The sequence below is a fragment of the Larimichthys crocea genome, chromosome XV, assembly GCF_000972845.2.
Source record: "Larimichthys crocea isolate SSNF chromosome XV, L_crocea_2.0, whole genome shotgun sequence".
NCBI classification, from domain to species: Eukaryota; Metazoa; Chordata; class Actinopteri; family Sciaenidae; genus Larimichthys; species Larimichthys crocea.
In genome coordinates this window covers 5,949,492-6,070,709 of record NC_040025.1, presented here as the reverse complement: position 1 = coordinate 6,070,709, position 121,218 = coordinate 5,949,492, and the positions used below count along the sequence as shown (strand labels likewise).

Below are 121,218 nucleotides of genomic sequence, written 5' to 3'. Positions count from 1 at the left end.
AAACCTCTTATTTAACTTTTTTCATAAATGATTCTGCTGGCCACCCTTCAAGTCTGTGCACATAATTACCAAATGAAAGTATTCAAAAAGCGTCTGATGGCATGAGGGAGCATGAGCTCACAACAACTGCAGCACTTCGCTTAATAAATCCTGTTCTGGTTGCGACAGATTTTTATCATTGACGTAATCGATTACTTTGATCGTTGCAGCCCTAGCTGAAAGGACGACAGCAAACTGTCTTCACCTGACTGACTACCACCATCAAAACCAGTGTTCTGTTGTGTGACAAAATGCTTCAATTAAACCAGGCACACCTGTGAAGTGTTATGGTTAATAAGTCAGACAGAGAAACTGCATAGAGACACTCCTGAGAAACAATTTATGTAGCATACTTCACACATAAACCAAGAGACATGTTCAAGTCTCTGACTTTTCTGTAGGCTATGAGACAGTTACATAACCCGAGTATTCTTCAATGAAAAGCTCAGCTCAGTACAACTAACGATGTTGACTGTCATTTAAAAAGGGAAGACAGAAAAAGTAACACACATGTATATATCACTCAAATCTCTTATTTTATACGCATGCATTGTTCATATTTTATCTGAACACTTGTAAAAAATAAACGTTTCATGTGAACACGTCTTCTGTGGGTTTGCTTGCTGTGACTGTTTATGTTGCAAAATTTCTACTGTGACTCATCACATTACAGAACCACATGTTTAATAGTCAGCAAGGTGGTTTTTTTATTTGAATTCTGTTGATTGTTGGATGTTGCTCACTTGAGGGTGGTCTACTTTACCTGCAGGGTAGTTGCAGTGCTGCACCGTTGTTTAGGTTCAACTTCATGATTCTGTGAGCTGTTCCACCACAGATTTTAGTCACTCATCCTTTTTTTTTTTTTACTACGCGTACAAACTGGCCTGCTGCTCTTGTCCCTTTACAGTGTGCTAAGTAGATGCCTTTGCAGTTCAGACTTGCCTTTACTAACGTCAGATTGCTGCAGGCGTCCACTTAGAAGTATCGACTTCTGACTCACGAACACGATTCAGCTTTAGATCCATATTTCAGTGGAAACATCTATGTAATGTGCTGGAGTCAGCTATTGACTTTTGTCTGTATGAAAATTACAGATGAAATTACTTTTCTGTTTTTCTAATATGTCTCAGAGGGCTGTATCTTCTGCACAGGTTGGATTCAGCTGCTTATAGTTATTTAGATATTTTACTGAAAAAATGTCTGAACCAATATTTAATTATTTACTTAAGCATGTGACATTTCTTTATTCATAGTAGTAGTTACTGTTTTTTAATGATATTATAAACCAGTCGCAATATTAGTTATGATAATCATGATAGACATCAGCTGCCAAGAAAGTAGTTCTTCTGAAGAGAAACTTACGACAGAGCCACATGGCTGTTTCGTCACACTTCCGGTTAGTGCGAAAGGCCTTCAAAATAAAACGTGTAGTCCTGAATAAATTACTACAATATTTAGTCGGCAGTTCCAGAGAAAGATAAGAGTGTTATGCCACATTTAACTGTACATTTTGAGAGAGAAGTGTTGAGAACAGGATGAGTAGTTTAACATGCACGGGTTAGTTAAAAGTGTCCCCCTTGCACAGTATTGGACTGACTTTGACATCTTGCAGACACTACAGATTATACACTGCTCACAAAAAGTTAGAGAGATTCAGCTTTCAGAGGAAATTTCAGAGTGCACCTAAAATGCTTTACAGGTGACATTCATTTGACTTCTCTAATCTTTTGAATGCACGCGTCCTGTACTAAATGCATAACATGCTGGTCTCTAACAAGGTGATTAAAAATAACAACAAGTGTGTGATCCATGAATGGACCACTAAATGTTCTGCTTCAATGACAGTTTGTATTTACAGTCCTCTTCATCATGCTGTTCACATACTGACATCATGACACCATTGCATGCTTCTACTTAAACGCACTACTTTCATGATATAATATCGCTGTAATGATGGTTTTCTGGATCAGCAGATTCAATGAAGAGATGAGGCCAGAATCTGAAGTTCAAGTGCACTTTAATGCAAACTCGGATTCATTCCCATGCTGCAGAATGAACAAAGACCATGTTCCTCACGACTCCTTATATAAAAAGTTTATGCTATATCAGATGTAAGCACCTGTCAGGGGCTCCCTTCATCCCTTCATCAATACCTGTCAACATGTTGTCTTGTATCTACACACTGTTCTAGACATGGTGGCTGATAACTATTGATACGTATGTCCTAGTCATACATCAAATAAGAAAACATTCTAACAATCACTGAACCTTTTACCATTTTTCATCACAGATTTCACCTGAAAGTCTGTGAATGGTGTAGTTTGAAGATGATGTCGTATATTCAGTAGTGATGCAGTCGAAGATGTTTGAAGAGACACTGTCTTAGTTGTATAACAAGTTTATTACAACAAGTTCAGCATCGTAACAAGTAAAACGTTACTTGGAGAGCTCCTGGCCGAATGAAGAGACTCTCCCGACCTATGCGGGACAAGCCCTTATATAGAGAAGTTATACCCCCAATACAATACATACAATTAAATAGATCGTGCCAAAACATACAATGAAGTCACTTAAGTCAAAGGAACAGATAGACCAAAGAACTTCCTTTCCCAGGAAAGACCACCTGAAGGCTTAACCTTTGACCTGCCCCTTATCCATCCATTCAAAAAAAGTCATTATCTCATCTTACACATCTGGCAGCGGTGGCACCCCCATCCTAATAACTTCTGACCTGGCATTGGTCAAGATAACAACCCATGACTAAGCAAGTATCTTCATATAAACCATATGTATATAATAGTATCAACATTAGTATGTGACTATGCATCTATGTGCAGACACCTCAATGAAGAACAACAGTATTATTGTGTGGACATTGTATGGAAGGGCTCATTTTATTTATTTATTTCAAATGATACTAACTCTGTGTGGATAAGTGGGGAGGTATGTGTAAATCCTGTATAATCTATGCTGTACAATCTTTTAGATTTGTTTAGGTTCCGCTTTTATTCTAAAAATACGAGCCGGAAGTACAGTTGATTTGCGGCGAAGTGAAAATGTAGAGAAAACACAGCTGGCTGTGAGGCTGGCTGTGAACGGGTCATCAAGGTAAGAGAAAAAACACGTTTCTGTTTCATGTAACTCTGTCCGGTTCGGTACCGTTAGAAAACGACCGTTATGCCGTTATTCAGCTCAGCATCGACGATAACGGTTGTTACTATGGAAACGGCAGCCTGAACGTCCCGCTCCGTCGGTTAATTTTTTTTTAGCTCGTTTAGTATCGAAAGATTTCCCGTGAATCGTTTTATTGAGCCACGCGACGGTGTCAACGAGTCTTAATGTTTAAGTTAACGGGGTTAGCCACCGTTAACTTAAACGAGGCTCAAAGGGGAGTCGCAGCTCGCCTCGAAAGTTCGACTGCGGGAGATTTCAGAAAGTGAGCCCGAAGTCCGACAGCCGGAGCCGGCCTGACCCAACCTGCACGCCGGAAGTAGCATTAGCATTAGCACTGGGCGTCCTTTGTTGCTGTTGGAGTTGATGCAGAAATCTCTCCACAGACTAGACATTTAGATTTAGTCTTTTCTAAAAAGCCTAAAGATATTAAGCAGAGACGACAAGATGGAGGTACATACAATAAATAGTATAATGATAGGAACTACAGCACCAGACAGTGTGGAATCATTAATCGTGGAACAAACATTGTTTCCAGACCATTGCTCATGATTGTAATGATTTAATTTCATCTGAAGGATCAAGTGTCTGTCCTTTCAATCATGTATGCATGTAAAAACCCTTTTTTAAAATCCCTAAACTCTTTCAGTCAGTGGTTTTGGCTGCACTTTGCATTTGTAGAGATGCACAAGTAGTGTTGACGAGAAGTCATCAGTGTTACAGTTTAATAGAAAGATTAAGAGTGGGTGCCCCACAGGCTTTTCTAGAGCACATACCCCACACATCAAGTCCTTACTACCTCACTGTGTCCTTTGCTGCGTGTCATCCTCTCTGTCTCTTCTGCCGCTGTAACATGAAGTGAAATGCCAAGACGATACACACACATTACAGGTGCTTAACCCCTAACCCAGGGGTCTGTTTGTTGGACCCCTTGGACGAGAGACAAACAGAACAGGGACCGCCACATGTAATTACATTGTTTTAAATGTGTCACATTTTAAGCCTGGCCTAAAATAACTTGCATATTTACTTTATTCAACTTTTATTTCACCTTATTAACCTATTTATAAACTGGGTTAATAGCCTGGATGTGTTTATGATTGATAAAACATTCATGCTTAACTGTTATTGGTTATTAAATGCCGAGAGCTGTGCGTCTTTGCAGTGTGCAGTGCAAATGCCTCACTTATCTGCACCCTCACATTCACCATTATTTTTGGTGAAAATTGTCAAGTATTATGAGAAAAATTGGCAGACATATGTTCAGATATGTGCCTTTGAACACAGTTTAAAAATCTGAATGTGCTGATCTTGAAATCCATTCAAGAAGAGTCCTTACAATTATTTGTGTGTATGTGTCTGCATAAACTCCATGTTGGTCTCTATGAAGTCAGTGTGAACAGAAACTATTTTAAAACTAAACTCAACATTGCATAATTTTTTCCTCCTTTGGTCCGGACCAAATGAACCAAATCAGTTAACGAATTAGTTCAACTCGGGCGTGTCAGTTAATCTGGTGTGACTGAGGTATAAATGCTGGATGTCTTCACCACTTACCGCATTTATTGGGCCATATAAGATGACTGCTAGGCAGGGTTATAGCCATGACTACAGAACACTGACTCTCATGTGTAGCTCATCAGAGTTGTTACCTGGAAAAAAGTTACAAGTTGAACCACTCAATTCATTTTCAAACTATTTTCTTTTAAACTCGACTAAAGGTCTTGAATATAAATGTTCCCAGAGATAAAAGCAGGACACTTAATCGAATCTGACATGTGTGACCATTTTCTTTGAACCGTAGAAAAGTTCATAAACAGCCGTATAGGATATGAAATATTAAAACTGAGAACTGCTGTATTCAGTGGTTAATATCCTGGCATTGTTTTCAGGTGAGTGTTGCACATTACCAGCTCATAAACTAACACAGTCCTGAAAATAGCACAGACCTGGCTGCGCTGTCCTCAGCTGAACCTCTGGTCCAGTCAGCTTCTGGAAATATGAACAAAGCAGATGCGTGTTATCACCACAAGGTGACAGCACAGGATGAGGGCTCACTACAACCCTGCTGAGAATCTGCAGTTGTTTTATAAATTAATCAGTTTCTTTCAAAGAAATTAATTTAAAAAGCCCAAAGCCACTCTCTTTGTTTTAACCAGGAAATACACGGAGCATGGATCTGTTTGGGAATCTGGAGATCTACATCCCGGTGGAGGCTGAAGTGAAAAACATCCTCCTGTGGAGTTTACCAAACTCAGTGCTCAGACAAATGGGCCTCCCGCAGTCTAACAGTGAGGGCTCCAGGAAGCTGGCAGAGTCTCCAGAGGTCATATGGATTTGTCCAGCAGTCCTACAGAAGAAAGGCCAGAAAGCGACATCCAAGGAAGGAAACAGCATGGCAGAAAACGTGTCTTCTCTGATGGCAAAGCAAGCTCCAGTGGGTCCACTCAGAATGTCTTTTGTCTCATGCAGCCACGCGGCTTACAAAGTGCTAAAGGACACCATGCCTGGGAAAAAGGTCTCCCCTCACACCTCCTTACCTTCAGGGAAGGCCCCGCGGAGCTACCAGGGGATGGTCATCATCTACCACGGACGCATTTACCTGTCCATCAGGAAGCCTAGTAGAAGCCAGGGTCCACAAGAGACACCTGAACCACAGTCAGCGTCCCAGTCCTTCGTCCCTTCAACATCAGACGTGTCATCTAAAAGTCCGAAGAAGGTAACACGAAATTTCAGCTTCAAGTCACAACAAACAAACCAGTGAAAACTTCAGAGAGCACAGATTGAATGTGATAAATTTTGCACACGTCGTAAATCAAAATATTAAATGTAAAGTCAGAGGATCAGCAGTTTTATTCCAAAGTATCCTGAGGCAGATGTGAACTGTGGAAAAGGTAACCACTTGTAAAACACATTTTTCCCATATAAAGTGTAAGGCAGAGGTTTGACTGTTCCTCTTTGAGAAGGATTTAGTGTGCAGGAGCATTTATCTGTGACTTGTTTATCCCTCTGCAGCGCCAGTCCCCCCAGGCGGCCCTACAATCTGCAGACACGGTGCTACAAAATAAGAGATTACGAGTCACTCTACCCCAGATCTCCCCAAAACAGCTGAGGGACATTCTCACAAAACCACAGTCCACCAAAGAGCAGGTGAGTGTTATTATCATAATGCCACTTTATTTTATAGCACCTTAATATAGTTCCAACATGTTTTGAGAAACAGCATTGAGGAACAGGTGTAAGTAGAAGTAGGGATGCACCGATCCGATATTGGTATCGGTCCCGATATTGAAGAAAATTCTAGATCGGGTATCGGTGACAATGGCCGATCCATATCGGCGGATCTATTCTAAGTCTATGCTGTGCACTGTGAGTGATGTCATACGCAAGCAACACGCCGTGCGGAAGCCCACGCTGTTTTCAAAATGGAGCGAGCGAAAGGATCGACTATCTGGAAATTTTTCACACTACCTCAGCCAAGAAACTCAACGGCTACTTGCAATACCTGTGCAGTAAATTAAAACTTCAAGTTATAACACAACCAACTTAATCAAGCACCTACAGAAATTTCACACCACAGAGCACGTGGAGTTCAATGAACTGAGTAAACAAAATGGAGGCGGTATGAAGCAGCTAACTTTGAAGGAGAGGAAGGAAAGAGGTAAAAATTTCCCCAAAATTTTTTTTGCACTAAACTAAACCATTACAAAGAACTGACTGTCTATCAAGCTTGTAAAGCTATTGTCTTTTGATATTGTTGTACTGGTGCACAGTTATTAAATAAATAAGTAATTCAGTACATTTATATCTTATATCTTATATGTTTTTAAAAAACAGGATCAGGTCTGATGTTGCCTTGCACAAAAGAATGATCCCAATCTTTTTCACACAATGAGATATACCATTTGTTACCGTAATTCCACGCTGTTTTTCTGAATCGGTATCGGATCGGTATCGGCCGATACTAAACCGCAGATATCGGTAACAGTATCGGAGGTGAAAAAAGTGGATCGGTGCATCCCTAAGTAGAAGATGGAAGTGGAATGATCAATGATGTCAACCTTGGTAGCAAACCAGGAGAACTTTCCTGCTGGCGAGGTTTGTTCTCTTTTAGGTCAGGGCTTAGTAGGTCCGAAATAAAGCTTGGAACCAATCCATTTATTGAAGTGTTTCATATGAGACAGAAAATCCAGATATTTTATCATCCTGATCCCCCAATAAACCAGGAGAAAAGTCTATGATATAACCTCCCCATAACCGCCCACTCCTACACCCTATAACCCCACCCTGGACGTCCAGTATAAATTATCATTATAACTGTCAGCAATGTGGACAGCATGGATGGTGTAGCTGTATAAGGATCCAAGTATGCAGTGGTTGTTGAAGCCTCACTAAGCTAACATTAAGCTAGCAAGATGTGTCAAAGTTCATTTCATGAATTTATGAAGGGGCGAGTTCAAACTAAAATCAGATATGACAAAGTGGAAATAAGTGATTGAAAACGTGTTCAAGTGTGAGATGAACTTTCAGTGTGTCTATTAATCATGTGACAAAGGGGAAGCATGTGAATGGAGAAAAGTTCAGGGCCCAGATTGAAGCCGTGAGGTACACCCAAAGCAAGTTTTGTAGACGAGGACCGAGTTCATAAAGTTCTTCAGGAAAATGTCTGTCAGAGAGACCCGAGTTGAACCACTTAAAAGCCAACTGATGTCACCAATGTGATGATAAGTTAGTAAAGAGCTGACGGAAATCAAACTGTCTTTTAAAATAGAACTTTTCTGAACCTCTGATGTGGACTTACATGATATTACTGTGTCTCCCTCAGGAGCTGCGAAATGACAAGAATAAAACCACCACATGCAAACAGAACAGAAAAGGTGCCAAGCACGAGGGAAGGGATGCATCTTCATCCAAGACAGCACATTCTGTCCCTCAGTCCACCGACGGCATGCATAGCAGCAGTCACAAGGATGCTAGAGCAGGACAGGCTGCAGAGGAAGCAGCAGGCCCGGGACCAGCTTGGTTTCAGTCTCAGGGGGAGCAGCAGGAGGAGGTGGCCAACGAAAACAGTGAGATGCAGGACCTGGGAGGTGAAGAAACCGAGCACAACACTCAAAACAATGACAAAGACAGTAGTATAAAAGTCAATAGCGGTGAACCTGTAGAACAAAGCAACACCCAGAGCTGGACCAGCAGAGAGTCTCCGGTTGCTTCCACGTCGCGACAGCAGGAGTATGACTATAAGGAGCTGGCACAGGAGGAGATGATCGCTCAAAAGAAGGCCAAACTCTTACAGGCTATCAACAAACTGACACCATCAAAGTGAACAGCTGTAACGATGTCTTAGCTCCTCAAAACGTTTGATAGAAATCATCCACAAAGTGCTGAGGTCAACTCAGTGAGTACAGAAAGGACAGAAACTGTCCTGACACAAGTAATTGAGTTGGACGATGCATCGTATCGATTAGGTGGTTCCGAATATACTGTTATTATGTTATATTTCTGATTCTGATCTCTCAGAATCTTGTATGGGACATGAATAATGTTACATTTGAAGGTGTGTATGTAAACACACTGGTTTTCCACCTTTATCTTAAGGCTGCAGACAGGTCATACTTTAAAGGTGACCCTGCTGCTGTTGAGGCTCTAGCAATAGTAAAATGGTCAATAAAATAAATCAGAATCAACTGACCTGAGACATTAATTGGCTCCCCCTGGAGACACCAAAGGTTTTTTTTAAAAGATGGATTTTTTTCCCCTGTCTTGGGCGACGCCTCTTTTTCTGCAGCCGATTTGTTCCTAGATACCCAGTAATCATTCAGCTGATTTTTAAACATTTTTGTTTTATTGATGACTGAACCAGGAGAGCTGGCAGCTGCTGCCTTCACTCATATACTGGTGACTGTCCAACAACTTTTAAAATTCTGCTCCATGTGTTTCTGTCTCTGTTTGACATGTTTATCTTGCACATGTTGAGCGGTGTCCAGAGCCTCTGCTGCAGAGAGGAAGTGTTTACTGATGATTGAAATGGAAGCCAGCACAGCCACAAAGAAAGTCATGGTCACCGTCCTGCACAGCGTGGGCAGCAGGCAGCGCCCTGATGTGAGAAGACTGCTGCGATCCGTGGAGTTTACACACAGCCATGACACGGTGCAGCAGAAGCGTGGCCTGTCGAGCCAGGAACCAGCCGAGTGCTGCTGCCAGAAGTGGGTGTAGGCAGCGCTGTGAAGCCCCCTCGTGGAAAAAACATAAACTGGATCTCAGAGCACAGCTCAGCTTTGAACTAACAGCTGCTGCAGAAACTTTCTGGACTCCTGGTGGAAAAGAGCATATGAACAGAACTGATGAATGAATTCAAACAGATGATGGGCTGTTTGTTATGATAGATGCCATGAGTCATCACAGCATGATAAGTCCAACAAATTCACTTTTAAGCTTAAAAATTGAGCAATAAAGCAACAAGCAAATCAGAAAATACAGTTGAGTATCAGGCATATTTTTGTCACATAAATGGTTTCTTACTGGTCCAGCTGTTGCCCATCCAGAAGTTGCTCGCAGACAAAGCTAGTGCAACCAGGGAGGCAACGCGGGAGCCCACAACTGCCAGCGTCTCAGGAAATCCAGCTTTAGTTCTCTGATGACTGGAGTTCTGCTGATGTGACATGTCTTTATCATTTTTAACACTCCAGCTGTGCATATTTATAGTAATTAACTATAAAGGATCTGAAATCTGTATATCTACTGTAGATTTAGATGCTTCTGTAAATGAGTTAAAATTCAAACTTCTCACCTCTCTTCTAGAAATAAGTGCACCCTCATCAGATATCCCACATGCACCCACCAGTCCTAACAGTTAAGAATAGCCTGTAGCCATGTGGACGTCAGAGACAATGAATAGATGAGGAGCTCACCTTGAAGTAAACAATCTAATGGATTTGTGTCTAGAGTCAACGGCTCTGGTAGGACGTAGGAAGTTGGGAGAAATTATGTAATGTGAATTCTGCCTTTTTTTTTTTTCATAAAGTCTGTTTTAGCTCCTGGGCTGATAAAACACTTTGAATACTTTTTGATTGATGTGATTTATCTGCACCAAAAATCATTTAAAATATTATTTAAAACTTAAAAATTAAAAAAATGTATTAACACTTTAAGTGCATTATGTTATAAGTACAAATTAATGAAACAGCTCCCTTTAACTTTACCCATAATGAGACATTATGTGACCTGAATTTGTGTGTGTGTGTGTGTGTGTGTGTGTGTGTGTGTGTGTGTGTGTGTGTGTGTGTGTGTGTGTGTGTGTGTGTGTGTGTGTACACTCGTTTAAAAGTTGCTTCCAGCCTTCAAAAGCAGCTATCATGTTTGTGACTGTGATAAATATCCTGTTACAAACATGTCAGGAACACGGCAGAACAAGCTCATCCTCACTGTCAGTCTGTTAAATCATCTGATATGAGGATGAGTGCGAGGAAGGAGGGAGGAAACCTCCCCTCCTGCCGCCTGACTATAAGACTGCAGTTCTCCTCGAGTCTGTCCACACAGACAGGATGCACTCCTCATGCTGCCCTTCTGCCAGACCGCAGACACTAAAGGTAAGACTTGGTTTCACTCTGGTGATTTCTCTGAACTGGGGCAAGTCGCTGATGCAGTGTTGTTAGTGCTGGCAGATACCTCTCATCGCAGAGCTGAAATTATTATGACTCGTTGAATCAGTTTCTTCCTTCCTTGTTGCTGAAGATTTACTGCTACTCTCTAGTAACGCTTTATTTTGTAGGTCCCACAGTTTCCTTTAAATCTATAGAATCCAAGAGAGGAGCTGATTTATAAATCAGATGAAGGTTCATGGGTGTCATTTGGTTCTGATCAGAATTTGAATACGGAGAAACATGTAGTTGATACACAGTTCAACATGTATGGAGGCTAAAGTTTGCAACAATAAATGAATAATGAATGAATATTTACTTGAATTTAAATGAAGGCGCTCGTTCAACAAATGCTGTTGCTGTATTACATCTGCTGTTATTCAGTCTGCTGAGAGCGCCCTGCCTGCTCTTTAAATAGAATACAACAGCATATATTCTAAAGTCATTATCTAATTTACAACATGCTGTGTCTTATTGCTGATGGGTCATGGCTTAAAACCTGCATTGTACAAAAAAGTTGGTTGCAGTACTGTTTCTCAAGGGCCACTGAACATATCTTGCACACCAACTCTGACACATAGTGTGTCACATTAAATAATAAATCAGAGAATACCTGATCATAGTGTACCATCGATTACCATTTCAACTGAATCATAAAGCGCAGAGCCACGGCCAGGATAAGTTCTGAGGTCAAAGACCCTGAGTGCAGCCTCAACCCCTGTACAAATGTATTTTTCCTCATTCTGTAAAGATACATTTTGTTTCAAAGCCCACGATGCAAGTCATATAGTTTTGTCAAAACTAATTTTGATTTTAAAAAGTTTGTCATGTCTTTTTTTCATGCTGTCTTGGTAATTTGTCATCATCAGTATCCTAATATGACATGAATTCTGTCTCAATTCTGTCATAATAAAGAAATCCCTGAAACAATACAAAGTCACTGTTCTCAGTGGTAGTCATGTTTCTATCTGAGACACCTGCAGTATACAGTCACATTAATAAGAATAGTGATGAAACCGTGAGAGACTGTAGAAGTCACCTGTTCATTCCAGGCTCAGAGTGCAACATTTTCTGCTCTCTTACAGTCAGTGTACTGAAGAGAGACGTCATTAAATAAGAACAGGTTAAGTTGATTGACTGCCTGAGTTCATGAATGTATTTGGTTAAGTTTGATCAGTCTTTTGTCTGTGATGTGTTTTGTGTTCAGTGGACTGACAGTGTTTCACCTCGTCCTCAGGTGTTGTGTGTTCGGATCTGTATCTTCTACTCCACCATGTGTCTGTCCGGCTGGCCGCTCTCCTCAGAGGCAGCCAAACTCCGCTGTGGTACTGATCTCCTCAGTGACCTCATCTTTGTGTGTGGAGATCGTGGAATCTATTTAGGTAAGTCTATATTCATGCAAGTCAAACAAACAGTGTGCTCTAAAGTATGGTGCCTGGGCAGCAACTTTAAAGTTTGGCACTGAAAGCAAAGCCTGGACTGAGAAAGTAAACATTGGCATTGAAACACTTGTATTGAAAACATCATCATCATATCAACTTCATATTGTCATAACGTCAAAGGTCCCTCTTTTTTATTTGAAGTTTTGATACCATAGGATGATATATGTGACTGTGTAGTTATGACATCATAACCTTACAGAGGAAGGTGTGTTTCTGAATACAGGCTTGGTGCATTTCTCTGTGGATTGAGACGTTTGATACTTTCACTGTTACACCTAGGCCAGGACACAGAAATCACTCCCTACAATATGGAACCTTTGGCATGTCTCTGCCATGACTGTACACCCACTGTGTCACAAGTTCACCTGTTAACACATAAAGTGTAACACTAGTTAGCTGACATGTATTAGCTGACCTCAGCAGACCTCTTCCAGACCAGCATAATCTCAGAAAAAAAAACATTTAACCTGAAACAGACTCAACAGACTTGCAGTTTGGAACCCATTGCTCTATGTTAGCTGTGTGATTACGCCAGAAGCTTTGGAATGGACGGCGAATTCAGGGAAATCACTCTTCTTGGAAACCAGAGGTTGGCTGGTTCAAATCCAGCGGAGTGTATGTCTGCAGTGAAAGTGCAAGTACCAAAAAATAATGTGTAATGTTGAATTTTTAACCAATATGTTTCAATGCGGTGTCACTGTCCTGGCTCTATATTATGAGCACATTTGAACACAACACAATATTGGCACCGTGCACGATGACAAGATCAAATAAGGAACCGTCTTAAAAGTGCACGTGAAATTGCCTAAAGGGTAACTCAAATTGAATCAACATTTTGTTTTGTTTTTTTTTAATCTTTGCCATACAAACTTCAAACCATCTTTTATCTGTCTGCTCTTTATCTTTATGTGTGCACTCACACTCCACACTCCACTGCATGCACAACCTTGTTTTCTTTGAATTATGCAATATGATATGTAGTCATTATGACATCTTTTATCAGGCTCTGTTGCTAGCAGAGGGAGAGAAAATATGACGTGAAACAGGCTGGCGAGGGCCTTTCTGTGTGGAGTTTGGGCATTCTCTCTGTGCCTCTGTGCTCCTGCAGGTTAGCTTCAGTAGTAAACTCTAAATTGCGTGTAGGTGTGAACGAGAGCTCGAGCGATTGTTCGATTCGTGCGAATGGACGGAACAGATCAAAAAATGCAGATTGATTTTTTTTTTTTTTTTCAGATTTCATAACATATAAAGAGCTGATAGGACCAAATGCTATCAAGGTTATTCTACCCTTCTAACACACGAGCAGAGGTGCATAACGCAGATATGATCATGGTCATCGTGTCCACATTAAAACACTGCAGCAGCTCTGAGCAATTTATCAGCTCCACAACAACAAAACACATCCTGTTCATTTATTTACATTATGAGTAGTCACAACATAACTCTGCTGTACTGCAGCTCTCAGCAGTGAATGGACAAAATCATCTTTTAATGCAATATTACTTTTAATTCCACTTGTTTATCTAACAACGGTTCATCATTAGATACAAAGCTGACTGGTACAGCATGTGTTGGATAGATGGGGATCAAGACTTCACAGTGGACCAGAAACTGTGAGGCACATTGCAGCAATTAATTCCAAAAGTTTATTATAATAAGAATATAATGTCTCAAAGTCCTTTCACATGATTACCTTTCCCCTGCTCCGACCAAGGCCACTTTCTCCATCTGCTATCAGAGCAGTGGCAATCCACCAAAATGGCACATACTCACCGGGACACCGTGCCTCAGTGTGTGATAGGCGTATTGTTAAAACACCCGTTATCTGAGAGCAGCACAGCTTTCACACTGAAAGCAAAGAAAGGTGCATGGAGGGAGAAAACAGCTGAGAGGGTGAACAAAAAAAATTGAGAAGACACAACAAGTCTAATCTCACAGTAAAATCAACAAACTACAGTCCTTATGTTGCTGATGACGTTCTGCATGACTATGGCCCATTTCATGCAGGTTCCACTTATTGATACTAAATATTTATTGCTTTAAATGCTAACAGGCTCATGTTGAAACTGAGCAGGTAAAATGACCATCTTAGTTTGGTGTGCTGGCATGCTATTGTTTGCTAAATTCAAAGTTAAGCTGAGGCTGACAGGAAACTCATGAGCTTCACAGGCATTTTGTCCAAAATCCAAAGTACAGGACACATTACAAGTTTGGCTTGTTGATGGCACGAAATGAAACTTCAGAGGATCACCTAAGTTATTACACTTCTTCCTGAGTAACATGAAGGTCTGCAGTAAATTTCACGGCAGTCTATTCAACAGTGGTGCAAATATTTCACACAAAAACAAAATAGTTGTGTGAGAGGAAATGTTTTAGGATCTTTAGTCTTCTTTTTTTTTTATATATCAATTCAGTCCAATATTAGTCCAGACATTTCATTACATTGTCTAGATCAAAGTGAAGGATCAACCAAGTGATCAACCCTGTAATGCATACAGCCTCCTGCTAGCACCTCAGATATGAAAAACCTATGGTATATGTCAAATCTTCTTCATCAACCTGTAAAATAACATCACCATATTTAAAAGATGTTTGTCTGTCTGACACTTATGTCCAGATGTAGATGTACATGTGTAGATGAAATTGTTTCTTCATATCAGTAGCTTCCAAAGTATGAGTCCTAACAATTTTGATAACCCTTTGGATCGTCCTCTCCTGGCACTATGAGGAATAGATTTTCTAATGGTCCATGCCTAATATAATATTTAATGACTGGATTGTCAATGGACTTGTTGAGCATATTCGTCCAGAGAAACACCTTTTTATGACCCAAATGTCTCTTCTTTAGGGACACCTTCAGGACAAACTTTGCCTTTTGTCCGATATATTTGTTTTGTGGAATGTTATGATTATTGCTATGGGTAGAATAATATATTTTTACAGGTATCTGTTGCTGCCATTCATCTTGGTCAGTTTTAATTTTTTGAAGTAAGGAAGAGATTGAGCCTAAAAAGACAAGAATCTCATGTTTGCAATTACTCTCTCCACAGGTAAAGGTACGAGGTCTGGTTATGGTTCTCGGCCCAGAGGGAAGGGGATTGTGGACCAGTGCTGCCGGCCATCTGGCTGTGAACTTCAGCATCTGGAAAAATACTGTGCTAAACCAAAGATCCAGCATCAAACCACAGCTCACCCAACTACAACCGCAGAATCTTATACCACAACGCAGCCAGACACGGTACGAACTCTACTGCTTGAGCATCAAAGTTTTTTGGAATAGTTGGACAAGATAGTCTTAACTCGGATTCACTTTTATCTTTTAGCTTCCAGGGCTGTCAAATACATTTCATGGTTAATGTTAGCGAATGAGAGCAGAAGGATCAAGGAGGTGAGGGCCTCATGGGTGCTAAAGTTTAGACCAGATTTGAAACAGGCCCATTGAAATCCAAGCCAAACCCAACAGGCATAAATTCAATTTCAAACAAAGGCGCCCAATGACAGTCAGGATGGGACCCTGCCCAACTCGACTCAGTATAATTTGGCCCTATCCTTGAACCAAATCCAGGGTTACAATCTTTGATAAATTGATTATTAAATTAAAGTTGTCACATGGCAAGTGATGATAACAACTAAAGCAAACTCTTGAGTTGAGAATGTTTTGTCAAGCTTCACTGCTGTCTGACATAAAATACTTTGTCCCCCCACAACCACAACAAGAATAATCTGTTATATGTGTACCTATTAATGTATAGAATGCCCTACTACTAACAGGGCAGAATGATTTGAATGCATTCTGTCAGAGAGATTGGCTAGGTGATCAGTACATGGTCAAGGTTACCGGCTTCAGCCAAGCTACATGTCCTTGAATTAACTCCTTATTCTTGTCTTTATCTTGCAGACGCAGCAGTTCCAAGCAGTATTTCAGAAGAGACTTGTGGAGCACCTGGGAGCTCCCAACAGTCCAAAGAGAGAAAACTATAGAAAGAAAACACAGCCTTCAAATCGACGGAAAAACAAATCGTCAGGCAGGAGGAATAACTCAAAGAATGCAACTAGCACGCCTCCACCAGCCTCCAGGAGTCCCCTTCAAACAACGAGGAGCTCTAAATCATGACCTTTAACCTTGTAAAAAGTTAAATATTTATAGTTACTAGATTGAATTTGGCAAGTTTCAAAGACTGTTAAAGAAAGACAGAATTGGAGGGAAAGTTGCCAGATGACATAACACACCCACTGGCAGCCATGTTGGAGGAAAACACTGAACATTGATGGACTTTTAAGTAATTTGTCCTATTATAAATGTCACTGTGTACAAGGTTTTCTTACTTCTGGAACCAGAACCTGGTAGTGCCGGTTTCACTCCAGATCTCTTTTAGCACTGCAGCAACGTATCAACCAGAAGCTTCCAATAATCTGACCTTTAGATATCCAGCAAGGTTTTTTGTCACTCGGCTCCTCTTTGTATTTCTATTGTATTTAAAGCAGTATTCATTATTTATTTATTTTTTCACATTCTAAGCTTATAGGGTTGTTCTGATAAACATGTTTGCAACAAGTGACTTATATACACTATATTTATCAGTTACATTTGGAGTGGTATTTGTGCATCTATATATATATAATATATATATATAAATATATATATATATATATATATATTATATATATATATATATTATATATATATAAATGTGTGTGTGTGTGTGTTGTGTATGTGTGTATGTATATGTATGGTGTGTGTGTGTGTGTGTGTGTGTGTGTGTGTGTGTGTGTGTTGTATATTATATCCAAATTCAAGAAAAATAAAGTTTTTTTTTGTTTTTTTAATTTTTATGTTTTTTTAGCTACTAAATGTTTAGCTCCACTATGTTCACCAGCTAGTTGCTAATTTTGTGCTGTGATAGTGTACGATGGGATTTTATATGTTATGTTACATTCCTGCAGTGGGAAAATGAATGAATCAAATCTAGAGACACGTATATATTTTGTCAGAATGTGGCTGGTGGATGGGGGTAATTCTGTGCCCTGCACTAAAACGATCATATTTTTATGATTTACGTCGCCTGTCTCAGGCACCTGCAAAGTCTGTGTAGTGTGGGATGCTATACGCTGCATCTTTTCATCTGCGTTTTTGATACTTTTATAGCACTTGGCGAATTCCAGTGTATCTTTACCACATGACATTAGCACAACAGAATGTGCTGCACGAGTTTGTGTACATCTTGAGATTATCAAGTATGGTGTGTATGATGTGTTTTATGTAAAAGACTTCTGATGCGTTCATTATTTATTTCACTATGACATATTGCTATAATAAATGTTGAAACACAAATTCTTTGTGATGTTTATGTTGTTAGAACTTGAGTTCAGAAGAAAAGAAAGTTTGATCTCAAATTGGGGGTTTGAACAATCTTCTTCTTTTAGCATTTTTTTTCTTAAATTTTTATTCACAGAGTTTTTAGAGATTTCAGCAGTGTGTAGTAGAACATTTGACACAACCTTTTATTTTGACATTGAGCTTTAGTGACATGAATCAAAGTTATTATCTCTTTTCAAGACCTCTCCAAGACTTCTGAAGGTCGTCACAGCTGGCTGTGTAGAGCAGCCTGACAAATAAATGCTTACTAAGCATTAGTCTGTGTGGTAAAATATGTTATTGTTGTAGAGAAAAGATCACTGTGCTCTGGAGGAAGTACTTGTCTTTATTTGTGACTACATGCAGTGTGGGAAGTCTTCATGTGTGCAATGCGATGAGTTGGAGCTAAAGACAGTACAGCGTCAATTAAAAATGGTAATATAAAGTAAATCCAACAGCTTTGTACTTTAAACACTTTAAAAATATATATATGATTGACACCAAAATCACAGTTTAAGGTACATTACGCATCTGTTGTGTGAATATTCACTTTGAAAATGCCTGGCTATGGAAACCCTCAGATCAGTTCTCCTTTCTGCATCACATAAACCTGTGTATGTGTGCATGTGTGTGTGCGTACGTATGTGTTTGTGTGGAGAGAGAAGTTATTTTGCTGGCACTGTACAGAGAGAGATATTTGAATCCAGGTTGTAGGCAGAAGCAGACAATTCACACCTACGGGCAATTTAGAGTTGCCAACTAACCTGCATGTCTTTGAGAGGAAGAGTGAGAGGAAGCCGGAGCACCCGGAGAGAACCCACGCAGACAACATGCAAAATCCACACAGAAGGGCCGCAGCCGGCCAGTGGGTTTGAACCAGAACAATCTTGCTGTGAGGCGACAGCGCTAACCAATGCACCACCATGCCACTCATAGTCCAGTTAGAGCTGTCTTTTATGTCCTGCGCTATCATCATGTGACACTAAATCTCTATAATTGTTAAAGCCGCAAGGACCGACCCGGCACTGCTAAAGACCCAACTGTCAGCTGTCAGCCTACATACTGTAGTAATTTGTGCTGTATATTCTGTAAGTATAAAAACTAAATATACACAGAAACCTATACTGAACGTATTAACCAATTTCTCAATGGATGAAGTCATAAGTGACATAATAATATAATAATAATAATAGGTGATTGTATGCTGGGTAACTCCTGTCTCTGTACAAAGATGACCTTTGACCTCTCTCCAGTCGTCACTGTGTTCCGACTTTGTATGAAAAGTGTAGAAACAACAGGCTGCTGTTCTACAGGAACTTACATACTGGACCATTTCTTCCTCACAGCAAACCTGGCACATGAATGTCAGACCTGGACTCAATGAGGACTCAGATGCAGAGAAATGTTAGTTCAGACAGACTTTATTTAAATAATCCAACCTCTCAGACAGAGTGACAAACAGGCTATGAGAAGTAGTCTATGAATTCTAGAAAAGAAGAAAAAAAAGGAAGATAAGACTATTAATAAACAAAAACCACTCCAAAAAGAGAAAATAAATCAACAGAAAAATCTCTAATCTATGAAAAAGGCTATGAACTATAAACACAAACCGCTCCAAAAGGGAGGAGAAAGACTAAGATACATGCACTCCTAAAACCAGAGGCTCAGCTAGACTCTATGAAACTAAAACAACAAAAATCACTACAATGGGCAGGAATCAGGAAAGACACTCGGTGGTCTGATGACACATGAGGAACGGCAAGTAAACCTGAAACAAGAGGATAATTAACTTTCAAAATAAAACAGGAAGTAGTATGTTTTCAAGATAAAAACCCAGGACAAGACAAAACCTCACCCAAACTAACTCTGTCCTCCTGTTTAAAGTTTCAAAAGCTGTGGTTACACGGGAGGTAACATGTTCAAATAATTCTGGGGTGCAGTCATGTCATGTCTCAATGGGGGAACAAAGACTGGTTATCTAAACTAAGCCAAGCTAAACTGAGTTCAACTGAACTGAGCTTAGCTAAACTAAGATAAACTAAGTGAATATTTACTACGGTATATATTTATGGTACATGCATGAGAGACTCTTTAAAATGGTTCAGGTCATATCTGACCAGGCGGGACTTCTTTGTTTCATAGCTATGCTGATGACACACCTTAGCTCATTTGATAACTTATTATATTGCTTAGATGAAATAAATAACTATGGCAAACAATTTTCTACAAATCAAATCAAATCAAATTTTATTTGTATAGCCCAAAGTCACAAAATACATTTGCTTCTGAGGGATTCAGATTCTGACCTCAGTTTTGAGGCTTATATCAGAAATGTAGCCAAACATAATTTTATCATCTAAGGAAATTTATTGCTAAAGTCAGACCTTTCCTTACTCAGGCTGACACACTCCACACTTTTATTACCACAAGACACAATTACTATAATGTCCTTCTGTCTGGTCTTTGAAAAAGAACCCTGTACAGAAATCTGTGGCCCGAGTACTGACGAAGACCAGACAGAGGGCACATATAACTCCCATTTTAAAATCCTTGTACCGGTTGCCAGTATATGGCACATTCGGAACCCTTTGTCTTAGTTACTGTATGCATCTCTACTTGTATCTTTTGCCCAACTATGAATACATGCCACAGACCAGTCTGTTTGTACTCTCTGATTTTTTCAGGGAGCATTCCTCTTTCCACATTCATCCTCGGATTAGTCAACTGTTGCTTCTTAAAACACTAACAGATAAACCTCAGCCTGAAAGTTCACTGATTTAGAGAAGGGAGGCATCAGATGTGAGTCCTAGTTTTGCATCCAGTTCTTTTTGAGAGGGTACCTGAGTTCAGAGGTACTTTATATGTTGTTGTTTAATGTGAGAAGTTAACTCACATTATCAGCTGGAATGTAACATCACTGCCAGGCAGCTGGATAAATCCTGCCCAGAGCTATGCCGGTGCAGAGCAGAGTCATGATAGGATATTGGTTGGATTGTAGGAGAAATGACTTGGACTGCAGGGCAGCGGTGACACAGCTGATTGTTCAGGCTGTACCATAAAAGATCATTTCCAAAAACCTGCTTTTTTCCACACATATAAAAAATGCCAGAGGCTGCCTTAGAGGGATTGTTCAGGTTTTTGTTCTAATGTGTGCCAGCTCTAATGTGTGCCAGCTAGTGTCCAACCGGGTTCAGCAGAACCTTTTCACTGCAAACAGCTGCCTGCTGCTGGAGATGAAACAAAAACTAACCATCTGAAAGAGCTGACTTGGTGATCAATATTTCATCACTTCTGGAGACCTTCTACATTACACACACACCACATCATTTTATCCATAAGGATATTTGAGTCTTCTTCACCTCTAAGCTGAGAAATGCCCTGGGTTTATCCTGTTGGCTATCATTGACGATCCAATGTTTCAGGACTAGTGTAACCAACGGATATCTGGGCCAAGACTTCCTCTGCAGTCTGATTAGCACATATTTCCCTTAATCTCTATAAACAGATATTTTAACTTCAGAATTTAAAGTTAAATAAATAGCTTATCTAGTTCCTAGATTGCATTTTGGTCAGTGCATCCCATCTCTTGTAGTCTGCTCAAATGTGATTAGTCATTACTATTCAGACTAGACTAGAAATCATGATCCCTTGTCATTCTGCATTCACCTGTCCATATCTCCAGCACCAAGCTAACTTGTCCTCTGCCAGTCTCTTCACTGAACGAGTGTCCAAACTGATATTACTCCCTGTCTATCTTCCAGGAAGATGCCAAAAAAACTCAACCACCAAATGTCAAAGGGTTATGATACTGTAATTTAAATAATACTGGAATAAACTGGCTCAGGTTCTCTCAGACAGGAAGGTGTTTCTGGCCTTTTGACTCTACAACATAGTAACAGCTGTTCACAGTGGGCTTGATAAGGCAGGAGAGGAGAGCTCTGTCTTTTCAGCTGCTTGCGTCACGGTCAGATAAGTGTTATTCACTCCCATCCCTTCTCTCTCTACTAAGGCCCCCATTCACGTTTGATTCTCATGGCCATGAGTGAGCTGTTGTTGTCAGACCAAAGGGTAAATTTTAGGACTGGTAACATTTTGCACACAATACATTTTGGACAAGCTTAATAAATCTGGGGTTAAAGATTAATGTAACCTTGTTGCGTGGACTCATCAGTCGGAAACAGATTTACACTTTCTGCAGCAACATTTCTATCTCGTGCAATCAGCCGCACGCAGCGTTTTCTGTTTCACTTGTTTTCACAAAGTCTTGTGTGCAAACACACCTTTCATGCAGACTTCAAGGTCTGTAGTGAATGACAATGCATTTGTATTCACTCTGTTATCACTGCACAATGACAATGAGCACACAATGAGCAAGTATACCACAATATAGTCAATACATACAGTACCTTGAAGAGCGGCCCAGTGCTCATTTTGTGCAGATATCCTAGTAACATACCCAGTACACAGAGGATTATTTGTGGGTGTTAGGGTGGGTGCCAAACCATAAGCATCCCATCATGCTCAGTGCAGTATATATTTAGATGTTACTTACTGATATAAGTACCATGTCAAATGTTGTGTTTCAGTGGCAATGCTGTATGCAGAACCTGTTATTTGAATCGACAGTAAACAGGTCCACCTGCCTCTGACTACAGAAGTTCACTGTTGTGTCCTATCTTTCTGTCAAGGATGATAAAAGGATGCTCCCTTTTTTTCTGTTACCATATCAGCAGGCTTGTCTCCACAGCTGCAAACACATTGAAAAGCCTTTAGCAAACAGACAGCACACAACTTGGACCAGTATCCCATTGCTGAAAGCATCAGCGGCTGACAGCATCTGCCATTGCACAGGAAGTGATAGAGCAGTATAAATGACTCCCTGAACTGAAGCTCTGCTCTCTCCAGGATAAACTTCAACTATCGCCACGTTTCACTGTTTCACATGCTTTGCACTCACTGGATTTCATTCGAATTTGTAATTTAATTATATGATTGAAAGGGCGAGGAACAAAAACTACAATAAACAACCCAATGAACCCCTCCAATCAACGATAACACTTCTAATGATGATAATAACCATAACGAAACCAAGTACCGAAAAAGACATCAACATATCTGCGTGTGGACGTGTTATCTGCATAATCTGATCACAGGTCTGTGCTGTTTTAAGCATTCTTATTGTCTTGATCCTGCTAGCACAGATCAGATCTCAACAGAGAGGACAAGCAAACGTGGTGCTAATCAGGGCAACTGAAGCAAAGAGAGAAACACCAACGGTATGACTGGCTGTGATCCAATCAGTTGCGAGTCGGACCACCTCTGAATGTGGTCTGGTTGATTCGATTTTAACATGTGCTTTTCCAGATGAAGATAAGATGCAGGTATACTGTAGGTTACGTGTTCATACCAGGTATATACGACGTCTAAAGACGCAACGTTGGCTCAAGGTTTCATTGTCAATAACCCAACAACTACTGAATCTACTTATTGGTCAGAGATCCTGCTTGGTTGGGGGATGGAACAAGGGGCAAAACCAACTTGAAGAGGTCAACAGCCCCAAGGAAAGCCTAACATCATCATTTCACTATGTGTGCTGAGTTGTTTTTGTCAGGGATTTAGCCCCATTGAAGTGAAGGTCACCCCATGCACTGCTTTCATTGTTGATCTACCAACAAAATGTCTTGCGTACCTCCCTGTAATTCTCTGAGCCCAGTTTATGACAACACTTCACACTGATACAGTTCAACAATAGAAAGCCAGCCTGATCTTCTTTCACAGTTTGTTCCTGACAGTGAGTTCATGTTTGATATAGCTGGTGAGAGTGGCCTTAAATCACCAACCACCTGTTCAGCTTTGTTGCCCTTTCATTAAACCTGCAGCAGTGTAAACCCAGACCAGAGTCTGGCTGCCTGTAGTGGACCTTTAGTGTATATTCTCTGATATTAAGAGAGAACCATCTGTGCAGTTTCTGCTGTAATAAACTGTTTCACACTGATAATAATAATATTCATCCTCCAGGACTTCAGTGCTCAAACTTGCAAGGGTAGCTTTTGGGATAAACCCTCCCGTTTTATCCAACAACTGGCCTGTTTGAGACAAACAACGCTTCACCTGGAAAGTCGATGGAGCCCAGGAGGGGGTGAAAACTGCACTCACATCCTCATCAACAACAACACCACAGTTAAACACAGTGGAACTATCATCAAGTGTTTGTGGATGCATTATTCTATTATGAGTATGACTGCCTGCCTTCACCCTCAGCTACAGATTTAGAGGAGTAACTCAATGCAAATGACTGAACTAAAACTAGATTTTTACTAGAAAACAACTATTTAACACATTTCTGCACATAAAATATTCAAAAGCTTAAAAAAACGGACACAGGGCATATGTACACTGAATTTACACTGGACTTTACACCTTTTTTTAATACCTTGGTGACTCACCTTGCATCATTTGTGATGACAAATTAAGTCAGACATCATTCAGAGAACATGATGTCATGTCTGGCCATGTTCAGAAAAGTGAATTCAACAAAAAAGAGTCATCCTCTGCACCTGACAGTATATTTGCTAATAACCACTTATTCATATTTGAAATTCTGCAGACCACAATACATTTTTCTATGAGGAAAACTCTCTACAAGGCCCTTAAACTATGTCATGACAGGAAAGCTCTGTGTTCACAGGGGAAGAAAGTCATGAATATGATATGATTGTCACACACTCAAGGCTCTAGTGTCACCTATCTTTATGCTCCCATTATGGGTGCAGCAAGTCATCCTGGCTACTGAATTACCACATTTCTGTCTGACATGTTCCTGGTGTGCTGGACAGGGCACACATTTTGATATTTCTAGACTAAAGCTAAATAGAAAAAACATAGTCTGGATCGATGGAATGAATGGAATGGAATGTATTACATGTCTCATGAGTGATAGAAAAACTAAAGAACAGAAAATGGACAACAGAGAAAATGGGAAAATGAATAATAATTGCTGTTTTAATATTAATGAAGTACATGGTAGCTGCTTGTAAAACAGTTCCTCCAATCCATCCAATAATATCTCTTGTTCAGAGGATGATTTAGATGTTTGAACTAACCTTAAAAGCATCTCGCATTCTGTAACGATCTCCCTGCCAGTAACGTTCTTTGAAGACAGATTTATGGACTGAATGAATCTACAGTGCGCTGAGAATGACAAGGGCAGGCAGCACACTGATTCTATAAAAAGGTAGATAACAAAGTGATATTTCACTTAGGATGAAGATTTGCAGAGGAAGACTTAGACTGCTCACTTAATCCTGGAACTTGGAAGTCATTCCGTCTTAGTGCAGCACTAAAGACAGTAAACGTTACATCCACACTCCATTATGCTACGTTATCTTGACATTTTAGCTTGTCTGTACAGGATTTTAGTCGTGATGTATGGTTTGACTGGGGAAGAGCTCAGAGATCAAATCAAGATCAAATATTTCATCCATTTGCTGTGAAAGGATTCAAGATGACCAGTGAATTTAAACATGAGGCACTGACAGCTGATGAAATATTCAGAAAGAAGGATATAGATAAAAGATTTTTATCCACAAGTCTAAGTAACATTTTGGCTTCTTCATTTGTCTTTGGCTTCTCTTGTGTGCCAAGTTTATTCCTCATATGGCGACCCCTGCTGTTACCTGTTTAGCAGTGCTGTTTAGCAGGTTGGTCATTACTCATTTTCTATACTTTGCTTTGCTCTAATCTTTTTTTGAAAACTTCTTTTGTTACAGAAGTGTTGCCAGCCGAAGCTGAAGTGTTTTGCTGAAGAGATCACATTTTTCTTTGTAATCCTCAGATCACAAACAGGACATTCTGGCTGCTGGGACGAAAAAGAACACAAAATCAGTTTGAAGAGGATGACTGCTGTGCTTTTGGTTTGGAGTGTGGCTGCAAACAGCAAATGTAAAAAGGACTTTCTGTGTGCATTTAAGAATTAATGTTTGGTCCCATTCACAAGTTTAGTTTCAAGGGTAGAGGTGATCAAAATGTATGTTCTCCCAAGGTTACTGTATTTATTCCAAACTCTGCCAGTAAAAGTAACAGATAAAGATTTTATAGAATGGGACAGATTCATCTTTCGTTACATTTGGCAAGGAAAAAGACCACGGATAAGATATAGAACTCTTCATCTTCCCAGAGTTAAAGGGGGACTAGCCCTGCCCTGTCTTAAGAGCTATTATCAGGCCGCACAACTAAAAACTATGTGGACCTTAATCCGTAATCCTGTTTACAGGGCGAGATGGAAAGACATTAAAGGCCACACATCCAATATTCCAATACAAGCTATAATAAATGATAAAAAAACTGAGAAAACATCTTAATGAGGAGCTAAATCCATGGTTAGATTTATCTCTTAATATTTGGTTTGAGATTATATCAAAGGATAGCCTGCCAGCAGAGTAGGTTACTGCGTTGGATTGCACATGATTCAGATTTTACACCTAATACATTAGATGGGAGCTTCAGTAGATGGGGCGGGGGACCAACAATATTTTGGGAGTTTTTTAAGAAGAAGACAATTAAAAGTTTTCAAGATCTAAAAACTCAGTTTTGCTTAAAAAATCAGGATTTGCACAGATATTTACAGATGTGCCATTATGGAGAAAACGATAAAAAAGTCTAGTTTTGATGATGTAGAGTCAGGATTTATTAAAATATTTATTTTAGCATATGAATCAGATCTGGGCAAGAAATTAATCTCAAAATTGTATAAAGAAGTGGAGAATTTAAAAGGTTATAATACATTATATATAAAAGATAGGTGGAAGAAGGAGGGGGGACAGATGTTATCAGAGGAGGAGTGGGAAAAGATCAATGAACAACAATGGAAGACAACATGTTCCCTCTCATGGAGAGAGTATGGTTGGCAAAATATAGTCAGATTATTACACCAGCACAACAGAAATCTCGTGATACGAGATGTTGGAGACTATGTGGAGAAAATAGTGCCAATCATTTCCATATCTTCTGGGACTGCCCCTCTATCATACCTCATTGGCAAGAGTTAAAGAAAAGCATGGAGAAAATTTTGAAAGTGGAACTTCTGTTTACATTTGTGTGTTTGTACTTCGGAAAGGGGAACCAGAGAATAACGAATTCAGGACAATGTTAGTGGCAGGTGAAAAAAAGCCATCACCAGGATTGGGTTGAAGTGATGCATAATATTTTTAAATTGAAAAAGTTGACTTTCTCAGTTAGAATCAGATAAATTTAAGATTTTATGGAATAACTGGGTTGATTTTGTAACACCATTTAGAACAGACTTTATGTGGTAAAAACAATGGATCTTATGGACCCCCTTGGTTCTGGCTACACATTTTAAATATTTAATGTTTACCAGATTGTGTTCGGCATTTTCTTTCATCAGGAGTGAAAGGTCTTTACATGAGGGGAATGAAAATGTGGGTGGTAGGGAAAAATTTACTCATATGTAGTATACTGAATTTTGTGTTTAATTGCGAAGTTTAGTCTATTTACGTCTATGATCCCTGGTGTGAAGTATTTGCACGATCTACATACATGGAAAACATATGTATGAGATGTTGAATGTTAATGGAAGAATGGTGAATAGAGTCAATAAAAAGTTTTTTACAAACAAGTAAAAATAAAAGTAGATGAACAGTTTTCAGCCTTCCATCAGTTTCTCTGGTCCCGGCTTTAATGGTGCCTGTTGTCTCTCAAAGAAACTAGCTTCTGCTGGTCTCTGACCAGGTTCTGCAGGTGCCTTCAGGTTGCATAACAAGAAATGATCTGCTTGAAATTGTGCAGATCTACTTGTGCATGAGCGCATTACAGAGGAAGAAACTGCAATAGATTTATGAATGACTGCCGCAACTCATTCTGACAATCAAGAAAAAATTCTATGTAGCTGCAGGAGAAAAATCTACCAAGCTTTATTATCAAGCTATTTGTTGTCTCCTGATCTCCTTTTGTTGTGTTGCACTGTTTTAGAGTTAGAGTAAATATGACAATGAAACAAATGTACAGTAGATTGTGATAAGTGCTTGGGTACACTGTTAAGATTAGTCAGGATGTAAACACGCAGATTAAAAAAGGGTATCATCTCTGTAAACATTCAGCAGTTCTTAGTCGTTTGACCTTTTTTTTTATCTGTTGCTTTGACAACGTTTACCAGATATCACTCTGTAAAATAAAATAGAAATCAAAGCTCAGTGCCCATGCAAAATCAAGACGAAAAGGCCTGATATGAAGTTAGATTCTAAGAAGAGTTTTAAAATGCATCTAAATCTAAAGGTCTGTATTTAGTGGCATCTAGCAGTGAGGCTGTAGATTACAACGCCCTCGCGTCAGCCTTACCCTCCAAGTGTGTAGAAGAAACTACAGTGGCAACAAAACTGGACAAAAATGCAAAATGTTGTATCTCAACCCAGTGTTTAGTTTGTCTGTTCTTGGCTACTGTACAAACATGATGAGCTCAACATGGCGGACTCTGCATAAAAAGGACCCGCTCTGTCAATATAGTAAAATTCTATAGTAAGTCTATAGTAAAAGGTAACAGATACACAATTATTCTTATTTGAAGGTGATTATACATTAATGAAAACAGAGTTTTGAACATTCAGTTATATATTTTTTTGACCATATTCTATAAATATAGCCCCATAAATATGACACACTGAACCTTACAGAGAATATACTCCATTCCATGTGATGTTACACTGTAACAATGAATGTTTGTTATATGGAAGTTGAATGTGATGCACAGAAAATTTTAATAACATTACCTTTATTTAATCCTATTTCAGTAACTCCAAACAGGCATCATCATTTTTAGGTCACACTGCTAATTTTCCCCTTGTGGAGAAAGTTCTGACTATTTGAACATGACTCATTATTAAACGATTCATTGTCATTAAATGAAGAAAAAAAAAGAAACGTACATTATTTATTGTTTGCATTAATAATTATTAAATCACATGGCGTGTTAAAAACAATCAGTAGTGATGTAAAGTGATAACAGAGTGTGTGTTTGAGTGCAGCTCTGCTGATCTGGGATCTGATGTTCGAACTTAAACAAACATTTTGTGATTTGTCTCTGACGTGTTTCTGGACTAGAGACATGATGAAATGCTGACATGTGGGACAAGGACTTTGTGATTAGTCCTCCTCTAACATGTCCAGACTGTGTGGCTCTGAGTGACGTCCTCATCCAGTCTGACCATTATCACATTTGGATGAGTGACAGTCTGAGAGATATGCCACTGACATAATCATATTATTTGGATTTCCACCTCTGTGTGAATTTCCACCAACAGAGTTTATTTGAAAAGATATGAGTTTACTGTACTGTCATGTAAATAAAGAGTGTATGGTTTTATTGTCTGTGTTTTGTCTCATGACAAACCCACATGTGATTGACACTCAGCAAGACGACAGGAGGGAAGTCAGCCATGTCTAAATACCACTGAGGACAGACATTCACTAATAATGATGAAGAAAGATAAAGTGTGTATGTACATGTAGTGGTGTTTATGTGGGAGAGTGTGCATGTGTGCATGCATTGCACTGTATAACACAGATGCTGAGAATAGAGTGGAGTGGAAGTGAAGGACGGGTCTGTAATAAAAAGTCAAACATGCAACAGATGTTTTTGTCTGTATGAGCTTCTTTTCTAGTTAGTGGAAATCTAATTAGTTTGCAGTGTTGCTGTACTCAAGATTAGTCTGTCATCCCTCCCACTTCATATGTCTGTTGTCTATTAGCTAAACTTTCTAAAGAGTTCATCTGTAAAACAGCATCCAAAAGAAAACAGTACATCCTGACATCTACTGAGACGCCTGGGATGGACTCGGCCAATAACTGATGTCTATAGCAAATGACTAAAACACTGTTAGTTTGCTCATGTGTTTGGAAGTGTAACAAGAAATACACCAAAATATGAAACAATAATTAATTCACCTCAAATGGACAGCAAAATGATCTAGTGCAAACACATTCTATAATATGTACACAACGTAAGGATATCATAAAACAGATTTATACTGAATAACAGAAATGAACTTTAAATTCATTCAATTCACCTCAGGGAAGCTCCCTTAAAAAAGGCAAATGATAGTCAATCAGTCTCAGTTCTGCAGGTTGTTACTCAGTTCTACAGTGGCAAACAATCATTTGGCTAAATGAGTCAGTGAATGATGTCATTAATGAGTAAAATCACATGAATGTAGCGTTCAGGAGCTGAAAGGGTGTTGGTAAGCACAAAAAAAAAGCAATTTCGTCAGATCATCGACCCCCAGCCACAGAGTACAGTGTCACCTGGTTCAGAAGAAGTTAAACACTGTTTTGCAGATTTTAGAAGAGTTTCTTCTTAGTGTGCAAATCAGGTTCTGCAGTGTGACGGCCAGAATCTGACATCTGTGAAGGTATGAAGTGATTATTCTCAATCGTATATCCAAGCTGGGTGATGCCCCATAAGCTCCTGGGAAATAAATTTAAAAAATATATGCATTGTGAAATTTGCACTTTGCCGAATTGAAATCATCAAAATAATAAAAAATAAAAAATAAAAAAACGTTAATAGATCAACAGGGATAGAATGTGGATAACTGAGGACATGCATCATTTATCATACTATGTATATAAAACAAAACAAAGTTGAAATACTACTACACAAATAAAATAATAATAATAATAATAATAATTATTATTATTATTATTAAATAATACGCATAATAATAATAATAATAATAACAATAATAATAATAATCATCATCGTAATCATAATCATAATCATAATCATAATCATAATAATCATAATATAATGTTATTGAGCCACCAGGGAGCGTCAGACAGTGTGAAACCTCTTTGAATGACTCCACCTTCCCAGGTAGACTGTTCTGAGTTTGATCACTTCCTCTTCCTTTGCTCTTTTTCAGTCCTTTTCATTCATCATCATGACAAAAGTAGCTGCATGTAACTGTTACTACTCCACTCCTTCAGACTCTTTTAACATTTGACAGTTTGATCAGTAAAACACTTGAAGCTGTATTATCGTCCTGAAGGTCAGTCTGTATCTGTGAGCTAGAGAAATAAATAAATAGTTGATACCAGGCCGGCCATTATGTAACATGCTGTACATTAAAGATTATCTGTCCGATGTGACCTACTCCAGTTTGTGAGGCTTATCAGAAAGGACAAGATGAGTTAGTATCGTTGAGCTAATGAAGCTAACTGACACACGTACTGTTCAGACTGTGCAGATATAGATATGATATGAGTCCAAAGTCTAGAGTTCAGTCTACACGAGAGAGAGAGAGAGCTGTGTCACTTTTACAGTGTTTGATGTGAAACGACTTTTTCATTCCATAGTGGGAAAGTTTGAAGGCACAAATTGAATTCAGATTCAGACGGTGGACAGTAAATATAGTGCTTTAAGTTAAGTTGTTGAAACTTCATTAATCATGTTGAAACACACACAAAATTGATCTTCTGCATTTAACCCATCCAGGTTGGCACCTGTTGGAACACACACATTTATTACACAATTATTATAATTATAATATATAATTCATTTATTATATTGCACATTATTATTTATTAGTGATGTAGTGATGCATCCACAGTGATCTAAACTTGGCATCCACTGTGTCCTCAAGTGATAGTCCTATGTAAGTTGAAGCAGTTTTCCCTCCCTTCAGCTAGTCTCATCATCAAGGGCCTGGACCCCCTCTGACACTGACTTTCACCGCTGCAGACCCTAAAAGTTACATTACTGCAACGTCTACTGACTCATCTTCTTGATAACATATTTTTGGACTAATACCTTTTCGAAAGTTATCTTGCATGTTTAAATATTCTGCGCACGACATGGTGAACTTCACTCATTCTTACACAAAACCTTACATTTATTTATTTAAATATCATATTTTACCTATATTTACAATATCTTGTTATGCTTTCTACATGTTAGTACTTCATTTTTATCTTTTCATATGTACAAAAACCTGCTTCTCATACAACATATGTGTCCCCAGGCTGGTCTGTATACAAAAATCTTGTGATAGTGATTTCATCTCCAGCAGTCCTTCATCAAAGGAAAGATCCATCACTAAATAATCAGCTCACCAGGATATGAACAAAGTGAAAGAATGAATCAGAGAATCAGAATCAGGGGATGGTGCCAGATTAATCCACTAGGTGGCCTCAGTGTCCACCACTTATTGACAGCCTGTAAATAAGAGCAGTCATTTTAATAAAGGATTAGGAACTGTGTGGCAGCATAAATATTATTTACTTCTGATGAAGCATCATCACTCTGAAGGCCTGTATGTGTCACTTTATGTTCACCTGAAAATGTTTTTTCTTACTATGAGTGACGTTCTCCTGCACAAATTCACACTCATGATTTCTGATGATTTAGCAACATCTGAACCAAAATCTGACAACATTTGTTGTGTTGATGGTCACAGTCAGTCAGATGGTTGAGAAAACAGACGCTGCACTGAAGAATGTGATTGGCAGCGAATCCTGCTCAATGATTTATAACAACTGAACTTTCTGACCCTTCTCTAGTTCAACACAATCTGTTTTCATTCACTTACACGACATTAACAGCACTCCCAAACAAGATGTGGAGATCAGCAGTGAGGAGACCACTCCTATTTAGAATACACATTGTTGGACATTGTAATGTGTTGTCTTCTTTTGTGGAATCTTTGATTAAACCACACCTACACAGTCCTGATGAAGAAATCAGTAGAGAAATATTTAGAGGATTTAGTGGCATCTAGTTGTAGTTGTAGTTGTAGGGTGTAGTTGCTGATTGCAACCTGCTCACATCACTCTCTCTTTTCAGGTGTAAATGGAACTGTGGTAGATACGAAATTGCAAAAAATGAGAACATATGCCAGTGTGTAGTTTGTCCGTTCTGAGCTACTAGCGATTCGACATGGTGGATTCATAGGACTTGGAGGTACCTGCTCAAGGTAAATAATAGGACCTGACACTCACCAAATGCAAGTAAAAATCATTCATCCATCCATCCATCCATCCATCCATCCATCCATAGATGGGCTATATAGTCCCTCCAGCTGGTTCTGGGTCTACCCCAGGGTCTCCTTCCAGTTTGACGTACCTGGAGCACCTCTGATCATATGCCTAAAACACTACAGCTGACTCCTTTGGACGTGAAGGAGCAGCAGCTCTACTCCGAGCTTCCCCCGGATGTCATTTTCTGGCAGAGAACCATGGCCTCAGACTTGGAGGTGCTGACTCTTACCCCAGCTGCTTCACACTTGGCTGCAAATTGCCCTAGTGAGTGCTGAAGGCCATGATCTGATTAAGCCAACAGAGCCACATCATCTGCAAAAAGCAGAGATGCAATCCTAAAGTTCTCAAACCAGACACCCTCCTCACCTTGTGCCTTGAGATCTGATCCATGAATATCACGAATAGACTCGAGGACAAGGGGCAGACCTGATGGCTTGTAACAATGGCCTCAGTACCCCATACTCCCTCAGTGCTCCCAACAGGAGCACTTGGGGGTCATGGTTGTAAGCCTTTTCCAAATCCACACAGCACATGTAGACTGGACCGTCAAACTCCCATTACCCCCTCAGCACCCCTGCAACGGTAAAGATCTGGTCTGTTGTTCCATGACGGTAAAAATCTTGTTGAAAAATATTAACTATACACTCTCACCACAACACATGAGCATGTTTTGCTGTACATAGACTCACTGACTCATGCACACAGTTGGTGGCATGCAAACATATGTTAATAATTTTGTCTCAGTTCTTTGCAGATTCTTCGTGCAGATCATTTGGCACCTCTTTGTTTGTGGTAATGTGCAGCATATAAGACACCCCTCACAGATGCAAAACAGCTGCTGATCTGCATGAGTTCCTGAGTTCTGTAAACAGAGCCACTGTTACTATAGCAATAGTTAGTAGTAATTATCACTTGACACCTGTCTTATCCTCCCACCATCATCTACGTACATCATATTAACTACATGGTCTGAAAACTCAGCAGAAGAGACAGGAAGTTATTCAGAAATTTATTTACAGATTTTATAGAAAGTTTTCCCCACGTTTGAGTGGTAGTTTGAATTTCAAAATGAGATTGACAGCACTATCCCGTCTGTAGAAACTGCTATTATATATAAATTGATTTAAAACTGTCAACCTGCATCCACAAACACACCTGTCAAAAAAATTGTGTGGACCTTTCTCTGCTATTTTTCATGAGTGTATCGAAGCCAAGCCCCCTGTAAGTGCGGGCTTTGAAACCAAAATGACATAGTAGCCATTCAATGGTGTCACATGATGAACACAGGCTCCAAAAAAAGTTTGTCCCATATTCTTCTTACATTGTGAAAAATGTGGCTGTACATGTTAACAGACAGACTTTCAATGTTTTGAAAGTGAGTGTCAGCTCACAGCTCTTTCGCCAGAATTCTCGTCTGTATCTGACTCGTCACAGCTGTCACATCTTATAAGACCAAGTTCCTTTGCTTCCTCTGTCTCAGCATCTACACTGTAGTTAGCTGTTCATGTGTGCCAGCTGGCTACTGTAATCCTGCTTGTTTGTTTTTGGCAGAACTGCAATAAAGCAGGGTCAGTCTGATAAACATGAAAGTCTGTCCAAGAGTGAGTGAGTGATAACTTCACAAAAGATTCCATCCTGTGAGGCTTCAAGCTATGCACTATTTTCTGAACCACCAATCAGAGTCCTGTGAGGAACTACTGGCAGCGCCAGGCGTGCATTGTTTTTTGGAAATATGACTCATGATATATAGTCACTCTTACTGTATGATTAAACTTTTTTCCATGGTCTACCAAAGCAAACATCTAAATAAATGGCTGTATTGAATCGTCACCCCAAGAACTGTGATTGAATCAAGGAATAAGCATAATGTCCAAGCGCTAGCATAGATAATGACTTATAGCAAACTGAAGAGAATTTCTTCACTGAAAGAAGAGCAAAGAACAACACTGAAGTCTTTTCTGGATGTACATGTGGTCACTCTTCTCCAGACTAGCTTTGTACAGAGTTTGATTTACCAATTGGTTTGGTTGATCTGATTAGTTGATAGACCAATCAGATCAGACCAATGATTGACAGATGGTTCAAGAAAGTGCCCGTCCTTTTCCAAACAGTTTCCAAGTCTTCCCAGTTGATTCTGTGTAATAAACTATCTGACATGTCAAGTTATTAAGTGAGTAAGTGAATGATGAAGTTAAACCGTTGGTCAGTTTAGTGTTGGAGAGTTTGTAGTTCACATCATCAGTTGGATTTTACAGCAGTTCCACTTACTGACTGCTGCTCATGCCAAATCTATCACACACCAAGAGCAGAATATTCTGTCATGACTAAAGACTCCTGAATCCACTGAGCTTATTATCAAAAAATGGTTGTGTTTAAGCTTACAGTGTCTTCACCCAGTGTGTGCAGGGATATCTAGCAGAAGCCTAAAGTTTATGGTCGTCGCCATGTTGTATTTGATGTAGCACAAGAATGTTATAACAGAAACAAATGTCATGAGGAGAAAGTAGGAGAAAGCCTTGTCTCCCACTCTGTTTGGAAGGCCTCCACCATGTTACACTCATTTATACCTGAAAACAGTGTAAACACAACCCAAAAGCATTTGAACACATTCTAGCCAAATGTTGAGACGTGTATGTGGACTTTAAGTCACATACATTATTTTTAGTACACCACTGACTACATCAGTTTGTTATGGAGCCTCTCCTGCACACGTTATTCTCAATTAAGATAGAGGCTTCACAACAAGCTCCATATTAATGTCATTATTTTAGTCATCTCCAATCACTCTGCTACTGTCCTGATGTAGAATGTACACATTGATATATTTGTGTTTATTTACTGCAAAAGTAATTCAAAAGTAAAAATTTAAAGGGTTCAATGTGTATTTACAGAACATGGCATGAATGGAATCTACTATTCATACCTATGTCTTCATTTGTGTATAATCACCTAAAAATAAGAAACATTATGTTTTTGTTACCTTAAAACTTTTATATTGACAGATGCTACTGACCTCTTGCACGGAGTCTGTCGTGTTGAGTTGGTTGTTTCTACAGTAGCCCAGAATGGACAAACTAAACACTGACTCTAGACAGGGACTTCTGATGAAGTTTGTGTCTTCACACACGTGCACCGTGTTAACACTAATAAAGACATTTGAAATGATTCATTAGGCTTAACGTTTCATGGAGAGAGTAATGTTACAGGTGGTTAAAGGTGGCTTTACAGACGAGCTAGATACCCTGCTGTCATCCATACCTGATACCTGGGGACATGAACATCCACTTAGACAGTCCACACTCTGATAACTTTATGTCATTAATACATTCCTTAGACCAACCAGATGGTCCACAGTCCTCCTACTCACAAAGCTGGCAAATCCTTGACTTGATTTTCACCCGAAACTGTGCCACAGATGCACTGGTGGTAACACCTCTCCACCTATCAGATCACTTTTTTATCCAGTTTAATATCACTCTGTCAAAGCAACCCTCTGCTCCTCCATCAATGGTTATGTTCCGCCGCAACCTCCGTAACTTCTCCAACCTACTTCTTCTCTATTGTTACCTCTGCTCTACCACCATTGAGCACATTCTCCTCTCTGAAGGTTAATGATGCCACTGAGTCATTCTGCTCTACTCTGAACCCATGTCTGAACAAGCCGTGTCCTTTATCTACAAGCCTGCTCGACCCAACCAATCTCACCCATGGTTGGATGATACCCTTCGATCACTACACACCAAACTCAGAGCTGCCGAAAGAAAATGGCTCGAATCCAAACTAGCCGATGACCTCAAAGGCTACCAGACACTTTTATCGTCTTTTTCAACCAGTGTCACTGCTGCAAAGACTGCTTTTCACAACACCAAAGTCAACAGTGTCACTGACACCCGGAAACTTTTCTCCACCTTCAAATCAGCTCACTCCCAACCCAACTCCTAACACTATGACATGTACCAGTCCTACTACATGTCTCTCTCCAGCCCAGCTGGGCGGCACTGAATCAACTGCTGCACTTTCGCAACCTAGCACAGTTGTTTGCACTTCTTTTTCTAGCTTTACACCCTCTCTGAGAGTGAGTAGCCATCCTACTACATGCTTGTTGGACCCTATACCAACTAACCATAACACTGCTATGCACATGACACGCTGTATCTGTCATTTCCTCCTGAGGACCCCTCGATCTCTGCACGGGTCTCCAATTGCCTCTCAGACATCACCACATGGATGAAGGCACATCTCCTCCAGCTGAACCTCTCAAAAACTGAAGTGCAGGTCCTCCCAGCCAAACCTACTATCCACCACATCAGGGTGGTGAAAAACTTAGGGGTTATGATTGATGACCAACTAGCCATTTCCAATCATGTTGCCTCAGTTGCCCGGTCATGCTGCTTTGCAGTTTACAACATCAATAAAATCAGACTTTACTTAACACAACACACCACTCAACTCCTGACACAAGCTGTGGTCATTTCAAGACTAGATTACTGTACCGCCCTCCTGACAGGCCTTGCAGCAGTGAAACCTCTTCAGATAATCCAGAACACGGCGGCGCGCCTGGTCTACAACCAACCCAAAAGGTCATTGAGCTCCACTGGCTACCTGTTGCAGACCGCATTAAATTCAAAGCACTAATGCTCTGGTACTGCACCTACCTGAACACCCTTGTACAGGAATATGTTACCTCACGACCGCTGCGCTCCTCTAATGAACGACTCCTGGCTCTCCTGTTTGTTCAAGGCAATCCAAACTCTTCTCGTCTGTTGTTCCCCGTTGTTGGATCGCACTACCACTTCCTACCAGATCAGGGGTATCCCTCTCTACCTTTAAAAATCTCCTGAAGACCTTCAGCTCTTCAGAGAGGACCTCCTCTCCTAGCACCACCTACAACTGGAAATGAGAAAGCTACCCCTTTAAGAACTGTCATAGCACTTATTGCTGTACTAACGCTTCTTATCGCACTGTACCATCTGCACCTTCTCTGTACGTCCTTTCGGATAAAAGTGTCTGCTAAATGACTAAATGTAAATGTCAATGTGATGTCATTCACATCAAACCTGACTTTCAGGAATTATCAGCATTGCATGTGACTAAATGGAAATTATAATAAATGATGTGAAATGTTTTTGATTGACAGACAGACTTCTATCTGACATTAATTGTATCAATAATATAAGTAAATTAAGAAAATAAGAGATGGTGAAAAGAAAACATCTTTCAATGACAAACCGTAACTACAGTTTCAGTTAACACAGGTCTGTGGTGAACTTGGAAGTTCAGTCTGTCTGTACCACAGTATGAAACATCCAGTGACATTATGACAAATAAGATCAGTATAATCAGTTGCAGCATTCAACCAATAACTTATACCCAATACAGTAAGTGGGCTGGTAAAAGACTTCCCATCAGAGCTCATATGAGGAGCGAGACTTTGGACACACCATAAATCAAACACACTGGTTCTTTAACACAATTTTTTAAATACATTTCTTTCACATTAATTTTTTTAAGAATTTGAGCAGAGTTTGAAACTGTTGCTGTCCCGTCAATCCCACTGAGTCATTAGTAGCTTACAAAAATAAACTTGACTTGACCTGGCAGCCTCAAAATCATTGACTCAAAAGGAAGGCTATTTGACTGCAAACACACACACACACACACACACACACACACACACACACAGTTTGTGGAGTGAATATATCCAGTTCCTTGTAGTGCACAGACCCTTTGGCTTCAGAGGCTGTGGAACAGGTTTCACTGCACAGCATACACACCCACATTGTGTCATCTACGTCATTGTACTTTGGTGTAAACCAGCCTGAGACTGAAGTCCTTCAACCGCACACTTCGGCAGTGCACTTCCTTGTACATGTGCACTTGATGTTTCATTGTTACTATAAGCAGTCAGACACACTGCTTGCAAAACCAGCGGACGTTAACCTCTTGAAGCTCATACTTACTGATGAAGAAATCAAAGTTATGACAAAGCCATAACATCAGCACTGGATCCAGTGGACAAATACATTTATTGGATCTGCTAAGAAGCCAAGAAAAATGGACAAGACATCACAGCAAGCAGAGCCGGTGAGTGCGTTCCTTCCATACACCATGCTCTGTGTTTTCACTTTATGGCTTCACAACTTAAACACACGCCACTGTGAAGAAGCTGCTACTCATATCATTGCCATATCTGCAATAAATCATGTATAAAGGTGAAATATTCTGTGCAACTCAGTGGCAAGTTAGGCAACCAGAACAAGGCGTTACACAGTGAAATTAAAACATTTCACTCACATTTCCTGTGAATATCACATGACATGGAGGAATAGAGAACTTTGATCTTAACAACTTCACTTTTACTTCCTGTGTAAGAATTACAAGTGCACACCATTTTGATGCTTATTTTACGGCCATGGGGAAGCAGGGGAGGTGGGTGGGAGGGGGTGTGCGCAGTCTCCTCCATTCCACTGTTTACATCGTGCTGTCACTTTATCAGTGAAACACAAACACGGTGTTTGATGACTTTATTCCATCGAGGTATTTAATGTTTCCACAGCTCTGTGGACTGCTCGGCGTTGTCACACGTACTACTGATATCAGAGCAGGCGCAGACTGAAGAGCCAATCAAGTGTTAACACTTCTATACTGAGTAATAGCTAGTAGTTAGTGATGACTGACTCTCTGGCAATGATTAAGCATATCTGATTTTTAGCTCCACTGCATTATGCCATGACAGCTGTTGATACTTTGCATATTATTTTTCATTTAAAACACATGCAGCTTTTATGTAAACAGATTTTGTAGGAATATGTAAATCTATTTGAATGCAAATTCATGAATTTAAAATCAGAATTTTTTATATTTCTAGTATTGCAACCTGCCACATTTTGTTGTTTCAAGACACAGAGACTTATTTGTTGTTGTTAAAATTTTTACAGATTACAGGGATAATAGTTATTTAATATCTGGAACACTGTGAAAGGGGTGTTGTGTATAATCACCTGAAAATAAGATTCATTTTGTTTTGGTTATGTTAGAATGAGACTTTTATATTTATAGACGCTGCAGATCCTCTCCCACAGATTCCACCATAATTCTACAGTGCCTCAAAATGGATATGGTCTTAACACATTTGTAGTTTCTCCTTCATGCTAGAAAGAAGTTGATATAAGATGGTGATATGAGGGGGTTGCAATCTGCAGCTGTATGACTAGATGCTACTAAACCCTACACTAAATCCTAGTACTTTTGGCTATTAATACTTAAATCAGGACTTTTACTTGCATCAGGGCATATTTACATTGCTGTAGTATCACTTGAATTAAAGGTGGGGTCATTCATACTGGAGACAGATAGCTCATTCCTACGACATCAAATGCAGATGTAAAAAGGCTTGAACACCACCTGTGGTATTGTGTGGCTAACTCCAAGCAGCGTTAGTTCCCATTCATATTACATCCTGGGAACGAGATTTATGTATTAATTTATCTATCTTTCTTCAGTATAAGAGACCCCACCTTTGTGTAAATGGTCTGCACTTCCTTCAGTGATTTTAATGTTATAAAAATATCAGACGAACAAATTAGCACCTAGTCAAACAAAGGCTGGCTGGCCGCCTGGCTGGGAGAGCCTGAGGGCTTCTGGTGGGTGGAAAAAGAATGGCCATGGATTAGCGGGCTTCTAGGCAAGAGGCAACCTCCTTGAAGTGAAGCCAATGTGGAAGTGACAAAAACTCAAATGGCTACAGAAGTGAGTCAGTCTCCATAAGTCCCCATGTTAAAATGTCCAACTTCATGTCCAGAAATACACGTTTACAGCCTAGTACAAAACAGTTTTGGTCTCTATAGATAATTTCCTCATTCATGACAACTGTACTGAGGGTGAATTTATATACAACTCACCTGTTCAAATTATATTAAGCCTTAAAGTTATGCAGAATTAAGAGCATGGACAGGATGTTGGTGCTCTCACATGCGGTTTGTCTGAGCAACCAGGCTTCATTCAGGCCACCTCAGCTCCACCTCTTTGCCCATTTTAAAACAGCTTTTCAGCCCTGCTATGCCCACGTTTTATACAGTCTGTTTCTGGCCTGGTTCTTGAGCTGGTTCAAGGTTCCCGTTACCTTGGTGCTATCTAGCAAATCAGCCCACAATTGCTTTGCTTTATTTTGATAGAGACAGCTGAAGAGTGACAGTAAATGTGGGGAGAGAGAGATGGGGAATGACATGCAGGAAAGAGCCACAGGTCCGATTCACCCCTAGGCTTCCGCAGCAAGGACTGAGGCTTCGCACATGGGGCGGCTGCTCTGACAACTGAGCTAAACACCGCCCCAGTTTTCAACCATTCTAATCAAGGATGCATCAACGACAGAGGATGTTGCACAGCGACCTGTTGAATATGATATGGCCATTTCAATTTGCATTTTTTGCAAAATGCTCCGAACAGTTCAAGATTAAGTCCTAAAAGACAAAAGATAATATAGCAGCATTATAATACCATGCACTACTTTACTGAAGTTGAACAGATAAGCTAAAGAAACACTGCAATACTGTCATAAATGTGTGTATGTGTGTTTGTGATGGAGTCAGTGTACAACCCACATCATGTACTGTGTACTTAGAGGTGTGGTCACTATAGCCTCCTGAAGCCATCTGTTCTTTGAAGTGAATGATAAGCCAGAGGGTGGACATGTGTGCACAGGTTTAAAAGCATCCAAACAGCCAACACCCTAAAATAACCTTTGTATCCTGGTGGTCTGACATGCTTCTTCAGAGCAGGATTTGACTTCATTCAAAGCCGCTCTGTGTGGACATTGAATGAAATGATAGCACCTTGTGTTCCAGTGACATTGTCTATTTTGTTATTGTGTTAGCAGTGAGCATTGAGTCTGCACAGTGTCTTGTTATATTAACACAGAGAAGTCTAAACTGACTTAGTTCTACCTTTACACAACTCTCTGGCTTTAAAAGTTCAACAATTTGGAAAGTACCCGTTCAGAAAGTATCGGCTTTCAGAGTAAGATGAAGATGCATTTTGATATAAATCTCACGTCTGCGAGAGCTTACCTGGCTCTGTCCAAAGTTCAGCACTGAAGCACCTGTATCATGTTTGTTTAATCGTTGCACAAACAATCCAAAACTGCCATTTTGTGGTTTTATGAGGAACTTTCTTCACAGCTGGCTGCAGCTTCTTGAAGTCTAGTCATCACAGTGAGGTTGTCAGGTTTGGTACCGTCATCATCATCCCTGGACCGAGACCAAAACTAAAAACCTGAACTGAACCTGAAAATGATTTGACTTACAGGGCTGAACACTGCACAAAGTACCCGGTGGATGAGTAGACTGTATTTGTTATGTTATAGTTACTTAAAGTGTCATGTGTAAGATCTGTGTTAATCAGTGAGGTGTTGGTTGGCTTGGTGTATTTTTGAGCTTTGTGCAGAGCCGAGCTGCTTCCTTCTGGTTAATAGGTGACATGACTATTCTTGATATCAGGTAACACCTAATGAAAGAAAAGAGAAAAGCTGTTTAGTAGTAAAACATAATTCATAGCAAATGACGGCCATTACTGTCAGTGAATGTGTACATTCTTTATACTAATGGACACTGATCAGTGAGCTTTCAAACATCTGGCTCCATCAATCTGATTCTCTCTTAAGTTTTTGTTCCATTTTTAGATTATTATTTCTTTCTTTTATCTCCATATATGATGAGTCGGGAATGTGGTACTGCTTTGTACTGCACTCTTCCATGTCCACTGATGGTTTGACATTTGTCAGTTCACTGTGTTATCTTCTCTCTTTTGGACTTTCTGTTGTAGAGCTCTTTCCTTAGCTACCCGGTTGCTCTTTCATTTATTCAAAACAAACAAGAAACTTAAAACTCATCACTTCCTGTGTCAGAGGGTTTTTTTTTTCCCTGAAAGATCAATGACTGACTAAGATAAAATGTCAAATGCTTTCAGAAATAAAAAAATACAGAAATTCCACTGATGGCAAAAGGAGCAAGTGTTTTAATACTCTAACAAACTAACATTACAAATAGTTTATGTTATGCTCCAGTAACCCTACTTTGATGCATTCCACTTGTACACTGGTGGTTTATATTGCTGGGGAGTTTTCCCATAGGGCATTGTCATGTCCTGTCATTTTGGTTGGCTATAAATAGTGGCTGTTCTTCCCATGCAGAACCAATAATGCTCATATACGCTGCATGCAGTATGAGCTTTCAGTTGAGCATTCAAACAATGGTTATGAGCCCAGCTAACTATAAACTGCAGCAACCAACAAAAGCAACAACAATGGCTTAGCGGAATGCTAATGCAAACAAAAGCTTGTGTCAGTGACTTCGAGTTTCTGAAGGTCACAGCGGGGCAAACAAACCATTAGAGCCAGGACTAGACAGTATGAGCCTGTACACCAAGGTTTAATAGGCTCAATATAACACACTGTTTACAGAAACTACCATAACACATTTACATAATTGCATATTGCATACTATAAGAGTTTTAAGGTGCAATATGTAAGACCTGGCCACCTCATGGTCGCTCATACTCCAAACAGAGCTCGTAGCACCAGGGGAGTATTTACACCACTTAGAGCTGGATCTTTGTACGACTGGGAAAATGACGTTTCAAGTCTGGGGCAGGGGTATCCAACAGGGAATGCCGACAGGCAGTGTGTGTCAGGCCTCGGCGACCTCCTGGTGAAAATGGCTGGAGAGAAAGTTCTACTGCCTTAGACAAACAGTGTCGTCCTACTGACGGGGCGGTGTCAGATCAGAAAAAGCTTTTTTGTGTCTTTCTAAAAGACATTTACACATTTTGTTATTTGATTTGAAGGTGCATGCTCACATCGTCGCACCAACGTCCACAGCAAATTTCATGGAAACCTTCTGTCGTGACAGCAGCACTAGATGAAAGGTCACAATAGTCAAATTCATTCAGAATCATCTTCTGAATATTCATATCAACTCTTACTGATAGTCAGGCTGACAACTTTGCTTTCCAGTCCACCAATCTATGTGTATAATTAACTTCTTAATTTTTTAATATTTAATTTTAATGAATATTTATTTCTTTTTCTCCAGAGTTCAGCACAGCGACTGTCTCCAAATGCGAGGAGGAATTTCAGGTTCTCATCTGCGACTGTCTCCAAATGCGAGGAGGAATTTCAGGTTCTCATCTCTCCGTATCAAAAGTAAGAGATTGGATCATACACTACAGATTATGATGACATAAATGTCTTAATATAATTAAAGCCTGCATCTAAATTTGATTTCAGTTATTTATAACTTACTATGTCAATATGAATTTTCCAGAAAGGCACAATAGCTATGAAGAGGGTGGATTTGGACGGCGGAGAGGGTTGCTGTCATTTTCATCTGTACGAGAGACATCAAGAAAGGGTTAAAAAAAAATGACTTTCATAACTCTCAGTCAGTCAGCTTATAACAATACAAACAATAATCACATGCACACAAATCTTAGACCAGGTTTGAAGGTTCTTTTTCATTCTTAATTCTAGAGTCAGTCCCAGAAGATCCTGAGGGTGCCTCACAGCTGTTCAGCACTCGGGAGAAGAAGACAGGTATGTATGAGGCAACACGAGCATGCTTTGCCATGTCCGTGTGGGCTAAACTCTTCCAGGCAGAGCACTGAAGTCATGCTTGCAGTACGCAAACGGAAGTTTAGATACAGCGTGACAGTGTAAAAAGTGGGACACAAATTAGCATCATGTTCTGTTGAAACACACATTTACTCAGACGATACACACACCAACGTCATTGGTCTATTCAGTGGAAGTGAGTTTGGATCCTCTTTTTTTAGTTGCTTCCTCTATTATTGTTAATGAATACAAATCTTCTTTTTTTTGCATCTGAGAACCACTGAATGATTTGGTTAGGTAGGGAAAGATGGTGGTCTAAATATTTAAAAGTCAGCAGTGAATTGATGTACTTGAAACCACAATCTTTCCCTAACCAAGTGTCAGTAGCTTGAATCGAACCACTCATGGAAGGAGGCAAACACATCAACTTCTTTGAGGTGAAATAAACCAGGCAGCCATTCCTCTAAATTAATTTAGTAGATATTTTGTAGAACATAGACCTGATTTCTAAAACATGGGGTTGTTTGGTTTGTTTTATCTTAAATAAATAGGCAAAATATTTTGAACACAGGTACAAACAGATGCTGTGTGCGACAGTTCTTCTGTCATCCTGACTCTGAGCTAAATTTTCATTTTTGTCTTCTCCATAAAATCTTCACTAAATCTATTTCGGGGATCAGAAACTGAGCCAACCAGGCATGAGATGAATAATGATGAATAAGACAAGAGAAATAAAGAATACAAAGCAAATGTGTATGTTGATGTGTAGGGAAAACTACTAGTGAAAAAGCAGAGCTAGTGTTTAGTTTGTCTGTTCTGGGCAACTGTAGAAACATGGCAGACACCATGGAAGAGGATCTGCACATTTAAAAGGCTAATTCTAAGGTAACAGTAGTTATTTTCAGGTGATTAAATAGTAATGAAATCATAGTTCACTGATTCTTGAGAGTCGGGACAAAACACTTTCTGAATTTTTAATTTACACTATATTGATTAGAGTTATATATTCATGTAGATAAATATCTGTGCTGTTTAAACATGCAAAGGTGTAGGCTGGAGGTTAAAAAACATTTTTTACAAATTCACATGTTTACCTTGAAAAACTTGATTTGTGTCAACTCTGTCAGACACACTAAAAGTAACTAATTATATAATTATAATAGCCCAACAAGAATAGTGTTTAGTTACACTGATACACTGAAAGAGAATATAATATATAAACTAAAGACTTAATTTCACACACAGATTTATAAAATAAATTACATTTTCAAACTTTATCCTCTATTTTGCCACTAAAGAAAAAAAATCCTTAAGTGAATAAGACACAAGAGGATGTAGATCTGATGATCCTTTATTACTTAAACGACAAAAACTGAAGAAATAATTACAAAAACATACATCTGACGGTGCTGATGAAGATCTAAAGGTGTTGACTCTTAAAGGTGCAGTTTGTGTTCCTACACCCAGATGTTGAAAACATCTACACACTGGCTTGTGCAGACAAAATCAATGTCCAGTGGAAGTAGTGGGAGAAAAGACACAGCCATTACAACATTCCTAAGAGTATAACACAAGATGTTCAGGATTTCTTCCTGAACTCTGCATGTGTGATAACTGATAAGAAGTAGCAGAGAATGATACTGACAGACTCAATGATCAACTTCTACATTGATTTCCTCTAGGAACCCCACTGAGCTTTTCTTCATTCTATTATGTCACAGTATCTAGCATCTGATTGGAAGATGTGTCTGTTTTGGACAAATCTGCCACAGATAACACTGTACTGGAATGTATTACACTAATGAAGGTGGAAAGGCAGTGTTTTGTACACAGTCCGAGTCAAAGAGACAGGATGCTGTCTGTGGCATTCTGGACACGTAGCCTATGGATCCTGTCTTAAAATATATCAAGACAAAATTACCACAGGTGCACTTTTGGTCTGATGGTCCAAGTAAACCGGATTTGAAAAAGCAATATTGAACTTATTCCCCGCTCTATAAGAAGCCAGTGTGTATATTTTCAATAGTGAAAACTACACACTGCACCTTTAAGATTTTACATCAGTCAATCAATCAATCAATCAATCAATCAATCAATCAATCAATCAATCATGTAGACAAGTGCTATATATAACACACGTGCTGGAAAGTTATACAATAATAAGCAGATAAAAGAAAATTATTCAAGAAGCAGACCACAGCCTATAGTAGTATATTGTAAAATAATGTAATTGCATGCTATATGTGCAGATAAAACCCTAAAATAACATTATGTTCCTTACTATGTTTGAAAATAGTATAATATTAGCACATTATAGGCAGTTATTGGGGAATTCGTCAACTCTGTCAGCTTGACGAAATGATGTTTTGGCTATTACTAGTTGTCTCCATAATCTCAATAAAATACTTTCATTGAATCCACTATGGTTTAATAAAAAGTATCATAAGTGAGAGGTAGTGTTGACATGCTCCAGCTGTGACCATAGGAAAATTGACATTGTTCATCTAAAATATCATAAAATGTCAAACATATGAGAGCATGTGTGGTATTGATGCATTCACCACAGCCAGGAGAATGAAAAGGGATCCTCAGGGATGATCATGCTATTGCCCAATTTAATGAGCTTTATTAAAAAATAAATCTGACGGAGTTGACGGAAACAAGGAGGACACAACTTCGATTTCTATGAAAAACATTTTAAGATGTTCATGGCATGCATTGTTTTATACGTTTATAACCCTTATCTTTGATTTGATATAAATGTTTTCACAAAAAAAGGTTTTTAAAGGTTTTGGGGGCTGGTGAACATTGTGACCTCATGCTGGGGACAAGAGAAATAACATGGGCCGTCTAACCACTGGTCATACATTTAAACAAATATCCCCCAAAAATTATCTATGCTAAAACATAACATCAGTATTCACAATTCTTTAGACTAACTTGTGAGTATGTCAATCATTGTTAATTATTTATTTTTGATAAAATAAGACTCGTCTATGTGGGACGTGTTTTTTCCCCGACTCTCAAGAATCAGCAAGTTATATTATCATTATCATTATTATTATTAATATTATATTCCAATTCTGCCATATTCTGTAAATAGAGACACTTAAATCTGAGACACTGGACCCTTTAACTCATATTTTTGATATCTCTGGGAGTAATTACTGAAATCAAATACAGATATTTCACATGCTCCTAATTTTCTACGTGCCATGTAGTACTGAAAATATTATCAACCTATATATTATAACACAATAGACAGATCATTTCTCCCCTTGTGCAAAAAATGCATTGCAATTTTTCTTGACCCGTACTAAAATAACAGCCTTATCAAGTCACCCAACATTCTGAAAGTGCATGACTCAGTGACTGTAGTTCCCCTGCAAGTCCAGACCACGTTGCTTCCTACTTCCTATGTCAGCTGTACGTTAGTTGGGAAATATGCCATTAGCTGTCTCATAACTGTTGTGATCAAGGTTTTAAAAGTTCAGCTGCCAGATTGTTTCGTAGATGTGGGGTATCTCTGCTCCAGTAGTTCTCTATTTAGAGGATTAAAGTGCTAACAAGCAACATTTTCCAGTCCTCAAAGTGAAAGTGGAAGAAAAGTTGATCTCTGACATTAAGCAGATTCCCAGGAAGGTGAAAGCTTTTCCATCCTGCGCTTGCTCAAATAGTTTTGTTGTTGACAGCCTGTTGAGTCTTTTGGTTGAACTTTAGTAAACTATCAAGGTGTTGCTGCAGGTTTGTGTCAATGACCTACTTCAACACATTTTCGTATAAGTGGTGTTTATGTTGACACTGTCTGTCTGTGTGTGTGTGTGTGAGTGTGTGTGTTGACTGGCTTCAGTTCACACTTCTCGGATTTTTTTCGCACATGCTTTGAACGCATCACGGGAGAGGACACCGTGGGCACGCGGCGGAGCTGTGTTCAGTCTGAGTGAGGCACGCGGAGCGGCTGTAAAGCGCGAGCCAGGTTGCGTATATGTGTGTGTGAGTGTGTGTGAGTGTGTGTGTGTACGGGCATGGAGACGACGATAAACTACGGCTGCTGTGTCACTGAGTCTGCTGACAGGGAGAGCTGAGAACACGACAGACAGTTTTTGTAGACTTGAAGCAGAAATGAGTGAGGCGGTAACGAGGAGGAGGAAAAAGACCGGACTGACCAACTTCAAGAGCAGATGGAGTAAGTAAAGCTCACGCGAAGAAACGAGTTACCTTTCTTACCTGTTACCTGTGGATATAAAATAAACGGTGTTTTATCTGTCGACGTACCTGTCGGTGACCTGTCTCGAACAGGTTGCTCCTACTTTATATCCGGGTATCAACTAGTCCGCCTCAATAAATCAATAAATAAAACAAACACTTTAGTTTATATGCTTAATTAAAACACGACCTTCCACCTGTGTATATAGTTTAAATACGTTTATATAAATTGTGAAATTTTAATATGCCCAATTAACAGCAACATGAAAATTGATTCATTAAGCAGTATGAGAGTTGTGTTTGCGGTATATTGGAATTTAAATGGATGTTGTGCATCAGCATGTGTAACTTAGCAGCTATAAACTTTGCCCCTTAGATGTTAGTCCATGGTACATCTCTCCTTTTTGTTGCAGTCGGTTTGGTGTTATCACCCTTTGAAATACATCCAGGTGAGGCTCCCGGGCTGGTTAATAAGCCAAGAATGCTGAGATCACAGCAGCTTCAAGCAGATATATATTATAAGTTTTAGTTGAAATCTGTGTTTTGGGTTTTTCTGAGTGGGGAAAACAACATGGAACAGGATCCGGGCAGTTTTAGTTGAACCTTTTAGTGACTGCGCCATTCCTTCCCTCCTGGGATTGACAGCACGGTGTTGTAACTTGTTCAGGAGCCGCCTGAGGGCCACGAGCCTCTTGAACTGTGTTACTTGCACCAACATCGTCGCCGAGGAGCAGCAGAAACACAAAAGGCAAGAGCATGTAGGCCCTGGAAAAACTTTGCCCTGATGTTGTCGTCGGGTGTAAATAAATGACACTACTCCATGCCGCCGTGTATTCTTCTGCTTCTAGCTGAATGAAAAGTTGCACGAGTGCAGGCGTTGGGTGGAGAAGCACTGTTGTTATTGACGCCGTACAAACACGTCGTCATGTCAGCAGAGGCTGTGTGCTGTGTGGACTTGAGGCTTCAGTAAAGGTTCATATTGGGAACGTAGCCAGATTCAAACCTGGATGTCATCCAGTTGTAGGATACATCCAGCTGTACTCTTTCTCCGTGTACTGTATGTGCTCATTTAACATTCGTAACACATAGGTCTGTGTAGATGATACGTGTGAGACTGTTTGGCAGGAAACCAAACATTGCAGTGACAACAACAAACCCACAAGATTGCAGTTTGTGGTCAAGTGTTGCTAGTTTTGTCTTCAAGTGATTGACTTGGGGTCAGAGCTCAAGTTTGTGTTGACGACCTTCAATGTCTTCAGTGTCATGCGTCAAGACCTTTTCTCGCTTTGCACAATTGCAGCGTTGTAGTAGAGCTGTGCAATATGATGACAAATATCACGTGATTATAGAAATAATGTCTATTGTTTGTCATCTATTTAGTTGTGTGTGTGTGTGTGTGTGTGTGTGTGTGTGTGTGTGTGCTGGGTGTCATTTGGACAACAACAAACTTGACAAACCAGTTCAGAACATGATCACTCTGAACAGGAAGCAGCCGGGACAACGTTAGGAGCTTGTACCGAAAAGAAGAACTGCTCCTGTTGGACCAGAACTACTAAAAGCTGTTTACCTTTTTAATACGTAACATTTATATTTCATGTTACGTTTAATAAGAATTTGCACAAAGTTTCAAGTAAAGGCAGTGAAATAATCACGTATGTAATTAATATATATCAAATGTAGTAGAATAGGCTCTTCTATGTGGTCATAATGTATTTATTTATTTATCTTCTGCATGTTTGAAGTCGGTGGTTTCTTCACTGGAGGCAAACACTGACAATATGATCTATAAGATATACAATGATACAAGAAAAAACATGAATGAAAAACAAATGTAACGTAGAATTAATTGATTTCGAACACTGGGATTTTAAGGAAGGCATTATGGGAAATGTTGTCCTCCTGAGGTTTCCTTTAAATAGCCCAAGACCTGACTTCCTGTAAAGCCACCATGTGTCTTTTTAACACTTCAGATTAAAAACAAAAAACGATACTTGTGTTATTTAGAGAGCTTTAGTAGCCCTGTCTGTTTCCTTAGGTGGCCAGTCTATGTCTGTCACATGGTATCAGTCTAGTCATAAGTATTGGCAAGAAAAGGGAGTAAGTGTGTTTCTTAAATCCTGAAAAGATGACATAAAAGTGGCATCACTTAGAAACCGTGTGACTCAGAGTATAATCCCAGTTTGGGAGCTGTACTCAAGTATTTGTTCCGATCACATTACTTCTGATGAAAAACTAGCAAGTCGACAACTTTGCTGACAGCCAGGTCACCAACAGCAGACACAGCAGCAGCTAATATCACTGACTAGTCCAACAGCAGTCAGCCCAGCTCGGCGTCTGTCTATTCGAACTGTTCTTTACCTCCAAAACAATCAACAAGTGATCCATTTATTGAGACCTTTTTTTGTTTGAATATTTACGACTTCCTTTCATTTTCGATCTGCTAACTTTCTCTCTCTCTCTTTCTTTCTTTCTCTTTCTTTGCTGTGACATTTTCAGAGTTATGATGTGTTGCTGTGTGACACATTCATTTCATACACTTGACTTGATCAATGAGGTCGACAGTATTTTCCGGCAGAACGCTGTTTTTTTTTTTTCCTACATGTCCTAAAAGCAGCACAAGAATGCTTTCCTCAGAAGCCTGAAGTAAACAGATGATTCAGCTCAGGGACTGTTGCTGTTGCAGTATACACAGAGGATTTATAGGAACGCCAACCTGTGTTGCAAAACGTTTGTTTTTAGGCAACCGGGAGATATCAGTGATGGATGCCGTAATACATGCTAATTCACCAGTCCAAATAAATAGCACTGCTATTTACACCAGGCAGCTCTGGGTGGCTTATATGCTAAAATAAAAACCCTTATGCTCAACAACATGCAGAGAAATTATGTGATTTATATTCAAACTTGGCACAGATATGATCAGAACTTTGGCTTACTTATTCTGTGACAATCTGCTACTGGAGCAGCTCCAGCATGTTCACTTTTGAGTTAGTGGTCAAGAGGTCTTGTTCTCTTGGTTGAATGCGGCCTGTATCAGGTAATTGTGTTCTTCAGGGATGTTTCAGGAAGCAGGATTACTTCAGTAAATGCAGCCCGCATACAGGAAAGACTGCTTCATGAAGCAGGTTTGAATGAGTCTGACCTCCGTCGCCATGGAAATGTGACTTTCCAGAGAAACGTGCCTCTGGTCAAACTGGTTTGCAGGCTCAGCTTCACCTCAGACTCGACACACAGCGCTCTGTACAAGAAGTTTCCTGCAAAGCAGTCCCTCGGTCACCGGTTCTAACTTCACATTAAAAACTCTTTGTCAAATCCGAAGTATCTGCACCACACCTGTCGCCAAACACACTGCAAACATTTACTTAAGTCTATTCAACTACTTTAATGAAAGCTAAACAGTAAATATAACCCATGGCGACAGCCTGATAATGAAGGTGCTGCAGTACTGTACAGTGTTCTCACATTTACTCTCATAAAGGTAAACCGAGTAAATGAAAGAAATAGAACAGAGACCTAGAAATGCTGAGAAGCTAAAACAGACATTTCAGTTTCATTTTATCACTTGTACAAATGAAATCCAACTGATAGGAGCAAATACAAATGAATTTGTGCTATTGATTTACAATAAACGAAGTGGTGAGGGTCTTATTTCAACCTTGAAAGTTGTTGTTCGATGCCGCTGAACTGGCTGTGCACAGCAAATTAAGCTGCAGGGTGGAGAGAAAAAAAAAAAAACACACCCACAAAAACACCAACCTGATTTTTCTGGAGCGTCGCCACTCTGAAATGTTAAGAAGCGCCGACGTAAATAATAACAGAGGGAGTAGAGTTATCATTCCAAAAGTCTGATATGTTGTGGGCAATGTAAACCATGTGCATAGATCAGTTTAGTTTATGCAAGTGTCTCTTTATGAGTAATATTTTTCTTCTGCTTTTTTTTTTTTCATGTCAGGCGTTATGTTGTTTTGTTCTTGTCATTGTTCAGGTTCATGTATGTTGCTCCCTTTGCTGCGCTGTTTTTGAACAGCAATAAAAAGTGAATTACAAGAAGCGCCGACGTAGATAACCGTGTTTAGCAAATGTGGTTTCTAATGGTAAGAGGCAGTCACCTGTTTGTTTACCCTACTTTCCTCTGTGTTTTCTAGGTGAGCAGCCCAAAGGTCACCTGATATCTGATGTCGCTGTGCAACACAGTAAGTTGTGGTAACAAAGGCTATTTCAACTGTAAAGATAAGATTTGTAGAACAAAAGTTTTATAGTCGTGAATTCATATTTTCACACATTACTGTTCTGAGAAGATTCAGTGGACTGTTACTTAAATACACGCTGCCTGTGTGTTTGAAAGGTTGCTCTAAAGTCAATGACTCTTTCCTTCAGTTTGGAGCAGCTGTTTAAATAGATTACAATTACAAAATATGCATTAGAACATATGAAAACATTGGTACAGGGTCTAATCAGAGTACTACAGTGCTACTTGTGCGGATGTGTGTGGGGCCTTTAAACTAACGAGAAGGGGAAGCTAACATTGTTGTGCGAAGGTTTCAGTGCTGAGCAGCTGCTGGTTTTGTTTCTCTATCAGGCAGCCCTGCAGATGAAGATGATGGTGGACGACAAGGTGCCCTCAAGAGGTTCAGTGCGATGTGGTCTTCCTTCCGCAGAGGCAAAAGAGATAGTGAGTATTCTTTACATGACCACATCAAAGAAAACTGATTTATTCAGTCACAAGCATTTCCTCTTTCTTATTTACTGTCACCTTCAGACCAGACTGAGGTGAAAAAGGATGTTTGGGCAGGATATGATTGATTATGTATCTATTCCCATCAGCTGCATCTTTTCTTTTGCTGTAACGGCACAGGAAGTACTGGTTAATTCAGTTCAACCAGTACTTCCGGGGGAGGTGAAGCAAGAGACGTGAGAAAAATGCTGTTAATGCTGAGGTTAAAGGCCCAGGTACATTGAGGTGTTCTGAAAAATAACAGGAAGTCGGTCGTTGCAGTTTGGCCGGACAGAGGTTGAAGCAGCAGCAGTAACACGCAGCTCAAGCTTCGTGCATGATGACCGCAATTTGCATTAAAGATCGGACTCCATCTCTAAGTCATAACAGACATGAACACATTTTCGTTTAGAAATCATAGAAAAAGATGCACCTCTTAACGTTTTCTTCAGTCTCAAAGTAATCCAGTGGTAGTTGTCTGTACACCTGTGGTACATCATTGTAAAGTGAGACAAAAATATGACCTTTTATGGATTTTCCCACAACTAAGGCTCGGTTGTCTCACAGTGTCTTACTTTCTGGCTTATTTCAAACTGGCGTACGGCTCATAAATGTGACTACAACTCTGCAGAGATTCAGCCTGAGTGCATAAGATGACAACCACACAGTGTCTCTTACAGTACTATTTTAGATGTAATACATCATGTGGTTTTTCTGGTAACTCAATGAATGCTGTTTCACAAATGATCTGTGACCAGAGGTTAAAGAGGTGGAATTAGATAATTCATTGAATATATGCCAAGACCAATTAAACAGGAGTGAAGTGAAGTTTTTTTGTTGCTATTTTTAATCAACTAATCAGAGGAAAGAAAGGCTTTTTCACATATTCTTATCTTAAATATTAGGAAAGAAAGGCTTTTTCACATATTCTTATCTTAAATATTTAACTGATGGTATTTATGAATTCATTTAGTTCTAAAAGTATCAGTTTTCCTCTTCAAATGACTTCTTTTGTTTAAAAACAGTTTAAAACATTGAACGGAAACCAATCAAAGCAATTCTCACATTTTGTGAAGCAGGAAACAGATGTGGGAAGACTTTAACAGTTTGCCAAACAACATATAGGCCAACTTTAGATTAGTATGGTTAGTGTGGTAGACTTTGCACGAGCAGACCTTAAACACACAGACACAAGGCTGCCAACCTGAACACTGAGAGCTCCTTGCCAGGTTGCTTTTATTTTAGACAAAGAAAGAGGAATGCTGCAGAGAACACATGAGCAGGCTGGCAGTCTGTGGAGGAGACAGGGCGAAGCTGGGCTGAATAATGGACCCTGAACACAGCAGTACAGTGACCAACATTGCAAACATTTGTCGCAGACACTAAATAAATCATTCTGTCAGTTTTACATATGTTCAACTGTCAGAATCCTCCAACCAGCTGTCAGCATCAGAGGTGGCATGATCATCAGTTGTAATGTGGAAAAATATAAATTGATTATATTAAAGTGTAAAGTCACAGGCCTGTAGTGAGCAAGGGTCGAAGATATTGAATTACTATGATAAGAGCCATCACAGATCAGGGACTGATTGATGAGTCCTGTAAACCTTTCTGTCTGGATCACAGTGGTGGTGACCCTGCATGCTGAAGTCCAACATATTTGTCTCTTGTTGTGTAGAAGCCAGAGACCCCGAGCCTACAGAGCCGCTGGATGCGGTGGTGCCAGACGACGCATCCAGGCAGCACCGCTACGCCAGCGGTCAGTACTTCTTTGAGTATCTGGTGGTGGTCAGCCTCAAGAAGGTCGGGAGCACCTACGAACCTCAGATCAGCTATCAGTTTCCAAAGGTCAGTTTGATGGTGGACTGCAAACATTGATCGGCCTCACAGGGTTTAGATTCCAGATGAAACAAACACTGAGCTGTTGCTCTAATATATATTGACACAGTTGCAGAGGGTAATCAGTGTTGGTGGTTTAAACTGCAACAAACTAGATTCAATTTAAAGGGCTTAAAAAAGTAACTGAAGAGTTTTACATCTACATGTGCAACACCACAGGTTCATGTTTCGTAATTAATATGGCATAATTCAAGTTGAGCAGAGGAGGAAGCTCTCAAATTTAAATACACACCAACAGGAAGTTACATTAAAAAAGGCTGTCTCTCTACTATTCTGTAAGTAATACTGTAAATGTGTAAGTGTGGAGGTTCTGACTGCATGTAGAGGTGTTTGTAGCACGAGTAATGAAAGGGAAGAAGACTGCATGCTGCCATAAAACTTACATCAACATCATCCACTTTTACTGGTGACATAACTCAATTATCAGCTTATCATTCCAAATACCTTGCAGTTTAGACATTTTAGTGTAAAATCTGACAAAGCCACTTGAACTGAAGTTTCTTGCAGACGATTTTGGGAACTTGAGTGTGTAAGAAAAACAGAGATGTGTGTGTGTGTTTGTTTACTGTCAGAGAGATGGCATGGCGAGATTTCAGAAGGAGGAGGAGGAGAAGACGCTAAAGGCCATCACTCTGTTTTGTTTCCCAGAGGGCATCAACTGGGCTCCTCTGACAGAATACCACAGGTACAGCTGCCGCTCCTTCCTTTATTCATGGTTCAGTTCATTGTACATCAGTGTACACGCTTTGTTCTGAGTCTTCTTTGTCTGTTTCCAGTGAAACCTTCTCCTTTGTTCTGACTGAGATCGATGGCAGCAGAAGAAATGGATACTGCAGGAGGTTACTGGTCAGTGTGGAGACTGAACGTGTGTCCTCATTCAGAGCTTATTTCCTAAACTTTATTTCAAATCTTTCTTTTTTTACCCTCAAATCTGCAGCCTGGTGGGAAAGGAGCTCGACCACCCGAGGCTTACTGTATCATCAGCTCACTGGCTTGTTTCGGCCTCTTCTCCAAGGTGAGACAACTGAACATTTCATGTGACTTAAACTCAGCTGTACGTCTCTGTACAAACATGATGAATTCCAACAGATCAAACTGTCAAAACTCTGTATTTGTTTGTGTTGTTTGTGTTTGTGGCCTTCAAATCGAAGAAATGCCACAAACCCTAACCCAACTGTTCAGTTCTCCAATGCTCCTTCCTTTATCTATAACCTGTTTAAAACATTGTTTTCAGTTTCTACCCTTGATCACCCATAATATATATGACAGTTAATGCTTTACTAATAAAACATGGATTAAGATAGTAGCTCATCATTTAGCCTAGATAAATACATTAAATAAGATAAGGGGCTGGGTAGATCTCAAACTCTCTTGATCTCTTGTTTTTGCGATTTCTAGTGGCTGTTTGTGCAATCAGAGTTACTTTTGTAAAGATTCTGGGAAGTGAGACTGATGATAGAGGATCAAAGAGATGGGGAAGTGTTGGATTGCAAGGGCGTTACCGTAAAGTGTCTGAGGTTCAGTGAGCAGTAACTTGAAGCCCTTTGAAGCATTTTATTGTGACTTTTATTGACTCTAGGTCAGAAAAAAATAGAACTGTGATGAGCATTTTTCACAATTTCCTGGTGTTTTATAGGGGAATGATTTATCAATTCAAATATAGAGAGAATAATTGTTGTGAAGATACTGTACAAACCATGTTGTGGTGACCTTGCATCTGTTGGCATGTGATATGCTAGCTGTTAACTTATCCAGATCTTTGGCCACACCTACCTCCACATGTACTTTCAGTGGTGCGGCAGCGCTCAGCAGCTGGGAGTGCACAGGTTTCTTTACAATCATTTAGCCGTGATGACACGATGATGTGGTGGTTCAAAAACAGGAACCTTATTTCCTGCAGCAGCGGACACAAAACACGACAGTCTAGATTTTTTCTTTTTTTAAAAATCAAAGATTATTGGAAAATTTGAAAATTGTGACTTATCTCTAATCCAGACTGAATGTCTTTACTGATGGACTGACTCGTGATTTTTTTCTTTCAGAGTGCCAAGTCAAGTGCTCGCATTGCTCACTAACTCAATTCCCTCAGCCTCCAACAGCAATGTGTGTGAGACTGTGTAACCTAAATCTAATATATGATGAATATGAATGTATCCTGTATAATCAAAAAGGATTTGTCCTGACATATCTGTAGTGTGTAAGAGCAGCTCTGACATTTGCAGAACAGAAAGTGTGTCAAGGGCGTGTCACCTGTTCATTATTAACAAGGGCACACACCTGTACCAGGTGGATTTCTGCTTGTTTAGTGATGCGTGTCACTTGCTACGCTGCGAGGACACGACTGAACAACAACCTGAGGACACTGAAGTCATGTCCGCTGTTATTTTTTGGTGATAAAATAAAGTGATAAATGAGTGATTTAGTATTTTCCCACTGGAGTTTTATTTCCGGCATAGTGGAGTAAGATGTGAAACATCTCAGACCGTCATGTTGGGAAATCAGATTACAGACAATCTAATTGTCCCAACAAGACACACTTTGAGTTAGTTACTCGGAGAGACTTCACAACTTCTGGTGACACATAAAACAAGCTGAAGAATAATGGGCATAAACATCTCCATCAGCCATTTTGCAATTATTGTAATTCTGTTTTCTCTTCCCAAAAAAGTGTTTTGTTTTTGTTTTGTTTTTAATTTCCTAAAAAAACATTTGATCATTCTCAGTAAGCTGTAATGTAGATTTCAAAGCACTTACATACTGCATTGTGTGTGTGTCTGTGTCTGTGTCTGTGTCTGTGTCTGTACAGATTTTTGATGAGGTGGAGAAGCGGCGGCAGATCTCTATGGCCATGATCTACCCATTCATGCAGAAGCTGAGGGAGGCTCCATTCCCAGCTCCGGGAAACACTGTGGAGATTAAGAGCTTCATTCCTGAGTCGGGCACTGAGGTTAGACTAAACCCTCCCAACCCCTCCTGCTCACGAGAGTCCACTTAAAGTTCGATCATATACATATTAAGTCTGTGTGTCTGATTGTTATTTTCAGTGTTATGAAGACTATTCTGATCCACAGTATCTATTCTCGTGTTATCACCAAAATCATGACTTGAATCAAAGGTTGCATAATTATCCCAATATATATTTTCTTCATTTTGTTTGGCATTAAAGCCAGGCCTATCAGACTAGACTAATTACAAATTTTTTGTACAATACTATTGTAACTGATGGCCAGTACTCTGTATCTGGAGGTCTTAAAATATCTTAAAAAGCATTGAATCCAGTCCTTCAAAACATGTTTTAAAAAGTCTCTCCGCCTTCATGTTGGTTCCCAAATGTTTCTGAATGTGATCGCGGGCTGTCAGGAGACGTTAACACACCTCTAAAGTGTATGTGGGATTGTTGTGACAGTGGATTGTGCTGCACGAAGCCCTTCAATCCTTTTTTTTTGTGGCGTTTCAGTCAGTGCTATCTGACCTGTAGCAAACACTGTCACTCCTGCTGATACAGAGACTCACAATGGACAAGTGCTGATTTGAGCTAAAACATGAATGAACTTCATGTCATTGGTAATTATTGTTCTTTACTGTTGTGAAGTATTGAAAAATAGTTCTCAGGCCAAATTGTCCTTTCTGTTTTTTGTCATTCGTTCAGATTTTGGCCAATAGTTCTATGTTATAAAGGTCTTAATTCAACTTTCTAACTGCTACAGTCCAACGCAGATTGTAACAAACCTTTTTAATTTCAGCTTAAAGAATTCTAGTGTGAATTCTTTGTGTCAGCAAAGTTTAGATCTATCTAGGATAAGTGTGTCTCAGAGATTTCATGGAATGATGAGGCCAGGTGGAATTTATCTCCCTCTGCAGTAATCTTGAGGATTTCCCAACATCTACCATTGAGCTGGGATTGCAGCCATGCATGTGACTACATTCAGTGACACGAACGGAAAACATTAGTACACACAGGACGACCTCGGTATGCTCTTCAGAACTGATAAACATGAACACAGAGGCAGTTGTGTCATAACGTCTAATCTGTTTCTTTGAAAGAAAAGAAAAGGAGAAACAGACGGGCTGAAAATAAAACATGGCTCTCGCACAGCGTAAACCACTGGCTTAATATAGTGAGCTCCTCCAGGTGGGTGTGTTCATGTGGGATGTGTCTGAACCTGTCCAGCATGTCCAAACTTTACCACACTTCCCATCAGGCTGCTTACCGTGTTTCAACAGCTCACAGTCATCTCAAGTATTCAATGGCTATTGCTCATGCTCTAGATACTGTGACCACGTGCGAGGGATGAAGCAAAGACAGAGACATGGTGCTCAGACTGTGTAAAGACTCAGCCGCTTCTCTAAATGTGTACAATAATGTAAAGTAAAGAAATGAATCATGAAAAACACTAAAACCAACCAACGTCCCACCCCTTTTTTAGTGCTAAGTAATGCTTTATTATTCATTTTAAAGTCATTGACCCTTCAGTAGAGTGGTGACATGCTGGTACCACTGTTGACAAATGTCTGACAGTGGTGACTCTCCACCAGATCATCAGGTTGACCCGGCCGCTGGACTCCTGGCTGGAACATGTAAACTTCGCCACGCTCTTTGGCTGCCTGACTGACGAAGAGGTGTTACTGGTGTTTGCTGCCGCCGTGCTGGAGAGACGGATCGTTTTCATCGCTGATGAACTGGGGTATGACACACTCACCTGTACACAGTCATTTACACAACCAGCAGAAAGCCAGCCCGGAGCTCAGAGATGTGTTTGTGTCGACTCCAGACAGCCTCCACGCTGATGGGAGCAGATTTAGCTCAACGTGTAGAGGCTGCTGGGAATCAGTACGACGACCTGAGCTCTCTGACGATGATGACTTAAATATATAATATTAATATTATTCATCTCATTTGCTAAAGCAGGGCTCCACAGTAATAGAGGAATTTAAAACTCTTTCTTCTAAGTGATATTTAAATATTGCTGTTACAACTGGAACTGAAACCAGACCGTGCCATGTGTGTTGGTGCGTTAACTCGTGTGCACACAGAGATCCGTTTTTAAGACAATGGAGAAGCAAATTAAGTTGTTTGACTGTCGGGTAGAAAGTGTAACCAACCTGTCGCCATGACAAACAGACATGTGAACCTCAACGAAAAATTCAAAGCAAATTTGTCTCAGGAGGAGATTTTAATATTCGCTAAATGGTGACTCCATTAAAAGTAAATGAGGCCACACCTGACCAAGTGAGCTACAGTACCAGAGAGCCCCAGGCTTTTATTTTGAAGGGCTTATATTAGAGACACTGCTTTGTTCTTCACTGCTTTCTGCTGAAAGCAAATTCACATCCTTCATGTTTGAAGTTCAAAAAATGTTTGACATCAAAAGCATTCCAGCAAATCAAAGCGCATCATTTGTCAGACTTGTGATAAATGAAATGTGACATGGTTCAGTTTAATCGACAGTACCTTAACTACGGCTGGACAGTTTGTTTAATATCAGCTCATCATCAGCTTTCTCGTCTGTCTACAGAACATTATCACAGGTCATCCATGCAGTCACGGCCCTGCTTTACCCCTTCACCTGGCAGCACACCTTCATCTCCATTGTTCCAGAGATCCTGATCGATGTAGTGATGGCACCCACGCCCTACCTGCTGGGAGTCCAGAAACGCCTCCTGGACCTGGTCACCGACCAGAGTGATGTGAGTTATCATGAAGAACACAAGCAAACATCTTTAAAAGTGAAAGAAAGAGTGTCCTCCTCCTCACTCTGCATTGTATTCTCTCTGTGACAGCTGCTGGTGGTCGACTTGTCTGAGAGCAAAGAGGAGACCTTCATCATTTCAGTAAGAGCTTATCAATTACAGCTTTGAACGTCACGATATAACTTTGTTGTTAAAACATTTGTGTAAATCTTCCTTTTCCAGATCGGTGATGAGAGCTCTATTCTGCCTCCGAAGCTCCAAACTGAAATACTGGAGGTGCTGAAGAACAGACCCAAATCACCATGTGAGTGACCTGCAGTCAGACTCAAACACAGGCGTGTCAGTCAGACACAGTCATCACACGTTCTCTGTCCTTTATTTCAGCGGTGGAGGAGCTCAACCGGGTGGTGTCAGAAGCCTTCCTGCATTTCTTTGTGAAAACAGTCGGCCATTACGCCTCGTACGTGAAACGCGGCCGCGCTGGAGAGCAGGGCGTGTTTGAAAAGAGAAGTTTCTACAAGGCCATCGAGTCCAAGACCACTCGACACTTTGTCAAGAAGTTCATCCAGACGCAGATGTTTGACCTGTTTATCCAGGATGTGGAGCAGCAGCAGGCTGGACCACAGCAAGGTCAGGACACACACACACACACACACACACACACGGTTCAATAATTATGTTGTATGATGTAATAGAGATAGTGATGATGAACAGAGTGCTAAAAAAATCTCATAATAAAAAAGACATTTCTGTGACAGTCCAGCAGTGTGAATATCTTTGTTGTGATCTTTTCTTGTGTTATAGCGTTGGAGCAGTGGGAAGTGTGCGTGTATACATATTAAGCCTGCATGATTTAATGTGTAGCTTTCTCTTATTCAGTGTTTAGAGAATATTTCTTCTACATTTTTGTCCTCCTGCTCCTCGAGGTAGTCAAAGTCGAGTCTAAGATAGTTGAAAACCTCAGAATTCTAAAAATGTTCTTCAACTCTTTGTACTATGGATCTTTCTGAATATGGCCCCAGATATTTAGTATATAGTGTATATATAGATATATAGTATGTTCAGTCTTTGTTTAATTCTTTGTTGGACTTTAGTCATTCTAAATAAGGTCTGTTGTTTTGTTATTATTGTGTTTCACAGCATGTGATCACAGACCAGGCATAGAAATGAAATAAATTGAACAGTTAGTTTGCAGACTACAGCAACATTAATGTTTACGTGTGCTGTCGATGGACACTGTTGTCCCAGTATGCAGTGCACAAAGCAAATGGAGGAGCTGCTCCACAGCTGGAAAACATCTGACACTTGTTGTGAAGTGAAATCGGCGGTGACTTTTTTCAAGCCTCACTTTGATTAACGCCTGTTAAATTCCATTTCCTGTTGATATCAAACTACAGCAGCTCCATACTGCTGTGACGGCAGAAACAGAAGAACTGATCAGTATCAGGCTGTAATGTGACAGGTTTATTGTTCTGACGATGTATTTTCTGTTATGTAAGAATCAGGATGACAGATCAGATCAGTGGTTTGTAGTCTGCTCAGCATAGCTTCACCTCAGGCATGAGGGAGTGTGTGCAGATAGAGGGACAGATAGTATCTCTCTACTAGACTCTGTTCTACTCTATTTTGCTTAACACAACACCAAAGAAAGGAACACATTTCCATCTGTAGGAGAACATCAGTGACTCTCTGTTAGCATTCAACACTTACAGCTGAGAACAGCAGAAGTGTAAAACCCCTTTTACACTCTGTATCACTATTGAATTGTTAATGTTGTCTAAAGTAACTTGAGTTATCACGTTCAGAACATTTTTATATGTCATGAGTTAACTTGAGCTCTTTCACAGTGCACTGATTGTGTCTCCTGTCCTTTGTCCTGCAGGAATATTCCACAAAAAGATCCTTGAATACCAAGAGAAGAAGAAAAGGGACAAGACAAAGAAACACTAGCTCTGAGCGCGGAACAGGTGTATATAGAGGATTACATAGAAAAATATGTGAATGTTGCACTGTGTGTTTTTATTCCCTGATTTTAAATAATTCTATTCTAATGTGTGAATTACTGTACGGCTGTATGTTGCTGCTACTCTGTGAAACACTGGCACAATAAGAGATGTGTTCTCAGCCCGTGGCCACAGTCTGTTGGTGATGAGCAGGAAATTCATTTCAAATAAAGACTACTTTGTTTTTTAACTCCACGTACCCACAGTGATTTTTACCTAACCGGGTCTGAGTGGCCTGAAGGCTTTTGTGTGTGTTGGTTTCTCTCTGTCTATAAATGTTGACCTTTCTTTGATGTGACTGACAAATAACTCAAACCTCATTTGTTTTTATGAACAAAAATGCAGAGCAGTTCTCTAAAACGATGGATAGTACCTGTGTCTTAGTTCTTGGAACTGGATTGCGAAAATGCGTATGACAGATATGAGACAAGAGATATGATAAGATATGATATAATATGATATGATACGAGATATGGGAGGGGGGATGTTGGCTGAGCCGACACTTTAAAGGCACAGGAGCTCACAAGTTTCCACTAATCAGATCAATGTTAGCTCATGGGACCAAAATCAGTCCTCTGGGAGAGAACGCTGCCAGGGAGGGCACTTCAGGTCGAGGCAGGAGACATGCCACTCATCATAAACTACTGGCACTTAATTATTGGATAGATGTGAGGAGATCGGTTTGGCAGACATGCTGAGAGAAAAGGTCAGAGGAAACAGCCTTTGGGGGATCAATGGATTCAATGTACATACCAGTAGGGATGGGAATTGATTTTTCCGATTCCGTTATCGATTTTGCTTAACAATTCGATTCTTTATCGATTCTCATTTGGGGGGAGAACAAACAGTTTGATCAGCATCATCTAGAGGAGGTAGTGAACTGGAACGAGTACTAGTACAGCTGCCAGCCTCTGAGCCAGACAGACTCTCTCTCTCGTCATGGTCATCTTCTAAATGTAATGCAGAAGGCATTCGTTTAATGTTAACTGTTATAGCATGTTTTACAAAGAAGCACATCGCGCTAACATGGTAGGCAGTGTGTTATTTACCTTCCGTAGTAACCGCAGAGGTGGTCATAGCCTGGCTGCTGCCGCTGCTGCTAGGTTGAGATTCATCTCCAGTCCGAAGCGTGTCAAAAACACGACATTCATTTAAAAATATCACATGTTGTGTGCGCAAATGTTTCTGCATGTTCGTCGTGTTCCCTCCTGACGCTGTTATCTCCACTTTGCAATGATTGCAAGTCGAGCCAAACTTTGGAGCGTTTGAACCGAGTGGGTGACATTGTTTACTGCGTAACTTCTTGCGGAAGTTACGTGACGTAATTCGTGCTTTCTGGAATCGATAAGAGAATCGTTAGATCAACTGCCAAACGATTCCATGGAATTGAAACACACAGAACCGGTTCTCAACAAGAACCGGTTCTCGATTCCCATCCCTACATACCAGTCAGGTGTTAAATGGGGTTCGAATGAGCTGAGCAGAATCAACCAAAGCGATCGAGCAAAATACTGATATGTAGTGACTCTATCAACACTCTAAAGCAGTCAGGAGCAGCTATGGCTCAGGTGGTAGAGCGGGAGTACAGCAGAGGACTTAAAAGCACTTGGTGCTCTAATGTTAAGCATGAGGGTGGACCAGATGTGTCCACCTTCACCACCTGAAGTCTGTCTGTCAGGAAGGATTCACGTGCACAGTGAGGTGTTAATCTCAGGTGCTTGAGCTTTGTGGCTACCCTGAACAGCTATCTCACATAGCTCTCTTTGTTGTCCAGGTGGGATAGGGTGAGGTGGAGGAAGCGTGCTGTAGCATCTTTGGTTGTCTGACTGGGACAGTAAACAAACTCTCGTGGATGCAGTGTGCCGGACAGTGAGGAGCAGAAGTAATCCTTAACCGGCTGCTCAAAGCAGTTCCTCACTACGGAGGTGTCAGAGGTGTGTGTCATTCAGGCAGGCTGGTCCTGTCAATCTGTGAATGTGTGTGAATGGGTGACGTAGTAAAGATGACAGGTACAGCCAATAATCAACAGGACCAGCTTCATGAAGTTTAAAAATATCACATTCATGTGGATCCCATATGACACAGGGTAAAATATTTTCAGGAATATTTGTAGGAACACAGAAACATTTGAACCCACAGTAATATTCCAGTTTTGATGAGTTTAATCTTCAAACTTTCTTTAGAATGTACAGTGGTCCCTCGTTTATCGCGGGGGATACGTTCTAAAAATAGCCCGTTTTACAGTTATACAAGTTTTAGCTCAAGTTTTACAATTATTATACATGTTTTAAGGCCGTAAAACCTCTAACCACACACTTTTATACACCTTTTTACACGCATTACAGTACTTCCTTAATCAGGACGCAGTGCGGTTCTCCCTTAGCCAATTTAGGACGCAGAACACAATGCGCGCTCATACTGTACAGTACGCAGTAAAAAAAAAAAAAAAGCATGCAGAATTACACTAAAAAAATCCGCGAAACAGCGAGTCCGCGAAAAGTGAACCGCGATATAGCGAGGGACGACTGTATTTGTGTTACTTGGTGGTTAAAATGATTCTGAATGTCTGACACTTTATGGAAATGTTAAGGCAATGGAAACTGCAACTTTAAGAATGTTGCGTAAACTTCCTCTGAAAACATTGTAGGAACATTTCGAATGCTTGGCTACTAACGTTTTAAGAGCATTGCTCATAAAGGGGTCAATAAAGGTTCATCTATTTCAGAGTAACCTTTCTGGAACCTAATTGCAATGTCATGATGACATGAATTATTTTATTCATAGTCATAGTATCCACCACCACAAACTTATCATATCAGAATCAGAAGTACTTTATTAATCCCCGTAGGGAAATTGTTTATATCATATAGTCGTTTTTTCTTGATGGGGTTAAGAATAACTCACTTAGTGTCAGGATAAATATTATATCATTTTAATTTTAATAACTATTTGGAGAAATGTTCCATTCAAAATAATGTGTGATGTTTCCTATGCACGGTAGACTGACATGCTTTAAGATAACTCAGTTGGATTAATCCTCTCAACTATGATAATAATAATAACAATAAAATAATAAACCGGACAGTAGTGATGTGTCAGTCGCGAACGAGCCGGTTCAAAGAGCCGACTCTTTTAAGTGAACGATAGGAGCCGGCTCCCGTCCGTCCGTGAACCGTTCTTTTTCTTTTTTTTTACTTTTCTCTTTAGAAAAAGTATCTGTGGGTGCTGTGGCATTGACTATGGGTGTCACATGCATGCTGTGCAACCAATCATGTGAGGATTGACAAGGAGCATAACACCAAGCAGGGACGGGTGGGGGCAGCACCGCTGAGACCGTGACAGGAGACAAGAGGAGGGAGACACGCTGAAGGAGAGACAGGAGTGAGGACGAGTGTGGTGCAAAGATATTTATAGTTATTTTTTACACTATACCAAAAACATTTTGGTTTTATTTGTCCAGATGTCAGTGGTGGGCATTAACAAAGCACATTTACTTGAGTGTTGTTATTTAATTTATTTATTTTTTCAGTACTTTGCATGTGTGTGTGTGTGTGTGTGTGTGTGTTTTGTGTAGCAGAGTGGTTCTTCAAGTTAGTTCATTCATTGGGTGGTTTCAGGGAGTTACAAGGGATTTTACAACTGTAAATTCAATTGGCTAGAGCAAATTATTGAATATCAAGTAATATATGCGTTCAAATACAAATCACAAGTCAAAACAGTGCTAAATTTGCATGAATTACATAAGGTATAAGTGGTAAAATGAAGGGAGCCGAAAGAGCCGGCTCTTCTTGGTGAGCTGAGCCAAATGATCCGGCTCACTAAAAAGAGCCGGATTTCCCATCACTACTGCTGGGCTGCAGTTACCGGAAACACACGGATTCAAAGAAGAGCGACAGAGTTTGGCCACTAGGTGTCATGGCGAGTTCAAACCGATGGTGACGCAACACCGAGCAAAGCAGAGGAAGAGACGGCAGACACCGCACCTTCGACCAAGGTAAGCGAACAAAGAGCAAGTCCGAGAAACACACAGTAAAACAACTACAAGTCCGCGTGCGTGGGACGTCTTCTTTACTTGACTGTCTCGCGGAGTGCCTCGCGAGGCGCGCTCTGTCCAACGGCGGCACGTTTCAGAAAACAAAACGAGCTCGAGCTCTGTTAGCAGATAAGTGGCTAACGCAGCGCGAGCAGCTAACTTTCCCTTAGCCGCTCGCGCTGGGCAACAACTTGGTGAAGTCGTCAAGCGCCGTAAGACGGAAGTGGAGATGTTTCGGGTGGAAGTTGTCAAAATAAAAGTCAGGTCGACTAACAGAGGGGCGAAACTGACAGTCTTATGAACGCGACACTTTTATTTTGAAGGAAGGACTCGGTGCTCGTTCGTACGTCGCCTGCTCGTGTTGACGCATTCAGGAACTTTAATAGCTAACTAATGTTAGCAGGTTGTTTATGAAGCTAAACAGAAACTATGCCAACACAAAAAAAAATCTGAACTAGAACTAAAGTGAGCGTTAAAGTGTGTTAAGCGTTGAGTTAAAGCACTCCGTGTTAACAAACCTTTCAAGTTTATGGCACCGAACCGAAACTAACAACTTTTGTAGCTTACGTGTTGTTGACAGTGGCCGGGTCAGTCTGAGCAACGAAACTATGCTCTGAGCTCTGACTGTCCGTGTTTGTTGTGTTATTGTTCGACTTTGTTTTTAAATTCAGTACAAACGTGACTTAAGGCCACATCACACACACACACACACACACACACACACACACACACACACACACACAGGCTCAGTTTGTGGTTCCCGTTCCACTTTTTTTTTTTTTTTTGCAAACATCCTGAATCCCTGCAGCATGCATCTGACTTTATAATGAAAATAGCAACTTTGTGCCATTCACTGTCACTTTGAGCCAGATAAAGCCTGCAGCTTTGGGCTCTTTACTGTCTGTTTGACAGTTAATGGATTAAAACAAATGATAGCTGTAGTGCTTTATGTGGATGGTTCAACATTTTAATGGAAAACTGCAAATGTGTATGTGCATCGTCCGGTTAAAGTGTCATATAACGTGTCATATACGATGTAACGTCATATCCCTGTGTTTAAATATTCATCGCAGCAGTCGGCTCACAGTACATTTCTCTATAGCACAGGTGTGAAGTGAATGATCCTGAAGTCTCCAGGACTGAGTAGCTTTCAGTGCAGGAGTGTGAGGTAAATAAAAGCAAATAAAAAAATGAACGTAACCCTCAGATACACAGACAGATTAAATCCACGTCTTGTCATGAATCTGTCACTGAGCCATCATCTCTGGTAGGGAAAAAGTTTGAAGCAGGAAAGCACACAACAATGACAGCTGTTGTTGTGAGCGCACACAGCAGGTACCATGCAGTGATCCTACATGTCTGTTTATTTTGATCATTATAAGGCCATTTCATCGTTCACTAATGAATGAAGTGGAGTATGAGTGAGAATGAGTTGTTTCACTGCTCGCTCTTAAACAAGCGTTCACTCTGTAAACCTGAGTGTGAGCTCGCCTCGTCCTTCTCACGGAGCGACTCGTGCTTGCACAAATCACATTTCTTCATCATTTCTTCATAACCGAACTTTCACAATGTTATCAACGTCGCCGCGCGGCGCCAGCAGCTCTCCTTCCTCTTTCCCTGTGCTGGCGGTCGTCACTTTCATAGATCTAATGAACAATATTGACTGACATCAGAAAAACAACAAGGTGTGTTTTAGTAGCGCTGATGTTCTTCAGTCCGTCATCATCCCAAAACTCCTCAAGCGGCTCGAGTCCATCGGCCTCTGGTCTGACCGCGCTCACTCTGGATAATGTTTGTGATTCCACCAGAGTCGGTCACCTCGGTGCGTTTCAGAAGCTCTCTGCTCTGCTCTGCTAAAAATAAGCAGCTGGTCTATTTTTGATGGCAGCCACGTCAAGCTGCAAAGAGAAGACTGACCGGGACAGGAAGTCAGACACGGGAACGACACAGAGCATCATCGGTCTGTTTTTCAAAATAAAACACCCTGTGTGGACTCCTAATTAGGGGGGGAAAAAAGCTTCTTATCATACTTAATGTTTCCTAATGGTCGCACAAAACTTGATTAAAGTCAACAAGATCAGGCCGGCGGTGCTCCACTGAAATGCTTCCAGTATGAATCTGTGTCCCAACACGTCAGAGCCGTGTCCGTGAATCATTACTCCTCTTTTGTACACTGGCTCTCTGCTCACTTCACCGACTGACTTGTGTTTCCAGGTAAAGCATGGCAATGACCGGCCAGAGCTCATGCTCCTCCATGAGTAACCACACCAAGGAGCGGGTCACCATGGCCAAAGTGACCCTGGAGAATTTTTATAGTAACCTCATCGCCCAGCATGAGGAGCGAGAGATGAGGTAACGCTCAGCGAGACTATTCTAGTCTGTGGTTCATGGGTGTGTCTGTCAGAATTAAGCTGAGGCTAAGCCACTTCCTGTTATGCCAGTGTGTGTGCTCCTCACTGAGTCAGTTTGTTTTTTTTGAAATGCACATTTCAGTCACATGATGTAGGAAGTGTTTGATATAATATTTGTATTGATATGTAGCTGATATCTGAGTTTTATTGATAATTTGATGGATCCATGTTGATGTAGTTGATGGTAGGTCTACATGTGCACCTGTGCAGACATAATGTTCAGAAGTCTTGAGTGTTTTTCTTGCCAACATTGCTGATATGATGGGAAGTGCATCCACTCTGAAATAATGCTACTGATGCTTCCAGGCAGCAGAAGCTGGAGAAAGTGATGGACCAGGAAGGCTTGGCTGATGAAGAGGTGAGTGATCTGCTGCAACACTGCTTCATGTTTACTTCCTTTGAGTGAACCATTAGCCTATGAGTGAAAATGTGCATCACACAGAACTCTGTTTTTAAAGTTGTGTCTGTGTGTGCAGAAACGTATGCGGCGTTCTCAGCATGCGAGGAAAGAGACGGAGTTCCTGCGCCTGAAGCGCACTCGACTCGGCCTGGAGGACTTCGAGTCCTTGAAGGTGATTGGCCGCGGAGCTTTCGGAGAGGTAAAAAAACCTTTTCAACGAACTCAACGATCACAATGACACATTCAAGTGTGAATACTTCTTTCCCAAACAAAGATGACAGTTCATCCTGATGACAAACACACTGAACGAATCTGCAAAGTGTCACAGGAGAGAACACACTCTAGAATAAGTAAGCAGGATGCTGTCGGTTAATAAGTATCCTGGTAGTTGCACTGTAATAAAACACACACTCAGTAATTAACTCACAGAAGTTAATGAGCTGAGGCGTTTCTGTCCCCTGCAGCTTTGAGCTCTGTGTTTGTCACATGTTCAACCAGCTGTCGATGATGACGTGTCATTTTGCCCTCTGATGGAGTCTGTCAGGTTGATGTGACATTGTTGTGTTTGCCCGCAGGTTCGTCTGGTGCAAAAGAAAGACACCGGTCACGTCTACGCCATGAAGATCCTCCGCAAAGCCGACATGCTGGAGAAAGAACAGGTCAGACCGCAAGACACACACACACACACACACACACACACACACACACACACACACACTGGAATGATGCTGTTTCATCCAGAGGATGAACCCGCGTGTCTGTGTCTGTCTGTCAGGTCGGACATATCCGCGCAGAGCGGGACATTCTGGTAGAGGCAGACAGCCTGTGGGTGGTTAAAATGTTCTACAGCTTCCAGGACAAGATGAACCTCTACCTCATCATGGAGTTCCTGCCTGGAGGTGAGACAAACAATACTGTGCAGACACCAGAACACGTCACAAGCCAGCTGAGCTTTGCTTTGCTTTAACAGACGTAGTTTAAAACAGGATAGATGTTCAGGGTTTTGATGAAAAAGAACAATCAGGCTGTAGTTCTCTCAGAGCAGAGTCTGTTTCCGTCCTCAGCACCATGAGTGACTGTGTCTCTGTGGTTTGTTGTGTTCTGTCACAGGAGACATGATGACCCTGCTGATGAAGAAGGACACTCTGACAGAAGAGGCCACTCAGTTCTACATAGCAGAGACAGTGCTGGCCATTGACTCCATCCACCAGCTGGGCTTCATTCACAGAGACATCAAACCAGACAACCTGCTGCTGGACTCCAGGGTGAGTACATCATTCAGCTGTACATCAGGATCTCAGGTTTTCCTGTGCTCGCACACAGTTTGTGTGTGAAGCTGATTCATAGAGCAACAAGAACAACAAGGAGAGAGAAATGGACTTAAATTCTTGATCTGAGTGTGAGCTCACACAGTTTAAACATGACTTCAGTAGTGCTAACAGTGTTTTGTGTTTGCAGGGTCACGTCAAGCTGTCTGACTTTGGCCTGTGCACCGGGCTGAAGAGGGCTCACCGCACCGAGTTCTACAAGAACCTGAACCACAGCCTGCCCAGCGACCTCACCAAGCAAAGTCAGGAAACCCTGTTCATTTATCTCGACTGTGACATGAGTTCACGTTTCATCACCTGTAACAATGTTTGCAGCTAAACTGTTGTGACTTTAATGGAGCGGCTTGTCTGTCGTGTCTCCACAGCCTTCCAGAACATGAACTCCAAGAGGAAAGCAGAGACCTGGAAGAGGAACAGAAGGCAGCTGGTAGGTCTGAACTGACGCCATTTTGCTTTCACGGCACAAGAGCTGGCTTTTCATCAGAACCGCTGAAATGCTCCAATATTCTGACATCGAACGACTTTTTCTTTGATCACATAGTTGTTGACTTGAATCCAGATTTGGATTGTATTTTATTCAGAGCTGACTGTTTATATGACGTAACTGTTGAAAGTTTGGTTTCTTTTGTGGGTCAGTGGATCAGGAAAAAACTCTGAACAGTGCAGGGCTGTGACGCAAATTCGGCATAGTGGCTACACAGGATGCACAGCCTGAAATCCTCATCAGAGGCCGCAAGCTGTGTAGTGAGCGATGTTTATAGGGATAAATTGGACGTCCTCCTTCATACAGCCATACACAGCTGTCTTCACATTTTCATTCGAACTCCCCCACATCAGAGCCGAACGTGGTCGCAGTTGTACGAGCGAGTTCGATCTGGGAGAAACCTCGCCCTGCGGAGCCGGAATGTCTCTATTTTAACCACTGCAGCTTTTCTAACCTTTACAGCTCTGAAAACACACGCCAGCTGCATGCTTTGTAAATCATCGAAGACGATAAGAGTCAGAGAAGCATGATTTTATGTCACAAACTCTAAAAACAGCAAAGTAGACCCACACATGAATCGAATGTTCGTTCATTGGAGATTTAAAATGGAACTGTGAAGCAACAGTAACGTTATGAGACGAAGCACAGAGCATCGTCTGAGCAAACAGAGCCAAACCATCTGAGAGCTCGATATGATTGATCCACCAGAACCAAACACACTCGTATATTCTACTCATATTTGTTTAACATAGCTGATGTCTGTCCTCCTCAGGCTTTCTCCACAGTGGGAACTCCAGACTACATCGCTCCAGAAGTCTTCATGCAAAATGGATACAACAAGCTCTGTGATTGGTGGAGCCTGGGCGTCATCATGTACGAGATGCTGATAGGTAACGACGGAACACTTTCCAGCCGGTTTACCTTCAGATCCAGGTTGGACGCGGTCTAAATGACGGCTGCTCTCTGTGTGCAGGTTACCCTCCGTTCTGCTCGGAGACGCCACAGGAGACGTACAGGAAAGTGATGAACTGGAGAGAGACGCTGACCTTTCCTCCTGAAGTGCCTATATCAGAGAAGGCCAAAGACCTCATCCTCAGGCAGGAACACACCTCCATTCGTCTTTCATCTAATAGCTCCTGAAACGTTTGAATGTGTTCGATAATACGTTAACGTGTTGTGAGCAGGTTCTGCTGCGAGGAGGAGCACAGGATCGGAGCCGTGGGCGTGGAGGACATCAAGTCCAATCCTTTCTTTGAGGGGGTGGACTACGACCACATCAGGTGGGGACACATTCATGTTGAAGGACTGAAACCTGAAACATTAGAGCTGAACTAACCATCGTGTTCACTGGTGTGTTCCTCAGAGAGCGGCCTGCTGCCATCCCCATAGAGATCAAAAGCATCGACGACACCTCACACTTCGACGAGTTCCCTGATTCAGACATCCTCACACCGACAGGTACGCTCCTGTTTGTGTGTGACACATTGCAGATTTCGTCTTATCAGCCTGAAATGATTCAAACTCTCCTCCTCCTCCTCCAGCCGCCCCGGTGTCTAACCAGACCGAGGCCGACCTGAAGAACAAGGACTGGGTCTTCATCAACTACACCTACAAACGCTTCGAAGGCCTGACGGCTCGAGGAGCCATACCGTCCTACATGAAGTCGGGCAAGAGATGAACACCTGCAGACAGGCTTTTTAAACCGAGACCACCAGGAAACCCGATCGAGTCGTCCAAACACCCCCGTTGCCTGCGGACCTCCAGCCCTGAGAGGAGAGCTCTGTTTGACTCTGTCACCCAAGTGACGACGATCCTTGTCACACGGGACAAATAATAAACGGGGCTCAATTTCGTCCGTTGCTTTCCACCATAGGAACCCGCTGCCTTTATTTCTGCAGGTCTTTACTTTCTGACACTTTCTCAGTTTGGATTGTTTCTCTCCACTTGCCTTTTTTTGTCCATCAGTGAATGCAGCAGGATGTCTTCACTCCTCACACACCAGCGTCACTTACATTCCCTCTATAAACCAGCATCAGTCTGTCAGACCTACCAAGGGCTCTTTTCCTTCCAGACAAGGACATCCACTCCATTCACTGTTTTTTTTTCTTTCTTCCTGTTGACTCATCAGCTAAAACATTCAGCATTAAGTCTCCGCCTGAAGTGAATCAGGTGCTCTTCAGGGATTCTGTCCAAATGTTTCTTGTCGTTTTCCTACAAGAGCTCACTACGAGGCTTCTCCACAGTGCTGCTGGCTTCTTCTTAAGATGACCTAACCAAAGACTGAGCTCCGTGATGTTTCTGCTTCATCTGTCACGATGCTTCTCGTTACATACGGCTGTACTTTCCAGATTTGCAAGATTTGTTTGTTGAAGTGTGAATTTATGAGAGCGGTGCGTTTTCTTATCCTTTTTTCTTTTTCTTTTTTGAGTCTTGTTACATTTTTTTCACAGTGACCCACTTGAAATACCTTAAGCACCTTTTTATATGATGCTTGATCTCCAGTGCAGTCAGGCCTCCAGCTAATAAGTTTGTGTTCAGACTGGAAAAGTAGCCTCGAGGCCACACGAGGGTGAAGGCGGCATCACAACTGTAGTTACTATTCCCCCAGAAATGTCTGCATGTTACTGTTTGAATGCCATGAACTGTCATCAAGACACTTCTATACCAAATTTTGTACAAGGTTTTTGTGACTCATTCACACACACACACACACACACACATTAACAGCAGTGAGCTACCGTGCAGGGTCCTGGCCTGACCATCAGAGTGTCTGAGGTTGTGACCCTGTGATCAGAGGACGAACATCCAAAGTGAAGCTGAAGCAGCTCTTGTAAGCAGCAGCTGTAATACTACACAGAGTGTGTATTCCTGCAGTGCAGACATGTACTCAAACTCACCACAGCCTGCCAGTCAAATTCAACTCACTCTTCCAGTGTGTCACTGTTTCTGGATCCCTAACGCTGCAGGGAGACAGTGTGAGTGAGACTCAGACAGCTTTGTGGGATCACATGATGGTTTCATCAGTCACATGATCCCGGACATGTAGATAAAAGTGTCTGTCGGGGTCGGAGTACATCTGGTTGAACTTGTTTCTCGTGTTTTCTATATATTTTGATGTGTGGCAGCGAGGTGCTGTTTCCTGCGGTCAGCTGAGGGAAGCTTATAACATTGCTTTAGTCAGGTTGTCACCCTGAATGTGTGTGAGTGTGTGTGTGTGCGTGTGTTTTTTTGTTCTTTACAGACACTCAACATCTTAAAGAGTTCCTCCACAGTGCAGCAGTTCCTGTGTGAACACCATCCAGTGTGGAGGAACTTTTTCAAACTCCAAGCACAGGGCTAAACAGTTTCCAGTGAACACAATATCCAAAATGCTGTCATTTAAAATGAATGTAAATGTTTTAGATTTACAGAGAATTTTTTTTTTTTTTTTTGCCACAATAATTCCAAAATGCTGTTTGTGTGAATGTAGCCTGGACCATTCACGTTTGTTTTTTTTAAATCTTTGTCCTGAAACATGAGCTGCGACGACGGAAGCCCCCAGAGACAGGAAGGAAAGACAAAAAGTTACAAATGATACAAAATTAATTTAATTATGACTCACTGTTCTAATACTGAAATAATATTTTTCAGTTACATTTAGTCTAATGTGTCACCTCAGTAGGTAAAAATTAAAATTTGGACTCAAATTTGTCTTCCTGAGTCAAACTGCATCAAACCACGTTTTCATTTTAATCTTGACAGTTTGGTTTTATTAAATACATTTAACTAAATTTAAATTATTTAATTTTTTAATCTCATAAATTTGACATTTTGCAGTTTGGCTTTATTCATTTTGTCCAGACAACTCAAAATTTGAAGTGAACATATTTTCATATTTAATCTCATCGTTCTAGCATTTGTCTTTTTTTTTTTCTCGTCTGGGCAGAGTTGAGCTTCCGTACGTTGAGTTCAGTGTGCAGGTGTTTATGTGTGTATTATAAAGTTAGTGCATTCAGGTAGTGTGTAGATGAAGTAACACGTTTTAGAAAGCACGCGGCGGAGCTTCTTTTCTATGGGGGGGCTCGATGCTTCTGCTCTGCATGCTTTTTACCAAACCGCAGACGAGTCAGCTTAAAGCAATAGAGAGCACATGGAATGACTTGTTGATAACGCCACTTTGTGTGTGTGAGAGTGTGTGTGTGTGTGTGTCTGCGTGTGAGAGAGAGAGAGGTCGAGTTTAGACTGGGTGAGGATGTGATCACGCGTCAGTAAAAACAATGCAGCGTTTGACTGCTTGAACACCTGTATGTTTTCTACATGTGAGGCTCAGATGTGTGTGTATGCTCTGCTCGGGTCATCGTGGGTCATGTGACCTGAGATGAGAAGTGAGGGGTTCTGGGAAGGTGGGTGTACATTATTTAAACCACTGTTCTCTTTGTAGTGTGTGGCTGTTGTATTGTTTTCTGCTATTTGACAATGAATTACTCTGCACTTACTGTGTTGTGTCCTCCTTCATACCTCACGAGTGTCTCCGTCATGGTTTGGGTGGTGTCAGTGCCTACAGAGCATCATAGGGATTGGAAGACAGGCAGTAGACGACGTGCTCCCAGTTAGAAGTTCTTGATCTTAAGTCAGGTCACAATAATGAGCTGAGACATGACTAAAAACTTCAGTTTATCATATTTGAATATAATGTGATATTATATGGATAAATATCCATAAAATATGTCACTTAGTCATCAGGGGTTGTCAGTAATGATACAAAAGGGTCCTTAAAGGACAAAGTGTGACAAAATGTTGTCTTAACATAAACAGTGATGAGTACCAAAGATTTTATTCATAACTGATGGAGAATAAACAAATGAAACAATCACAACAGTTACATGAATAAAAACAAATGATAGCTGCGACTACAAGTCAAAATATAATTCATTCTTCAGAGACACTGTCCAACTTAACCAACAAGGCTTTTACACAGTTCTCGATGGAGACATTTAAACACGATGGAATAAATAGATTTTAATATTAAGACACATTTCCTCTATGCTGTATAGAATTTTACATTGTTGCCATGGGATTTTCCATGCATATATAGATTTATTTATTTAAAAAAATACTTTGTGAGTCTCTGCAAACTCAGACACAGACAATGTATCCATGTCATGATGTTCACGCCTCATGTTGCTTCAAAAACAGGCTTCTTATGACAAACAACATTACTGGTTAATGGAGGCCGCTCAGTGGTGTGGATGACAGGGTCAGTGCTGCTAATAATGGGCTGAGTGGAGGATTAGGTATCATGTAGTGGTGTACTCCTCATTTATGTCCTAATCTTATTTAAAGCAGCCCGTCCTGATGTGTAAGACTCACTCGCCCAAACATGGAGCAGCACTACATGCACACTGCTGCTGGACTTCAGGGATCTTATTTTAATATTAGTTTTGTGTTTATTAGAGCAGTGGGTGAAGCTGCAGGTTGGGGAACCCACTGCCACTTTTTGACTTGAATTGTGCTACGGTTCCACTTCACTTCCCATCACAGATAGACAAAAGTCAAACAGGAAGGGACCAAGCTGAACCTTACAAGAGATGAGTTTGCATCAGGAGGGGCGTCGCTTCATTTCTGTTTGAAACCAGATCTGTTTACAGAGTTTCTCCTCTCAGGACTTTAAGTAATGTTAACATCAACAGCACATCAGCTGATTAATGCTACATGATGGTAAAGTGATGGTTACAGACGTCCTCATGAAGTTATGAAGACAAACTTGTTTGTCCAGTAGGACTTTAACTGAACTCGATTTCTCCATGTTACACACATTTATAGTGTTTGAAGACAGTCCTCAGCAGTAAACCTGCTTCACTCTTTCATCAGCCCTGCAGATCTGGGATCAGCAGCTGGACACATTTCACATTCTCTTACATAGATCACCTATTTTTAAAGTCTTTATCGCACAATCTCAAAAATGTTTTGTGGTCCTGTAGTTCTCTGTGATCTGTGGCCGCTACTAAGCAAAAGTTGCAGTGTCACTTCAAACACAGTGTATTATTACATGCACATTTTAGCTCCACGACTACAAATCACCTGTGTGTTTTTCTATGATTCCAGGGGGTCGTTAAGTTTTGTAACAATGAACATCAAGCCAGCATGAATGTTTGTCAATGGAACTTTACAGAGAAAACAGAGTGATAATGGGAAGTTATGTCAGGAAACTTTCCATATAGAGCAGGTCTAGAAATCTTACCCAAGTGCAGACTTGATGTTCACTAAACCTAAAAGATCATCCATGTTCTGGTTAGGTGTCATTAAGTCCAGGTGATCTGTAGTGAATGGTTGGTGACGTGCTTTAAAAGGAGCAGTCTGTAGGATTTAGTGGTGCCAACCCCCTCGCCTTACCCTCTGCCTCCCAGCATGAAGGACAGACTATGGTGGCTACAAAACAGGCATACATAGATCCGGTGCTTAGTTTGTCCCTTCTGGGCTACTGTACTGTAAACATGGAGGAGCCACAGCGTCTGTAGATATAAAAGTCTCATTCTAAAGTAACAAAAGCAGAACTATTCTTAATTCCAGGTGATTAAACACTAATGAAAACATTGTTATCAATATTATGTTCTGTAAACAAAGCCTCCTAAATCTGACACACCGGACCTTTAAGTACCCTACACACAGACACAGAACAATGACACTGTAGGAGTGTGTGTGTTATGAGCATCAGATGGAAATGATCAGCATGATTCTCTCTGTGACAGCAGCAATTACTTAAGTACCCATGAGCCTCAGCAGCTGTTGCTATGGAGAAGAAACAATGAAATCAGAGCTGTAACGTATTTAACGACATTTGGTCACTGCAGCACAGTTTGTGAACTGATTCAAACTGCTGAAGGTATCCATCAGGTTCTGAAGAGACCCACCTCCGTCCTGACCTCTCTGATCAGAACCAAAAAGTTCACTGGTGTTCCATGAAGCGGGTCTCTATATGTGAGTGAAGGCAGCAGAAACACTGACAGGCAGGCGGGATGGAAAATGTTCAGGAGCAGGAAGAGGAAAACATCCCAGCACGGGCTGCTGCTGCTGCTGACGATGAAGATGATGATGTCAATCCTCGATGGAGGGCAGGGACGTCACAGGCACCCGGCGGAAAAAGAAGCTGGATCCTCTGAAGAGGTGACCCTGACAGAGACACAGAGCATGTTTACACATAGTGATGTGTGATCGCACCAGAATTGGGATCAAGTGTAGAGTAAACACTAATGTGTGCTGAGTCACGCTGACGTCCTGTTAGTCATGCAAATGACGTGTCTGGACTCCGACTACAGATAAACAGCAGCTGTCTGTGAACAGAGTGACATCACCAGACTCAATTCTAGAACTGTTGAGTGAGAAGAAACTTTGTAAACTTTGTGAAAATCTTCATCGTCCATGCCATCATTAAATACACAAACATTATTTTGTTTCTTTCATCGCTTTGCGTTACTACTGGCTGCTGTGTGTCTGCAACATCTACACTACAGTCACAAAAGAAAACAATATATCAACAATAAGTATTAGTTCATAATAATAATAAATCATTTATCATTTGAATTCTTATGCTAAATGTTAGATCTGCTTTATGTTCCATGAACAACTATGAGGGGTGAGGCTGACTGTACCTTGTGGCTCAGGTGATTCCAGCAGTGAAGCCACGACTTAAAGACTGGAGAGTGAGGAGGAAGACCTGCAGCCAGGCTGACAACACAAAGCACAGCCAGTCAGAGTGAAGCATCAGACACTGAAGACACGAACAAATACAAAGCCCCGAAAAGGACATTTCTTTAATCATTTGGATTTCATTTATTCAACTGTGTGAAGAATATGTTCCATAAATTTCACTTCTCCAACGGTCTAAATGTTGATTCAAAGCTCTCTGCACACTGCCAACAATCAGTGTGTACTTTTGTATTTTGTGAGCGTAAACCAATGTAACTTTTGAAATATGAACAGATTTGAGATCATTCTGATGATACGCTAGCCGCTAATCAGAATGAATGGTGTCTCTGTCATTCATACATCTGTTTACAACTATTTGACTGATTTTGATGAAACTGGATCATATTTTATGGAGAAAATGTTTTCTGCTCCTAACCCTCCGGCTGCTCCGCCTTAACTCTCTGTGATTTACAGAGTTTCCTGATGGACAGTGAAGTAAACTGCGGACAACTGTAGCTGCTGTTAGCTCATGTTAGCTCAGTTTGTTAGCCGGGCTGGGAGTGAGCCGGTGTCTAAAGCGAGTGGGCAATGTAACCGAGCTCAGCAGTCTCTGTGGACATAATGGCAGAGGAGAAGAGAGTGAAGAGGACACTGACTGAGGAAACTAAAAAGAGAAAAGGGCAAGAAGCTGCTGGACAAGAGTAAATGTGGGTCTGACTTTTAGTGGTTGGTGAGAGCTTGGTGACATAAAAGGCTGAAAGACAGACGCCGAGCTGGGCTGACTGCTGCTGGACTAGTCAGATATATTAGCTGGGTACAAGCTTAGGTACAAGCTACCAGACTGAATGAACTAGCTACATATTTAAATCAGTCACGTATCTGATCACTTGTGTATGAAAATGTTTGAAAGAAGGACTCACCCACAGTTGTTGACTGCCATGAGATCAGCCACCAGCATGAACGGATACGTTAGAACGCTCACTGCAATCTACAGAAACACACACACTCTGTTCATGTGTAGGAATGCTGCATGTGACAAACATTACAATGACCGTTTGAATGCTGAACTCACGCCCATCACAAACTTAGTGTAGCTCCTCACAGCTGAGGCCTGACTGAACTGCAACAGGAACACAGGGACAGAAGTAAGAAGTCAATCTTCCTGCAGCTGATGACTCGATAACATTTTATTACTCCATAATTCCCAGCTAGAAGTTTCTGGACTGTGTGAAATGTTTACGTTATTCTATTATATTCTGGATCTGGTCTGAACTGGAAGTGAAACAAGAAAAATCTCAAATAATCTCTATGCAAATAAATAAAGGCTAGTCAGATAAAACAAACTGAACTATAAAAACAGCTCACGTGGTAACTTCAGGTATACATTTGAACAGCACTGATTCCACCAGCACAGAGTCATCTCATAGTAACTTATGCCCTGACATTATTCAGTTACCCTCAATGAAAGCGGACACCAGGAACAGAGGTCATGCTCTTTGAGGAGCAGGCAGAGGTTTCTTATCGTTCATGGGAACTTAGTGAGTGCAGATTGTCAGTGAATGAAAACAGTGTCTCGTCAGTGTTCCTGCTCCCATTTCTCATGCAAAGATGTGACACATGCTGTATTTATCACCAACACCGGGCCGCAGTCAGTGTTTAATGAGCTGTGCCTCTCTCCTCGCTGCATTCAAAGGACGATCGCACAGATAAGTTGTGATTGGTCGGCTCTGTGGGGGAAATTCTCTGCCTCTGAAGACCCAACAGAATTAATGAGCACAGTGTCCGTTTACTGCAACACAAACCAATTGCAGATATGCAGTTTTGGTTCATGTTCATCAAAGTTGACCATCAGTGGACTGTGAAATCACTGCAGCTTCACTTTTCTTAGGTTACATTATCTCAGACTGCAGCCGAGTGAATCAATGCTGTAGAAATGTACATTAATACACTGAATTTATCACAAGGAAGTGCGGACTTGGATCCGACAGGAAGAACTTTCTCTCACACTTTAAGCACACAGTGCAGCTTCATCTCTCTCAGAGAATCACAGCTGTTCATTTCTACAATAGTTTTATCAGTACGGGATTTGTGTTCGTATAAAACAATGTTATTGTTAGACTGATGATGGACTTACACTTTCGTCTACAGCGTAGGTGTTAATAAAGTGAGCCAAGAGATTACAACACCACAGGAAGAGGACCTCTCCTACCACATGAGGTATGAGACCACTGCAAACACACAAAACACTGCTCAGACCGATGCAGGTCAAAGGAACATGTATGTCGTAGGAATGAAATTATTAAGTATGACTCACGAATAGAACCCAGCAAATCCTTCTTCTTTAAAAATTTTCACAATACAACTGAACATCCCACTGCGAATGACACAAACAAAGTGAGATCAACATGTTTGCCTAAAGACTGAAATTTAAACAATGTTAGTCATCGCATGTACTTCAACGCACCAATCATAACAGCGTTGGTGCAGTCATTCAAACCAGACCTACAAAGTCCTGATGAAGAAAATGAGGCACGTTTCTGATGGTTCAACTCTTAATAACTAATAATTATCGACCACTTGATGTTAGAGCCCGACCATGGATGGACTGATGAGTCCTGAAAAAGGATCCTTTTCATTTGTTTATGAAAGAACAGTGACCAAGATTGTACACTGTACTTCAGTTTCCTGTGAGGCTCTTTCTGTTGCTTCAATGACCATGAACATGTAGTTACAGTTAGAATTCACCGCTCTTTTTTAGACTATTTACACAATTTTGTCTGTAATAGTCATTCAGTGTATCTATCTTTATATTTGGCAGTTTTCATTCAAAGCGCCGACAGGAAAGGTTGTGAATGCGTTCTTCAACAACTACTTAGAAGTTACACATGAACCTGTGTCACTGATTTACTGGTCGCTCACTTCTGAGCTGTGTTAATGCCAACTAAACATCCCCTACTGGTCACCATTCAAAGTGTTGATGATTAAACATACAGTAGGGTGGTATTCAATGGATTACCTCGGTGGGGTCACTGAAATCTGAAGGATGACGCCGTTTCAGAACATTAACCTGGGTTGTCATGACTATTCAATGTTGCAGAGACAGATGGGATTTAAAAATAAGTTGTCAAAGGAAATATTGTGTCATATCTGCAGCAACATGCTGAGACTTACCTGTATGTGACCTCTCTGCCAACAAACTGGGCCATACACCGCACTGACATGACTGCCAAAGGAAAACAAAACAGGTGAACCTCCTGGATGTCATGATGCTGCATTCAGCCAGGAGACTGACAACATGACACATACTGTCCACAGCACACATGGATGGATGGATGGATGATCGGTCTGATCGTGTAAGGATTAAACATGATAAGGAATGTTAATGAACTGAATATCTTTGGGATTTAGTTAGTCGGACACAACAAGACGTGAAGACATCACGGTGAAGAACTGTGTTTTTACTGACTAAAGGATTCATTGAAAAAACACATTTTTGGTTGGGGCGTTGCTTTGAATATAATCACGTAATCAAAAGACACTTTTTATGGTGAAATAAAGTCTGACAGCCTTTATGAGGACATACCATGAAAAGGATGAGTGGCTACTCTGGACAGACACTGGATGATCATCTCATGTGAGGTCTGGAGAGAGGAAGTCAAGCAATAAAGAGGAGTGTACAGTAAAGCATCAGACAGAAAAGTCGATCTATTTGTGGTGGATAAACGTGTCTTGAGCAGGACTACGCATTACGAAACCAGTGCTGATACGACACCTGCGTTAGTACTGATCCTCAAACAGTACCTTACTTCATTCAACAAGAAAAGAATACTTTTAAACAAGCACAAGTAATGGTACATACTCTGTGCCCCTGCCTTGAACCTTGAGCATGTAGACATTAGGTATAATGAGACATCTGAATTACAGAACTACAGTTAGACTTAAAATAAAAAAATAAAAAAAGTCATGCATTCCTGTTACTCAGGAGTCACTCTCACCTCTTGGACCACTTTCCTGAGTGAAGTCTGCATCCCGTCTCTCTTGAACAGAAACTCCACCTGCTGAATGAAAAACTTAAATTCCTTTAACAGCCCTCCACACAAACCTCCACCTTCAAAACAAACCCGGATATTGTTTTCTGATAATCACACACTCACAACAGAGCCTCTTTCAAGATCCACTCGTATGAAATTATCCCTTGAGTAGCAACATGTGGTTTATCTAGATCGATTGTTTGGATTTAGAACCTGGTTTAGGAAAGACAGGCCGCCTCTAGGAGAGTGTGGGCACCGTGTTCACGTAAGCTCAACTGAACTGAAATCTGTGAGTGAAGTGAAGAACTGAAAAAGTGATTTTCTGCGACAGTTAAATTGGTTAAAAGTGTTGCTATACAAAATGTTTATCACCATCAGTCTTCATCTTGTGCCGATAATACATCGCTCACCTGTTTGACTTTGCTCCTCACTACAGTGGAGACGGCGCTGGACACGATACGAGGCGAGAGGCCACGAAAGAGTCCTCGCTTTCCATCCACTTTCACAATGTACCGTGCTGCAAACAGATCCATCCGCTGTCAGTTGTTCTCAATGCACGTGCAGACCAATAATAATAATAATAATAATCAGAATGATCACCACTCACTCACCATAGGAGAAGAAGCCAGGCAGGTATAGGACTCTTCGTCCAAACATAGTCGTGCCCACAGATGGGGGAAGAGGCTCGTGACCCACCTGGAAACAAACACAGACTCTGTGCTTCACACCACGGCCATGTCATTTCAAAATGCATCTTTTTCTCAGAGTTTTGGTCGCATTTCTGACCCAAATACAGCGCTTTCCCGAAGCGGTGTCCAGAGCGGACAATGCTTAAGGCTTGGTGTTTTAGAGATACATGCCTGCTCAGTCACCGCCAGAGCCTGCATGGCAGTAAAAGTTAAGAAGGCGACAAATGATGATTTGATCACAAAGTCATGATTTTATCAATGCAATCACAAAAACCATGGCTCTCTGTCAGCCCTAAGATCATTCCTGTCCCGATCGAACAGAGGAGAATGCACTGAGCTCCTTCAGGTCAGTGGTCAAACTCAGGGCCGGTCTTAGCTATGGGCAATGTGGGGGGGTGGTTCGCCCAGGGCGCAAATGTGGCCAGGACCGGCGCTGGTCAAACTCATTCAGGCAGGCTTGTTGTGACGCTTCACAGACGCCGCATCTCTTCCACACTGACACAACACGCACGACGTACTGCTGTGCTCGACAGGACGGTCTATAGAAACTACAGAGATGATGCATTCACAGTGATGTTTCTGTGCTCTGTCGTCCAGCAGGTTCTTGTGGATCGTGGCTGCTGCTGTGATCCTGCACGACGTCCACTACACATATTATTACTGTCATTATTGTTACCATATCTGCTACTATGGTCATTTTATCATTCATTGTGATTAATTGTACAATATGTTTGTGTTGATTTGTTCTGTACACGTGACATCTATTGCACGTCTGTCTGTCCTGGGAGAGGGATCCCTCCTCTGTGGCTCTTCCTGAGGTTTCTTCCACCTTTTTTCCCTGTTAAAGGGTTTTTTATGGGCAAGTTTTTCCTCACTCGAACCGAGGGTCTAAGGACAGAGGGTGTCACTCCCTGTACAGATTGTAAAGCCCTCAAATGTACTTTGTGACTTTGGGCTATACGAATTATAAAAAATTGATTTGACGTTTTAAAATAATGCTGAAATATCGAATTCACACAGGAGCAACACTAGCAGCTGACACAGTTATGAAGCTGAAGATATAAATGATGATGATGATGATGATGATGCCTCTGGTTCTTTGCTGTGCTGCATCCCCCGTTACCGGGAGAACACGCTGCTCTAACCGGGGTAACGAGCAGCCCGTCGGTCGGTGAAGCTGGATGAGTTCCCGGGAGCATGAAGCTGTGGAGGACTGCAGAGGGCGAAACAAACCACAGTCAGACAGTTAGCCAGCGAGCTACATGAGCTACCTGTATCAGCAGCTTGACGTAGAGCAGCGGGTGTGTGGCGGCGGTCACTCCCGCTCCCAGCAGCAGCACCGCGGTGTCGACGTCCACCGGGGTCGGTGTAGCATGCTGATCCACACCGCCTACCTGACCGGACAGGGCTTCTGGTGGGTCCATCTTCAGTCACCGTGATGGAGAGAGATGTTTCATTCCCGGTCAGTGCCAAGACTGGACTACGACCAAAACCACTTCCGCTTGGACCTTTCAAAATAATATTCTAATGTTATCTGTCTGGAATAAAATCAAGTTGTATATAGTATCAGTGGTTATAATATGTCGTGCTGCATTGTGAGACAGAGTCAGCTGACACGTTTTAGTGTGATTTCTATTATTATTATCTGTCACGTGACAGCGGAACCACAACACGTGGGCGGGGCCTGACATTAGCTCGTGCCGTCGTACAAACAAAGTGTGCGTGGGTACACGCGCCTTTTCTAAACTCGTTAAAGAAGAAAAATTGTGGAAAAATAGTTATTGAATAATTTAATGTCATTTTATTTTGATAATATATGTTGTTGCAAATGTATTAGCTTTTATGTTTTTTACAAATGGTTAAAATAAGCCATTATATATAAGTTAATTAATTTCTTTTTAATAGCAATCTTTTTTTTTATTTGTATGTATGTAGGAATCAAAAGAGAACTATAATTATATATACACTCCTGATTAAAATCTCAAGACCAGGAGGAAAATTACGCATTCCGCATTGGTGGAATTTAACCAGGTTGTAAGTAGAGCTTCAGAATGCAAAAAAAATAAATAAACAGGAGCAAAAGTCAGCAAAATATAATCAGCAGTTTATTGAAAACTGAATCGGGCATTCACACTGTCATGAGTCATGACCCCCTGATGGCAAAGGCAAAAAGGTTTTCTGTCTTTGAACGTGGAAGGATTGTTGAGCTGCACAAGCAAGGCCTCTCGCAACGCCCCATACCTGTTGAGCTTGGATGCAGTAAGGCAGTCATTTTAAATTTCTTAAAAGATCCTGGGGGTTATGGGACAAAAAAAGTCAAGTGATAGACCCAAAAAAAATTCACCTGCAGTGAGCTGGAGGATCTGACGGGCTGTCTGTGAAGACACAGGAGATTCAGTTTGTGCAGGGGCATTAAAATCCAGCTAGCTCTGGGGAGATGTTGCAGCAGGGATCCCTCTTGACTGAGAACCCTCATCTGCTGTTTCAAATATGCTTCAAAATCACAACGCCCGCCTGAGGACTTTTTCCAGGGTTAGGGTTCGGCTCTTTTGGACCCCCTGATCTAAATCCCACTGAGGAAGTTTAGGGGTAGATGGCAAGGGAAGTTTACAAAAAGGGAAATCAGGTCCAGACCAGGGATTCCCTTCTTGAAGCCATCTTCACCACATGGGGCAATGTTCTCACCAACCTTCTGGAAAAACTCACATGAAGCATGCCTAAATTAATTTTTTTAAATGATAAACAAGAATGGTGGGGCTACTGAGTACTACTGAGTCAATTTTTGACACTTTTACATCTATTTTTGGGTTATTTTAGACTGTGGTCTTAAACTTTTGATCAGCTGATAAACAGCCTGTTTGAGTTTAAATGCAGTTTTCAATAAAGTGCTGATTCTGTTTTGTCTCTTGCTCCTGTTTCTTCTTTTTGCATTTTGAAGCTCTACTTACAACCTAGTTAAGTTCCACCAGCGCGAAATGCAAATATTAGTAATTTTTCCCCCCAGTCTTAAGATTTTGATCAGGAGTGTATATAAGGCAAAGAAAAACATGATGAATAATCCCACTCATGTGATTTCAGAATTTCTGACATCACAAAGAGCTCTGAAGGCTGCCCTTCACTCTTAACATTTCTACCAACAAACAAGCATCAAGCACTGCATGTATGCGTGAGGACGTTTTATTTGAGGATTGCTTTATTTCCTGCAGATGGTGCTGTTGGCCTTGAAATGGTCCTTGGGTATTGTCTTCATTTCAGAACTCAAACAGCAGCAGTACTGAAACACATGGCTCAGTATGGACCATGTTCAGACTCAACCAAGGTTCTATTGCTGTGTGTGGTTGTTGTCGTTTTACTGAATTGGGATGATAATTGATACAAATCAAAATGATGATTTGATTTGATTTGATTTGATTTAATTTGATAACAAAGTCAAACTGGACTGAATATTGGACTGAAACTGTCAATTTCCCCTAACATTATGAAACAGATCTCAGTCCATTTAAAACCATGTGAAAATCTAAAAAATATGGTCAGGTGGTGCCTCTGCTGCTGGCGATGGCTTAGCTTGTGGGTGTGGATAGTGGCAGGAGAGCTTCATCCCCACTGTGATTGATGAATGAGCAAAATATATTTTGACAGTGATGATAATAGCCAAAATAATAATAGAAATAGGATAAATAAAATAATATTAAATAAGCTGCAAACTCCGCAATGAATAAGCTTCTAGGTTTAGGGTGTCACCTCCAACTAGTCAGCTCCTTCTTACGGGTGTGTGTGCAGCAAACACAGTAACATCCCAGTCTCAGTTTTCATTAAGTAGAAAAAAAGCAAAAGAAAGAAAAAACATATCCACCCTAGGCAGCCTCATACGCTCTGCACACAACTCTCCTGTGCTGGTGATTCACAACCAGGATCACAGGGGCTCATGGGTTAATTAAATAACTTTCCTCTACAAACTTCTTTTGTCTTTAGGTTCTCTAAATAAGGTTTTAGAGTTTCAGGAGCAAAGACCATGCCTCAAACTCATCCCATGTCCACACCTCCCCACCAAACTCCTCCATCCATCGGTCCAAGACCCTTATTTCCCCTCCTACCCTTTTTCTGCACCAAACATACACTTCCATACAATGTATTTCAGATATAGTACAGTATAAATCATGACATTTGTTACAGGTCCCAAATTACTTCCTTGAGAAAGTAACATTAATAAAGCCATGAACAGTGAACAGTCAGGGAGTGACCATTTTCTTTACAACATAGTTATTGATCCTTGAATACAAAATCAGGTCTAGGGGGGCTCATAGGTGTCCCAGCCTTTCCATTGGGAGGCAAATTGTTCTATCTTATGATTAACAGATGCTGTTAAGATTTCTCCACTTTGTATATGTTCATTGTGATTTCCATCCATGCATTCAGAGTTGGGCTCTCCAGTGACAACCATTTCTTGGTAAAAGTCCTTTTTTACCAACCACCAGCAGTATATTCATTAAATCTTTCTCTCTTTTCAACCCATCTTGAGGCATATGTCCAAAATAGAATGTCTTACTGTCTAGAGGGATTTCACATTAGAAAATGTCTTGCAGGGCATTATTTATCCAGTCAAGTCTTTGAGTTAAACATTTTCATGTCTCTAAAAATGCCTCCATATTTAAATAAAACAATCCTGTTTCTCTTATCTAATGACATACACGTCATTACAGACACCTGGTCAAAATGAAACACTGATTCGATCATAAAATAGACTCTTCACTCCCGATGGACAAAAGAGTTAAAGCACATGGAAATGTCAACGAGACACTTTAATCAACATATCATCTGCTGTCATTGTTTGTGCATGGGATCATCACCATATCATTCATGGCAAACTGTTGAATCAGTTCATACGCTTGCTTACAGCTGGGTCTTCACATATGAAATCACACCAAAAAGTCACGTCTGATGTGTGTGGAGTAAACAACATGATTGGACACACACACAAACAGACACACACAGACCTCACAAACAAGTGTGATTTAGTGGCAGCCACTGTGGGTCAGTTGATTTACAGTCATCATAGCAGATGCTGGTTTCAGCCCACTGACCGTTTCCATTCATGCTGACAGACAAAAGCCCTCAGACTGTGGATGGATACATCACTTATTCAATACTGCTGCTGGCTAAGCAGTGATGCAGTGGTTGTAAAAACAAGGCTTTGAGAACCAATCCCTTCTTCCATCACAACACCCTGTTTTCATTTTTTCTCCAGTCATGAAACGAAATGTGTCGGATTATAAACAACTTTAGTCTCTTTTAGCTCATTATTTTGGTTTTAAGACCTTACAGTTTTAGTTTAGTTTTTCAGTACTCTCATCAACCTGGTTTCCGGTGTCTGCTGTCAAATGTTGTCTGCATTAAAGCTCTGGTAAACCTGTACATGACCTACTCAGCACCAAACAGCAGAGAGACAGAGTTAGGGACTAACTGAGAGACAGGTATTTTTCTCAGGATTTGGTGGAGACCAAAAACAGAGCTAAAGAGAATAAATACTGGATTTACATTCCTCAGATGGACACAAAGACAACTCAGAATGAGTGATAATGTTGCTCTGTGTCTGCCTCTTGTGTAAATACGTAGCTGTCTACTAACAGCATTACCAACAAAGAGGCCAACAAATTATGACTTTTTTTTCCTGTGGTAACACAATCATTCAGATCATTCTGATGCAGCTTGGAGAACAAAACTGAGCTATTTCTGTCACAGAACTATAACAGTTTTCTGACCATGGAATTTTGGCACCCAACAATACAGAGTGCACAGTGGAAGGAGAGGCTAATATGAGAGTCTACAGTTACACTAGTGGTTCTGTGAGGTTGCACGGCATGCTCTAACATGCTAACAATGACAACATTCTGATGTTTGGGTAATGCTGACTATTTTAGTGTTGCAAAATGCATTTGAGGTGCTGGTGAAAGAAAATCATGATTTAAATTGGCCACACTACAGAACCATTCGTTAAGCAATCATTGAAAACTGTTTGGAAAAGGGAAGGCACCTTCAAAAAATAAATGGCAGGTATAAAGCCTCCATCATGGGCCAACATCAGGAGAAGAGCTTCCAGAGAAAATCCTGAGTAAGGCAGACATGGTATATAATCTTCATAACTATGTTTTCATGCATGTAAAATCACCTGAAAATAAGAATCCTTTCATTTTGTTACTTAAAAATTGTCTTCTTATATTCTACAGTGGGAGCGGACCCCCTTTACATGAAGGCCGCCATGTTGAAACACCGTGTTTCTACAGTATCCCAGAACAGACAAACTAAATTCTGACTCTAGAAAAGGCCTCTCAAGTGCTGTCTCCTTTACCCCAGGAAGGCGAGGGTGATGTGAGGAGATTGCAATGCAGCAATCACACCACTAGATGCAACTAAATTCTACACACTGGACACTGGTATTTTTTCAATGACCAAATACACTAGTGGAATCTATGCTAACCTGGTAAGCAGCAGCCTGGTTCCTCATAGGATGCTGATTGGTCCGAACCACTGTGGACACATGTTGTGATGATGTATCTAAAAGATATGGTCAGTAGGGTTATTCCTCTGAGAACCATGAATAAATAATTAAATTTCACAGCATTCAGTCCAGTAATTGTTGAGATATTTCAGTTTGGACCAAAGTGATGGAAGGACTGACCAGCATTACAACTAGATCCACTAATCATGAGTAAAAATCCAACGCATGCTGAAATATTAACTGTGCTGAAGTTTTTATTGTTGTTGATTTTTGTCATTTGTCGATGGAGTGAGACGCCTTTGAACTGATTGTAAGTCACATTTTAATAGGCTTGGTAAATCCCACTGTGCGACTGAGTAAACAGAGGTGTGAATTTGCATTCCTCTTCTGTCCTGTGAGATATAAATTCAAATGAAATCTCTGCACTCCGTCGACTCAACATAAATTTAAATAATGAAGTCTTGTGTGCTCGTTCATAACTGCAGAGCCGGGTCAGGTTAAAATTTTCCGTGGTTTGCTTTAATTAAAAGCTTCTCCTCTCTGCATCTTTTATTGATCCCAGGGACATCATTTTTCTGCTCTTTGATAGTCACACACAGCTTGTGGGTTTTATTAGCTGGTGGTCATACAGGGTGTGGATGGATTGGTGCTTTATAGATTTCCCCCCTTGTGTGAGGTCAGTGGTGTTATCGTCAGGTTTAGATAGGGTCAAATTCTGTCAGCAGGTCAACAAATTGTATATTGGGGTATTAAGTCATGCTTGCTTGTCTTTTTCTCGTCAAACCTTTGATATAGTTCTGTGGGCAGAGATTGTGTGATTGGTAAACCCTGATGGTCTCTGGTGTCGGATGAGCCCAAGTAGCCAAAAAGAAGTGATTATGCAGCTTTAAAGGGAATTCTTCTTTAAGAATAACTGATTATAAAGACCATAGCACTTACAGGAGGAGCCTCTGCAGACTTTGTAATGGTGTCTGTGTGATGAATGTTAGCTATTACTTCTCAGTGCACTCCTCCACTCCGATTTTGTAAACAGAAGGCAACGGCCGTATGTTCCTCAGAAACTCCCAGACAAATCTGAAGTATGATGGTGCATTTTCGTGATCAGTGGTGTGTGAGCTGCATGCCGTGAAATGAAACAGCCTGCGGTACAAATTTATATAAAGCAGCTTGAACAACCGCCCCTGGTTCGAATGTTTCTCGTGACGAATGAACATTTTTTCAAGAGATGAGACAAACATTGAAATACGGATATATTTGGAAATATAGATGTAAAATGTACTACATGCATAATATACCCCTGATAGCACCAGCGTGTCATTTTTTGTACCTTGAGATAAAGACGATAAATCTGCAACAGTCTGTTTGGAATCAATCAGGTGGTTTCAGATGCATATGAATTTATGATCACAGCATTATCCGTAATCTTAGATTTCTGCCATACATCTGAACAATGGAGGAAAAACTAAAAATGTATAGTGTCTGTCCACTGATGACTACTACAATATCTGCAACACTGTAATAAACCGCCCACAGGCCTCCTCGCTGGCTAAGATGAGATGAAAATATTAAATCTGTGTCATTAATATGACAGAGGTTCTTCATCCTTTTAACTCAAAGACAGGAAGCAGGGAAGGCTATCTCAATCCTGAGCGACAAATTACACAACTGCCTCATTCATTTCATTCATATTGTATCTTCTTTACACAACACAGCATACGACACAGTTCTGGGTTCATCTACAGCCACATGACATTAAAATGGGTCTTGGGTGATCCGTTCACAAGTGGACAGATCTAAGTACAGGGTTAAATGCACCCAAGCAACAGTGAGCACACACTGAGATCTGATTACTCAGACCATGTTCAGAGGTAGTCTGGGCCGATTATGACAAGCAGTGAAATGTGTCCTGGGCCACACTGAATGACTACTACTCAACAGATATAATAAGTGCGAGCCAAAATATGTACTTATTCGCACAGCGTCATATTAAGGTGCAAAACAAGAAGAATGAATGTATGGACTATCCACTTCTGAGCGGATCACCCACGACACACATTCATGTAACAGGGCCATAGAGTTAAAGTATTGGTTTCGTAGAGGAGTACTGTTTTATGGAGAAGTGCCTTAAATCAGGATTGTACGTGTTGGACTGCTGAAGGAACTTTGACTAAAACTTATATGTAACTGTGATGCACTGTGACTAATGACTACATCAGACAGCTATGGCCTTTAAAAAACTATATTTTCACCTATCCTACTTCATATAAATAGGGCAGACAACATCACCGCAAATGACTAAAAGCTGAGTCAGTACCACTGTAAGGGGTTTTGCACAAGTTTTAGCTGAATGCACTAAAATAGCAACTACAGACCTGCAGAGAATAGAAGGAAAAACAAAACCGGTGGGATTTATTCTCTGTTCTCTAATTTCCTGTCAACTCAGATAAATGAATCCCTAAAATAAAAACTTGCATTCATATTTCGTGACTTTTCTCTCCTTACATGAACCATCTTTTCCTATTATTGCAATTTTTCACATTTCCTTTGCATACCTTCATTAGGTTCCAGTGCTCCTGAGCTATTAACATAATTATTCACCAGTCTCTTGTGGTGATACTACATATGCCAACTAATGAGTGCACCCCGCCCAGCTTATACATTAATATCACTGTAAACAGATAGTACAGATTTTCTGTGGTGCTGCAGGAAAATGACCACCCACAGTTCCCTTGTACTAATATTAATGAGTATAACACATGTAAGTGTTATATGTACTGTGTAGCAGGTGGGCATGAAGCACCGACACTGAAATTTATTCTCCACATCCAGATGAAATCACGTTATTTGGACGTAGAAATAAAAATAAATGCAGCCAGAATGTCAGTAATTATCTACAGCCTGGTTCCATTAAATCTTAGATATGTTCAGAAATTAGCCTGTTTAGCCTGTAAGAGTCATAAAAAACACAATGTCCTTACATAAGTAGCTACATATATGTCATCATTTCCTCTTCCTATCCCAGATGACTTTGGGCGAGAGGCGGGCTACACCCTTGACAGAAAGTCACCTGCTCACTACAAGCTTCTGTGTTGACTGAACATCGGTCCAACTAACTACTGTTAATTAACTTATTACTTTGGATTGATAATCTGAATTTTATATATGCAGATGGGAGTATATTATATATTATGCTGTAATGCAATAAAGTGAGAGCTTTTTTCAGCTCTGTTTGTTGTGTCCATAGACTTTAATAAATATAGACGTGCAGTTCTGTGTGCATTAGGCTTTTTTCTAAATTGTATGTTCACCCTTTAAAAGAGTTTCTGTTGGGTTTTGTGGTTATGTACATGCATAAAAAAAGATACCAAGATGCAGAAAATGAGGTTTTTAATACTCAAGTTTTTGTGAGGGCACACAGAACCTCCTCATTATGGACCCTGCCATGTGAAGTATGGCTCCTTTGTGGCTCCTGATCTCCTGTCTGAAAGGCAAAAGGTGTGTGTTGGTCTAAACGGTAGCTGTAGCTGCCTTAATAGAAACACAAATGCCTTCCTCAGGGTTACACATATTTGCTCTCAGGTTATCTGTTTCGTTGGCGGCAGCTCTTCTTTTATCTATCGTCTGGATTCAAATGAATGTCCATGCAGATTGGAATAATCAGAGCAGAGGAACAATCAGCAGTGAGTCACAAACTACAAAGTAAAGTTTTTGTCGCTTACTGGTGCCCCTGAAGGCCATCTATAGTTAATATTATGTTCTGTTTGATTAGTAACACAGGATATGTTGAGCTGTTTACACTTTTTTTTCACAAAGGAAGTTGATCCTAATTTCTCTTTTATCTCCTTGTAAACAGCCATAGTAGATCATCCTTCCCAGCCTCTATCGAGCAGCCTCCTCTTCAAACCATGTACTGTGATGTATCGTGACCCCGTGCTCCTATTCACATACTATCTTACCAATCCAAATTATGTTTGGCCATTTCATTAAAACATCAGTGAATGGGTAGCAGTTTTAATCTCTGGCAATCAATCATCTGGTGAGCCATTAGCCTTAAATGCCTCCTTTTGTCCTCTGGGCTGCAATCTCTCGCTCCCAGCATGCCTTTGTTCTAGTGGTCTGTTTCTATCAGCCCATTTAAAAGTCCCTCTCATGCCCGGAGCAAACTGGCTGATGAGACTGTGGTCCTCTTAACAGTGAGAATGATGACTGAATAGCTCAATACGCTCATGCACTGACAAGGACGTTTGCTTGCTTTAATTAGTGAAGGTGACCTGGTCGGTGAGATGTGATAAACTAATTAGCAGCAAAGATCTGTGTCGTGTTGTACTGAAAGCTGCAGACACACATGGTTTGGTGTCCACTGCTTCAGGATTTCAGGATTTCATACACCGGCAGAACAACTTCCATAGATATGCAACAAGGGTTTCTTCTCTGTGTGCTGAACGTCGGAGTTGTTAGAGTTCAGTTTCCAAGTTAGAACTCACCAATTCCAGAGTCTGAACTTGGCATACGTACTGCCTTAAAGGACGAGCGTGTCGGATTTTAGTTTATATCTAGCATTGAAGTTGCAGATTTGCAGCCAACTGAATAGTCCTCACGTGAAGAAGAAACTAGAGTGACTACAAAAGTTGTTGTGTTTAGTTTGTCTACTCGGCTGCTGTAGAAACATGGTGATTCAACATGGCAGACCCTGTGCAAGAGGACATGCTCCTCATCAGGGTTGTAGGGTGTTGGAGCTAATCCCAGCTGCCACTGGGCAAGAGGTGGGGTACACCCTGGACAAGTTTATCACAGAGCTGAGACAAACAGAGCTGAGACAAACAAACAGTAATGCTCACATTCACACCATCTGCAGTTTAAAGTCTTTGGACTGTGGGAGGAAGCTAAAGAACCCGGAAACACCTTACACATTAGACTAGGCTAAAACATTTTTAAAAAATACCTTTTAAAAAGGTGTGTTTTTGTCAGAGATTTGAAGGCTGCGGGATGGATTGTGGCGATGGAGCAAGTCAGTGAGGTAGGAAGGGGGCCTGGTCATGGAGGGCTTTGTGTGTGAGGAGGAGGATTTTAAACTGAACGCGCTGGTTCTGGAGGACAGGAGTGATTCTCCTAAATCTTACACACTTGGACCTTAAAGAAAGGCCTTGAGTTAGATATACTCTATACTCCATGAATAGAAATCATATAGGTTTCTATTTATCCAGAATCCACAGTGTCAGTAACATCTGTATCAATCAATCAGTTGAATTTAAAGTAGCCAAAAATCAAGGTATACGCCTGGAAAAACTGTGCTGAAGTGTGTACAGCTGTTCTGAATGGGCACACTGAAACGCCTGCTGTGATAGAGACAGGGAGACATGTTACCTGACTGCTTATCTGTCGCCAAGAGCTTCAATGGGAATAATGACACACACTTTCAGACAATCCTACTGACGGTGTCAGACTTGTTTGCACATACAAAACACAGCAGTAGCTGAGAGGGGAGCAACAAAGAGAGCGTGAGAAGGCTGTTCACTTGGATGGAAGGATGCTCAGGCAACGATGTGACAAACACACTGACTCCTTCAGTCGGCTTTCTGTTGATCAGTTACCTATCCGTTTTTTGCAACCTGCCTCTGACTTGCACCTCAACAATTAGCTGGAGTTGTGAGGTGTGTCCGTCCTTCTGGTTTGTGGTGATGCATCATCAATCTGTTTGGTCGTAATCCCGCTGAACACCACAGCGCTGGAGAGGAAATGCAACATCTTCCGACGATATTGAGTGTTAAACAGACTGTGTCAAGTGGTGCCGAGCGGTGTGGCTGGAGCTTGACAATGTAATATCGTATAACATCCCAGGAGGGAGGTTAAGCATGGTGGCCGGTGTCACTGTCTGTGAGTCACGGCATGAACACTGCACTGTATAAGGAGATGACATAACAAATGATTACCTCATATCTGAAATAGATACCTTAACTTCCTCAAACAGAACAACAACTTCCAGCAAATCCAGTCAAAACAGTCTGATATCATTTTAAAGATTCATTTCCTTTATCCTGCAGCTCATGGATAAAGTTGATCCAGCACTGGGAGCAGTTAGAGTCTTGCAGAGAGTAGTCACGCCCCTAAATCAAACAGACTCAAAGTCTCTCCAGATGAATCTAAAGCATCATTTTTATTAGTTCTGGAGATAAAGGCCAACACATGTGGGATTACAGCAGGAAGACGCAGCTCTGTCCAATTTACACAGGCCTGTAAATTATGCTTTTCAATTCAACTCCCTGATCTGCTCTCTATAAATAATGTCCATAAAGCTCTGTTCACGTGTACTGCTCTTATACAGGGTTTGTATTGTTTGTCTGACAGTGAACACCACCTCTAAGATTTAAATGTCACTAATGAAAACCTTCCTGACTATGACATTAATTTTGTTTTACAGTCTACAACTTTACTGTTTTGGTTGCCTGATTTTTCCCTCAGGAGTTGGTGGAGACTAAAAACGGAGCTAAAAGAGAGTGAATATTAGACTAACATTCATCAGGTGACACAAACACATGACTCCAAATAATTAATCACGTTACTCTGTGTCTTTCCGGATGTCTAAATTGGCAACTATTTGCTAACCATACATATCAGCTTTATGAGATAACTTCATGTTTGTGTGTCATTTTACAGCCTAATAGTCACCTTACAATCTTGTAAATTTAGGGAAATGTTCATTTAAAAGACAAATGAAAATTAATTGTACAATTGTACACAGCTTTTTCTGCTCGTCCGATCTCCACCCTCATGGCACAGTGACACCCAAAAGCTGTCTGATTGGCAGTTTTGACAGGAGGGGAAATTGTGCCAAATCACATTAGGGTTTCCACTGGAAAGCCTCCGTGGCACTGTGGAAGGGAGCACAGTGGCCACATATGTCAGTCTAACAATATCTAATAACCCGTCTTCCAGCTATATTTTTGAAAAGTCCTGACTCTTCTATCTTGTGTTGTAGCTGGAGATTTTATTTAACCGATATGATATTTTAGGAGGTAATCAGATATCCAGTGGATTGGATTGAACTCCCCTGCAGTTATCAAAGCAAGGTCAATATATTTCTACACAATCCACAGCCTATGCCAAGAAGACACCAGTGATGCGATTTTGTGGTATGAATATCTAAACCCAGTTCTAGTGAATCAATGATAGAATTTCAAAATGTATGTGATAAAAAAAAATGTATATTGTAAATATAACATATTGTAAAAACACCTGTGTGCTTTAAAAAAGAAAAGAGACTTGATGCCTGTATATATTTTACAAGATTCTGTGAATTTTACATGAAATGTATGAATCCCTGAAGATATGTCGACCAAAAAACAAAACAAAACAAGGATCAGCAATGTATTACAGTCAGGAAATCAATGAAAACCCACCATATAAAATAAAGATTTCAGCCTGTTTTAATTTGAAATTTGAAGTCAATTAAAATAAATCATTAAAAAGGGTTTGAGAGCAACAGAGCACAAATTTGAACGGGCGAATAAGGAGATGCAAACAGAGCGAGAGAGGTTCAGACTCTGTGCTTAAATAATGAAATGAGTTCAGAAGTGGATCATACAAATACGTGTTTCTGTATTTAAAATGTCCCCTGACACACTGAAAGACTCAGCAGGCGTCACACAGGTGAGAAGCAGCTCTTGTGGCGTCGATCACAATTATATACACTACTCTTGAGAAAAGACTTCGACATAAATAAGGTGCTCACTGACTCCTTCCTAACCTCTTATCTTTGAATGGATTGTATTTGAAACTAATCATTGAAATGTCCGCAGCAAATTGATTATTCAAAAAAATCTGTTGTGTAAGTGCTCCGTCAGTTAAAGAAATCTTGGAGGAGACTGAACACGACCCTCATCAGGAGCCTAGAAGTTTCTTATAATCACTTATTGATCCATGCTGGTGAATGTGCTGTTTGTGATTGATGTCCATTCACCAGCAGGGGGCAGTCTATAGCTGTGATCAACTCATCTTCATGTTTCCACCATCACTAACCTCCTCACTACAGCATAGTTTAGTTTGATCTCTCAGACTGGTTACATGTTTTCAAATTCTGAACTCCTTCAAGTCAAAGACTCATTGCATTGTGAGTCCACCTACACAGGTCACCATGTTTTACGGATGCATTGTTATGATCTGTCCATTTTCTAGTTGAAACTAGGAATGTGGTTTAAAAAACAGAGTGAGAGATGGAGAGAAGGCTGCTATGCAGTGTAGCAGGTGTCTCTGCTGGCAGATGGGCTTCAGTGCTGCTGGTCATCATGATCTGCGAGAGGAATGAACAGCATTGTTCCAAACTCCGTCATTTAGCGTCCTGATGATGGCGGCGGAAAAAGCTAAAATGGGAAGTGTTCAGGTGGATTGAGAGCCGCTGACTTCTCCACCTACAACACCTTCCTTTTTGTTTTTAAGTTGAAATCCTGTTGAATGGATGCCTCTCTTCGTTAATGATTCTCTACACTCTAAAAGTCTCAAACTATAATTGAATAAAAGTCCTGGTGTCACTGAAATCCACTGTGAGAGCTTATTAAACCAATTATGTGTCCTTGCTTTAAATGTGTGACAGTTTGTTCTCTCAGGACTGAAGAGAAGAGCAGCAGCTGCTTCTCCTTTATTAAAATTAAAAATCTTTTTTTAAAAGTTGGGATATACTAATGGACTGACAAAGCTGCTGTTTCACCTCAGGACCAACATCCCTAAAGGCCAGTTTCTATGTTTGTAGCAGTATTGTTCTATTCCTAATGATCCTTGATGAACAGAACCAAAGGGTGTCAGTTTATAGAGGTTACCCTTCAAATATTATTGAATAATAAGAAGTAAATTCATCTCAGTCGTGTCTTCTCACAAACTTCAACAACAGACATCTTCAAAATGAATCAACCCAGATAGCAGACCAACATTGAATCAACATTGAATCAACATTGAATCAACATTAAATCAACACTGAATCAATGTTGAAATTTAACATTGATTTTTCATCAGGTTTGCACCCTGAAATAATGTTATTTCAATGATAAAAAAAAATAGATTAAGACAGACATAAAATGAATGTTAGTTCAACTTAAAATCAATCGCTGTTTTATCATTGACCAAACATTGAAATAATTAATTAAACCAATTCCCAGACAGAAGACCAACACTGAATAAACACTGAATTAACATTGAATCAATGTTGCCTTCATCACTATTTATTCAACCTCAACCAAAATGAATGATGAGAGTCAGACACAGACCTAGAGGCTGGATCATAAAAGAAACCAAGCCAGGACACAACTGGGAGAGTCTCATAGCTTAGCCTATGGACATCAGCTGGATAGCCTCAGTTTCATTGTTTGCCTGAACGTCAGATTGGCCACCAGCGTGATGTCAGGTTGCATTTCTCCAAAATGAATCTGGCTCAACCTTACAGCTGCAGGTCACTTCTTTCCTTTCCAGCATAACCTAGTGTCTGCACCGCCACAGCCAAAACACAATACCCCTGTTCACATGAATATGACACACTGCACCACAGCACCTGATTAGGTTGTTATTCATTTATTTATTTCTTCCCCATTAGATGTTTTGGAGACCCCCACATAGCTCAGATTATAACTTAAACCCTGGTTAAGACAAGCACTTATAAAGAAGTTTTTTTTTTTATTGTTGGCTGGCGAACCCATAAAACAAGCTCCTGACACTTTGTTACTCCACCAACTCTGACGAGTTCAACCAAAGAGAAGAATAGAATCCCTGCCTGGTTAAGTTTGCCTCAAGTAATTAGTCAGATATTCAATCATATATATCTAACATCTGTTTTAATATCAATATTCAATTGTATTAGTAAATGACCAATAACTGATTAGAATGATGAGACTCATATACCAGTCCCACCTGAGGCACCCACCACGTTTGTGCTTCTTCCTGTGCTGACACATAGAGGGCAGCACTGCTCCCTCCACGCTGCTGCGTGGATGAGCTGAGCTTTCACTCAAGCTATGAGGCATCAGTTCGCAGGCTGAGGACACAGAGCTGTAAATGTGCTGGGACATCGTGTACTGAACGCTGTGTGCTGCTGCTGCTGCTGCTCATACACACACACACACACACACACACACACACACACACACACACACAAAAGACAATACTGTTGTTCTGTGACACACTGTGTTGGAACTCCAGAAATGAAAATTTCATGAATATTTACATTTCTCTTCAATTTTCAGTGTAAATCCAGTGTCAGGGAGTTTCCTCATGCTTTTATCGTGTTTCAGTATGTCAATGCTCCTATTAAAAAATAAATAAAAATAATATATAAAAATAAACTAATTGAAAAAAAAACTGATAGAATATGAACTCTTTCCAGAAAGGCTCTACAGACATTATTTATCTAAGCTGTAAATACATCAAACCCAAACTTAATTTTTTATTTAATTTTGAAGCTGCTATAATTAATATGTTTATTGTCATCATCATCATCATCATCATCATCATCATCATCATCATCATCATCATCATCAAATGAAACAGTGAAAGGGCTCACATAGAGATTTACTGTAGCAGCTGTATCTGCAGCCCCCTCGTCTTAACAGAGCTTCATGGTGAGATTCATCGTTGTTTGTCTGTCTGGTCCACGGCTTTGTGTGTGTTTCACTCTCAGCGCTCTTATAGAGTCTCGCAGCAGGCGGCTGTTTTCAGAGAGAAAGCTCTAATAAGCCACTATACCAACTCAAAATATGATTATATGGCAATGTAACAAAACTAACAAAATAAATAAAGAAAAAAATCAAAACAAATCTAGATCCTTTCTGCCAGTTACATTTTGAATACTGGGTCACAGACTGATGACTGTAAAGTGGATATGATGGACCTCAGTGAAAACTGATTTCATCTTTAAAGGCAATCTTATTAAACTTTCTTTCTTCCTCTGCAGCTGTCAGCTGTCACACTGCAGATGATGTAGTCTAGAATGTACATTTTGTACCATGCACCCTGGGCTTTGAATAAGTCACAGGATAGTCACTTTTATGCTATTGCTGTAGAGAAGTCGTTGTTCTTGCGGCTGCATTTACAACATTTAACTCAAACGTATCTTAACCACGTCATGTGACCTGCTACTTCACTACACTTTGAGAACACTGTAGAACATTGCAAATGAACATTAAATATACACTTTGACTAAACACATCTAACCTTACAGTTTGATCTCATCTTGTTACCACACCAGTTTCCTGTTTTTCATTCAGCTGCACTAAGAACACTCTGTCTCTGTCATAATGATGGATTAGGTAGAGAAGAAACGTTTCTCTTGTCATGCTTACTCATTATATCCCCTGTGTCGCTGGTCAGCTGTGAACTTTGACACTTTGTTTTCATTGTTACGTACTTGGAGTTAAGTACAGTCACAATCATCAAAGACAGAATCAAGACTAGATTATATATATTTACAATGATAGAGTACATCACAAAAAAACCAAAGGATGCAAGTGAACTGTACATTTGTCTTTAATATTTGTGTCATATTGGAGGAAACGACCAGAATATGATCAACTACTGTCTGACAGCATTATTTCATAATCACCATTTGATGTTAAAACGCAATGATGGTAGAAAATATAAAATATATGATGCTCTGATGGCCATGATGCACGACGGAGAGTCTGTTTTGACTTCTCATTTTAGATGCAGTATGAAATTTTGATGGCAAATGAAAAGAAATTGCATATGCTGTTGTTAAAAACTGTCAAAGCAGACGAGACACTAATACAGAATAACTTCAATCAAATTAACGTGACTGAGAATGAGGCATGCTGAGAAAAATAACAAGAAAAAATAACAATGCGTAATGTGAACATCGAAGAAAGGAATCCATGCAGATTTGAAACAAGTGAGTAAACAACAATGTGAAGAGCACAGGGCATGTGGGCAGGGTCAGGGAGGGCTGGATAATCTGAACTGTCCTGTCATCATTTTCCTGCTGTGTCATCCACAGCAGAAACACTGGATTAAGGACCATCAGCCAGAGCAGGCCAGGCTGAGGAGGCACAGCATGTCCACACCTTGTTTTCACAGCAGATTAACGAGCTCTGGATTAGGATTAGCCAGATCTATGTATACCTGTGCACACTTCCGGCCTTAAGGTTGGTGGGAAGAAGATGGGTCAGCAAGTGTGTTAAAAATAAAGCGGTGACCTGACTCAGAGCACAGGTGAGAACTTTGTGCAGATGTATTTAGAGTATGGTATGAAGGGTGAGCAGTCCAAATCAAGAAGGTTATGTACTGTTGTCAAGTCACATATTCTACACTTTCACTGTGTTGTACCAAAAATCATCTTAAAGGTCCAGTGTGTAAGATTCAGTGGCACCTAGCAGCCTCTCCTTCCAAGCATGGAGGAAAAACTGGCTGCATGATTCACATAAAAAGCAGGAGTCAGTGTCTGTTGTGGCCTACTGTAGACAAATGGCATCTCAACATGGTGGACTCCATGGAGGAGGACCCACTTTAACTGTAAAGGGCTCATTTTGAGACAATGAAAAAACATAACAGTTCTTATGTTTGTGTGATCATACACATGTTAATGAATATTGGACTGTACTTAGCACCTTTCTGGTCTTCCGACCACTCAAAGCTCTTTACAGTACGTATCTCATTCATCTATATTCATTAGCTGCTATGCAAGGTGCCAACTGCTCATAAATTTTAGGAGCCTTTGGGAGCATGCAGACTAGAGGAGCTGGCGATCAAACTGTTCGCCGATCATCTGATTAGTGGACAACCTGCTCGACCTCTGATCCACAGCCACACTGTATATTGTATTCCTGCCAATAGATACTCCTAAATATTACATACTGGACCTTTAATATTGTTTTATATCTCCTTTCTTGCACTTCTTTCTAGAGCTCGAGAATAGGGAATTTTACATTTAGTCTCATTAACATTAATGAGTCTCTCTTCTGATTGGTCTCGTTCTGTAGTCAGCCTCAAGTGGATGTTTGCACTGCAGTTTTTGGCACTTCCACATTGGCTTCACAGCCACAGAGTTTGCTGCTTGGCGTGGCTGATGGTGACATCACAACTTTTTGGTCCTGAGAGTTTATATAAAGGTACAGTGTATAAATATGGGCTGAGGGTTTTCATACTTTCACAGTATTTATACATCAACCAGAGATGCTTTATAATTTAAAAAATGGAAATGTCACATTCTACAATATAGGACTTTTAATCCTGCCTGTGGTGTTATTGTTGCTTTTAGATTAATCTAATGCAATGGACAGTTTTTATTTTATACTAATTTTAAGTCTAAAAAGTTAGCTACCGTACCCCCACACTAGCCCTGAATTAAAAAGCAATGTTTCCATGGTAACAGTCAGTGACACTTGCTGATCAGTGACAGCAAATGATAAAAAAAGTAAGTTTTAGCACTGTAACCTGTTGGAAACACACGGCAGGCAGAACTTTGTCACTTCATTTGAAACTACCCTGAGTCTGTCTGACGAGTTTGCAGAAGTACTGTGACAGGTCTGCGCTGAACTGAGACGTGTGAAGGAACTGCTTTGACACATACGTCAGCAGTTTTTAGGCCGATCGTGACAAAATGTGCCCAGAATTGATCAGCAAGTTAGTGACGTTCAATCAATTGATACTGAAATCAAAGATGAAGAGCGGGCAATCGCTTCTTATAAATACTTCAAGTTATTATCATTCTCAGGACCGTTTGAAGAGCTTTAACATGATATACCTTTTATGAAAATATAATGGTTTATAATGGTTTAGGGTTTATGTTGTTGTTTTTTTCACATGCAGACAAATCATCACTGTAATAATAATAATAATATATAATAATAATAAAAAGAGATGTTTGAATCATGAAATGGTAGACGTTCATATTTCTATGACACCATGTTGATCTTCAAAGAGTACATCTGATTTTTACTTTCAGTCAGAGAGGATGAGCAGAGTGTGCAGATCTTTGTGTGTGCGTGTGTGTGTGTGTGGTTACCAGTGCCACGTGCCACCCTAAAACAAGGCAGCCGCACTGAGGAAGTGGGTCAGCTTTGTCTGGAGAGACAGCAGGTCACTGCAGCTTGATAGTTCGGGTCTGACACTGTTGGAGTTTAGATTCACAGTCTGAACGTCGCTGTAATCATTCCTGTTGTTACAAGAACACCTCATATTCATATTCATGCTCCAGATAAACTTTGTCCTCATTACACCGAGCAGGTGTGTTTCTTTCAAAGTTAAAGAGAAGGGATTATGTACTAAAAACACTTTGGTTTGTCCAATACAGACTGCTGATGCCTCGTATTAGCTAGCTTAGTGTAAAGACTGACTCTATCCAGAGATCAATAATACAACACTCCAGCTGTGTTTGGTCTGGACCTGGTCTAATATGTTTTTAAAAGGTCTTTTAAAGGTTTGGTGTGGAGAATTAGTGGTGAGGTTGCAGATTGCTACAGATTCCAGATTACCAAATGAATATCCCTTGCCTCACCCTCACCTTTAGGAAAAGGTAACGGAGAATGACGGTGTGACTTACTTATTTTCTTACTTACTTATTGAGATAAATGCAAAAGGCCCGATCTAGAAAATCTGAAAACACAAAGATTCTTATTTTCAGGTGATTATACACTAATACAAACATAGTTATTTCAATTCGCTATTTTATTACATAGCATTAAATCATAACAGAAGTTATCTCACAACACTTTCCATACAGAGCAGGTCCAGACCATACTCGTAATAATATTCTTTACAGAGACTCGACAGTTCCCACCATGAACAAACACTTAACGTAACAGTGACAAGGAAAAAGAGGCAGAAACCTCGGGCAGAATCCGGAATATGGTGGACAGCCATCTGCCATGACTGGTTGATTTTAGAAAGGGAAGGGGAGAGGATGGAATAGAATTAATTAGAGTTTAAAGGTAAAAGTAGGTGAACAGACGAGCAAGAAAAAACAGTGACTGCAGCCAAAGTTTTGGGATTGACAGTAGTATTTGGTGAGGACAGTGTGACCATTGTTCCTCAGTTTACAGCGACTAACCGGACAAAAACTGCCAATAACCAAAGGACTAATTAAAAAGAGCTAAATTAAATGAGAAAGTGCAAATCTCAGTGTCATAGAAACGTACAAAACGAACAAAATCAGCCAGTCTGGACAGTTTCCTTTCACAAAATGACTCATAGAAACGCTCCTCCTTTAGACATCTTGGTGCTGTCATTAGGGTAGATGACGCCCTGTTTGGAGACATATTAAGGCATCAACCCAGATCAATACTTCTTTTATGAGGAGAAAGAGAAAGGGAGAAGCCATTAGGCCCATTAATTATCATGTCACCCATATCAAACAACACTAAAGCACATTATTTTTGCTTCTTAAGATGTCCAGGCCGAAACAGAAAATCAGTTACAAAGTCTCTTCTCACATTAGGGAGAGTGCAGTTGAAAGGATAGATCCTAATGGAATATTTGAAGATCAAGAAATCCTTCAGTAGTGTGACTACTCTCTGCAACAAAGATGAAACACAGAGGACAGTGTTTCTAAACGGACATTCAGACTAAACGTTCTTCTTTATTCTTTATATTCTGTAAATGAAGAAAGCATCTCACTATCCTCTAATTGATCAAAAATAATGCAATTTGATAAGAAAAAGCATATTTAAGACTCTACTGTGCTGACATCATATTAGACGGCCATTTGATATCACATCATCTCTGACTTGGTGTTCATGCGAGCTGTTTCCTGTTCGGGATGGAAATTATTTCTATTATTATCCAACCATCCAGCAGGGACCAATGCATCATCCCACTGACATCATTGTTCAGTCACACACTGAAGATGATGCAGCAGGTTAGGAGCCGCTAGCCTGACATCTGTCATGTTGATTAAGAAGTCTTAATACAGCTCTAGTAGTTTTTTCATGATGGTATGGTAACATTGACTAACCAATGTTATTGCTGACATTCTTTTGAACCCCAAATCCGCAGTCTTCAAACTACATAATTAGGTCTTATGTTCATAATAGTAATGACAGTGCTCCTATGTTTGAATTTGGTGTCGTTACGCTTGGACGTTAATTACATAAAATTACATAACAAATTCCTCAAGCGGATTATAAAACATAGACGTCACGACTTCAGATGACTACAAGATAAAACCTGTCTTACAGCATCTGTCCCGTGGACGCCATTTTGGCTCCACTTTTCTGTTGCCTTTCTCACTGCAAACATCAGCTGTTGAGTTGTGTTTGGTGATTCATGAACCAGTAAAATAATACAAAATATGAATATCAATCAAATACACAAATCCAGAAGTTCACGTTTGAAATCACATGACAGCTTTACTTCATTTTAGGTGTGTCACGAACAGGCAGTCACCAAACTAACAAACGCAGAAACATATCAAACCTTCTGCAAAATCAAATTGACATTTTGTTTGTGCAAATAACAGCGCCGCTCCTCTCCTCACACACCCACGGGTCATAACATGTTACTGACATGACCTGTTATTCACATGCTGCTATAACCTGTTGTTCTGGAATATGAGAGCACGCACTTTAAAACTGTTTGTGCACATACAACATGTCCCTTTCCAAACAGTGTCAGTTTCAGGTTAAAGAGACAAAGAGGTCAGGCAATGAATATCAACTTTACAAGGCAGTATATAGTTTAAGGCCCACAATGCTTAAATTTCATAGAAGGTTAAAGGTCGGGGAAATAATTATGTGATGGCTGCTGTGATCAAACAGTCAACGAGCATTATGGGGGTTGCATCTCTTCATCAGAAAGAGACATGTTCAATAAAACCAGTGTGAACTGGTGTCAGTGCTACACAAGAGTTTGGGAGGTTTGGGAGGACTGTGAAGAAACCATTGATGACAACAGTGACCAACAGACTCATAAGTGTTGCTAAGCAATAAGTATTTTTGACTAACTATGGCTTTTGGAGCCTAATTAAAACATCTTTTTATCATGTTTTTTGGTGACTTTTCTGTAGAAGAATAGCTTATTTGGACTGTGAGCTGCACTAATCAATATTTTTATGTTCTCAATGGGTCAAATGAGTAATGTGAGAGGTATCACACATCGCACAGAGAATGATCACCAGCTCTGCACTTTCTCTCAGCTCTGCAAAGCTTTTAGGCTTCTTTCATTGGTTATGTCAGTTGATGACTAGATAATCAGCTTGGTTTCCAGCAGCAGCAAGCAGCTGTTTTCAGCCACAGTACACCATGTACTCATCAGCAAACAGCAGAGTTAGACACTGCTAAACATCATGGAGCATATATCTGCTAAGGATAGATGGATAGTTGGAGTTTGGTGGAAACCAAAACAGAGCTGTTAGGAAGTTAAGATCTAGTTGATTGTTGCCAAATGAGTGTGTGTGAAAGCCTGTGAAGGTTTGGTGGCTTGATCCTAGGTTTTATTTTGTTGTGAACATACATTACGGCACATCTGTACAGTCCAGCTGAGCTCCTGATGGAGACTGTCCAACAAAGAAGAATGACAAGTAAGTTGACAGAGATCTGTAGTGGTAGTAGTCCATGTGGGGGAGGAAGTCAGGTGACATTATCAGGGCGCAGCTATGTGCCCTATTCATTTCCTGTATTCTACCAACATGATCACAATCTGTCCCGTGTCTCGAGTTGTTCTGTAATGAAGATCCAGTTACCTTAACAGAGTCATTTTAACCCAAACAAGATCTGTCTTCTAGGAAAGTGATGCCATCCTGCTTACTGGGGTCAGATAAGAACACATTTCTTTGAATGGTCGTAGAGGGTGTGGATTTTGTGGTTCTGTGGTTTGCAGATTTAACGTGTTGTCACAATAGCAAAGTGAGCACGCAGTCTCCTTCTGTTCTCAAGAGTTTGAACCCTTAATTCAAACTTCAAAAAGTTTGAGCCTGGCATACTCTGTAATAAGAAAGGTGAAATAATAGTTTCATGCCTCATATTACAGTAGGAGGACAGTCAAATGACAGCCATGTGTCTGTGTAAGCTGGTGAATGTGTAAGTAGCTGTCTGGGGTTACTGACCTCAGTCTATACAGCAGATTAACACATGTCAGAAGACAGGGGGTGTTCGCTATCTGGTATACTGACAGAGAAACGCATATGATCCTGTCAACGCTCTCTCCTTCTGTGTGTGAGTGTGTGTGTGTACATGGTGCCCCTCCCTCATGTACCATACTATAAGTCTGGGAACATGTTGTTCTCTGGCAGCAGGCCTGAAAACATATCCACCAACATATCCTCAGACTGCAGCACATGTGCACTAAATTAAGAATTAACAACACAACAGACAGTGATATATGCGTGTACAGTATTTTTATATACACAAAACAAACAATAAACATCAATATTTTTGTCCAGATGTGCATTATATTTATGCATTATGCTTGGTCAGAGTTTCATGTTTCCTTCATGCTGCACACCACCCACTGTAAATACACACATATATACTGTGGTCAAAACGTTCAAAAACAGTAGATAAATCAGAGAATATGATTAAATTTTTCTATATTTTTTTCACAATTTATGATCACGAATAAACAAACAAATCAGTGGATGAGATGATGAAGTGGCTGCATCTCCATTTTTGCAATTTATATCATAAACACGTATGTAGTCAGTGTCATTAGGATTCCAGCAGCTGACATGAAGCACTCTAAAAATGAACTATGTCATGATCGTCACCTATCACAGCTCATTCCTGAGGCGTGGCCAGGAGTTCAAACAAGGAACTACTGAATGAGGTGTGAGCGTAGGGATCCAGCGAGGACTGGAGCAGAAAATGGAGAAAAAAAAAGACCCAGGATATGACATGTGTCACCTCAGGGGAATAAATGAACTCAAAAATGTTTGAGGTTTGAAGAGGTCGAACTGGTTCATGAATATGTTCACCAACATTTATTTGATTGAATTTGTATAACTCACAGACTGCAAAACTGTGGAGAGCTTGCACAGGTGTCTACATACAGAACGTGAGCTCATGCAGAACTCCATTTCATATATCTGACACGCTCGACAAAGGCTCGCTCACTGGAAATCTCCCTGTGCTTTTAGCCACAACTCCTGGTCTTCATCAGGAGAGAGAGTTTGCTCAGTAGTAGGATTATTAAAGAAACAAAAGCAGAGCAGAGTCACAATGATCCTGCTGTCAACACAACAAAGGACCTGTTAATGTGTTTCTATAATGTCAAACTCATGAGTAGAAAAAAATGTACCAGCATAAATGATGTATTATATATAATAAAATAAATGAACCGTGCATTTTCTATATGAACATTTTCTCTGCATTATAATAAATAATAATAAATATCAGACCTCCCTCATAAACGCACATAAATAATAGAATCGATTCTTGACTCTTCAGTCTGCCCCTTCGCTGTCTTGTCTGGGAACTGAGGATTCTCGTGCTCCTATTGGCTGCTTGGCACTTATGTCACAGCTGTTTTCATCTTCCACTCAGCGGTGTCTGGTAAAATCCCCCCGCCTCCTTCCTCTCGCCTTTTAGCTTCATCTCATAGCCTATAACCGTCCCTCCCCTTCCCCTTCGCCCCCTCCCTCCCTCCTTCCCCCTACACTTTTAGGACACTGTGTACCCAGCTGAACATAAAGAACACACGGCAGTCACATACTGTTGTCTGCTGTGCATGTGTGTGTGTGAGGCATTGTTCGTCTTATGATGTGGGAAGTATCACTGAGGGGATCCCTGTTCCCCACCCCTCATTAATCTACGCATTTCCCTTGGTCTCGTATGCAGACCCGTCCCTGTCCCTGCAGATCGTCCAGCAGGCTAATCAGACCGTGCTGCTCAGGGCTCACACGGAGCAGGGCTTTGTTTCTGACTGGGATTGTGACACAGCAGCGTTTATCTCCTGTAGGGCTGTTTACAATTTCCTATTGTAGCAGTGGGGTATTCCACTTTCTCTCAGCCAATCGGATCACTACCCTTTGTTATTCTTTGTGTATTATCCCTATTAGCTGCTACCAGAGCAGCTGCTGCGCTTCCTGAAGTCCACAGAAAAAACATGCCAGACAGCAGACAATCACAGGCATGCAGTCCAAACATTCGTAAACTCCTAACACACAAGAAATAAACATTTTAAAGAGTTACTCCTGCAGGATGCAATAAAGTAAATATTGTTCCTCCTCTTCTTTTTCTTTATCTTCATCTTCTTTTATTGTTTTTTTCTAAAGTTAGTTTACTCAACAGAGCCCAAGATATCTATGTATGTATCTATGTGATGTGATGTGATGTGATGTGATGTGGTATCCGTGATGTCACCCACAGGTTTCTGAAGAGCTGTTGTGAAGCTCAGTGTTGTGGCCTGCCTCTGCTCAAACCATGGTCCAAGAGGTGGAGCATGGGTGGACCTGAGGAGGGATGAATGAAGCCTGGTTGCTCAAACAAGCGACTGATGATGGCACTCACCAGTCATTCAAAGTTAATTCGGCATAACTTTAGGCCTTATAGATGCCCTATAAACATTCAACCTCAGTACAGTTGTCATGAACAGGGAAATTAGCTATAGAGACCAAAACTGTTTTTTGTACCAGGCTGTAAACATGTTGTATTGATGCATTTCTGCTGTGAAGTTGGACATTTGAACATTTGGACTCACTTCTGGAGCCAGCTTCTAGTGGCTGTTAGAGAAACTACAGTCCCATAATGCAACTTGATAGCATCTCTTTGTTAGACTTGAGTATGCCGCAGTGACGGAGGATGAAAAGTAGCTATGCATTTGTTATTAAGCATGTTCACAATGTGACTTGTTGGAGGGTGCCACTGGGTCAGAGGCAGTGTTGGGTATAGTTACTTTGGAAAGTAGTTAATTAGGTTACAACGTTACCATCAATTAAAAGTAATCCATTACGTTACAGCGTCACCTATGAATAAAAGTAACGCGTTTAACACGTCTAGAACAGCAACATCCCTTTCAACCTTTAAAAAACTTCTAAAAACCTTTCTGCTTCGAGAATGCTTCCCTGCCTAACAAAACAACAAAAACTAACAACTATTCTGTCTCCTTACACCTTTCTCAGCTTATGTCCCCTCTGTAAGTCGCTTTGGATAAAAGCGTCTGCTAAATGCAATGTAATGTAATGTAATGTAATGTAATGTTTCAGTACTCATGCATTAACAAAAATGAAAAGCCGTTTGCAGCTCCTTGCACATGCTGCGACTTAACTGACACAGACACACAGCCTCTTTTAAATGCACCGAGAAGTCCTGACAATGAATAACGTCAGTCATCCAACCATATGAACTCAGTCAGCATTGGATACAAGATGTTTTTTTTAAACTAGAAGTGGAATTTTTTGGGGTCGACAGAAGCTTTTCACCAACACAGAGTGTGCATTTTACCGTTATGTTGTTCTTGTCCTTTTCGCTGGCGAACTGAAAATAATGTGCGTACTTCCCCACGAATCAAAAGCTGTCCTCTCTGCCATCTTGCCTTCTCAAACACTCACACACACACACACAAGTAACGTAGGTCAGCAGGGCACAGACGTATCATCACAGTGCAGGTGGCACAGTACTGTCTGACAAACAGCAGGCTGCAGTCAGAGTTTTTCTTCCCTTATCTGGAGAAATTCCTAAAGCAACGGATTACTTTAAAAAAAAAAAAAAACAAAGTTACTGATTACCTAACACACAAAACTAACGCGTTATGTAACACGTTACATGAAAAATAATTAGAGTACTCTGTTACCCACGACACTGGTCAGAGGAGCCCCAGCCCCTGCCTCCCTCTTCGGCATCCCCCCTGCTAGTAACCTCTCTAAATCTCACTGATTAACACATTCTATCAATATGGCAAACATAAAGCAGGTTTGTGGGGGGTGACTGGATTAATTTAATTGAACATAAAACAGAGCTCAGTGATGAAGAAAAGGATCAGAACAGACATCTGCATAAACAACAGGTCACATGGTTTTAGGAGAGCACGCTCATAGAGAGCATGCTAAGATGTTAACCTGTTGAAGTGTCATTCTAAAACCATGTCAGAAATGCTGCTTAGATTATGATACTCAATTAGCATGAAGTATCATGTGGTCAAAGTAATATTATTGTTGTCAGTTATCACCATGTAAACCATGGGGTAATAGTCAAGTCAACTTTATTGTCAACGCTGCTATATGTACAGGACATACAGAGAATTGAAATAACGTTTCCCTCAATCCCTGGTGCAAACAGCAATATACATGAAATGTAAAATATAAAAAAATATATAGTAGTATAAGTTAAGTATAGTATAGTATAAGTTAAAAAGATATCTAAGAAAAATTATGGCAAATCTAAAAGATATAAACAGTATAATATGGCAAATATAGCAGAATGATATTGGTCAGTCAAGTGACTGAGATGTTCACAGATGGATAACTGCGGTCATTACTGTGTGTGTTATCTCTAGTGTTTAAATTGTCAAAAATATCACCAGCTATCAGTGTGGGGGTATTTTGATCAGAGATCGGAGCCTGTCTGGTGTTCCTGGGCTGATAAAACAAACTCTGTGTGATAATCCAGAGAGAATCCAGGAGATTAGCAAAAACTGTGGGAAACATTTTTTTCCCATTTTGTGCCTGTGCCTAAATAAACAGTGAAGGGACCTGGATGCTGTAAAACAAACCAATATTCATCCTGCTGTGTTTAAGTGAGCAGGACAGCCGCCACAGAAATCAAACAGCTACAGGTCAAAATATGTGCATGATGTACATAGCCTAAATGCTCATAAAACTACTCTGAGCAGCTTGTAAAGCACAATTCAAGAGTTGTAGAATGAGTCAAATACTCATTTACATTCCCAGAGTTAAGATTAGAACTGAGACAAACCGTCTCATTTGAATGTTTGCAGCAAACCAGTGCATTTATGAGTGTTTACATACATACATACGGTCAATGTGGTCGAGCTCAGCTGGATCCTACATTTCCAAAAAATTTAAACTATAAGAAACCGTGTTTACCATGAACCAAAACATCCTGCATTCATAACTGGCTGAGGACCAATGGGAAATGACCTGCTGTATGTCATTTCCCATTGTCTCCTCTCTGTTACTAAACTATAAACTATAAAAAATGATCTGTTATGTCTCGTAGTACAGGAAAACAACATTTAGGTCATGATGAAGGGACATTAAAATAAACACAGGACAGCTGTATTAATGAATAAAGTGTAGATTTAAATTTTTAAAATAAATATAGTCGTGTCTCACTATATCGCGGTTCACTTTTCGCGGACTCGCTGTCTCACGGATTTTTTTAGTGTAATTTTGCATGCTTTTTTTACAGCGTACTGTACATTATGAACGCGCATTGTGTTCTGCGTCCTTAATTGGCTAAGGGAGAACCACACATGTGTTCTGCGTCCTGATTAACTAAGGGAGTACTGTACAAAAGCATGTAAAAAGGTGTATAAAAGTGTGTGGTTAGGGGTTTTACGGCCTTAAAACATGTATAATAATTGTAAAACTCACTTCGCGGATTTCGTTTATTGCGGGGTTTTTTTTAGAACGTATCCCCCGTGATAAATGAGGGACCACTGTACACTAAAATTTGATTCTTCTGGTGGCTAGGTGTAGGTGTAGGGTAGGTGGGCTTGGACTCCTTTGGAATCCTAGCTACGGCCATGCACGCACACATTTAATCCAGACAGTCGTAGTTTTAATCATTTATTCCAAGAAAAGTTGTCAACCATATTTACAGCAAAAAAGAAAAACAAAAAAAAAACGATGCTTTCTCAAACATCTAATGGCTCCTGTCAGCATCATTATTTACACATCTGAAGCATACATTTTTTTTGTACACACTGGAAAATATGCACTGAAAAGATAAAAATTCAACATATTACACACAATTGTTTGAGACTGGTGCGGCTCTGTACGGTGTTTACAGTGAGGCAGTGAAACATTTTGCATAGTGTAAAGAGTTTTCAAGTGGAATCATTACTGTGTGAAGAGAGCCAAATGAAGAGTTTTCAGAGTTTTCAGTATGAGGTAGGATGACACTACAAGAAGCCTCAAAGGCTACAACTACTGTTGAGTCACTGAACTGCTAAGCAGTGCAATGGAACCAGAAGGAGGTTTTGGTCGTGCTTATAGTCTGTGCTGAGGAGTGAAGCTACTTTTGCCTTTTAACTTTAAACTGGAAACTCTACTTACTGAATCAGTCACGTGGCTGAACTTTTCTTTTACACTCCGGCCTCACGTGTAATGATCAGTTTTCATGCATCAGAGCAAAAACTGACAATGATCTTTTTTTCTTTCCACGACCTGAATGTGTTTTTTAATGAGTTTGAAGCACTTCAATAACAAGAGGAAAGGAGGAAGTGACAGTTAGGATGGGTATCCCATGACTGCTTTTGGGGGGATTATTTCCAGATGGCAAATCTTCAAATCTCCTGTAAGAGTCCCCAAATGAGATACTGCAGAAAAAAATCGGCAACAGATGGCTCAGTGCTGCTCGGGCTGTTCCTGTAGAATGACCTATTCTGATCATCATTCATATCGCACCAATCAGAAACCTTTAAAAGGTGGAGTACAGAACAATGGCTGCTATCTCTTAATGACACTCGATTGCAAGTTAACCATTAACTTGATATCTTGTTATTGTAGTCTGTGAGGAGCTCACGCTCAACCTCAAAGTGAAAAGAACATTCAGTAAAAACTTATTCAAACCCACTAAACCATCATCAAGCTTTGCAGTGATGGTAAACAGATGGACAGAGCCTGGTTACAAATGAACAGTACTGTAAGGAGTTTAATGCAGGCCTGCTACATCTACAGGTGTGAGATACCTTCAGAACATCAACACAGATAATATTCACATTTGTTCTCTGCCTCTGGAGTGCACAGTTTAGTGACATATCTTTGTAAATCTTCTTTACACGAGCGTGCACGTGACACTGAAACAAAATCTTTGAGAACTACATTAAAGTTAAAGTTTTGTACATTTTAGCTCCACCGCCATGATTGCACTTCGAGATTTAGGGCAGAGGAGGGGGCCACCAAATCATTCATAACTTGACATAACTGTAGCCTGGGATATTGTTTTGGTCAACATTTCTGCATGCAGCCTCATTGCATTTCTGTTTTGGATCATCAATCATCTTATTTAAAGCAACTCCAGGTAGCATTTTGTGGTGATTCTGGCGGCCCCTGTGGACAAACACAGTAGTGTTTTTCCACCTCCTCAACCTCCTTTGGTTTGATTTTGTGTGGAAACTGATCAAATCTGTAAGAATAATTGATAGGAAAGAACCAATGTTCTCACTGATGGGTTTGTTTGTTTATGTTGGTCATATAGAGGCATCCACATTCAATTGAAACCGTTTCATAAACTTAAAATCCAATCGCACTTCTGTGAATCATCTTTAAGGCACAAGTATGGGGCAGGGCTAGTTGTGTCATCTGTTGTTCACAAACTATCATGCTTTGACCTTAGAACAATGGTACAGTAACGTGTGCCACACCTGAGCACATCACAAATGTTAAGGAAGAGCAGGACTACACCGGGGCTGCTGGGAACAAAGATCAACAAATATAAAACAAATGTTTATAGACCTGGATGTCTCTGGCATTAATCACCAAATAAATGTCCTCAGCTTCGTGGTGACTGATTGTAACTGGATGGTGCTGGAAGTGCACTGTGGTCTGCTTTGCATACTGCTCCCGTACCAGAGATTTTTGGATTATCAGCCAAATCCATTGCTTCCAGCCTCCGATTGTGATCGAGGGTTCTTCACAGTTCAGTTTGTCACAGTCCCTTTTTGTCACGTCCATGTAGTAAACAAAGCTGCAGAGACACAAAGTATGAAGTGGTCAGCATGGAACATGAACAAGACATTTCATAAATTCTTATTTTGGAAGCTCTATGGGGTCAGAGTGTAAATATACACTGCTTCTACATGTACCTACAGCAAAATGACAACACCACCTGACACCTGAGTATTTCCTGCCTGTGGATGTATGCAGCTTGTGTTCGACGCTGCTGTTCTAATAATAACCCAGCGGCTGACATGCCACAGCTAGGACTAGCATTGGTTTATTCCTCTTTTCATAGGTTGCATAACCTCACACAGCACATGGTATGAACGCAAGTAGGTCAGCTTGGCAGGAAGCATGCTCACTGGCGATGGTGAATAAGAGATGATGTGCTGAATGGAGACAAGGAAAGTGCTTATGTCACTGCTGAGGATGAGCACTTTTAATTCTGCACTCATTTACAGTAAAGTACAATGTGTCCTAATGGTGGGGAAAAAAAGCCCTGAAGCAAATGAAATTCAGATTGACTGTCCAAAGATTGACAGACGACACTGGTCACTGATTTAATCTCCTGTATTCATGTTCAAGGTTTAGACAAGTAAAGGATTCTACTCAGTTCTGACCTAAAACCATTCTTTTATCATCATGTTCCAAAATAAACTCTTTAAAAACTCTGTGTTGTCCTTGAAAAGATTGGCAGATGAGTTCAGTGCTCCGAGGCATCTGTCTGAACTCACTGGCATGGCTCTAATTCTTCAACGCTCAGCAACTTTTTCGGTTTTCATCACTTGTTTTTAACAGAAGCAGCTGAGAAAGTTCCTCTCTGAGGGAATGTCGAACCTGTGTGTGAACTCTGTGAACTCTCTGACCTGAGGCACAGGTTTAATGAGCATGCCTCCCATACCACAGTATAGAACCCACCCGTGGATACGTTACGCAACTCTCAGACAGTGGACTACACACGCTCTAAGCAGCACACATCTTTGATGAAGATGGAGATCTGTTGAAGGCTTCACTGATTTATGGCTGTGCTCTCTATTAAAGTACAAGTTTGTGTTATTCAGCAGACAGATAGCCAGTATGATGTAGAGTCTCTAAGAAGGAAGGTTGACGTGACTGAGCATGCACACAAAGAATAAAACTAGTGTTCTGAAAGAGCGTTTGCATGACAAACTGGAATCTTTTGAACAGACCGTGACAGGTTTACAGCAGCTGTTTTTAGACTGAATGGAATTTCTTTCAGAATGAACCAGATTTTTCCTGAAGGAGAAGTTTACAGGAGCCGTTTTTATTCTGATCGTGCTCCTATGGCTCCATATTAGGGCAGCAACTAATGAGTAGCATTTAATTATGGACTAATCTAGAAAATAACTGATTAATCATTTGGTCTACAAAATGGTGAAAATGGTTCAAATGTCTTGTCCACCCAAGAAATTCACTTCGATATGATATAAACACAGAAAAACAGGAAATCTCCAGACTCAGACTCAGCTCCAGCATGACTTCATCTGTATATTTCTTATTTGTGAATAATTTATTATTAACCTTGCGTATATGAGCTACTGTGACAAGTGAATTTCCCCAGTGTGGGATCATTAAAGTCTATCTTATCTTATTTAGGAGGCTGAAAACAGCATGACACTTTTTCATGAAGAATTAGTGATTAGTGATGGATGATTAATCGATCATTGAAATAGGTGGTGATTCATTTTCTCGATTCGATCAACAAACCGATTAGTCGACTTATCAGCAATGAATGATTTAAGGTCTAGTCTATATTTACTCACATCAAAGTATGCACAAATCCTGCCAACAAACTGCCAGTTGTTCGTCTCAGTGTCTGCACTGGACTTGTTCAGCCACAAAAGTGCTCACATCCCAATACTCAATCAATAGTAGCATATTAGAGAGGAAAATAGATTTTAGTGACCCAACAATTTACCTAGGAAGTGTAAATACGTATAAAACTTAGTATTACAGAATTGGTTCTTAGAATTTTGTTGACTGTGTTAAATAGATGTCACTAACTGAACACCATCACCATCTTTTCAACAAGTGACAAAGTAGACAAGGAAACTGAGTGTAAATCTGCAAGTAAATATCATATCATATCAATGTTGCTTTATAGGAAATTGTAGGGGAACATGGGAGATATAAAATAAAGATTGAATAGACAGATTTGGATCACAAATAGTTGTGCAGTGCTGGTGTAGACAACTGTATTAATTAGAAGTGAAGCCGGCCTGTACCTTCTTCGACTAACGTCACTGTTCAGGCAGCTGTTTGACTGAGACACACAGTATGGGCAGCTGTTCTTTACATTTTCAATACATAATGGACCCAGTGTGCCTCAATCACGCTAGTCCATGCATGTCGTCTAAAGACATGGAAATATAAACGTGTTTCTGGCTCTTGTAAAATGGTCAAAGTCGTCGCAGGGCGGTGAGCCTGATGGCACAAAGAGGGACGAGATGCAATGAATCGTAGAAGTGTTGAAAGTAGCGCCAGAATGATGAGCACTTTGGTAGAAGCAGGCTTGGGAGTCCTTCAGCTGGGTGCTGTCTGCACTTTGCTGTTAAATTGCAGAGCACCAAGTGACCTGGGAGGAAAGGTAATTCACCTGAGGGGTCCATGGATTCAAGTCCTGAACCCGTTGACGTGGCCTACAACAAGACACTGAATCTCTGTGAGGGCACCCTGACCCCTGACCTCCCTGCAGAGCAGAGGGTCATATTACGTCTACACAGCAGTCACAGGCATTACTAGCTAGGTACATTTTGAAGAGTTAAGCTTCTTGTCTACATGAAACTTGTTGTAAAAACATGGACATGTGTGAACACGTTCGCCTGGACATACACGCACATGTGTCGTACGCTGGACTGCTGTCTGTATTTTCAGGGCTTTGTTTGGAAACATCTGCATCTTTCAGTGTGTTTAGAATGTATGATGCATGTGGCTCATGTTGATGAAGATATACTGTATATATACACACACATGTTTTTTGAATTTTTACAGTCCCATCCATTACAGTCTGAGTTTGTGGTCTGTGGTCTGAATGCTAAACCCTGATAAAACTAACAAGGTACAACATATAAACAATTAAATCCTCCTTGTGGTCAGACCCTTGCTGAAGTCAGCAGTGCCGTTTTTTGCTTATTGCCTTGTTGGAGTTATTACTCCTACATAAATAATCAAAATGAAGGAAACAAGGCAAAGGTCAAACCCAGCAGATCCTGGACAAAATGAGGCCTGCTGCCTCCTCAGCCACCCTTGCAGCCATATGTGGTTGCATAACCCAAAAAAGCAGACTACCTTGTTAAAAACCAGCATGGACCGGTATCTTTGGGGAAGTGGTGGGGGTTGATTTTTCAGTGAGCCCGGGACACTGCGGCAGCTTTCTATGATAACCAGTTGGGGAGGGAGCGTCAGTATTTTATGAGCTCAGGGCGGGTTTTGTGGCCGTGCGGCATGCAAAGCAACACATTCCTCTTGGCTGGCATTCATGAAAACTGTTCATTATGTAAGTTTAGCTGTGTGTGTGTGTGTGTGTGTGTGTGTGTGTGTGTGTGTGTGTGTGTGTGTGTGTGTATGTGTGTGTGTGTTTCTCTTGATGGAAACTGACACAGCATTTCTACCAGCCAGCCAAAAACAACAGTGAACCCAAAGGAGCTCAAGGTTACTATCATATAAAACACATTCACCTTTACAGTGGAGAAGCTGGAACCAAGCATTTCAGGGTATTTGCTAATGAATAACTTAAATCCTTAACTGGTAACTGATTTTCTGTCAATCAATGGATCAATTAATTGAAGAAATTCTTCTGTGATCCTGGAGCCAAATAACAGAGGAGGAAGAAGAAGAAGTAGAAGAAGTGGAAGAAGGTTTACCTTACTTCTCCCTCAATGGGGGAAGTCAACTGAATATAAAGACACGAAACACAACTCCAAACACAAAAAAGGGCAGCCATCTAGCAGTGCCCTGGGAGCAGTAAGGGGTTTGGTGCCTTGCCCAGGAGGTGAACCCCTCCGGCGCCCAGGAGGTGAACCTCGGCAGCATTTGATTCGTCCAAATTCTGAATACATTTCATCCTTCAATCAGTCTTTAGAAGCTGAAAATATGCAGCCAAAAAAAATCCCTCATTGGTTAAAGGTTTGTTTTACAGTTTGTTTCACCATCTGCATCCTTTCTGGTAATCACCATCTTGAAGTTCTCTTGAAGTTCCCATTTTGTCACAGGCAGGTGAGCACGCGCCACAACAGCGGTAACATGGCACGTCCGAAAAATCATAAAGTAATATTGGGAGAGGAAACCAATCTCTGCTTTCCGCAGCAGATGCTTACCACCTCTTTCTATCTATAATTCACAGGTCATAATGAATCCTGTCAGCTTTGTCAGATCTGTTCAAACATTACGAACTGTCACGAACCACAGGGGTAGCAAAGAGAATCCACCAAGAGGCCAAAACATTACCCCATCCAGTGGCTGCAGTGACCTGTGAGGCTGTGATAGGTGCTACACAGACTGTGAGGAGATTAACGCGGTGTTCAGAGCTTATCAGCCATTAGATCCAACATAGCCACCATAAATGGGGACAGTGGAGCGTAAAAGACCTGTATCTGTGTTATTCTAGTACTGTGGGGTGAATCAGAATTTGTAGATTTTTATGGCATAAAAATAAAAAAAGTGTCTGGTTACTGACCAGGTCTGAGCTTTTTTTACTCACAGTTTTTGTCTGACTCTCCAGGTTTTTTTTAAAACTTTGGAATAAACACGAGAACACAAAGAAGTGCTTCACTGACATCATTTGGAACTCGTTTTGCAGTCCTCGCTCTGAACCCTGAGGAAATATTTACAACCCTCTCAGCCACTGAATGCTCACTTTTACTACCATGTTGCATAAGAAGGCTAATGTGCTCATCACACACTCCCAAACCCAGATGAAGGTGGACTCCTTCTCAGCCCCTCTGTGTAATACCCCCCACTGACTGAGCCAATATGGAACAAATTGTACCGTGCCTTCAAATTGCTGTCCAAAAGACTTGATTTTCTACCTTTAGAGGAGCAGGATCTTTGCTTGAAATGTTACACTGCTTTGGAGTATTCAG

General features: G+C 40.6%; 6 protein-coding genes and 1 pseudogene across 10 annotated transcripts in view; 5 read left to right on the top strand and 2 right to left on the bottom strand.

The window, feature by feature from the left end:
• The first annotated feature begins 3,056 nt into the window (after positions 1 to 3,056).
• LOC104935277 (uncharacterized) lies at positions 3,057 to 9,687 on the top strand. 2 transcript variants are annotated; one of them, XM_027288731.1, is made up of 4 exons: positions 3,057 to 3,147; positions 5,370 to 5,929; positions 6,226 to 6,360; positions 8,036 to 9,687. In XM_027288731.1, exons 2-4 carry the CDS (start codon positions 5,384 to 5,386, stop codon positions 8,534 to 8,536), a joined length of 1,182 nt encoding a protein of 393 aa, XP_027144532.1. In that variant the 5' UTR covers positions 3,057 to 3,147; positions 5,370 to 5,383; the 3' UTR covers positions 8,537 to 9,687. The 2 variants fall into 2 exon arrangements, with proteins under 2 accessions (XP_027144532.1, XP_027144533.1); XM_027288732.1 differs by having other exon boundaries at positions 3,077 to 3,147; positions 5,348 to 5,929.
• Positions 9,688 to 10,402: 715 nt separating this feature from the next.
• On the top strand, positions 10,403 to 16,891 carry igf3 (insulin-like growth factor 3). The gene is made up of 4 exons (XM_010751090.3): positions 10,403 to 10,799; positions 12,088 to 12,232; positions 15,343 to 15,530; positions 16,191 to 16,891. The coding sequence occupies exons 1-4, from the start codon at positions 10,755 to 10,757 to the stop codon at positions 16,404 to 16,406; spliced, it is 594 nt and encodes a 197-aa protein (XP_010749392.1). The 5' UTR covers positions 10,403 to 10,754; the 3' UTR covers positions 16,407 to 16,891.
• Positions 16,892 to 32,800: 15,909 nt separating this feature from the next.
• On the top strand, positions 32,801 to 37,718 carry LOC113747716 (uncharacterized; annotated as a pseudogene).
• An 815-nt stretch (positions 37,719 to 38,533) lies between these two features.
• On the top strand, positions 38,534 to 63,009 carry dennd2da (DENN/MADD domain containing 2Da). Of its 3 annotated transcripts, none has more exons than XM_027288382.1 (18): positions 38,534 to 38,780; positions 43,784 to 43,827; positions 43,871 to 43,893; positions 44,015 to 44,101; positions 44,221 to 44,283; positions 52,653 to 52,700; positions 53,087 to 53,179; positions 54,900 to 55,069; positions 55,693 to 55,805; positions 55,897 to 55,966; positions 56,058 to 56,135; positions 57,927 to 58,067; positions 59,657 to 59,805; positions 60,637 to 60,808; positions 60,902 to 60,952; positions 61,034 to 61,115; positions 61,199 to 61,441; positions 62,694 to 63,009. In XM_027288382.1, the coding sequence occupies exons 1-18, from the start codon at positions 38,751 to 38,753 to the stop codon at positions 62,759 to 62,761; spliced, it is 1,725 nt and encodes a 574-aa protein (XP_027144183.1). In that variant the 5' UTR covers positions 38,534 to 38,750; the 3' UTR covers positions 62,762 to 63,009. The 3 variants fall into 3 exon arrangements, with proteins under 3 accessions (XP_027144183.1, XP_027144181.1, XP_019125088.1); XM_027288380.1 differs by having other exon boundaries at positions 38,535 to 38,780; positions 61,196 to 61,441; XM_019269543.2 differs by lacking the exons at positions 38,534 to 38,780; positions 43,784 to 43,827; positions 43,871 to 43,893; positions 44,015 to 44,101; positions 44,221 to 44,283 and adding an exon at positions 48,140 to 48,487 and having other exon boundaries at positions 61,196 to 61,441.
• A 3,646-nt stretch (positions 63,010 to 66,655) lies between these two features.
• On the top strand, positions 66,656 to 75,945 carry stk38a (serine/threonine kinase 38a). Its single transcript, XM_010751085.3, has 14 exons — positions 66,656 to 66,808; positions 69,062 to 69,199; positions 69,565 to 69,616; positions 69,735 to 69,857; positions 70,234 to 70,317; positions 70,434 to 70,557; positions 70,769 to 70,923; positions 71,117 to 71,228; positions 71,352 to 71,413; positions 72,243 to 72,360; positions 72,444 to 72,567; positions 72,655 to 72,750; positions 72,834 to 72,928; positions 73,012 to 75,945. Exons 2-14 carry the CDS (start codon positions 69,069 to 69,071, stop codon positions 73,146 to 73,148), a joined length of 1,413 nt encoding a protein of 470 aa, XP_010749387.1. The 5' UTR covers positions 66,656 to 66,808; positions 69,062 to 69,068; the 3' UTR covers positions 73,149 to 75,945.
• A 694-nt stretch (positions 75,946 to 76,639) lies between these two features.
• Positions 76,640 to 85,509, bottom strand: LOC104935276 (mitochondrial carrier homolog 1). Of its 2 annotated transcripts, none has more exons than XM_027288904.1 (12): positions 85,127 to 85,509; positions 83,778 to 83,862; positions 83,577 to 83,683; positions 83,131 to 83,190; positions 82,719 to 82,776; positions 82,307 to 82,358; positions 81,450 to 81,509; positions 81,270 to 81,363; positions 80,208 to 80,255; positions 80,056 to 80,123; positions 79,099 to 79,174; positions 76,640 to 78,619 (listed from the first exon to the last, which is right to left on the bottom strand). In XM_027288904.1, the coding sequence occupies exons 1-12, from the start codon at positions 85,277 to 85,279 to the stop codon at positions 78,545 to 78,547; spliced, it is 936 nt and encodes a 311-aa protein (XP_027144705.1). In that variant the 5' UTR covers positions 85,280 to 85,509; the 3' UTR covers positions 76,640 to 78,544. The 2 variants fall into 2 exon arrangements, with proteins under 2 accessions (XP_027144705.1, XP_019124831.2); XM_019269286.2 differs by having other exon boundaries at positions 83,131 to 83,193; positions 85,127 to 85,508.
• Positions 85,510 to 114,544: 29,035 nt separating this feature from the next.
• stk35 (serine/threonine kinase 35) overlaps positions 114,545 to 121,218 on the bottom strand; it is a 14,604-nt gene continuing 7,930 nt past the window's right edge. The window contains exon 3 of the mRNA XM_010748391.3: positions 114,545 to 116,144. The gene's annotated coding sequence lies outside the window, so the exon portion shown is untranslated. The remainder of the gene's footprint in view (positions 116,145 to 121,218) is intronic.

What these genes read in the sequence shown, in the direction of transcription:
- LOC104935277 (XM_027288731.1), top strand. Translation starts at nt 5,384, where the DNA reads ATGGATCTGTTTGGGAATCTGGAGATCTACATCCCGGTGGAGGCTGAA. An exon ending in CATCTAAAAGTCCGAAGAAG is followed by an intron (nt 5,930 to 6,225) that starts GTAACACGAAAT and finishes ATCCCTCTGCAG; the next exon opens with CGCCAGTCCCCCCAGGCGGC. An exon ending in CACAGTCCACCAAAGAGCAG is followed by an intron (nt 6,361 to 8,035) that starts GTGAGTGTTATT and finishes TGTCTCCCTCAG; the next exon opens with GAGCTGCGAAATGACAAGAA.
- igf3 (XM_010751090.3), top strand. Translation starts at nt 10,755, where the DNA reads ATGCACTCCTCATGCTGCCCTTCTGCCAGACCGCAGACACTAAAG. An exon ending in CCAGACCGCAGACACTAAAG is followed by an intron (nt 10,800 to 12,087) that starts GTAAGACTTGGT and finishes CCTCGTCCTCAG; the next exon opens with GTGTTGTGTGTTCGGATCTG. An exon ending in CCACAACGCAGCCAGACACG is followed by an intron (nt 15,531 to 16,190) that starts GTACGAACTCTA and finishes TTTATCTTGCAG; the next exon opens with ACGCAGCAGTTCCAAGCAGT.
- dennd2da (XM_027288380.1), top strand. Translation starts at nt 38,751, where the DNA reads ATGGACAAGACATCACAGCAAGCAGAGCCG. An exon ending in CATCACAGCAAGCAGAGCCG is followed by an intron (nt 38,781 to 43,783) that starts GTGAGTGCGTTC and finishes CTTTTTCTCCAG; the next exon opens with AGTTCAGCACAGCGACTGTC. An exon ending in GATACTGCAGGAGGTTACTG is followed by an intron (nt 55,967 to 56,057) that starts GTCAGTGTGGAG and finishes TCAAATCTGCAG; the next exon opens with CCTGGTGGGAAAGGAGCTCG.
- stk38a (XM_010751085.3), top strand. Translation starts at nt 69,069, where the DNA reads ATGGCAATGACCGGCCAGAGCTCATGCTCCTCCATGAGTAACCACACC. An exon ending in GTGGACTACGACCACATCAG is followed by an intron (nt 72,751 to 72,833) that starts GTGGGGACACAT and finishes TGTGTTCCTCAG; the next exon opens with AGAGCGGCCTGCTGCCATCC. An exon ending in AGACATCCTCACACCGACAG is followed by an intron (nt 72,929 to 73,011) that starts GTACGCTCCTGT and finishes CTCCTCCTCCAG; the next exon opens with CCGCCCCGGTGTCTAACCAG.
- LOC104935276 (XM_019269286.2), bottom strand. Translation starts at nt 85,279, where the DNA reads ATGGACCCACCAGAAGCCCTGTCCGGTCAGGTAGGCGGTGTGGATCAG. An exon ending in GGCAGAGAGGTCACATACAG is followed by an intron (nt 81,510 to 82,306) that starts GTAAGTCTCAGC and finishes TGTCATTCGCAG; the next exon opens with TGGGATGTTCAGTTGTATTG. An exon ending in ATGGCAGTCAACAACTGTGG is followed by an intron (nt 79,175 to 80,055) that starts GTGAGTCCTTCT and finishes TTGTGTTGTCAG; the next exon opens with CCTGGCTGCAGGTCTTCCTC.